The sequence below is a fragment of the Arvicanthis niloticus genome, chromosome 29 (genome assembly GCF_011762505.2).
Source record: "Arvicanthis niloticus isolate mArvNil1 chromosome 29, mArvNil1.pat.X, whole genome shotgun sequence".
Taxonomy (NCBI): domain Eukaryota; kingdom Metazoa; phylum Chordata; class Mammalia; order Rodentia; family Muridae; genus Arvicanthis; species Arvicanthis niloticus.
The window spans coordinates 722556-829084 of NC_133437.1; the positions used below are offsets into that span (position 1 = coordinate 722556).

The 106529-nt window shown below is 38.7% G+C and overlaps 1 protein-coding gene, 1 long non-coding RNA gene and 1 pseudogene across 4 annotated transcripts; all 3 read right to left on the minus strand.

Moving 5' to 3' along the window:
- Positions 1-14811: 14811 nt before the first annotated feature.
- On the minus strand, positions 14812-45682 carry LOC143440320 (sulfotransferase 2A1). Of its 2 annotated transcripts, none has more exons than XM_076926987.1 (6): positions 45478-45678; positions 44176-44384; positions 42403-42529; positions 26418-26512; positions 21432-21609; positions 14812-15551 (listed from the first exon to the last, which is right to left on the minus strand). In XM_076926987.1, exons 1-6 carry the CDS (start codon positions 45611-45613, stop codon positions 15439-15441), a joined length of 858 nt encoding a protein of 285 aa, XP_076783102.1. In that variant the 5' UTR covers positions 45614-45678; the 3' UTR covers positions 14812-15438. The 2 variants fall into 2 exon arrangements, with proteins under 2 accessions (XP_076783102.1, XP_076783103.1); XM_076926988.1 differs by lacking the exon at positions 14812-15551 and adding an exon at positions 16545-18412 and having other exon boundaries at positions 45478-45682.
- Positions 45683-46352: 670 nt separating this feature from the next.
- Positions 46353-73046, minus strand: LOC143440319 (mast/stem cell growth factor receptor Kit pseudogene; annotated as a pseudogene). Its single transcript, XR_013108076.1, has 4 exons — positions 72824-73046; positions 70941-71044; positions 61449-61557; positions 46353-54835 (listed from the first exon to the last, which is right to left on the minus strand). The product of XR_013108076.1 is annotated as a mast/stem cell growth factor receptor Kit pseudogene (transcript).
- A 15750-nt stretch (positions 73047-88796) lies between these two features.
- On the minus strand, positions 88797-94826 carry LOC143440266 (uncharacterized). The gene is made up of 3 exons (XR_013108059.1): positions 94728-94826; positions 90362-90502; positions 88797-89733 (listed from the first exon to the last, which is right to left on the minus strand). It is a non-coding gene; the product is annotated as an uncharacterized LOC143440266 (long non-coding RNA).
- Positions 94827-106529: the final 11703 nt, after the last annotated feature.

Consider the following 106529-nt stretch of genomic DNA (forward strand, 5'->3'; position numbering starts at 1 on the left):
TTCCTGATCTCTGCCACACTTGTGACAGTTTTCCCTGACACCTTGCTTCCATCTCCTTTCTAAACTTTCTTACCTGGATTGTTCCTTTGACCACCAACCTAACTCCAGCTAACCCCTTGCTAACTAATGGCTGTTTATCCCAGGGAAATGTGTGGTTCCACACATTTCCTTCTGTTTCTGAGATCCAATCTCCCCAGTCATATCCCAAGCTCTCTCAGGGGAAATGTGCTATGGCCTGAACATTCTTTCTGATCTTGTTATCAAAGGATCACAATGATCTCCTTCAAACTTCTTTCTTCAAAATATTGCAGTATTCTAGCCTCTAACACCAGCAGGTCTTCCTTGTGAAAACACCATCAGAACATGCCAAGAAAACAGACCACACACAGCAATCCCATCTTCAAAAGCCTGAGAAGAAACATAAATCAAGGGAAAGAAATGAACAGAGACATATCCAGAAACCATCATCTAGACATATAATCACCCCTAATCTAGATGCCTAGTTAACAGCATACAAATAAAATTAATAACAGCCAGGGGAAATATATCTCTGTTATAGCCCAGTCTTTTGGCTGTGTTCAGATCAAGATGTAGAACTCTCAGCTCCTCCTTCAGCAGCAGGTGTACCTGCCCACTGCCATGCTTTCTGCCATGATGATAATGGACTAAACCTCTAAACCTGTAAGCAAGTCTAAATTAAAGGTCCTTTATGAGAGTTGCCTTGGTCATGGTGTCTCTTCATAGCAATGGAAACCTTAACTGATACAGAAGTTGGTACCAAGGTGTAGGGTACTGATGCAGTAGTACTTATGATGCTTTTGTTTGGAAGAATGTGGATTTGGGATTTTGGACTTAGCATATACAGACTGCCACAATCATCATAGAAGGAACATGAAGTGGCCATCTCTTGTACCCATAAAAGACTTCAAATGGAGGAACTAGAATACCAACTCAGCCACAAGAACTTTGACCCACAATTTGTCCTGCCTATAAGAGGTGCAGGATAAAGGTGGAACAGAAATTGAGGAAAAGGCTAACCAACAACTGGCCCAGCTTGAGACCCATGTAATGAAAGAAAGACAGCCTACCACTGACAAAATTAATAATATTCATATATATGTCCAGACATATCTCTAGCATAACTGTCATCTGAGGAGCTTTAAGCAGCAAGAGATGGGAAGTGATGTGAAGATCCACAGACAAACATTAATTGGAGCATGGGAAATCCTGTGGAATATGGGGAGGAAGCATTGAAGAAACCAAAGACACAACAAGAAAGCCTACAGCATTAACTGATCTGGGCCTACCAGGGCCCGTAGAGACTGAATTGATAAACATAGAGCATTCATGGGACAGTCCTAGACCCTCTGCACATATGTAATAGTTGCATATTTTAGCCTTAATTTGAGACTCCTAACAGCAGGAACAGGAGCTGTCTTTCATTCTGGTGCCTGTGTTTGGATTCCTTTCCCATAACTGGGTGTCTTGGCCCTCCACAATAGGAGATTTGCCTAGTCCTACAGCAACTTGATGTGCTCAGCATATTGATATCCATGAGAGGCCTCTCATTTTCTGAGAAGAAATGGAGGACTGAAGGATGGGGAGAAGTGAAGAGAAATGGATTGAGATGAGAGGAGGAAGAAGGGAGGGATGCTTCAGTATTAATATAAAATAAAAAATAAGTTAATTAATTAAAAATGTGGAAAATATTTTAACTTACAGTTTAAGTCAGGATCATTGCAGCATAATTTACATGCAGCAAAATCTAGCTGTAGTGTCTATGGAGTTTTATGGCTTTTGAAAAAACATATGATTAAATCATTACTCATAATCAAAATTTAGAATATGTCTGAACATTGGAGTGCTTTAAATGGGGAAAAGAGTGAGAAACCAGGCCTCTTACACACACACACACACACACACACACACACACACACACACACACACACCAATCTTACTCAAAAGTCAAGAAGGGCACCTTGCAAAGTCATGTAAGGAGGTTACTCTAGTTTATTGGCACTGTACTGGCTAGTCAGTGGTAATAATAAATGACTCTTTGCTGGTACACAATTATAGTTAAGGATAAATAAAAAGATTGCCCTTGGTGTGATGGTTTGGACAATGAATTGATATGTGGGTGCCAGGCCAGGGAATAATTCACAGGATATTAAAAAGATACAAAATCTGCATTTGTGAGACCTCCCAGTCATAAATAATTATTTTGCCTCAGGCTAGGATTACCAATAAGGGGCTGATTCCATCTACACTCCAAAATGGTGTCAGGGATTTTGAATTTTCTACATCAAACTGATTTAAAGTTTGAATTCCCTCATTGGATTGATGTGAGAAGTGGATTAAACCACCAGAAATCTTATTGGCCCCTCTAGGATGTTTTTTTCTTTCCCTCATAATTTAATGTTTTATTCATATTTTATCCTAGTTGCAGCCCCTCCCTCCTCTCCTTCCATTCCTCCCCTGACAATGTGGTCCTTACAACTATTATTCATTTGTTGTGGATTGTCCTTGAGCTGTTATTTTTATTGGATATTTTATTTATTTGCATTTCAGATGTTATCTTCTTTCCCCACTTCCCTCCCATATACCCCTATCCCATGCCCCTTCCTTCTGCTTCCATAATTTTGATACTAATTCTGCTTTTCCAAGAGGGGCTGCCTGGGATGAGGAGTGAATAATGTACTCAGGTGACTTCAGGTGACCCTTCCCCTAATGAATAAAGATTTCCAGGAACCAATCACTAGGAGAGTAGGTGGGACTCCCGGGTTGGAGAGAGAAATAGGAAAAGCAGGAGAGGGGCTTTTGGATGGGAGACTGGATGGAGGATAAAAGGTATGTAGGGAAGGCCACTGATTCAGGTGGCAGATCCCCCAGGATCCACTACCAGAGTATTTGTACCTTAGAAAAGTTTACAAATTAAGATGTTAGTTACTGCACCCAGCAATTGTATTACATATTGATTCTAAACTAAGATTTTGTGGTGTTTTCCTTCATGTGGTGACTCAACTAGGTTCCAGATAGAAAGGTACTGCAGCAAAGCATGAGGTTGCAAGAAGCACACCCCAAATAGCTGTGGGAATTTGGAAGGGTGTGGCTGGTTTGGCAGCCATTTGCCATGGGAACTTAGCTAGCCAGGTGGAAAAAATTCAGAGCTCTGGCTCACAGTGTCTGCTGGGCTGAGATTAGGCTGGCCTGTTCACTGATGCCTTGCCAGTGGTAGTGTGGACATATTTTTTAAATATTTAACTCTATATCCATTGAAAAATATGTCTGTTTTTATGCCAATACCATATGAATAGATTCGAGGAATACTATTGAAAACCCAGAAATAAACTCACAGGCCTATGGACACTTGATTTTGACAAAGTAGCCAAAACATGTAATAGAAAAATCAACTTCAACACCTGGTGCTTTTTTAACTGTAAGTCTACATGTAGAGAGTGAAAATAGACACATACCTGTAGTAAGTTAGCCTAATGCTGTTTGTATTCTAATGTTAAGTTTTGGAGTCAGCAACAAAGTTCCTGGAATCTGGCCTTACTTAATTCCAATTGGTAAATAAAGATGCCAACTGCCAATAGTTGGGGAGGTGAGACTTAGGCAGCGTTTTAGGTTTCCCAGGCTTGAGACCTCACAATCAATTTTGGCAATCCATTATTTATCATTAATGGATGATATTTTATTGGCTGATTCAGATATAAATATCATGAAAAAATGTTTGATAAAGTAAAAAACATAAAACAAAACCTTGCCTTGATGAGGATTACAAATTGCTCCTGAAAAAATACAAAGACAAAATTCTATTAATAATCTAGGATATACAGTAAGTCCACAAACATTTGGCTACCAATACCATGCAGCTTTTAATATCTATTTCTTTATAATACAGTTTGATCTCAGGAATGATGATTTTCCCAGAAGTTCTTTTATTGTTGAGAATAGTTTTTGCTATCATGGGATTTTGTTATTCCAAATGAATTTGAGAATTGCTCTTTCTAACTCTGAAGAATTGAGTTGGAATTTTGATGATGATTACATTAAATCTGTAGCTTGTTTTCAGTAAGGTGGCCATTTTTACTATATGAATTTTGCCAATTCATTAGCAAGAGAGACCTTTTGATCTTCTGAGATCATCTTCAATTTCTTTCTTCAGACACTTAAAGTTCCTGTCACTCAGATCTTTCACTCACTGGACTAGATTCACACCAAAGTATTTTATATTATTTTTGACTATTGTGAAGGTTATCATTTCCCTAATTTGTTTCTCAGCCTGTTAATTCTTTGAATAGAGAAAGGCTACTGATTTATTTGTGTTAATTTTATATTTAGCCACTTTGCTGAAGTTGCTTATCAGGTTTATGTGTTCTCTGGTGGAATTTTTGGTGTGACTTATGTATACTATCATTCCATCTGCAAATAGTCATATTTTGATTTCTTCCCTTCCAATTCATATGCTTTTGACCCCCTTTTGATGTTTAATGGTTCTAGCTAGAACTTCAAGTACTATTTTGAATAGATAGTCTAGTCACTGATTTTAATGGGATGGCTTCACGTTTCTCTCCATTTACTTTGACGTTGGCTACAGGTTTGTGGTATACTGCTTTTAATATGTTTAGGTATGGACATTGAATTCCTGATGTTTGCAAGACTTTTTCCATGAAGGGATGTTGAATTGCTTAGAATGGTATCAAATGCTTTTTCAGCATCTATTGAAATGATCATGTGGTATTTTTCTTTGAGTTTGTTTATGTAGTGGATTATGTTGATGGATTTCTGTATATTGAACCATCCTTGCATCCACGGAATGAAACCTACTTAATTGTGGTGAATGATTGTTTTGATGTGGTCTTGGATTCTGTTTGCAAGAATTTTATTGAGTATTTTTGCATTGATATTCATAAGGGAAACTGGTTTGAAGTTTTCTTTACTTCTTGGGTCTTTGTTTGGTTTAGGTATAAACACAGTTCTGGCTTTATAGAACAAATAGGATTGTGCCTCCTTCTGTTTCTATTTTGTGGAACAGTTTGAAATGTATTGGTGCTAGGTCTTCTTTGAATGCCTGATAGAATTGATTAGTAATTGATTAGGTTTTGGGGATGCCTCATATGCATGTGAAGAGAGCCTGGGACACTATTCCTATGTGACCTGGTGGTCATAGATCTCTCAACTTCTCTGTGGGAGGGGCTGTGAAAGGCAGAGGCTGAGAGAGCCAGGGGGCCAGGAACAGAGCTGAACTCCTGCCATCCCTAAGGGTCTCTGGGGTTCAGAAGCTCATTCTACCAGATGCCTGTTTGTCTCTCATAGCTCAGTGCCCTACAACCTTACACCAGTAAGAATGGCTAAAAGCAAAAACTCAGATGACAGCAGATGCTGGCAAGAGTAACACTCTTCTTTTGTTGATGGGACTACAAGCTGGTATAAACATTCTAGAAATTGTTGGTGGGACTGCAAGCTGGTATAAACATTCTAGTCTGGCAGTTCCTTAGAAAATTGGATACAGCATTACCTGAGGTCCCAGCTATACCACTCCTGAGCATATACCCAAAATATTCTCCAACATGTAATAAGACCACATGCTCCATTTTGTTCACAGAAGCCTTATTTATAATAGCCAGAAGCTGTAAATAATGTAGATATCTTTTAACAGAGGAATGGATAGAGAAAATGTGGTACATTTACACAATGGACTACTACTCAACTATTAAAAACAATGACTTTATGAAATTCTTAGGCAAAAGGATGGGACTTTAAAATACCATCCTGAGTAAGGTAACCTAATCACAAAAGAACACATATGGTATGCACTAAATGATGATTGAATATTAGCCCAAATACTCAGAATACCCAATATACAGTTCACAGACCACAAGAAGCTTAAGCAGCAGGAAGACCAAAGTGTGGGTGCTTCGGTCCTTCTTAAAAAGAAGAAAAAATACCCATGGGAGCAAACAAAAAGAGAAAATGTGGAGCAGAGACTGAAGGAAGGCCATCGAAAGACTGTCCCATGTGGGGATCCATCTGATATACTGTTGGGGGCCAACTTTTAGCAGAAAGCAGCTATCAGCTTTGCAGCCATCTTAAGCCATATACCCTGACATGTGACTTAGATTACAATAGCCTAAGACAGCTGAGTACACTCTGATAATCTTGGTTTAGATACCTTGAGATTAAAGGTGTGTGAGATTAAAGGTGTGTGAGATTAAAGGTGTGTGACTTAAGAGTATGACTTAGAAGTGTAGAGATCAGATTTAGAGACAAGACCTAAGGGTATGATTAAAGGTGTAACTTAGAGGCATGGCTTAGAAGTGAGACATATAAAAGGCAGAGACAGAACAGAACTGGGAATCAGACACATCAGACATTAGGTAGAAGACACTTGGCTCTAGAGAGAATCAGACACATTAGACATTAGGGAGACACAGAGGAGAGAACCAGACACATCAGACAGAGGAGACAGAGAAGCAGACACTTCAGAGAGTACAACTTGGAACTAGGAATTAGGTTAGAGAGAACAGCTTGGAGTTAGTTATTAGACATTAGGCACTTGGCACTTGGAAGAAGAAACTTGGAACTTGGAGGCACTAGGAAATAGGGACTAGGAACTCAAGATTTAGGACTTAGACTGAAGAATAAATGGGATTGAAACACATTTTGTCTGGTCTCCATTCTTCGAGTCCGGCCTCACTCTCTCTCTCTTGCTGAACCTCAACACGCAGACTGGAGCAGCAGCTTGGGCTGGGATACAGTGCCACCCAAATGTGGGGCAGCCCAGGCCTCAACAATTTGCTCGGGCCCCAACATTTTTTGGCACCCGAACGTGGGGTTAGTGTGAATCCCAACTTTTTTTATCACCCAACGTGAGAGACCCAGTGAAGGACTTTATTGGAAGAAGGATCTGCTGAAAATTCAGAAGTGAAACAAAGGTGATCCTCACAGGAATCAGACCCGTCGAGAAAGGTAAGGAAAATGGGACAAGAAATTAGTCAACCTGAATTCAACTCTCTGTTTTGGTTTTGTTGTTTGCTGCTCACATGTGTTAATTTTCTGCTTTTGTTCTTGAACGTTGTCTTTTTTGTTCAAAATAAAAGGAAGCATAAGTTAGAATCCAAAATACAACCAAAGGTTGATGAAAATTTGTCAGAGCCAGATTGTGCTGACAAAGAGAAAGAGGAAGTCAAATTTTATGACGCTAAAATGCCCTATGTGTTGTGAGAACAAAATTTTAAAATACCCATATTGAAGCATATTGAGGTAATTTTAGAAATTCATGGTCAGCAAAGGACCACCTATGTTATGATAAAAATATTTAGAATAACAACATAAAGGCCTGCCAGGAACAGGATGACCGAAAACAAAGGGACATGCCCCAGACAAGTCTAAACATGTCCAAGTGAGTAATGAGCCATCTGGTGTTTTTCCTTTCCCACCCTGCTGGGAAAGTCCAAAACTTCAAGGTCACAAGGACATGTCCTGACATGTACTGGCTGGTAGTTAACAATAACTAGACAGCTTGCCAACTCAACATCCTGCCTGTATGACTTAATTGCTAACCAATCACATGTAACCACGCTGGAATTCCCCACCTTCCCAATCCCTGCCCATAAATACCCCTTACTTTTTGGGTTCTTCATCGAACTTGCTTTCTCCTGCATGAGATACAGTTTGATCCGAGGGCCCTCGCTAATAAACCTACTCTGCTTTTGTATCAAGAAGGTCTTCGTGTGTCATTGGGTGCACGCTTATCCTGACTTGAGTGGGGGTCCCCTTGCGGGGGTCTTTCAGTGTCTCCACCTCCAAGTGCTCCCCCAATGGAGATGGTGGTTATAGATCCCAGATGGGAGTTACAGGAAAAAATATCTGTTCTTAAACAACAAATAGAGTTAGAAAAAGAGTATCAGGACTTAATTAATCAGCTACAAAAATTAAAGACAGGAAAGATGTCTCAAGAGGTAAACTGTGAAAATCCCCTGGCTCCTTGCATTCTTCCACCAGGAATCCAAAGGCAGTCCCTATCACCTAGCTTAAGATTAGCCACAGATCAGCCAGAAGAGGGAAAGGCTGAGGCTTTCCCTGTATCCGAGACTAGAGACAATCAAGGAGTTGCTTGGAGACATCACACAGGTTTTAATTTTCAAATTATTAAAGAATTTAAAAATGACATATCAAAATACAGTGCCACTGCTCCTATTACTCTTGCAATTTTAGACTCTGCCGCAGAGGAGTGGCTAACTCCTAGTGATTGGAATATGTTAGCCAGAGCAGTTCTTAGTGATGGAGACTATTTAATTTGGAAATCAGAGTATCATGAGAATTGTAAAGAAACAGCTGGGAGAAACATTCAGGCAGGCAATGGTTGGTCCTTTGATACCTTAGTAGGAGAAGGGCAATTTGCTTCTAGTGATAACCAGATGCAATATGACCCAGGTTTATTTGCTCAAATTCAAATTGCAGCCATGAAGGCTTGGCATAAACTTCCAGTAAAGGTAGACCCTGGTGCATCTTTAACAACAGTCAGGCAAGGGCCTGATGAGTGATTTTCTGACTTTGTTCATCGATTAATGACAACAGCAGGGAGGATTTTTGGTAATGCAGAGGCAGGTGTAGATTATGTGAAACAACTTGCATATGAAAATGCTAATCCTGCCTGCCAAGTGGCCATTAGACCTTACAGGAAAAAGACAGACCTTATGGGGTATATCAGACTTTGTTCCAACATAGGTCCCTCTTACCAACAGGGCTTAGCTATGGTGGCTGCTATGCAAGGAAAATCAATAAGAGATTTTTTTTGGCAAGTAAAGACAGAAAGGCATGTTTTAAATGTGGTAAGCCTGGACACTTTGCAAGATATTGCATGGTAGAAAATGAGTTAAGCCAGAGACAGCCCAGAAAACAGCCTGGGCTCTGCCCAATTTGCAAACGTGGAAGGCATTGGGCTACTGATTGTAGGTCTAAACAAGACGAACAAGATAACACCCTTTCCCATAATCAGGGAAACGAGAACAGGGGCTAGCTCCAGGCCCCGAACCAATGCAAGCCAAAACAGGCTTACTGAGCAGTCAGTTTTACACCAACAAACAACAATCCCTCTCTGAACTTAGTTGAGCAACACCAGGAAGTGCAGGACTAGATCTCAGTTCTGTCACCCACACAGTATTAATCCCAGATGTGGGACCTGAGGCCTTACCCACCGAAGTGGCCTTATCAGATTCTCAATCTAACTTGGATCAGGCCATAAAGGCTCATGAGTTACATCACCTTAATTCTAAAACTTTAAAAGTTATGTTTAAAATTACCAGAGAACAAGCTAGACAAATTGTCAAACAATGTCAATCATGTGTTAAACTTTTACCAGTTCCTCATTTGGGTGTAAATCCAAAGGGACTGATACCAAACAGTATCTGGCAAATGGATGTTACTTATTATAATGAATTTGGCAAGCAAAAATATATACATGTATGTCTAGACACATACAGTGGTGGTTTGCAACATTACAAACTGGAGAAGCAAGCAAGCATGTGATCACTCATATACTTGCTACAATCGCTGTATTGGGTGTGCCTAAACAGATAAAAACTGACAATGGCCCAGGTTATCCAAGCTCCAGTTTCCACCAATTTTGTGAAAGATTGGGAATACTACATAAAACGGGTATTCCATATAATCCACAGGGCCAAGGTATAGTAGAAAGGGCACACCAAACTATTAAATGTCAATTTGAAAAAAATTAAAAAGGGGGAATGGTACCCTACCAAGGGATTCCCCCAGAAATATCCTTCATCATGCACTCTTCATTTAAAAATTTTTAAATTTGGATTCTGAAGAAAAATCTGCTGCAGATAGATTCTGGCATCCTGATACCCAAAAGAATTTTGCAACAGTCCTCTGGAAAGACCCATTAACTGGAACCTGGAATGGGCCAGATGCAGTGCTTATCTGGGGAAGAGGTTCTGTTTGCATATATTCCCAAACTGCAGATGCTGCATGTTGGCTGCTAGAGAGACTGATTAAACAAATAGATAACAATAACAAATCCAGGGAGGAGAAACCCCCTGAGAAGCGCATTTTTTCTTCACAGGAAACATGAAGATGCTTCACAATTGCCTTCAAACTGGAACAGATCAATGAGTAAACCTGACTTGGGAAGTTATCAATGCTGAAGGAGACATCACCACCTGAATCTCCAGGGTGGCTCTATTGGACTCTTGATTCCCTGACTTATGATTTAGTGGGGAACTAGATTGTTTTAGATTTAGTGGAAATTTAGATTGTTTAGACCCAGGAGAAAACCCACTACCACAGTTACTATAGTTGTCTTTGGGGTTTGAGATTGACTAGAGCAGGAACAGGGATTTCCTTAGTTTTCTTTAGATCAAAGCTATGATCAGTTTTGTATTTATATAGATTTAGATTCTGATATAAGACATTTATAAACAGAATAGAAGAGGCTTACACTTTTTACTCCTCTGATAGAGGAAGTTATATGTTGCCCTTAAAAAAGTGTTGCTGTCATACTAACTATTCAGGCGTTGTTAAGTCTCTTGTCTTTTGGGTCCATGCGGTTCAACAAACTGATGGCTTTTGTATGAGATGCTATTCAAATGAAACCCACACAGGTCCACTATTACAGGCTGGAAGTAGGGGACTCTGAAACCTCTGTCATCAAGACTGACGAGGATTAACCCCTAACTTACGCACTAAGCCGGATAGTCAAAGATGGGTAAGAGAGCATACTAATACCCTTGCCCCTAAAAGAAGGGAGGCCTCACCATCCTAAGACAGGAGCTCAACCAATGGCTGTTGAGTATCCAAGGATGGGAAAGGGAGGCTGGGGTCCTTTGCTCCAACCTAGGACAGGCAGGGTTTCCATAAGTTTTCCCAGCCTTCCCATTTGAAAAAAAAATTTAAAAAGGGGGACCTGTTGGGGGCCAACTTTTATCAGAAAGTGGCTATCAGCTTTGCAGCCATCTTGAGCCATATACCCTGACATTTGACTTGGATTACAGTAGCCTACAACAGCTGAGAACACTCCGATAATCTTGGTTTAGATACCTTGAGATTAAAGGTGCATGAGATTAAAGGTGTGTGAGATTAAAGGTGTGTGAGATTAAAGGTGTGTGAGATTAAAGGTGTGTGACTTAAGAGTATGACTTAGAAGTGTAGAGATCAGATTTAGAGACAAGACCTAAGGGTATGATTAAAGGTGTAACTTAGAGGCATGGCTTAGAAGTAACACATATAAAAGGCAGAGACAGAACAGAACTGGGAATCAGACATTAGGGAGACACAGAGGAGAGAACCAGACATAGCAGAGAGAAGACAGAGAATCAGACACTTTAGAGAGTACAATTGGAGTACAACTTGGAGTAGGAATTAGGCATTAGGCACTTGGACCTTGGAAGAAGTAACTTGGAACTTGGAGGCACTGGGATCTAGGAACTAGGAACTCAAGACTTAGGACTTAGACCAGGAAGAGAGACTGAAGAATAAACGGGATTGAATCATACTCTGTCTGGTCTCCATTCTTCGAGTCTGCCCTCAGTCTCATTCTTGCTGAACCCCAACCTGCTGACCGGAGCAGCAGCTTGGACCGGGATACAGTGGCCACCAAATGCTGGGCAGCCCAGACCTCAACATTTTTGCTTGGGCTGCAACATTTTTGGCCGCCCGAACGTGGAGCTAGCCTGGACCCCAACAATATACAGTCACCAAGCTCAGACATTATTGTGGATGTCAAAAAGTGCATGATGATAGGATCCTTATAGAGCTGTCTCATGAGAGGTTCTGCCAGAGCCTGATAAATAAAGAGGTGGATGCTCACAGCCAACCTTTGGCCTGAGCATGGGGTACCCAATGGGGTCCTTAATGGGGTCACCAATGGAGGAGTTAGGGATAGGAGTGAAGGAGTTGAAGAGGTTTGCAGCCCTATAGAAAGAACAGTAATATCAACCAACAAGAAACCCCAGATCTCCCAGGGACTAAACCACCCACCAACAAGTACACATGGAGAGACCCATTGATCCAACTTCATATGTAGCAGAGTATAACCTTGTAGGGCATCAACGGAAGGAGAGATCCTTGGTTCTGTGAAGGCTTGATACCCCACTGTAGGGGAATTTAAGGGTTGGGGGTCTGGAGTGTGTGGGTGGGTGGGGTAACGGCCTCATAGAAGCAGAGGAAGGGGGATAAGATAAGGGGTTTCTGTGGGTGGGAGCCAGAAAAAGGAATAACGTTTGAAAAGTAAATAAAGAAAACATCCAATATAAGTAAACTGAAAACAAAAAAAAGGTTAGGCTACAAAAGGTACAAATCAAAAGAAACCAATTAAGGACTCTTAAAGAATTTCAGAAGTTATTGGAAGATATTAACTGAGTGTGCCTTCTAATTGTCCTCACTACTCAAGAGCTAAACAGTTTATTTCATACCTTACAAGGTGATAAAGATTTAAAGAGCCAAAGGAAATTATCAGCCAGAGCTGAGAAGTTAGCGCTTCTAGAAAGGAAACTACAAGATACTCATCTAGATTGTATTAATCCAAAATTGGCCTACATCTTAGTTATATTACCTTTTACTCATTTCCCTACAAGAATTCTTATACAGAGAGAAAATTATATCTTATAAGATACTTTTATCACATAAATAGAGTAAGATATTTAAAACCTACATAGAGAACCTCTAAATTGATAGTAAAAAATGAGACTGACAATTAGCTGGAATGTATTCACCTGAAATTGTGGTACCTTTTACTAACACATAGATTTTCTCATTATGGACACAAGATGAACATTGACAAAAAGCATGATGTAATTTCTTGGGAGAGTTTAAGAACAGATAATTTAAAAACAAGTGACTTTAGTTCTTAAAAAGAAGTAATTGGATTCTCCCTTGTATGATAAATAAAAATTTAAATCTCTACTGCTCCTACATTTTACACTGATGCTAATAAATCAAGAAAGACTACATATAAATCAGAAGATGTAAGTTGGCTGAGAGTTCCTAAAATTTGGTTCAAAAATTTGAATTATATACAGTACTCATGGTTCTGTCAGATTTTCGAGAGTCTCTTAATATAGTAACTGACTTTCAATATGCAGAAAGGGTTGTTTTACACATAGAGACTGCTGAACTTATTAATGATGATTCTGAATTAACTTCTCTGGTTACTCAACTACAACAAATGCTCAGAAATAGAAGATATTCATTATATATAAAGCACACATAAGACCCCATATGGGTCTGCAAGGTTATCTGGCACAACGTAATAATAAAATTGACCAGCTTTAAAAAGAAAGGTTATGAGAAGCTTAAGAATTTTATAAAAAAAAAAAACCCACCATGGTAACAGTAAAGGCCTAAAGAAAGAATTCTCTACCACTTGATAACAAGCCAAAGAAATGTGAAACACTGGCCTAGTTGTTCATTATATAACCAATCTCTGTTACCTACAGGAAGTAACCTTAAAGGTATTCAAAGATATGAAATTTGGCAAAGGGTTATGTTGCATTTTACAGAGTTTGGTAAACTGGAATTTGTGCATCATATTATAGACATATATTCAGGATTTCAATGGACAACTAACTGCCTTAGCTTCAGAGAAGGCTGATTCTGATAATACCCATTTGTTAGAAGTTATGCTCATTATGGGAATACATATATAAATTAAAATGGACAACAGTCAGACATATGTCTCTAATATGATAAAACAGGTTTTTTACATATTATAAGATAAACTATGTTACAGTAATATCATATAATTCTAAAGGACAGGCAATTGTAGAGAGACTTAATTGCATCTAAAGGAGATGCTTAACAGGCAAAAAAGGGCAACAAAACCCCCAGAGATAGATTGCATATTGCTTTGTTAACCTTAAAATTTTAAAATGCTAATGAACAAAAAACTATGGCTGCTAAAAGACATTGGAATATAGAAAAAACTGTTAAATTAGAGTGTTTATTTTAAGGATATTCTGTCATCAGAATGGAAAATGAGAAATGTGTTATGCTGGTGGATGGGTTATGCCTATATTTTCACAAGGAAAAAAATACTATGGATTCCTTTCAAACTGATAAATATTGGAGATGACAAAGATAGACTTTCTAAAGTACTTGCCTACAGACTAGAAGAAAGAGAATAACAAGATCAACAGGATAGATGATGAATATGTGGTGATGTATATTTCTCTGTACAAAGAGACAGCTCTAGAACCAGCTGAGATTTAAATGTCTATATACATCCAATAATACCTGTAGGGTACAAAATTTTCATGACTTATTATTACATACAATCCTTTAAGATGGCATGAATAGAAATTTATATTTTAGTTTGATTATGTGATCAAACTTACCTCTAAAGGAAGACAGTTGACTTTCTTTATTGATCTTCATTAACTAATCTGTGTTCCTCACGCCTTCTAGATAAATATAATTACATATCTATGTGATACTTGTAAGGTTTATATGTTGCAGAATGAAAGAAGAGGAAGACAGGCCTGCCAAGGTTTATGCTCTGGGATGCTGAGATTCTGGGATCTTCCATTCCAGCTTATTGTTTGGTTCTATTTCATCTACATAAAAGCTATTTCCTCTAAAGATAGGCATCCAGGACATTTCCATAACATCTCACTTTTCCTCCATGGTGGGAGGTACCTGCTGTCCTTTAGGAGAAGAGGACTGGGCATGGAGGGAAGAAGTTGTGAGTCTGTATTTGAAGGGAGAGGAGTGGGGCAGCCTGAACCAAAATGTAAAGTGAATAGATAAATAGGTGAAAGAAAGAAAAAACCATTTAAGCATATACATACATGTTTCTGCAGCAAATAATTTATCTGTTATTCATGCATAGTATGATAAATACATAAATACTGAGTAATACTTGTTTAATTTCCATAGCATCACACTTACAACTTTGTCATGTTTAATCTCAGTAAACAAAACCCCATATAAATGATTTATTTAAATCAAAATAAAGTGTTTTCAAATTGGAATTCTATGAAGTCAATTGGAATTTGCTGATAATACACAACAAAATAGCAAATAAAGTAGCAAATATTTGATGACTCAAGACTCCATGTTTCTAGGCTAAAGAGATTAGTCTAAAGATGGAGAGATATAAGTAGTACTGTATGCATAGGCAGAGTACCTGAGTTCAATTCCTAGGACCCTAAATAAATATTTTACAGCTAAATAAAATTTCAGGTCCCATGTATGCAATACACTCTTCTCACCTCTGAAGGCACTACAAAGAGAAAAGTATACATACTACCACCACCACCACTGTTGCTACTACTAGTATTAGTAACACTATGTTTTTAAAAGTTACCTTCAGAATTTCACTACAGGATTTTTTCTATGACCACATTCACTTAATCACATACAGAACAACAGGAACATAAACATCAGTGTTCATATCATATTTAAAATTTTGAAAACTTATTCCCATGGGAACATCCCTGGAGGGAAACCAGCCATTTTCTCCTGGAATACTTTATCAAAAACTTCAGCTTGGGCTACTGTGAAGTGATTCTTCCAGTCGCCAGTTGTGCCTGGAAAATGTGAAGCAAATACATAGGTGGATTAATAATGGTCTTAACACTGTTCTAGCTCCTCCCATCATGTTCTCTTACCATCTGTATGAAAAAGACTACACAGTTAATAAAACAAAATATAATTTTCTGTAGAAACCTTTTAAAGCTCTTCTACAGTCATATACACAGACTTCTCCCTCTGTGGAAATTATGCCCCACATTTTCCTCCCCCAAACTATATGCTAAACAATCTACCAGGAGCAACATGGGCTTGACCTTTTTATATATCCAGATTATTCCTGCTACCAACCAAACCTGTTTCCATCACACTATCCAACTCAACAGTGTTTATGCTCTCAATGATCCAAACAGACTTCAATTGTTCTGTCTATATTATAATATTTACTTATAGAAGTTCTTCACAACATGCAAACAACTTTTAAATTATATCTTAAAATAGTTTTTACTTTTGTGTGTGGGGGTTCACATGAATGCTGCAGATACACACAGTTATGAGCAGTATTTCAGCTGTCTCGATTTTCCCAAGAGATACACACAGCTACTACCAGCTGACAACATCATAAGACTTCTGTTTTACTAATCCATGGTGTTTTATGATGCATGAAGATGTGTATAATTTGTGCCCCTGTCCATTATAAAACTGTCTTTTCTGGAAAAAACATTGGTTTTCACCACTTCATTCCAGAAATTGTCCAATTTCTAATTCGGTATTGCATCCTCCTTCAATCCAGATGGCAAATATCTTTAATATAATTACATCTATTTTTTGTCTTTTTATTAATGACACTGTAAACTTCTCTATCTTTCCTTCATTTACAACCCAGCAACCCTCTTCCTTGATTTATTTTCCAGCTGTGTCACTGTGATGTGTTCCACCCACTTCTGCTTTGAATATACACACAGAACATGCATCTAATATGTTAAAAAGAAAGTGTTTCTTAAATTACTATATGGTTCATTTTGCAAAGAGTCCCAGACATATAGGCCACATTCAGTGTGGGATTATTTTAATGAATCCATGAATACACGAGAAAGGTGTGAGCAGTGTGCTTGTTTTGCTGATGAGAAAAAAATAGTCTTTGAGACTATTTTTTTTGTTACTATCAAGCATAATGATGGATGTGGATATGAATCCAAAAGACTGACAATACAAGGCATGTTTTCTTTATTACATTACTTTCTTTCTGCATCATCACATAAGTTAATTTTAATAATCTAGTGGGCTGTATTCAAGAAACTATAGCCAGTTCTATTATGTGTTTGTTTGTTTTTCTTTTTTATTATTGGGTACTTTATTTATCTACATTTCAGATGTTATTCCCTTCCCCATTCGTTACCCCCAGAAACTCCTTAACCCATCCTCCCTCTTCCTATTTCTATGAGGGTGTGCCCTGACCCAACCACCCACTCCCACTTCCCCTCACTGGGACATCCAGCCTTCAAGGGACCAATACCCTCCTCTCCGACGGATGCCAGACAAATTCATTCTCCTCTACAAATACAGCTAGAGACATGGCTTCCTTCATGTGTGTTCCCAGGCTAGCTGTTGAGATTCAGGGAGCTCTGGTTAGTTGGTATTTTCTCTCTTTCCATGGAGCCACAAGAACCTTCAACTCCTTCAGTCTTCTATCTTGCTCCTCCATTGGGAACCCTGTGGTCAGTTTGATGCTTAGCTGTGAGCATCCACCTCTGTATAAGTCAGGCTCTGGCAGTGCCTCTCAGGAGACAGGTATATCAGGCCCCAGTCAGCATGCACTTCTGGACATCCACAATAGTGCTTGCATATGGTGATTGCATCTAGGAGGGATCTCCAAGTGGGAAAATCTCTGTACAGTCTCTCTTCCAGTTTCTGCCCCAGACATTGTCTCACATTTTCTCCTGTATTTTGTTTCTTCTTCTAAGAAGGACTGAAACACCCAAACTTTGGTCTTTCTTTTTCTTGGGCTTCATGTTTCTGAGTTCTGTCTTGGGTATTGTGTGATTTTGAGCTAATATCTACTTATCAATGAGTGCATACTATATGTGTTCTTTTGTGATTGGGTTACCTGACTCAGGATGATATTTTCTAGTTTCAATTATTTGCCTAAGTATTTTATGATTCATTGTTTTTAGTAGCTGAGTAGTATTTGATTGTGTCTGTTGGAGGACATCTGGGTTCTTTCCAACTTCTGGCTATTATAAATAAGGCTGCTATGAACATAGTAGAGCATGTGTCCTTGTTATATTTTGGAGCATCTTTTGGAAATATGCCCATGAGTGGTATGGCTGGATTCACAGGTAATACTATGTCCAATTTTCTGAGCAACCTCCAGACTGGTTTCCAGAGTGGTTGTACAAGCTTATAAATCCACCAACAATGGATGAGTTTTGCTTTTTCTCCACATCCCCGCCAGCATCTGCTGTCATCTGAGTTTTTAATGTTAGCCATTATGACTGTTGTGAGGTGGAATCTCAGAGTTGTTTTGATTTGCATTTCCCTGATGACAAAAGACGTTGAACATTTCTTAGGTGCTTCACAGCCATTCAATATTTCTTAGTTAAAATTTTTTTGTTGAGCTCTGTACCTCATTTTTACTAGGGTTATTTGATTGTCTGGAGTCTAATTTCTTGAGTTCTTTGTAAATTTTGGATATTAGCCCCCTATCAGATGTAGGATTGGTAAACATCTGTTCTCAATCAGTGGTTGGCTGTTTTGTACTATTGATGGTGTATCTAGATTTACAGAAGTATTATAATTTTATGAGGTCTCATTTGTCAGTTCTTGATCTTGGAACATAAGCCACTGGTATCCTGTTCAGAAACTTTTCTGCCAGGGGCCAGACCTGGCTTGGAGGGCAATCTTCTTCTTGTTGTCTGTTCTTCTTGAGGCAGTAGAGGGGGAAGAGCATCAGTGGGGGTAAGAGTTGGTCTTATGGGATATTTACGGTTGCTGTATAGTAAAGGTTTACATATCTTTTATTTACTTACTTTGCTACTGGAGCTGACCTGCCTTCTGCAATCCTCTGAGGCAAGAAACTACAATTTCTGGTGCTTAGCACCTCATCTCAAAAGAAGCAAAGGATTAAGAAAATAGCCTTTGTACTGTGTTAACTGTGTCAGCTGGAACTGCTGAGCTCTAACTTAGGCCTGCTAGTCTTAGGTCACAGAAAGGAAAAACACTTAGAGAAGTTATTATAGAGTTTCTTATTAAGTATAAAAAGTTTCCTATGAAAGTTATTTAAGGAGAAAAGTGGAAAGGTCCTAAGTGGGGAAAAAATCTAATAAGGAAAAAGTTCTAAGAGAAAAAATTCTAGGCAGGAGAAAAAGAAAGGAAAGAATGAATGACTCTTCAGTAATTATACATCTTTCAGAATACATGACCACATGTTACAAAGTTCATCACAAGTTCACACCAAAAATCAAATCATAAATTGAAATAGAAGTTTACAACAGAGAAAGTTTATGTGCATATTCATTAGAAGTAATTGTCTGGGTAAACATCCATCATCTGTCTAGCTCCACAGGTTCACCGAAGGTTTAAGAGTATAAGAAATTAGTGATATTTAGTATAGATAATCCCAGGCAATATTTTATCTTCTGTCCTAGAACCTATAATAAATTGTTAGATCCCTTTTAGTCACCTTTGGGTAATTGTATTACACATCTTGGAATGTGCTTTGAGTAGGAGAAAGTCTGGATACTATCTTAAGAACAGTTCACTGGTGATACTCGAGAGACTGGCAGAGTTCTCGCTGCAGTTTTGACTATCAGAAAGGGACCTAATACCAGTACCACTATAAAAGAGCTTAATAATCATTGATATAATGTTAGGAATTTTTACAGGATCATCATTAAGACTTAAGAAGTCATCTATTTCTCTATATAGCATCGCCATAAGATAGTACACCTTTGTGGATCTGCAATGATCTGCCCCAAAGGGGTGTGCTATTGCTTAGTGATTGTTGTGTATGTTTAATAATAATAATAGGAAAAGCATATTAATAACAGGAATCTTTCAAAAAATAAGTCCCTTACAGCCTTGTCAAATCAGAGCTCACTTGTCACATATTATATAATAATCCATGGCAAGCCATTTCAGGATGATCACCTTCTACTTATTAGCTTGTCTCATTATGGCTTCTGACATTTTCCTCTCTGCCAATGTGTTTGAGGATCTTCCCAATTTCTCTTTTATTAGTTTCAGTGTGTCCAGTTTTATATGGATGTCCTTGAACCACTTGGACTTGAGTTTTGTGCAAGGAGATAAGAGTGAATCCATTTGCAATTTCCTACAGGCTGACCTCCAGTTCAACCAGCACTACCTGTGGAAAATACTGTCTTTTTCACACTGTATGGTTATAGTTCCTTTGTCAAAGATCAAGTCACTGTAGGTACCTGGATTCTTCCTATCATCTAAGCTACATGACACATAATGTGTGTATTTGAAAAAGATTTAATCCAAGTATGTTCTCATCCTAGGAGAATTTTCCTGGAAAAAACAGAAACAACAATTGTACTCATGGAATTTTGTCTTAAATTCTATTCCATCTGCTCTGATGTTTCTCTGTTAAAGCTTTTGCTTGTCAGTTTCCTTATCCCTTTAATATTAACAGAGGTTTTTCATTCCTTTATTACTTAATAACAGACTTTTTTGTTCATATGCTGTTTTACCTCTGCCAAATTCTGATTTATTTTAGAAAATCTAAGAACAGACCACTTCTTTTTGGTGATATCTTCAGTTCAAATGCAGAAAAAATATGTCTCCACAAAGTCTGAATTGAAGGAATCTGAGGGCATATGGCAACAGCAGTCTATGCTTCCAGAGGAGTTGATCTTTAGTGAATAGATACCAATTTTCTTGTGGTGAGTGGTGACATATCATTATGCTTAAATCTGATTCAAAATTTCTTATTATGAATATATTAAGAGTATTAGATTAGATGAAATCTAGTCATTACTTTGACTTCATTTTACCTATGAAAACTCCTAATATCTTTCAATTCTTAGTATCCAAACCTCACACACTGGAGAAGAGGACTGAAGGTAAAAGCTGAATCATTTAAATTATGGGTAAAAGAAAATTAAACCCACAAGTCTTTACTTCCTTCATTTGTATCAATGCTTTTAGTCATTGTTAAATATCTGATTCTTGACACCTTCTTTCTTCTACTCTGAGTGTCATCTCACCTATCATTACCTTATCAAGTCGTAGAAAGTTTCAAAATCTGATTCAGGCTAACAAAATCATTTCTTAACCATACAGCCAAGAAACCATACACACAATCTACTCCCAGCATAGAGAGGTGGCACAGAGATAGAGAGATTTGAAACTCCCCTTCTAGGACAGACAATTCAGAAAGAAGAGAGAGAGGTCATGAATGTAAAGTAATCTAAACACAGGTTGGCAAATACAATCAAATTTTAACATTAGAGAAATTTATGTAGTCATTTTGGGGTTACTCTTGGCCTACTCTGGGGCAGCAATCTTGATCTGTTCAGCATCTTTTCCAGCTATTAATGTAATTGTTGTGGTTCTATGGTTATCATCTCAGATATATCTTCAGTCTACTCCACTACACTTTATATATTTTAGAGTTGAGGATTTTGATACAGGGAACTTAACAATGCCTCTTAGAAACATGATCATTTTCCCATTTTTCATTGCAGTTATTTGACATGACCATCTCCAATGCCAAGATTGTCTCCCAGAATAAATTAACTTTTCAGAGTGAAAAGGCCCACATCTTTGTCATAAACCATTACTTTGTAATGTCTGTGAGAAGCCATCAGTTATGAGCAGTGACTGCCAGTACATACCCAACAATTACTTAGAGATTCATTGGCACAACAAGTTCTTAACATGTTCTGACATATTCTGAAGACAGACAATTTCTTTACCTTTTCTCAGAAGATTCAAGCCATTAGTAATCACATTTTTGTCAATGATACTAAAATTGGACATCTTATTTTCTTTCATGGCTTGGAAAGAGCTGTACTTGAGGACTAGATCCAGCTCATCGGGCTCTAATTTTTTTCCTAGAAAGTCACAGATCTTCTTTATGGTTCCCTTTACATCCTAAAAGAAGAAGAAACAAAACGAGCTTGGTAAATAGAGAGGTCTGAGAGAACAGATGCAAAGAAGGGATCTGTGGATTGGGGATGAGAAAGGGATGTGAAGAAAGAGCATCAGCAGATGAAAGAGCATGAATGGAGTTTAGGCAAGAAAAGGCAATGGAACTAAGGCAAGAAGGATGCACAGACAACATTTATATACTGAGTGGGCTTGCAATGTGGCTGATCTTTATTTTCTAAAGACAGAGCCTGGGGTTTCTTTTTAGGTAGAAGAAAATACTAGAGATAGTATCTCATTGAACCAAGGTTAAATTTAAACTTACTTTGTAGAGAATAATGAACTTGAATTTCAGACTTTCCTACTTAATTCTCCATAGTTCTCTGGTCACAGGTATGTGCCAACACATTCACTAAGTATACTGACAGTTTTTTTCTTAAGACCAAACAACCAGTGCTTCCAGGGTCTAAACTACCAGCCTGGGAGAACATAGGGACTGACCCATGGCTCCAGCTCTGCATTTATGGCCTTGTTAGCCAAAAGTGGGAGAGGAAGTCCTGGCTCCCATGATGGCTGGTTGCCACAGTGTAGGGGAATTCTAGGTCAGGAAGATGGGAGTGGGTGGGGGCACATCATGATAGAAGCAGGAGTAAGGAGTAGGGGGGATGTGATAGGGGATTTCTAGGTTGGGAGAGAAATGAAGAAAGGGAATAACATCTAAAATGTAAATAAAATATTCAATGAAAAAAAGGACAGGGCACTCCTCTTGTGTTTTGGCTTGTGTAATAAATGTTGCTATGGAGACCAGTATACCTCAACCTCACAGAGATCAGAGATTCATCTATCTGGCTTTTTGTTTCCATGTGCTGGCATTGAAAGTATGTACAACCATACATATCCTGCCCTGGGACGTTTAAAGTAACTTACAGAAATGCTGCTAGATAATGATCAAGGCAAATGAAGGAATGTGCATAAAGACCTCAAATTGATTATTGTTTATGCCAGATAATACAGTTTGCTTAGGCTAACTGAAAACAATACAGCTTTCGAAGAGTTTGCAGCAATGTTCTCAATATTTATTACTTGGAGTAGTTCTCAGAGACTTTGTTTTGAGTAAGCATCTCAGGTTACAGCTCAGGTGGGCATCAAAATCACAATTCGTCTGTCTCAGTTCTCTAATTGTTGCAAGAATATCTGTGTACTATAACAATTAGTTTAATCCTAGGAGAAAGTCATCATCAGGCAAAATTTTATAACCCAAAAATTGTGATTTGAATAGTTTTTTTGTTTTTGTTTTTGTTTTTTTTTTTTTGTTTTTTTTTTTTTTGGTTTACAACAGTTTTTACATATATATCACATTTCCACCTAATATTTCATAGGAAGGTAAACAATTATGACAATAAATGATAAGAATGTGTTAAATTGACAGAAAGGTGCCTTCTGGAAATGAAGCAGATAGATAGGTAGTGATTCTTCCTAGGAAAAAATGAATTTCATGATGATTAAATAAAAGAGTCTACATATGGGAAAAAGAGTGTGAAGAAAGTTTTGTCTTTACATGTAAACTTTCTGCTTTCTGAGAGATAACACTAAGGTCAAGTCATTTTTGAATAATTTAATCTTTTTGTTTTGTTTGTTGTGCTTTAATTTTTTATTAATAATTATTTTTCTCAATCTCTTCAAAAAAGCAGGTAGGCTGTCAACAGACCTTCAACTTTCCCTTGTTTTTCTAGATCCTATGCCCAAGTTTCATCCTTAGGTCTGCAGCAGAAAATTTGTGGCAGTACTTTTCTTCTTTAGTGAGTCTAAAGATTTTTTACTTCTACTATTGCTCCCTCAATTCATTGCATTATCCCAGCCTCCAAGTTCAGCACTCACTGAGAACTCACTGACCACTCTGGCCAGGGAAACAGAGAGGCTATCTGCAGATTGATCTTCCCTTTTCCCAGCATGTCTCAAAGTCCAGTTACCCAGTCTTATTCTTACTCTGCAAAAGAACTCCTAACTTTGGGAGGTGAATTGCTTTGCCTCAGCCTCCAACTCCAGAATGTACTCCTGAGGAACTGAAAGCCTGTTATGACAAGGGAAGCAATTAGGTTACATCTTCAGATCTTTATCTCTCTGTCCATTTTTAAAATCCAATCCCTGAGTCTCATCCCCACCTCTTTATCAAACCTTCTGCCTCATTATATGGCTCCATTCCTAGGATACTGACTATGTAGACCCTCGTGGAACATCCCGCTTTCTTCTCTCTTGTGATGTCCCTCTATTGAGTCCAGTCCATCTCCATTCCTAACTCTCTGGTCCCATAACCAATAAACACATCTTACCTGGTACCCTAATGTAATTCCTACAGCCTATATAGAACCACCTCATTCTCCTAATAACCAGAGTGAAACAAAAGCCAAGGCAAAAAACTCCCACCCAATACAGACAAGACCAGATAGCAGCACCTAGAATCATTATATTTGTAATCTAAGATGCATAAATGCCAGTGTAAAGACACAATCAATAATAATCAGGACAATATATCTCTACTAGAGCCCAGCAATGATAATACAGCATGCTCTGAATATTTCACCATAGCTGAGGCACAAGGGAAAATCCTTAAAACAGCTTTTATGAATATAATAGTGGTCTTTTAAAAGGAAATGAATATATCCCTTAAAGAAATCTATGAAAACAAAAACAAACAGTGAAATGAAATGAATTAAAATGATTTCCACCTTGGTAGAAATAGAATCAATACTGAAAATCCAAATTGAGAATATCTCAAAATAAAAATTTCAGGAACTCAAACAGGTAACTCAGAGACATTCTTCACCAACAAGTAGATAGATAGAATGGAGACCTTTTTGTATTGAAGACACGGTAGAAAAATAAATACATTAAATAAAATATTATATATTTAAAACTCCTGGTTCATAATATCCAGGAAATCTGGGTCACTACTTTGAAAACACCAGATGTACAAATAATAGGGATAGAAGAAGGCAAATATGGATATCCTTTGTCATAAAGATGGAAAGAATGAAAGAAAGAAAGAAAGAAAGAAAGAAAGAAAGAAAAGAAGAAAGAGAAAGAAAAGAAGAAGGGAGGAAGGAATGAAGAAAGAAAGAAAGAAAGAAAGAGAGAGAGAGAGAGAGAGAGAGAGAGAGAGAGAGAGAGAGAGAGAAAGAAAGAAAGAAAGAAAGAAAGAAAGAAAGAAAGATTCCAGTACTAGGATTGGGTTTCATCTAATTGAGATTTTGGGCAAATAAATTCCATGGGAATCACTCTCAATAAGCCCAGACTGTTGCAAAGACTATAAGTTGCTCTCCACAAATTGACAGCAAGCCCTCATTTCAAAAAACAACACCTATACCAATTACTGAATGTGAAGATGTCAAGCTGGTCACTACAGAGAACCTCCACCCTTATATCCTCGTTTTTTTTTTTTTTTTCAGACAGAAACGCACTTTGTATGCTCCACAATGAGAAATATAAAAACCAAGCTATATACAAATTTTTCTATTTATAGTGGTGTACTACTTGTGAGATAAGTTAGATCAGTGGTGTCTCAAAGCTTTATGTGAATAAATAACAAACCAATAAGTGATTTGACTTAAATCCCATTTCATGAGATGGAGCCTATATAATAAACTGCTTGTTGATCAAGGACCTAAGACTACATAGCCCAAGGTCTTATGGTAAAACAAAATAATGCTCTTAACAAATAAGAAGAAAGAAAGGTGTCTAATGATATTCTGCTTTATGCATACAACAGTGACTTGTTAACACATTATAACAAAAACTTCCTCTTGAAGCAAATGGGGACAAATATAGAAACTTACAACCATACATTATAAAGAGTGAGATATCCTAAATGGATGTCTCTGTTGAAGCCCTTCTTCCAGAGCTCAAGGGACCCTGCAGAAGAAGAGGATGCAAAACTGTAAAAGCAAGAGAAAATTGAGAGCACCAAGAAATATGAATGCTTGGAGACTAAAGCATCAGGGACAGAGGTTGACTGGGTTTGTCCCACACACTTTGTGTCTATATCATTGTCTCAAGTTTAGTGTTTTCATGAGATTCCTGAAAGAGTGGATGAGTAGGTTACTGGTCATTTTTCTTTCAATCAGACTCTTTTCCTTATGTTGGTTTGACTTGTCTAACTTCAATGTGATAGATTTGTTTTATCACACATCATTTGGCTTACACTTATACAGCATTGTTAACCATTGGAGGAAGTCAAGACAAGAAGTTAAACATCACAGGACCCTGGTGGCTGATGCTGAGGCAATAGCAATATTCTGCTTGTTGTCTTGTTCATCATAGTATATGTACCTGTATTCTTAAAAAAAAAAAAACATATGGATGGCAGCTCCCACAAAAGAATGGGTCCTCCCCCTTCAATCAGTGATTAATAAAACGCCTCACAGATTTGCCTACAACCTGATCTTTTGGATGCATTTTCATAATTAAAGTTCACTCTTCTCAGGTGATTCTAGCTTGTGTCACATTGACACACAATTATCCAGCATATTATTCTATATTACATTCTATCATATATTCTTATCTTAATTTGAGAGACTTGTTGTTGTACTAGATATTTTTGAGGAGAAACTTTAGAGTTTTGTGGGTAAGGAGGCATAGAGGATGTGGAAGGCCTCACAGAGATCATATGATTATAATGCATTTACATTTAAAAGTTGTTTTAATTAATAAAAAATAATTTTAAAATTCAGAACAAAAATTTACAGTTCTCAATAACATTCCTCATTACTAGGATCTATTTTTTTTTATTGTGTGGTGACTGTAAGGCTGATGCTTACCTTTTGCATGTCTTCATAATACAGCACCAGAAAGTTGTCCCATTTTCTCATGGACAGCCAGCCACGAATATGCTCAAACCATGAGCCAAATGGAACTGTATGCAGGGAGAGGTAAAGTGTCAGTTACATATACTTATTACAGAGTCTACTTGACTTTCTTCACTTCTCTGAAAGCAGCAGCAGAAAGCTTCACTAAGAAAAAATAACTATGAATAGCATTAAACATGATGTTTGAGGCACATACACAAATAAATAACTGATAAAATCAAGTTTATTAACAAACTCACTATCACATAGACTTACCACAGAGGCCATGAGGAGATATTCTACTGACAAGTTGCAAGGACAGGAATATGTACTGGAAGAATTTTTCACACAAATAAAGGAGTCTAGAGGTGATTCCTACAAATACCTGCCTTTTGGTGATGTGTACTAGAAAGACAGAAAGATTTGATGACAGAGATGGGAGAACCATATTTTATATAGTGTTGGAAAGAAAGATTCCCATCAATAGAGCAACCCATTGGATGAAATCTAACGGAGGTATGAATCAAGGTTATATGGCATCATTAATAATCATAGCAACATAGTGAGTGAAAGGAGTAGGGCACCCTTGTGTGTTGTGTGTGTGTGTGTGTATGTGTGTGTGAGAGAGATAGAGATAGAGATAGAGAGAGAGAGAGAGAGAGAGAGAGAGAGAGAGAGAGAGAGAGAGAGAGAAGTCTTGTGATGTTTTAGAATCACCTTAGCATATTTATTGGAAGAAGATCTGTTGATTTTTGAGAAATATATAGGGCACTGACAAGTGGGGAAGACAAGAGGCAGAGGAATCTGAACTGAATCTCTCTACTCAGCATACTTATGTCTGCAATTCCCTATGGGGGTATCCTTTTCATTTCTTATTTTTCAATGTTCATTCCCTGATTTTGCCCATAATGCTCTTATCTTGCCTTGATCTCACATGCTACAAAACAGATGTTCCAGACCTGATGTGTCTAGTAATGCAATAATGGCAGAATTATTATAAAGTAACTTAAGTTATGTCTGATTAGATTTGAAGCTTGATCCTTGGGAGGGAATTCATGCCTGGTACTATAAACCTGGTCATGAACACACAGCTGGAGGTGTCATAGTTCTAACTATGATACCTACTGTCATTTTACTAAATTGTCATATTGTCAAACTACCTTCTAAATATTTATATTTATACCCATGGATTTGTGCTGTTCTTTACTTTTGTTAGAGAATTTTTTTGGAAATGGCATTAGTTAATACAGAGACTCATAACTGATCAAAATATGAAGCATAATTGTGAGTGCTCAGTCATTAATGCAATTTCTATCATTTCCTACTCAAGGCTCAGAAAATATTGTGGAACAAGAAGTAGAAAGTAAAAGCTAGATAATGGGATGGAGTGCTTTCAAATTGTCCTCTGTAAATATTCTCCTCTGAACGTGAGTTGACTTGACTGTTATGCAAATTACTCATATCATCAATGGTTGTCTATAGAAAAACTGCATAACATAAAGCCTGTTTACATTACAGGATGGATGGGGGAGGGTGTCCTGAAGCTCAACTCCTGATTGAAAATCTATTTGCAGTTGATGACTGCTAGATAAGAAAGACTTCTACACCTTTTTGGTATAGGACTATTGTTAGATATTGTATGCTCATATCGATTGCCCTACATCTATGCACATTTGAGCATCACAAATTAGACTCCATGAGTTGTATTTTTTTGAAAAAATTAAGTTGAGGTATGGACATAATGGGGAATGTATAGTGTGTTGGAGTGCATACTGGCAAATATAGTAAAGTATGATACACTATATTCATTTTTTAAATTTTCAAAGAATAAATATATTATTTAAAAAACAAAAAATATGAAAAATAAATCAAGAACAAACAAATTACAAAGCAAGATCTATGGTTTTTCTTACTGAAATCATAAAAGCAAATAATTCAGGAAGAGGGAGCCAATATTTGATGCTAAATTACTTTACTTCTGAAAGACACCAATTCCAATATCTGAGACCTATTTATTTTAAGAATGCCTTGTTTAAAAAAAACTTAAGAAACCAGCTCATAATGACTTTTCATTATAGTTTAATTCATCCTTCATCCAGAATTAGAAATGACTACCCCTAAAGAAATAGAAGCAGTCATTAAAAGTCTCCCCACCAAAAAAGTCTGGGACCAGATGGTTTTAGTGCAGAATTCTATCAGATCTTCCAGTAAGACCTAATACCAATTCTTTTCAAACTATTCCACAGAATAGAAAGAGAAGGAACATTACCCAATTAATTCTATGAAGCTAAATTACACTCATACCGAAACCTCACAAAAACCCAAAAAAGAAAGAGAACTACAGACCAATCTCTCTTATGAATAGTGATTCAAAAATACTCAAAAAATTCTCACAAACTGAATCCAAGAAAACATGAAAACTATCATCCATCATGGTTAAGTAGGCGTTATCCCAGAAATGTAGGAATGGTTCAATATTCAGAAATCCATCAATGTAATTTACTACATAAACAAACTCAAAGAAAAAAAAAACCACATGGTTATCTCACTAGATGCTGAGAAAGCATTTGAAAAAATTCAACATCCCTTCATGTTAAAAGTCTTGGAAGGCCTTGTGGCTGGAGCAGACACCCAGCTGCTCTGCTCCCATGTGGACACCATATCCTGAGACATCCTAGAGAGGCCACTGACCTCAGAGCAGCCATTAAGAACAGTTGGCCACTGCCCTACGCCCCAGAGCTACAACTGAAAGCAGGGAGCCCTCAGGACCCACTAGGCACACAAACCCCACCACTGCAAAATACCACTCCCCCTTCAGCCCCTCGCCTGGTCCTTGTGGCTAAAGCAGACACCCAGCTGCTCTGCTCCCATGTGGACACCATATCCTGAGACATCCTAGAGAGGCCAGTGACCTCAGAGCAGCAGGTAAAAACAGTCGCCAACTGCCTTATGACCCAGAGCTACAACTGGAAGTAGGGAGCATTCACGATCCACCGTGTACCCAAACACTGCCCCTGCAGAATACCACTCCACTTCCACCCTTGCCTGGTCCTTGTGGCTAGTGCAGACACCCAGCTGGTCTGTTCCCTTGAAGACACCATATCCTGAGACATCCTAGAGGAGCAACTGAACTCAGAGCAGTAGACATTATATCCTGAGACATTCTAGAGAAGCCACTGTACTCAGAGCAGCGGGACCTCAGGATCATAGGATAACAGAGACATCTGGACCCTGATGAGTTCTGACACAAGCAAGATAACTGGAAAGGCAGGCTACAGTCAGAGACAGTGAGTGCCGGTAACACTAAAGTTAACCAGATGGTGAAAGACAAGTGCAAGAAAGTAAGTAACAGAAACCAAAGTTACTTGGCATCACAGAACTCAGTTTGGCCATGATAGCAAGGCATGAACACCCCATCACACTGGAAAAGCAGAATTCAGAATTAAAATCAGTTCTCATGATGATGATAGAGGAATTTAAGAGGACGTAAATAACACTCTCAAAGAATTTGAGGAGAAGACAGGTAAATAGGTAGAAGCCCTTAAAGAGGAAACACAAAAATCCCTTAAAAACTGCAAAAACCACAATCAAACAGGTGAAAGGAATGTCATGTGCAGAAGATACCATAGAAAACATTGACACAACTGTCAAAGAAAATGCAAAATGCAAGTCTCCCCTAACTCAAAATATCCAGGAAATCCAGGACACATTGACAAGGCCAAATCTAAAAATAATAGGTATAGATGAGGGTGAAGACTCCCAACTTAAAGGGCCAGTAAATATTTTCAACAAAATTATAGAGGAAAACTTTTCTTACCTAAAAAAGAGATGTCAATAAATATACAAGAAGCCCACAGAACTTCAAATGGACTAGACCAAAAAAGAAATACCTTCCGTCATATAATAATCAAAACAACAAATGTACAAAACAAAGAGAAAATGCTAAGAGCAGTAACAGAAAAAGTAACATATAAATGCAGAACTATCAGAATTAAACCAGACTTCTCACCAGAGACTATAAAAGCCAGAAGATCCTGGACTGATATCATACAGACCCTAAGAGAACACAAATACCCGCCTGGACTACTATATGCAGCAAAACTTTGTCACTATTGATGGAGAAACCAGCATATTCCATGCCAAAACCAAATTTATACAATACATACCTACAAATCCAGCACTTCAAAAGATAAAGGAAAACTTCAACAAAAGGAGAGAAACTATAACCTAGAAAAAGCAAGGAAGTAATCTTCCAACAATCCCAAAAGAAGATAATTACACAAAGATAATTCCACCTCTAACAACAAAAATACCGGGAAGAGACAATCATTTTTTCTTAATATATCTTAATATCAGTGGACTCAATTCTCCAATAAAAGGACAGACTCTCAGGATGGATACATACACAAGACACAGAATTTTGCTGCATATAGGGAACACACCTCTGTGACAAAGACAGACCTACCTCAGAGTAAAAGGATGGAAAACAAACTTCCAAGCAAATGATCCTAAGAAGCAAGCTGGAGTAGCAATTATAATATCAAATAATATCGGTGTTCAACCAAAAGTAATCATGATATATAAGGAAGGACACTTCTTACTCATCAAAGGAAAAATCCACCAAGATGAACTCTCAATTCTGAATATCTATGCCCCAAATGAAGGGAAACCACAGACATAAAATAAACTTTATTAAAGCTCAAAGCATACATTGCACCTCACACAATAATATTGGAGGATTTCAACACCCCACTCTCAGCAATGGACAAATCATGGAAACAGAAACTAAACAGAGACACAGTGAAGCTAACAGAAGTTATGAACCAAATGGATGTAACTGATATCTATAGCATAATTCATCATAAAACAAAAGAATATACCTTTTTCTCAGCACCTCATGGTGCCTTCTCCAAAATAAACCATATAATTGGTCACAAAACAGGCCTCAACAGGCCTAAAATCAGGAGCAGATAAACCATCTAAACAGTCTTATAACCCCTAAAGAAATAGAAGCAGTCATTTAAAGTCACGCCAACAAAGAAGTCTGGGACCAGATAGTTTTAGTGCAGAATTCTATCACACCTACCAGTAAGATCTAATACCAGTTATCTTCAAACTATTCCACAGAATATAAACAGAAGGAACACTACCCAATTCATTCTATGAGGATACACTTAAGCTCATACCTAAACCTCACAAAGACCCAACAAAGAAAGAGAACTACAGACCAATCTCTCTTACGAATATTGATTCAAAAATACTCAATAAAATTTTCACAAACTAGATTCAAAATACATAAAACAATCATCCATCATGATCAAGTAGGCTTCACTAGGAATGCAGGAATGGTTGAATATATAAAAATTCATCAAAGTAATCTACTACATAAACACACTCAAAGAAAAAAAAATCACATGAGCATCTCACTAGATGCTGAGAAAACATTTGACAATATTCAACATCCCTTCATGATAAAAGTCTTGGAAAGATCAGAAATCCAAGGCCCATCCATACCTAAGCATAGTAAAAGCAATATACTTCAAGCCAGTAGCCACCATCAAATTAAATGGAAAGAAATGTGAAACAATCCCACTAAGATCAGGGACTAGACAAGGCAGCCCACTTTCTTCCTATTCAATATAGTACTGGATGTCCTAGCTAGAGCAATCAGATAACAAAAGGAAGTCAAAGAAATACAAATAGGAACAGAAGAAGTCAAAATTTTACTATTTGCAGATGATAGGATAGTATACTTAAGTAACCCCAAAACTCCCACTAGAGAACTCCTAAACCTGATAAACAACTTCAGCAAAGTGACTGGTTATAAAATCAACACAAACAAATCAGTAATCTTCCTCTAATCAAAGGATAAACAGGCTGAGAAAGAAATTAGGAAAATGACACCCTTTACAATACTCACAAATAATATAAAATATCTTGGAGTGAATCTAACCAAGCAAGTGAAAGATCTGTATGACAAGAACTTCAAGTCTCTAAAGAAAGAAGTTGAAGATCTCAGAATATGGAAAGACATCCCATGCTCATGGATTGGAAGGATTAATTAAGTTAAAATGGCCATCTTGCCAAAAGCAATCTATAGATTCAATGCAATCCACATCAAAATTCCTAATTAATTCTTCATAGAGATAGAGAGAGCAATTTGAAAATTCATTTTGGATAACAAAATCCCCATTATAGTGAGAACTATTCTCAACAATATAAGAAATTCTGGAGGAATCACCATCCCTGACCTCAAACTGTCCTAGTGATAAAAAGTGTATGGTATTGATACAGAGACAGGCAAGAAGATCAATGGACAAGAATTGAAGATCCAGAAATGAACCCACACATCTATGGTCACTTGATCTTTGACAAAGGAGCTAAAACCATCCAGTGGAAAAAGAGCAGCTTTTTCAACAAATGGTGCTGGCTCAACTGAACATCAACATGTACAAAAATGCAAATGAATTCATTCTTATCCCCTTGTACAAAGCTCAAGTCCAAGTGGATAAAGGACCTGCACATAAAACTAGATACACTGAAACTAATAGAAGAGAAGTTGGGAAAGACTCTCAAATATATAGGCACAGGGAAAAAGTTCCTGAACAGAACATTAATGGCTTATGCTTTAAGATCAAGAATTGACAAATGGGACCTCATAAAATTGCAAAGCTTCTGTCAAAGGACACTGTCAATAAGAAAAGACGGCAATCAACAGATTGGGAAAAGATCATTACCAATCCAACATCTGATAGAGGGCTAATATTCAATATATACAAAAAACTCAAGAAATCATCTTCCAGATAACCAAATAACCCTATTAAAATGGGGTATGGATCACAACAAAAAATTCTCAATTGAGGAAACATGAATGGTTGAGAGGTACCTTAAGAAATGCTCAACATCCTTAGTCATCAGGAAAATACAAATCAAAACAACTCTGATATACCACCTCATACAAGTCAGAATTGCTAAGATCAAATCTCAGGTTATAATAGATGCTGGTGAGGATGTGGAGAAAGAGGAATACTCCTCCTTTGTTGGTGGGATTGCAAGCTGGTACAACCACTCTGGAAATCAGTCTGGCGGTTCCTCAGAAAATTAGACATAGCATCACCTGATGACCCAGCTATACCACTCCTGGGCATATACACAGAAGATGCTCCCACATATAACAAGGACATATGCTCCACTTTGTTCATAGAAGCCTTATTTATAATAGCCAGAATCTGCAAAGAACCCAGATGTTCTTCAACAGAAGAATGGATACAAAAAAGGTGGTACATTTACACAATGGCATATTACTCAGCTATAAAAAAATAATGAATTCGAGAAAGACTTAGGTAAATGAATGGAACTAAAAAATATCATCCTGAGTGAGGTAACCCAATCACAAAGGAATACACATGGTATTTACTCACTGATAAGTGGATATTTTCCCAAAAGCTTGAAATAGCCAAGATTCAACTCACAGACCACATAAAATTCATGAGGAAGGAAGACCAATTGTGGATGCCTCGGTCCTGCTTAGAGGGAGTAACAGGGTGTTCAGGGGAGCAAATATGGGGACAGGGTGTGGGATGGAGGCTGAAGGAGGGGCCATCTGGAGACCATTCCTCCTGGGTGTCCACCCCACGTGCAGTCACCAAAGTTGTATGGTGATGTGGATGTCGGGAAGTACATGATGACATGAGCCTGATATAGCTGTCTCCTTAGAGGTCAGCTAGAGTCTGACACATTCAGAGGCAGATGCTCACAGCTAACCACTGATCTGATCATGGGTTTTCCAATGGAGAAGGTAGAGAGAAGACTGAAGAGCTGAAGGTGTTTGTGACCCCATGAAGAGAGCACCAATGCCAAACATACAGAGCTCCCTAGGTTCTAGACCACGATCCTGGGAGCACATAGGAAGGGACCCATGACTCCATCTGTATGTGTGGGGGAGGATGGTCTTGTTGGGCATAGGTGGGTGAGGAGATCCTTGGTACCATGTGGGCTGAATACCAAGAGGGGGGAATTCGAGGGTGGGGAGGTGGGAGTGGGGGTTGGAATAGTGCACATTTTTTGGAAGCCTGAGAAAGGGGGGATGGGATAGAAGGTTCCTGGGTGGTGGTGGGAATGGGATAAAGGGATAAATTCTGAAATGTAAATATAATATCCAATAGAAAATAAATGACAAAAAATGACTACAAATAAGTGAAGAGCAACTCCAGAATGCCAAGAAATTCATGGAGATTTAACAACTCACAACTGAATGATGAAGAAATCAAGAACAACAAGACACCTACAATCAAATGAAGATGAAAACAAAACATCCTCTAATATGTAGGAAAAAATGAAAACACCCCTAAGAGGAACATTCAAAGAAAAGAGACATTCCAGAACACATAGTATGGAAGTGGAGGGAATGAATGTGACAATGAGGTGGTAGGCATATGCAAAGATGGGATGGTAAGATGAAGGATATAATGAATCAAAACAAAAATATATGAAAATGCCTTATGGAACCTCAGTTTGAAAACTTATTAATATATTAGTCAAGGTACCTTGCATAGGTAGAAAATACTGCTTGTAGAAGTTATGGGTTCTTAAATAAAGACTCTGTTGCTAGTGGTGGGAAACCTCCCTAGGAGTTATAGCCTGGAAAATGCCCGAGGATCCAAATAATACATGAAATTGTCACTGTTGTCAGTTGCCCACAAAAACTAGTTGGTAAGTCCCTATTGCTAAAGACATCTTTATGTGATTATCATTGGACAAAAAGAAAGCATGCAGAGAGTGGTCTGGACAATGCCCTTCTGCTTAATAGCCCTCACAGTGTTAGTCAGGCTGTTATTAGGAGATTGATATCTACACTTACTCAGCTGTGGATACTGTGACCTATGCTTCAACTAGCCTTATAAGATATGCTCACTGGTCAATAATGGCTATTAGGTTATGGGGTAAATAGACATTTTTTTGATTGGTATTGAGAAGAGTTCAGAAAAGAGTTTATGTTGGGAAGGGAATAGATCCTAGTATGTAAGCTATCTTTGTTATTCTGGTAAATGGAGATGATGTGAATATCAAATTGCTTTCTAAAAGCCATGCTTTCCCCCCTTATATATGTCTACCATCAGCATGATCATAAGATGCTTCATGTATTTGGCAGTGGTGATTTGACACTCAAAACTAGCCAATGTGCTGAGAATAAGCGACATTTCAGTGTTCACTATAAATGAGAATCTTTGGCCCACCGTATAGACTTAGGAAATAACAAGAAAGAAGGTATGAGAATAATATAAGAGCCTAAAGATGGAGTAGAATGATGTGAAATATTGTCTTCTAGATATGACATGGTCACAGCACTCTTGAACTCTTAGTAGCTGTGGTTACTGCTCAAGGCTTCCAAAAACCTGGGACCTTCAATATTCTATCAAAGAGAGAGGAGGTGCTCCTACACCCCTACTCATTTCTTGAGGATTTATTTGCAGTTAAGAGTAATTTGGAGCAGGACTCATGAGAACCCCCTCCTTTCAGCATACATAGAATGTTAGTGATTGCTGCTGGAGAGATCTTTTTTTTCAGTAGAGTAGTTACTGATAAGGTTGCCATGTTCCTGCAAGTGACTCCTTGCCTTTGCTCCAGTAAGCAACCCCAGTGGAATTTACTGAGTTAAAACCACACACTTCAAGAAAAGAAATATGAAAGTAAAAAGGAGAGCTAGTTGGGAAAAGGAACAGATCAGCAAGAATGGGAAAAAGGCAAGAATGATAAGTGGGCTATTATTGTTATCAAAATACCTGTACACATGCATGGAAATATTAACAATAAAACACTATATTAGATATATTAAATATATTTCAATAAAAATTTATATAAAAACAAGTAAGAAGAATCCATTCTCCTACCTCTGAAAATATTTTTAAGACCAATAAGAGATTAGGATTTACAGTATTTAGAATGATGCATTTTAACAACATGGTGGATGGTCAAGCTAATATATAAGATGTATAAGAAGCCATTCCAAAAAAGACTACGAAAATCCACAAATGAGAAGCATGGTAGAAAGAAAACAACATTTGGAGAACAGTGGTTCCTTCCGGTCTGGGCCAGAGCACTGAGCAGATCTTGGGTGACAGCTCTGCCCCCAACCTCCAAGAACCCAGAGGAAGGGGGATCCCAGACGCTCTAACTTGGACAGTGTCTTAGAAAGTAATTCTGAGATCTAAGGCCTGGACCAGACCTCTGCTAGGTCTGCTGTTGTGTGGACCCCGGATTCCACCTGAGACATTCTGGAAGGTCCACTCAACCCAGAGCCACAGAGGAACAACTAAACTCAGAGCGTCAGACAACATATCCTGAGATATTCTAGAGGAAACACTGCATCCAGAACAGCAGACACCTAACTGGACTGCTACCTTGGAGGCACCATATCCTGAGGCATCCTAGAGGTACCACTGTAATCAGTGCAGCTGGAAAAGATCACAGAGACATCTGGACCCCTAGGAGAGCAGACACAAGTGACATAACTGGAAAGGCAGGCTTCAGTCAGAGACAGCAAGTACAGGCAGCACTAGAGTTAACCAGATGGCAAAAGGCAAGTGCAAGAACGTAAGCAACAGAAACCAAAGTTACATGGCATCATCAGAACCCAGCTCCCCCATCAGAGCAAGCCCTGAACAACCCATCACACCAGAAAAGCAGGATTCAGAATTAAAATCACTTCTCATGATGATGATAGAGGGCTTTAAGAAAGAAAGAAATAACACTCTCAAAGAAATTAAGGAGAGCACTGGTAGACAGATACAAACCCTTAGAGGAAACACAAAAATCCCTTAAGGAATTGCAAGAAAATGCAACCAAACGGGAGAAGGAATTAAACAAAACCATGCAGGATCTAAAAATGGAAGTAGAAACAATAAAGAAATCACAAAGGGACAATACCCTGGAGATAGAAAACCTAAAAAAATGATCAGGAGTCATAGACACAAGTATCACCAACAGAATACAAGAGATGGAAGAGAGAATCTCATGTGCAGAAGATACCATGGAAAACATTGACACAACTGTCAAAGAAAATGCAAAATACAAAAAGCTACTAACCCAAAATATACAAGAAATCCAAGACACAATGAGAAGACCAAACCTAAGGATAATAGGTATAGATGAGGGGGAAGACTCCCAACTTAAAGGACCAGTAAATATCCTCAACAAAATGATAGAGGAAAACTTCCCTAACCTAAAGAAAGAGATGTCCATAAATATACAAGAAGCCTACAGAACTCCAAATAGTTTAGACTAGAAAAGAAATACTTCCCACCACATAACAGTCAAAACATCAAATGTACAAAACAAAGAAAAATACTAAAAGCAGTAAGGGAAAAAGGCAAAGTAACATATAAAGGCAGACCTATAAGAATTACACCAGACTTCTCACCAGAGACCATAAAAGCCAGAAGATCCTGGACTGATATCATACAGAACCTAAGAGAACACAAATGCCAGCCCAGACTACTATACCCAGCAAAACTCTCACTCATTATTGATGGAGAAATCAAAATATTCCATGACAAATCCAAATTTACACAGTATCTCAACACAAATCCAGCACTTCAAAGAATAACTGGTGGAAAACTCCAACACAAGGAGGGAAACTACAACCTAGAAAAAGCAAGAAAGTAATCTTCCAAAAACCATAAAAGAAGGTAGCTACACAAACATATCTCCAAGGATGTTAGCCCAAAAGCTTGGATTAGCGAAGACTCAACCCGCAGACCACATGAAGCTCATGAAGAAGGAAGACCAAGAGGGGATGCCTCAGTTCTACTTAGAACGAGAAACAAAAATGCTCAAGGGAGCAAATAAGGAAACAAAACATGGAACAGAAACTGAAAGAGGGGCATCAGGAGACCATTCTACCTGGGTATTCATCCTATGTACATCCACCTAAGCTAAACACTGTTGTGGTTGGCTGGAAGTGCATAATGTGAGGAACATGATATAGCTGTCTCCTTAGAGGTCTGCCAAAGACTAACACACTCAGAGGACAATGCTCACAGTTAACCACTGATATGATCAGGGGTTTCCCAATGGAGAACTTAGTGAAAGGACTGAAGGAGCAGAAAGTGTTAGTGACCCCAGGTGGAAAGCTACAATACCAAACAACCAGAGCACCCCAGGGTCTAAACCACCAGTCTGGGAACACATAGGGAGGAACTCAGGATTCCAGAGGTATATGTACGAAAGGATGGCCTTGTTGGACATAGGTGGGAGAGGAGTTTCTTGGTCCTATAAAAAAATGAACACAGAGTGGGGGGTGAATGTGACGGTGGGGAGGGTATAGTGAGGGGGGTAGGTGTGGTCACTGCCTCACAGAAGCATGAGGAGGGGGAGGGGATAGGAGGTTTCTGGGTGGTGGGAGGAAGTAGGGTAAGGGGATAAAATCTGAAACGTAAATAAATACTACAACCAATTTTAACAAGCAGAAAAAAAAGTTGTCAGAACCAACATCTTTAAAAAAAAATATCCCCCCCGGGGGGGGGGGGATTTTTTTTCTTGATACTAAAACTTGTTCTGAGAATTGTATATTGCAGAATACAAAGCCTTGGTGTATCTACTCATTAAGAATACTGAGCAGACCTACCCAAACCCCCAATGTCCTGCAATTCCATCTGGATTAAGTAAAGACACAGAGTCAGAGGCTTATCAACTTACTCTTCCCCCCACCCCTCTTCTAAAATCTCAACACCCTTAATCATCGTGAAGAAGTTAAAGAAGAGTCAGTGCCCCATTCCCTGAGCTTGGGGACTAATGTGGTTAGTAATGGTCTGTCTATCTAGGGAAAAGTAGTGGTTTTGTTGGAACAGGGGGGGTTAGCTAGGACTTATTGCATAGCCATAACCTATTGGTAGAAATCTGTATAATTATTATCAAGATAAAGTTATAATTTTTTAAATGGTACAAAATTTACTTTGATTTCAAATTTAAGGTTTTCATTGGTACGAGCCTCTTAATATAAAAATTAAGTGAATATTGAAACACTCATGGGCATTGTACCTGTATAACACATTTAAAAATACAAGGCCTAGACCCAGCCCTTTTTTAACTGATTTGGGACAGTTAACCTATGAGTTAAGGGACTATAGCAAATTCATGGTTTTGAGTTTATTGTTAGGGTGTTTTCCATATTTTATTTAGAAATAGCTGAGAGGAGTTAACAGACAACAATCCAGGTTACCTTACATGGATAGTTGGGTTTCAAAACATCAGAAGTCCATAGAACTGATGCTACAAATATTTATATATTAGTGTTCATTTTGATTAGAGACCTGTCTGCTCCTGACAGCTTCCTGTCGTGGATTCTAAGAAGAAATTGTGCATCCTCAGAATTACTCCAGTTGTGTGGTGACAGCCACTAGGCAAGAATTGCCTCTCTCCATCTACAGACAAATTACTGTCCAGAAAAGGACACACATGCAGAATAGTCAACTGATTATATCTGCCTAGACAGAGTAATCAGCCCTTAATAATCCTGCATCACTAAGGTCTGTCAGATGATTCTGGGGCAGAAGGCTGAAGATTTGATGCTCCAACATTCAGTAGTATAGGGGCTTTTCAGGTGTTCAGTGGTCTCTATAAATTGGCTAAGTTTTAGAAGTTATATTTAGTGCTTCCCATAACTTCAGTTAACTCGGTCATTCTGGATTTCTGATGAGGTTGAAGATCTATAGTCTCATAGCCAATCCTGGCTATTTACTTTGAGAGAAAAGATATGAGTAGATGGTTTTCAGCTGACATTCATTCTAAAGCCAAAAAAGCCAGGATCAAAAGTAAGTGTTTTAGTTAGAAGAGATGACAGAGGTTCTGGTTAGTTAACAAAATGATGGACTGGGTATTAGGACTATCTTGTACCTCACTGGTACAATTAGGAATAATTATACTCTAATTGTATTTTGAGAGAAAAGTTTTACTTTAACAGGAAGAGTGATATGTAGGAGGAGCTAAGTGGGAAGGAGTACTGAGAGGAAGAGATGGAGCAAGGTGAGAAGATGAAGAGGAGAAGCTAGGTGATGAGAGAGAGAAAGAGAGAGGGGGCATGGAGGCAGATGTTCACATGTCTCCACCAGTCAAAGATAGTTTTTATATCTAGGTTGGGTATTGGGTTATGCTTCTGATTGAGCATTACCAAACTTATAAATCCTTTGGTTAACATTTTAAAAAAATTGTATAAAAACAAAAAGGAAAGAGGAGCATGGGAAAGGGGTTTTCTAGGGAGGGGAAATGTGGAAAGGGGATGGCATCTTAAATGTAAATTTATATATATATATATCAAAAAAAAGAAAACAACATTTGTTATTTTTCTGTTGCTGTGATAAAACAACAACATGAAAAAGACAATTTAAGGAAGAGAGAGCTTGTCCATGGTCGAAGAGATATAGGAACAGGAAGCTGGGATTTTATTTCCTCAGCTACAAGAAGAAAGCAGAGGGAGTACACTGGAACTGGCTTAAGAGTTTAACATCTCAAAGCCCCCTCGAATGGAATACTTCCTCCAACAAGGCTTGGCCTTATAAACATTCTGCAAAAGCACCACCATCTGGGAAACAAGTATTCAAATATGGGTACTTACGTTGGACATTTCTTACTCAAATGAAGACTGATGCATCTACATTAAGTTGGAAAGACTATATACTCCAAGTGGTGCTGAAATGGTATGTTATGGGAAAACCTGTGGCTGTTTCCTGTTCTTTGGTGGTGTGTGAGAACAGAAAGACTTCACATTCAGGTTTGAAATGGTGATGAGCCTTGGGCCGTCAGACTGATTAAATATAGATGAATAAAATGGAGCCTAAAGAAGATACTAAATGGCTAGAGATTTAGACAAATTAGGTAACCCACATGAAATTGTGGGTTTGAGTCTCATTATCAAATAAATAATGTACACAATAGAGCTTTTAATCCTAGAACTCAAGAGGTAGAAGGAGGAACCAAGTTTCAAAGTCATCCCTGACTATATAGAGAGTTCCAGGCCAACCTAAGCTATATCTCACTTTGTCTTCTTTAAAAAATAGTCTCTGAGACCTGGGATTGGGAGACTCCAGAGACACTATGGTGATGATTCTATCTGAGCCTCTTCACAGTAGGATTTATGAAGCCTACAATGCCACCTCCTGCAGCCAGGTAGGGCTCCCAGTGGAAGAATAAGAACAGCAAGACATTCACAGAACATTTGTTCCTGGAGTGTCCTGCCTACAAGATATGCAGAGACAAAGATGGAGCAGAGACCAAGAGAATGGGCAATCAATGACTAGACAAAATTGAGATACACATCATGGGCAAAAATATCACTGACACTATTATTGATACTCTGATATGCTTGTAGACAAGAGCCTAGAATAACTATATTCTGAGAGGCTCCATCCAGCAGCTGACTAAAACAGATGTAGAAATCCACAGCCAAATATTAGGTAGAGCTTGGAAGACTTATAGAAGTGTTGGGAGAAGGAATAACTGATCCAAGAAGATAAGAATCCAGAGGAAGATCAAAAGAGTCAATTAACCCAGACCTTTGAGTATTATCCAAATACCAAACAGCTTTCATGAGCTAGACATAGGGCCCCTGAACTTATGTGGCAGATGTGCAGCTTGATCTTAATGAAGGTCCTCCAACAACTAAAGCTGGGGCTGTCCCAGAATTTTTTTTCTGTCTGTAGATCCCATTTCCCATACTGGGCTTCTTTGTCTGGCCTCAGTGAGAGAGGATATACCCTGTCCTGCAGATACTTGATGTGTCAAGGAGGGGAGATACCCTGGGGGCACCGTCCCCTTCTCAGAGAAGAGGGGATTGGAGAAAGTAGCTGTAGGAGGGGAATATTGAGAGGAGAGAGGTGCTAGATATTGGGATATAACATGAATAAATAAAGAAATTAATTAAAATATGACTGAGTTTTTTCCCCATATTTCACAGGATACTCACCATTGCCTTTGAAGAACCATTCAAAATAAGTCCCCAGTGACTCTGGATTCTTCACAAGGTTCGTCTTACCCCAGAAAAAATAACCAGAAATAAGAATATCTCTGGGATTTCTAATGAGATAGATAGCCTTAAATGGAAAAAGTGTAGATTAAGGTCAATAGTCATTCCTTACTTATTAACTGGCATAGTTTATAAGAAATGTCAGTAAAATATGCAAGGGTGTCTAAAATCATTTCTTATCTTTATTTGGGTAAAATATACACGAGTGAAAAAATATATAGTCATAATTCCCCTTTACTAATTTTATTTGATTTATAAAAATGAAACAGCAAAATGATTAGTTCATTGATAGTTTAAAAATAAATCCCAAACCAAAGTGATTCAACAGTTGTGAAGATTAAACAATCATAATTGGATATCCAACACCAAATGCCCAGCCCATAAAATATACATACAATTAACAGTGTACTGATTAAGAAGGTTGTACTGAAAGATTTAGGAAGATGTAGATTTCTTTATAATATATTGATTATTAATTTATTTAGGAGTATTTTATATATAGTAGAAACACATAAATGTACACCTATATATGAATATATACACATTGAAATATATTTTGGAATATATGGGTGCTTGTGTGTGTGTGTATATGCAACATGAATTAATAAAAAAGAAACCATATTTGAAAGAGAGAAAAGATGAATATATCAATTGGTTTGGAGGGAGAATGGAGAAAAAGAAATAATGCATAAAATCATATTTTATTATTGCAATTTCAAAACATAAAACAAATAAAATAAAAATCATTTTTTTAAAAAAAGACATTTATTTGATGTACATGAGTACACTGTCACTGTCTTCAGATGCATCAGAAGACATCCCATTATGTATGGTCATGAGTCACCATGTGTTTGATAGGAATTGAACTCAAGACTTCTGGAAGAGCGGTTAGTGCTCTTATCCATGGATTAATCTCTCCATCCTCAAATTTAATCATTCTTAATAAAAGACACTTTATATTTTGTACCAATTATTCTAGAACTCATGTATTTAGGCTTCAGTTTCCCCAGCCAAAAGTTTTCCAAATCCAGATAAGACACATGCATATATGTGAATGGTCACAAATTCATTGTGACATTTTAAATAGAGATTATTCTAGGTTTGTCTTTGTAGTTCAAACATAAACTATTTATAGATTCTATGGTGGAGAGACTTACAAAGAACTTTCTTACTAACTTGGAGCTATGATTGGTCAGATCCTGAATATCTCTGATTCTTTCTAGTGATTCTCTTTCAGTTTCATGGGAGATTCCTGTGGCTACTGATCTCAATAGACAGCTAGAGAGAACATGACACTGGCCTTTCAACATTGATGCCTGGTCAGGCTGCTTCTCCAATGAGAAACTGTGTCTTAGGTGATTCACCCACAGGGCTTTGGGTATATTTTATAATTAAGACTGGCTCATTGGCTTTGATGACAATAATACAGTAATATTGACTGTACAGTAGAGTTTGAACTCTGCTTGATGTATATATGTAGTTCCTGAAGATTTTAGTGTGATATTTTACTTTATTACTTAAAGCTCCCCAGGATTACTGTGTGATGGTCCACACTCTGGTTCTCTAATGTGGTTTGAGGTGGGGAAACATCAGCATCACCTAGACAATGAGAATCCCACCTTTTTTGTTTCTGAAATATCTCCAAGACCTGTCAGGGTAAAATAAGTTCAAAGAGAATTTGGTCAAACAAAATCTCAACCACTGGACACTGACCTTGGCCTTGGAACTGAAGAGAGACTTGGGAAAAATATGGATAGGAAGATGAGAGGTAATGAGTCGTGGTCCTTCCTTATGAATTAAGAAAGGATATCCTCTATTAGTCTCTAGCCAGGGTGATCGATCCCAGATGGGCACAGATTGGATCCACTTGGGATCTCCCTTGGTCTGAATCAAGCTGACAATTTCAACCAGCCAGTTTGTTCCTGAATAAAAAAGAAAAGTGACAATCACGCATTTCAAGAGTACTTGTGAAAAAGCCTCAAGTAGAATATATACCCATACAATTTACAGTGATGCAGTGATGCCCATTTTCAAGCACACAGACTTCTGGTGTTCACAATGTGCACATGGTGTAAGTACAAAGTATATTCACTCAGAATATTCTGAAGACTTAATTTTGCAAAAGTGAGACCCTAAACTTAGTAAACACACATCTGCCTATGGAATATCTCCTACAGCCTTGGGTCATTATCATTCTAAGTTCTGTTGGAATATATTTGACTATCCCAGATATTTCACAGTGGTGTAATCATAGTGTCTGCCCTCTGATATTACATCCTTTAATTTAGTTCACTATCGCTGAGACACAGCCATGCTCCAGTGTATAACTGAATACTTCTTTTTAAGGTGAACAAATTTCCTTATGAATATTTACCACACAAATACCTTCATTTGTGTTTATTTGCTCATTTGTCAGTGGATGTTTTTTAGCTTCCTTCTGTGAGTTATTATCTGGTTGTTTTTTCCTGTATTCCCACTGTCTTTGGATTTTCTGTGTCATTGTGCTTTCCCTATCAGCAGCCTAATCCTTACCCAGTATTCAGTGCTTCTTCCACATAGCAAACATCTATTCCCCAAACCATCATAAAATTGCCTTTTGGTTTCTTGGGTTTTCAGAATTGTTGGACTTCCTGGACAAGGTCCATCATAATTCTATCTAGCACTCACTTTTCTTCAACATATCCTCACATAAATGTCTTTGTCTCTTGGTGCTATTTATTCTGTTTATTCTCATCACTCTCCCTCTTCTTCTATCTTTCCCCACAGAGAAAGAGAGCCATGCCAGATTCTGCCTCAGGGTCCATCATCATTGTTCTGGTTCTATAGCTGATAGCCTCTGCCAACATAGGCCAGAAGAGGTCTTCCTCTGAGTGGCACACACACAAATCTTTCTGACCACAGATCAGTTTACAGTTTGGATATGTTCAATACTCTACTCATCATCCAAAATGAATGAGGATAAAAGCCCTAAACTCTCTCATCCAATTCAGAATCAGTCTTACTTATGATGCTTACCTGACTTCGGGTACGTCAATATGATCAAGTCATCTTCTTTCACCACAAACTTATTACGAATATCTTCCACAATTTCTTTTGAAACCCCTATGGCAGGTAAAGGTATTCCTTCAAACCAACAATAGTCTGACATCATGAATAGCTCTTTGTATGTGCTGTTAGGATTCCAGCCCTGGCCACCTCTTTAGCTTATAGCTATTGCTGAGAGGTAAAATTTATAGTACAGGTAAAAGAAAATCATTAACATTCTCTAGTTTGTTGTGAAACTAGTTACTGATAAGAAAAAATAAATACTGTAACCCACAGTCAAAGGTTACTTTATTGAGCAATTTTGAACTCATACAAAGAACATTCAGTAGCAGTTGTGAGCCAGAGTTCATAACCTTAAACCAGAAACTAAGTAAGGATCAATAGAACATAGAAATGCAGGTTAATTTCAAATGTTTTCTAATACAATTTAGCTTTCAGAATGATTTTTAAATGTGCAAACATGACAGAGTTCATACAGAAACTTTCCATGGAAATTACTTTTTTAAAATAGTGATTTTTTTGAGAAACTGATACCACATTAACTGTCCTTCTTCTTTTTCTCATAGCACTCCCTCCCTGTTCAATATTTATGCTGTCTTCTTTAATATTTGTTGCCATTTATATATGCACACATGTATAGATAACCTACTGAGTTCATTTCTTTGGTCTTGTATGTAATGTAACCTGAGGTGTGCAGTTGAGATTGGAAAATCAATGTGAAATTTCATTTTCATACACAGCTTATTCTCTATCTCTCAGAAGTCATTTATATAAAGTATTTCTTCTTCTTGGATAAAACCATATAAAATTTCCACTAGCCTCTTTGGTTGTGCCTTCAAGTGCCCTTATTCTGGTTTTTTTTTTTTTTTTTCAGTAACTATACTGTTAAGAGTTCATGTGTCTATTTTCTCTGTAGTGTCTAAGATAGATATATTCTATCAACAGGAATCTTGGGACAGTTGGAGATTTCTCTACCATCTTCTGTGATTTTTTTTCACCCAGAGTCTTAGTTCAAAAGGATTTATTGCAGATGTTTCAGTTGGGGTTAGGCACCTTACTGTTAATTATTATCTACACTTTGGCCCATTGTGGATCTTTGTGAGAGTCTTCATAATTTGCAAACAGAAGACTCTTTTACAAGGGGCGAGAATTGAATTTATCTCTGGTATAAGGACAGGTATTTAGAAAACAGCTGGAAATTACACTGGTTTAGGTAACTGTTGGTAGTGAGCCTCTTGGGTTTTTGCCTTTTCGAGCTCCAGGTGGTTGTCTATGTTTACAATATCATACATGATGTCTCTCTTTTTGAGTATGCCAATTAGCATTTGATTCCCTCAAGATAAAAGTGCTACCTTTGTGCCCCTGAGAATGTCTTACTAGTCAAGTCTTTTTTGTGGCTCAGAAGCTTAATACTTGCATATTTTGTGGGTTTGATTAGTTCTCTCTCATGGCAGATTGAGTAGCATCTTACTTTATGAAAACCACTTCATTTGGACAAGATTTACAGGCTATTCTAGCTCAGTTACTCCAAATTCTGTATTTAAAGTACATTGTGGCTTCAGAAACATAATCTTATCTTCAACTTTTGAGAGGAAAATGATGGCAACAATAGCTGATGTTGTTTTGGGGGTGGCATCTCTTAGACTGTCCTGGCCAACAGCTTAAAAAAAATTCTCATGCACGATAATTGTGTTTTGCTATATGGTCAGTTGTTCTTGGGGAGAACATTATCATTCTAAATGGCACAATATATTTAAACTACATTTTAATGTTTCACACATATATGTGTTTTATATGTAATTATTAGGTAAATATTGGGTAATATAATTCTCTATGTCTTTTCAAACATTCTTGGTAGGAATCTGACATTAAGCTAGAACAAATAAATAATTTCAGGCAGTAATCTAAATCCTAGGCTAGAACAAAAAAGTAATTTCAGGCAGAAATCTAAATCTTAATCTGGAACAAAGAAGTAGGCTTCAGGCATGAAAATGATTTATGGATAGGACAAGAAAGTAGAAGGCTCATATATTTTGTTCATCTTGATAAGCCCTTAGAAATAGTGATCATGGGTGTAAATAATCGACTTTGTTTATTGTCCTGCTTGTTCTTTGACTCTCTGGGATTTATTGTCTTGCCTGCTTTGTGAATGTTTGCATTTATTGTAGTGCTGGTTCCCCCAACCTAAAACTGACCTTAATACTTGCATGTAATTTAAATTGTATAAAAGCAAAAAAAGAGGAGGAGAAGGGATGAGATAAGGAATTAATGGGGGTGAAATGTGGAAGGGGGAGAACATCTGAAATGTAAATAAATAAAATATCAAGTAAAACAAATCCAAAAAAAAGAAGAGAAGAAAATGTAACTAGAACAGTATCTAATTGTGAGACGTTTTCCTCTGCATCAGAAAGTTGTGACTAAATACATTTTTATACAACAGACAACAACTGCAACAGAGGAAACTGTCAGCAGCAGCTGAGCAGGGAAACTCAGTGCATAAGATGCTGTGTGTCCACGCTTGCTTACAATCAGCTCCAAAGCAGGTCAGGGCACCTAGATAAAATTATCTTACAAGAGACTATCTCAATGTATCTAACAGATGCTATTTTTGTTGTTGTTGTTACTATAAAACAACTCTAGTTTGTTTTAAAAAAGAATCATTTTTTTAATTTTTTTAATTATCAAATTGTAATTTTTACTTTTTAACACAGGGTTTATAAACACAAAAAGGCAAGATATGGGAAAGGGGATAACACAAGAGCATAGGTGTTCATGGGGAGTACAGATATCTTTAAGAACAGGGTATCAGCTAGATAAAGGTTCAGGGAAGAGGTCACGATGACTCTGCCTATGATTCACTTGTCCTTATCTAAGTGGTACTATCTGCCAAGCTTGCCTATTTATAAGGTATATGACTACTCAGGCTGGTAAATTTCCACAGATGCTGCCTTTTTACAATAGCTTATAGCTATCTGTTTCAGTGTTTTTCCACAGAGACCCAAGACTTTGTGTTAGCAGGCATGTATGTCAAGACTATTGCTGATTTTAGGCTTATGGCTGATTTTAGGCCTTCAGTGTATAAACAGGGCTGCCCCTGACATCTCCTCCCTTCTCCAAGTATAAAAGGGTTGTGGTGATTCTAATCTTGTGAAGTTGGGGATAGAGGCCTGACCTCTAGTAATTAAAGGGGACCTTGTAATGGCTCCGGTCCTCCTGTAGTTGTCCAGTGAGGCATGAGGGCCACACCAATCCTGATGTCCTTTTTCTGGAGAGGAGATACTTTTGACATCAACTCCTATGCAGCCAGGCTTGACCCTCAGGGAACCCAGAAAGATATTTTTTTTTGATTTATATATTTACATTTTTATTAGAATTCTTCAGAACTGTCAACAATTGGACAACATATCAGAAAAAACCCACATGGAACATGACATGTTTAAACCTGCACAGCTTATTATTTACACATAAAGTTACTGTATATATAAAAAATATTTTCAGGGACTCACGGGGCTCAGGAATATTCAAAAGACATTATTGCTACATTTCAATATTTACAAAAAAAGCCACATAATAATTCCAAACATCAAGCAACTGAAAGAAACATCTGACATCTGATGTAAAAAAAAAATTATAAAAATATAAACTTTCAAGAATATCCAAGACAAAATTCTCAATGGCGTGCCCCTGAAGTACCTGACATCCGTAACTAACAGCTACTCGCCTTACTCTAATTGAAGCCAATAGGAATACAAAGAAATGTTTCAGACAGAGCACGGTAAACGGTGACAGTCTCGTACGTGACGACACGACCTCCAAACCAGCTAACTTTGGAAAGGTGTAGGAGTGTAGCACTCCAGTGCAAACAATCACTTCCAGGTTAATGGCCACACATCTCTAAGTGTGGCCTAAAGGATAAAGGGCAGGAGGGGGTGGGGAAAACCGTGAAGGCAACATACCTGAATCCTGTAGGACAACACATGACCATGTACACACAGTGATCACGGGCAATGCGGGGGAGGGCAACCTCAAGGTAACCTCCGGGACACAGTCTACAGGGTACACATTAAATGCTTTCCTGGAATGGCAGCATTACATAAGATCTAAGGAATGGGTACAGTATGTTGAGTATAGATAAGAGTGTGGTTAAGTGCAGGAGGGTTCAAATAAATAGATCCTTCGGCACTCCACTCCGCCAAGCCTCTGTGGTGGCTTTGGGTAAACTCTTCTAGACAGCGAGTGACATGCAGGAAAACGGAGAGAGACAGGAGCTGTGATGGAAGCTGTTTAACATCTTGGGTCCTGGAGAATTACCCTCAGAGATTCAGGGCAAGAAGTTCCCCGACATAACTCATCCACACGCATGCACACACGCATGTACACACATACACGCTTATATAGATACTGACTGGCCCGATGCCCGGGACGTGCCTATAAAAGGCTGAGTCTGTCTTTCACTTCCTGCTATCTGAGGATCCAAACCAGGACCGCACTGTTTTCTCGATCCTGTGGGAATCCTGGGTAAGATGGTGACCTTTTCAAACAGCCTCAGTTCTCCTGCCTGCAGAGCCACTCTGACATGGAAGGCTCATTCTGCCTGGAGTATCTACAGAGCAAGTATGTCGGCTAAGAGGTCTCCCAAAGATTGTGCTTAGCAGTTACACTTTTCTAAAAATAAAAAACCAAAAAGAAAAAAAAAAGCATGAAACACAAAAAAAAAAAAAAAAAAAAAAAACCATTAACTGTTAACTTCAAATTTGTATGGCTCTTAATCTATTCTTACACACAGCAGACCTAATGCCAAGGTTGTACACAGAAACTGAAGCGTGTGGGGAATCCTCCCGCTCTGAAGTATGAATGCATACAATGTATAGATGAGTATATACAAATGCTGGCTAGGGAGGAGGCCTTGTCTCCAATTCTACTCCCTGACAGCAAACTATTTAAAAACCAGGTCAGTTGTACAAAAGCCCGTGCAGCAGCCCAGAGTAGAGCATCTTTGTTCACACTTCCAGGGTTCGTTCCTTCACAGCCTAGGTCTTCTCAGCGTGATCAGACTTCTTAAGCCCAGATGTTCTCACGTGTCCTCTGTTCTAATAATGGTCTACTTTCCACACAAAGGGCTTGGGTTTCCCTTTCTAGTCTTGCTACATACATCTCCCCATCATTATGGAAAGGCTCTGTGGGCCAAATGGGACTACTTCTATTCTCCAAAATTAACTACTGGCCATACTTTTCAAACACACTCAAGAGGAGCACCGTGAAGAACTCTGGGCATCCCATTTCACCCCCACCCTTCCTCCTCTAAAGCAGGAGTCCTCCTGTTTACAGTAAGAGCTACTTTGCTATTGGGAAAATATATACATACAGTTCGGACCTTGGAAGTGGGACGGTGGCTGATGGCAAGAAGCAAATGTCATCAGCCACTAAAGTGTGCTCATAAAGGCAGAATCACAGTGGGGGGGTGGGGGTGGGGAACCCACTACCTTGGAGTAGGATGCAAGTCAAATGAAAACCAAATAACCATCATAGAAACCAGAAGAATAGGGTTGGAGACAGCAGCAAAGCCTGTTGGACTTGGTCTCTGCTCAGACATCTTCGTGCACTAGCAGAGGCTGCGTGGAAGAGGCGCTGCTGCCGACGGAGTTGACCCTCATAGAGTGATCCACCACCACAGGGTTCTCTGGGTTGAGGCTGCAGTTTGCTAAGTTGGAGTAAATAAGCTTCGTGCTGTCCGAGATCTGCTTCTCAATGAGCTGAACAACCTGCTTGAATGTCGGCCTTTTCAAAAGGGGATCAGCATCCCAGCAAGTCTTCATGACATCATACATTTTGGCAGGTGCGTGCTCTGGACTGAGCATCCGGAAACCTTCCTTGATCATCTTGTAAAACTTGGAATCGACCGGCATCCCTGGGTAGGGGCTGCTTCCTAAAGAGAATAGTTCCCAGAGGAAAATCCCATAGGACCAGACATCACTTTCAAATGTGTACACGCAGTTGAAAATGCTTTCCGGTGCCATCCACTTCACGGGCATTCCCTTTCACCACGTAATTCGAATCATTCCTGATGTCCCTGGCTAGACCAAAATCACAAATCTTGGTGATCCGCCCGTGAGTGAGGAGGATATTCCTGGCTGCCAAATCTCTGTGAATACAGTTCTTGGAGGCGAGGAACGCCATGCCCTTGGCCACCTGGTAGGAGAAGCTCAGCAAATCTTCCAGGTCCAAAGCCAGCTCGTCATCTTCCATGATGGCAGGAGTCACGTCTCTCTCTATATACGAGTCTACTCTTGTGGATCTCCTTTTGTCTGTCTTGGTTGGCATGACATAGGAAACACCAGGTTTCATGTCCATATACTCATTTGAACTGTCACAGGAAGACTCCTTTGCATGTAGAAGGTTCTTATAAAGTGCTGTTTCTGCCTGCTCTTCTTGCTTTGAGAAAATAAACGAATCGCGTTTTCTTCTCAAAAAATTCAAAAGATCACCATAGCAACAATATTCTGTAATGACCAGGGTGGGCCCGCCCACGGTGCATGCTCCGAGGAGGTTCACAATATTCATGTGATTGCCCAGGTAGCTCAGGACCTTCAGTTCTGACATCAGGGCCTTCCTTTCCGTGAGATGGGCGCTTGGTTTGAGCATCTTCACGGCAACTGTCATGGCAGCATACGTACCATACATACATACATACCATACGCAGTGGCCTCAACGACCTTCCCGAAGGCACCAGTGCCCAACGTCTTTCCAAAACTCAGCCTGTTTCTGGGAAACTCCCATTTGTGATCATAAGGAAGTTGTGTCAGGTCTATGTAAACATAATTGTTTCCATTTATCTCCTTGACAACCTTCCATTGTACTTCATACATGGGTTTCTGCAAATATTTGTAGGTGAGAACCATCAGAATGATCCCCATCACGCCAGCTGCGGCCACAAAGCCAGTGAGCAGCGGTGTGAACAGGGTGTGGGCCTGGATTTGCTCTTTAAATGCAAAGTTAAAGAAGGCGGAACTCTTGCCCACACCGTTGGAGGCCTTACACTCCACTGTGCCATTGTGCCGGAAGACACTGGAGTCTATGGAACTCTGGACCGCCAGCTTTCCAAATGGTGACACAGATACATTCTGGATCTGTACATCCACTGGTGGGACACGAACGGTACACCTTTGCTCTGCCCCTGTACAAAAATACCAATCTATCTTGGGCTCCGGGAATCCCTCTGCCACACACTGGAGCATGCCATTCATGAGCCTGTCATATGTCAGGATTACTGGTTTTGTGTTCACATAAACATTAAATGTCACGGAAGCACTGGCATCAGAGTTGGACACCAGAAAGGTGTAAGTGCCTCCTTCTGTGCCTTTCAGTCTGGTCAGGTGAAGCTCGTTCATATATCTGATGTTACTTTTGTTATCGGGTTTGACGAAATCCTCCCCTTTGTTGGTGGAGGTCCTGTTCATATATCTCCACTGCTGGTGCTCGGGTTTGGGGTAGGCTTCGTATTCAACAACCAGATCTACATTCTCTCCTTCGGTTACGAATACCGTAGTGTTCTTCACAGGGAGGATGTTGATGAATCCTTTTTCTACTACTTTCAAGGTTGTTGTGACATTTGCTGATCCAAAAGTATTATTGGCATAACACATGAACACTCCAGAGTCGTTAACCCTTGCCGAGCTGATAGTCAGAGTCTCTTGGTGTTCGTAATTGAAGTCACCCACATGCCAGCTATTGTGCTTTACCTGGGCTTGGATCTGAGGCTGAGGGGTCATCTTTATCCACATGGAGCCCACAGAAGTAGACACATCTTTTATGGTGCATATCACCGTAAATGTGTCCCCTTCTTTAAGGAGATGGCTTCTTTGGGGCACAGATACAACTGGGATAGCCTTGATGGCTGCCCTCACTTTGAGGGTGAACTTCTCAGACCGAATCCATACGCCCTCACGCTGGGCAACACACCGGACACACAGCTTGTGGTAGGCTCGCTTCACGTTTTTGATGGTGATGCCAGCCTTGGGGTTTGGGACAAACGTCAGGTCCGTAGGGAGAGATTTCCCATCACACTCAATGAGGGAATAACTGGACACCTGTGGGTCTGTCAGAGGGCAGCGGACCAGCGCGTCGCTGTCTTCTTTGCCAAACAAGGGAAGGCCAACCAGGAAAAGTACAGCAGGATCTCTAACAAACACGTAAATGGATCTCCTGAGGCCACTGCTGTTGATGCATGTGTATTTGCCTGTTTGAGTGGCCTCGGCTTTTTCCTGAACCCATTCATTGTGTTTACTCTCAATCACTTCATCGAAGATCTCAAAAGTCCATTTGACAAAGGCGGGATCAACGCATGTCAGCCTGAGGGTGTCGCCAGCCTCAACTATTAACTCTGATTGCGCTGGCTGGCTGGATGGTGGAGATGGCTCCCCTGGACTCGCAGATGGCTGAGAAGTTCCTGTCTGGCCACGGAGCAGGACCACCAGGACGCAGAGAAGATCCCAGGCACCGCGAGCGCCTCTCATCACGGTGGCTGCGCTAGACTCTCAGCTCCTCTCTCTGCTACAGCTCTCGCCCAAGTGCCCAGAAAGATATTTTTAACTTTTATTTATGTTCCCTTGCAGTGCTTAGCCTCGAAGCCTAAGCAAGAATTTAGATCGCCTGTCAGAATGGTTCTGGGTGGCCCCTCTCTGCTTGGTCTAGGGGTGGAAGTTCTCTCTTTTAGGTTGGGTAGAGATGGGATTTGGGAACACCCTGGATAGATTAACAACCTCATCTTGAGTCTCTTGGTCCTCCATAGCTAACTTATGATAATGTATCTGAATAGAGTTTGCTATCAAATTATTTATCTGTTGTTTCACAAAGTTAGTCAGCCTATTTAAGGACCAGGGACCAAAATAAATAAGCAAAAATAACGCAATTAATGGTCCCATGATAGAAGGAAGTAGGGTTGACAACCATGGAGAGGTTCAAAACCAATGCTTGTACCAGCTCTCATCTTTCTCTTACTCTCTCTGTCTTTTCTCAAAGCCTTCTATGATGTCTTTTATGTTCTTTTTAAACATCCTTGTTTTGTCTATGTAAAAGCAACATTCTTCTTTAAGGGCTGTACATAGTCTAGAGCTGTACACAGTCTTTTCTATTGTAAAACAGTAAATCAAGTCCAATAAAGTCCTTTGCAATATTTGGAGATCATTTTAGACAGTGAAATGAGAGTTTCTTCAGATTTCTTTGATGTTCTTTTCAAAGGCCCATCGAAGTTCTGAGTAGTATAAGTCCAGAAACCAGCATAAGAATTAGAACTCCTAACAGTAGACATCATTGGGTGATTTATTTGTACCTGGAAAGGAAAAAGAAGGGAATTATCAGGAAGATTTTTCTTCCTTGGATGTCAATTGTTACTCATCTTATTTATAATTGGTCCTGGTTTTATGGGAATATCTATTTTATTAATTTTTTGGCAGCCATTTAGCTGTGCCTTCTGTGCTATCAAATAGGCATATCAATCCTCAGCCCCATATGAGAACTGGGTCCTGGTCATTCCATTTAAGGGTAAGAGGGTCCTTCCATCTAGCTATGTCATAGTTTTTATTGGTATCAGCTATGCCAGAGGCAGCCAACAGCAGATTTGCCTTAAGCTTTCAGTTTTAGAAAGTTAAAAGTAAACAAGGCATGATGGAGAGTATTTTTGGGAGACTCATTCTGCGGATACAATTCCACCTCTATTGTTTTTAAACCCAAATTTTCAGAGTTCTTGTAAAATCAGGGCAGAAGCACCAACAGCTGCTCCTTCCACATTCAGAGAGTCATGAAGGCACCATTTAAAGAAATATAAATCTTTATCAATAATCTCTTTTATCAAAGGACTATAATAAAACAGCCAACAACTAATCAATTTATATAATATATCAATTAATGAGAGATTTTACTTTTTGTAAAATTATTCCACTTTTGTCAATTAATTGTTGAGGGAAATTAGCATTTATATCTCTCTTGAGAATATTAAACAGAGACATAAATATTTTGTTGAGTGCTTAAAATGAGATCTTAGCCAATAAGCATTTCCTGGAAACTTTTCAAAATAATTTGAAATAGGTAAACAATATTTTTTGTTGCCAGACCCATTATCTGTTTTTTTAGTGGATATTTTATGTATTTACCTTTCAGTGTTATTTCCTCTCCCATTCACCCCAAAACCTTTTATACTACAGTCCCTCTTCCTATTTTTATGAGGGTATTCTCTCATGGTCTTCCCAATCTTGCCTCTGTGCTCTCAAATTCCCCTACACTAGGAAATCCAAACTATTGGAAACCATGATCTTCCAATTTCACTGATGCCTAACAAGGCCACCCTCAATTACCTATACAGGTGGAGCCATAAGTCCCTCCCTTTGTGTTCTCAGGCTGGAGGTTTAGACCCTGGAAGCTCTGGTTGAGTATTTTGATACTCCTTATAAAAAGGACCAAAGCACCCACTCTTTGGTCTTCCTTCCTCCTCTTGAGTTTCAGGAGGTCTATGAGTGTGTCTTAGGTACTGTGAGCTTTTAGGATAATATGTACTTATCAATGAGTGCATACCATGTGTGTTCTTTTGTGATTGGGTTACCTCACTTAGGATGATATTTTCAAGCTCCATCCATTTGCCTAAGAACTTCATGAACTCATTGTTTTTAATAGCTGAGTTGTATCCATTGTGTAAATGTAGGACAATTTCTGTATCCATTCCTCTGTTGAAGGACATCTGGGTTCTTTCCAGCTTCTGGCTATTATAAATAAGGTTGCTGTGAACGTAGTGGAGCATGTGTCCTTGTTGTATATTGAAACATCTTTTGGCTATATGTCCAGGAGTGGTATAGCTGGGTCCTCAGGTAACACTATGTTCAATTTTCAGAGGTATCCCTAGACTGCTTTCCATAGTGTGTGTATCAGCTTACAATGCCTCCAACAATGAAGGAATGTTCCTCTTTATTCACATCCTCATCAGCATCTGCTGTCACCTGTGTTTTTTATCTTAGCCATTCTGACTGGTGTTAGGTAAAAATCTCAGTGTTATTTTCATTTACATTTCCCTGATGACTAGGGATGTTGAACACTTCTTTAGGTATTCTCAACCATTGAGTTTCCTCAGTTGAGAATTCATTGTTCAGCTCTGCACCTTATTTTTAATAGGGTTATTTGATATTCTAGAGTCTAATTTTTAGTTCTTTTTATAACTTGAATAGTAACCCTCTATCAGATGTAGGATTTTTAAAGATCTTTTCCCAATCTATTGGTTGCCACTTTGTCCTATTGATGGTGTTCTTTGCTTTACACAAGCTTTGCAGTTTTATGAAGTCACATTTATAAACTCTTGATCTTAGAGCATAAGCCATTGGTGTTCTGTTCAGGAAGTTTTCCTTTTGCCCATGTGTTCACGGCTTTTCCCCATTTTCTCTTCTATTAGTTTCAGTGTAGCTGGTTTTGTGTGGAGGTCCTTGATCCACGTGGAATTGAACTTTGTACAAGAAGATAAGAATGAATTGATTTGCATTCTTCTACATGCTGACCTCCAGTTGGACTATCACCATTTGTTGAAAATGCTGTCTTTTTTCCATTGGATGCTTTTAGTTTCTTTGTTGAATATCAAGTGGTTATAGGTATGGGGGTTCATTTCTGGGTCTTCTATTCTATTCCACTGATCCTCCTGCCTGTCTCTGTTTCAATACCATGCAGTTTTTAACACTATTTCTTTGTAGTATAGCTTGAAATCAGAAATAGTGATTTACCCCAGAAGTTCTTTTATTGTTGAGAGTAGTTTTTGCTATACTGGACTCTTTTATTTTAATTGAATTTTAAGATTGATCTTTCTATCTCTGTGAAGAATTGAGTAGAAATTTTGATGGGGATTGCATTAAACCTGTAGATTGCTTTTGGCAAGATGGCCATTTTGACTATATTAATCCTGCCAGTCCATGAGCATGGGAGATATTTCCATCTTCTGAGATCTGTTTTGATTTCTTTCTTCAGGGGCTTGAAGTTCTTGGCATAAGGGTCTTTTACTTCCTTGGTTAGATTCACACAAATGTATTTTATATTATTTGTGGCTACTTTGAAAGGCATTGTTTCCATAATTTTTTTCTCAGCCAGTTTATCTTTTGAGTAGAGGAAGACTACTGATTTGTTTGAGTTAATTTTATACCCAGCCACTTTATTAAAGTTGTTTATCAGGTTTAGAATTTCTCTGGTGGAAGTTTTGGGGTCACTTAAGTATACTATTATATCACCTGCAAATAGTGATATTTTGACTTCTTCCTTTCCCATTTGTATCCCTTTGATCTCCTTTTGTTGCCTAATTGCTTTGGCTAGGATTTCCAATACTTTATTTAGTAGGTAGGGTGAGAGTGGGCAGCCTTGTCTAGTCCCTGATTTTAGTGGGATTCCTTCAAGTTTCTCTTCATTTAGTTTGATGATGGCTATTTGTTTGCTGTATATTTTTTACTATGTTGAGAGATGGACCTTGAATTTCTGATTTTTCCAAGGCTTTTATCATGAGGGGGTGTTGAATTTTTCAAATGCTTTCTCAGCATCTAGTGATATAATCATGTGGTTTTTTTTCTTTGAGTTTGTCTATATAGTGGATTACATTGATAGATTTCCATGTATTGAACCAACTCTGCATTCGGGATAAAGCCTACTTGATCATGATGAATAATTGTTCTGATGTGTTCTTGGATTCTGTTCAAAAGAATTTTATTGAATATTTTTGCATCAATATTCATTAGGGAGATTGGTCTGAAGTTCTCTTTCTTTGTTGGGTCTTTGTGTAGTTTAGGTATGAGTGTAATTGTGGCTTCATAGAATGAATTGGGTAGTGTTCCTTCTGTTATTAGTTTGTGAAATAGTTTGAAGACAATTAGTATTAGGTCTTCCTTGAAGGTCTGATAGAATTCTGCACTAAAACCATCTGGCCCCGGACTTTTTTTGGTGGGGAGACTTTTAATGACTGCTTCTATTTTTTCAGGTTTATGGGACTGTTTGGATGGTTTATCTGCTCCTGATTTAACATTGGTAACTGGTATTTGTCTAGAAAATTGTCCACTTCATCCAGATTTTCCAATTTTGTTGAGTATAGGCTTTCATAGTAGGATCTGATGGTTTTTTGAATTTCCTCAGTTTCTGTTGTTATGTCACCCTTTTCAGTTTTGATTTTATTAATTTTGATATAGACTTTCTGCCCTCTGATTAGTCTGGGTAAGAGTTTATCTATCTTGTTGATTTTCTTAAAGAACCAGCTCCTTGTTTCATTGATTATTTGTATAGTTCTTTTTGTTTCTATTCGGTTGATTTCACCCCTGAGGTTAATTATTTCTTCCCATCTACTCCTCTTGGGTGTATTTGCTTCTTTTTGTTCTAGAGCTTTCAAGTATGTTGTTAAGCTGCTAGTGTATGCTCTCTCTACTTTCTTTGTTAAGCACATAAACTATGTATTTTCCTCTTAGCATTGCTTTCATTGTGTCCCATAGGTTTTGGTATGATGTGTTTTCATTTACATTAAATTCTAAAAAGGCTTTAATTTCTTTAATTATTTCTTCCCTGCCCACATTATTATTGAGTAGAGTGTTGTTCAATTTACATGTAAGTGTGGGCTTTCCATTGTCTTTGTTGTTATTGAAGACCAGCCTTTGACCATTATGTTCTGATAAATTGCAAGGGATTATTTCATTTTTTTCTGTATCCGTTAAGGCCTGTTTTGTGACCAATTATATGGTCTATTTTGGAGAAGGTACCATGAGGTGCTGAGAAAAAGGTATAATCTTTTGTTTTAGGGTGAGATGTTCTAAAAATATGTGTTCAGTCCATTTGTTACATAACTCTGCTAGTTTCACTGTATCTCTTCTTAGTTTTTGTTTCCATGATTTGTCTGATACTGAGAGTGGGGTGTTAAAGTCTCCCACTATTATTGTGTGATGTGCAATGTGTGCTTTGAGCTTTAGTAAGGTTTCTTTTATAAAAGTGGGTGTTTTTTCATTTGGTGCATAGATGTTTGGAATTGAGAGTTCATGTTGGTTGACTTTTTTTTTTGATGAGTATGAAATGTCCTTTTTTTTTTTAGATAGCTTTAAGTGGGAAGTTGATTTTATTCAATATTAGAATGGTTACTCCAGCCTGTTTCTTAGGACCATTTTCCTGAAAAATTGTTTTCTAGCCTTTTACTCTAAGGTAGTGTCTGTCTTTGTCACTGAGGTGGGTTTCCTGTATGCAGCAAAATGCTGGGTCCTGTCTAAGTGTCCAGTTTTTTAGCCTATGTCTTTTTATTGGGGAAATGAGTCCATTGATCTTAAGAGATATTAAGGAAAGGAGATTGTTGCTTCCTTTTATCTTTGTTAATCATGGAAGCATTGCTTATGTGGTTATCTTCTTTTGGGTTTGTTGGAAGAGGATTACTTTCATGCTCTTTCTGGGATATAATTGCCCTCATTGTATTGGAGCTTTACTGCCATTATGCTTTGTAGTGCTAGGTTTGTGGAAAGATATTGTGTAAATTTGGTTTTGTCATGGAATATTTTGGTTTTTCCATTTATAGTTATTGAGAGTTTTTCTGGGTATAGTAGCCTGAGCTGACTGTTATGTTCTCTTAGGGTTTACATGACATCTGTCCAGGATATTCTGGCTTTTATAGTATCTAATGAGAAGTCTGGTGTAATTTTGATAGGTCTGCCTTTATATGTTACTTGGCCTTTCCCCCTTACTGCTTTTAAATCCTTTCTTTGTTTTGTGCATTTTGTGTTTTAATTATTATGTGACAGGGGATATTTCTTTTCTGGTCTAGTCTATTTGGTGTTCTGCAGTCTTCTTGTATGATTATGGGCATCTGGTTCTTTATGTTAAGGAAGCTTTCTTCTATAATTTTGTTGAAGATATTTATTGACCCTTCAAGTTGGGAATCTTCACTCTTTTCTATACCCAGTATCCTTAGGTTTGGTCTTCTTATTGTATCTTGTATTTCCTGGATGTTTTGTGTTAAGAACTTTTTGAATTTTGAGTTTTTTTGAGAGTTGTATCACTATTTTCCATGGTATCTTCTGAACCTGAGATTCTCTTTTGTCTCTTGTACTCTGTTGATGATGCTTGCATCTATGACTCCTGATTTCTTCCCTAGGTTTTCTATCTCCAGGGTAGTCTCCCTTTGTGATTTCTTTGTTGTTTCTTCTTCCAGTTTTATGTCCTGGATGGTTTCGTTCAATTCCTTCACCTGTTTGATTGTGTTCTCTTGTAAATCTTTAAGGAATTTTTGTGTTTACTCTTTAAGGTCTTCCAACTGTTTACCTGTGTTCTCCTTAATTTCTATGAGGAGTTATTTATGTCCTTTTTTAAGACTTCTATCATCATCATTAGAAGTGATTTTAGATCTGACTCTTGCTTTTCTGGTGATATGGAGAGTTCAGGATTGCTAATGTGGGAGAACTAGCTTCTGATGATGTTGAGTACCCTTGGTTTCTGATGCTTGTGTTCTTGTGCTTGCCTTTCACCCTCTGGATCTCCTTGGTGCTACCTGAGCTGTCTCTGACTCTATCCTTGTCTTTCCTATTATCTTGGTTGTGTCAGAACTGTTTGGGATGGGTGTTGTTGCTGGGGATAAAGCTGAGGGCAACGATCTGCTCAGTGCTCAGGCAGAGATAGGGAGAAACCAGTGCTTTGGGCTAGGAGCGAATTCCTGGATCCCTGTGAGTCCTGGTTACTCCTTTGTGTCGAGTAGTGCTGTCTCCTTACCTGAGATAGTGCCCAAGCTAGAGCTCCTGGGAGCCCTACCTTCTCTGGGTTTTGTGAGGTTTGGTACAGAGCTGCCTCCTGGGATCCACTCTGTGCTCGGACCCAGACCAGAATGAACCAATGCTCTGGCCCAGGAATGAATTCCTGGGTCGCAGTGGGTCCCAGTTACTCCCTGTTTGGGGCGAGTATTGCTTTTTCCTTACCTGAGATACTGCCCAGATTAGAGCTCCTGGGAAGCCGGTTTTCTCTGAGTTTTGTGAGGTTGCATGAAGACCTGCCACCCGTGATCTGCTCAGTGTTTGGGCCCAGACCCTCAAAAAGAATCTTAATCTCAAAAAAAGAAAATACATGATCACATGTTCCAAATTTTATCACAAGTTCACACACACAAACATACACAAAATAAATCATAAATTGAAATAGAAGCTTATAAAAGAGAATGTTTAGTTGCACATCTATTAGGAGTAATTATCTAGCTAAACATCCGTTACCTGTCACAGCTCCTTAGGTTCACAAAAACTTTAAAACTATAACTAAGTTATTAGTGAAGTTTTGTATAGATAAACCCAGTCAATATTTTATCTTTTATCTTAGAACCTATAATAAATAGTTAGCTCCCTTTTTATGACCTTTGGTTAATTGTTTCATAACCTCTTGGAATGTGTTCTCCATAAGAGAAAGTCGGATATTTTTTAAGTGCAATTAACTGGTGACATATTGATAGCAGGTCTCTTTCCTAAAATCAGTTCGCTAAAAGCCTTGCCAAATCAGGGAGAACTTGTCAAAGATTATACAATAACAAAGAGAGAGTATTAAAAGCACTAAGGGAAAAAAGGCAAGAAATGTATAAAGGCAGACCTAGTAGAATTACATCAGACTTTTTCTCAGAGAATAGAAAAGCCAGAAGATCCTGGTCAAATATCATACTGACTATAAGAGAACACAAATGCCAACCCAGGCTACCATACCTAGCAAAACTCTCAATTGCCATAGATGTAGAAAACAAGATATTCCATGACAAAACCAAATTTACACAATATCTTTCCACAAATCCATTCCTGCAATGAATAATAGAGGGAAATCTTCAACACAGGAGGAAAATTATACCCCCAAAAAAGCAAGAAAGTAATCTTCTTCCAACAAACTCAAAAGAAGATAGCCACACAAAATGTAATTTCTTAGCTAACAACAAAAATAATAGGAAGTAACTGTAACTTTTCCTTAATACCTATTAATATGTCCATTCCTTTGCATATCACCCTCTTGATTTTTTTAAACTTACTACAGCACACATGTGGAGGTCAGAGCACAATGTTCAGGACTTGGATTCTCCTTCATTCACAATGTTTCTGGTGGCTAAACTCATATCATTAGGCTTGACCTTAAGAAACCCCACCCATTAAGCAATCTACTGGTCCAGTATCTCAGTTTTCCTCAAACCATTGGTAACCTGTCAAAAACACTCATTTCAAAGAGGTGAAAAATAGTGTAGTTGAATGTCAGTTTGGGAAGGCAGAAATGGGTATTTGGGAAAATATCCTCATAGAGCTAGAAAGGGGATAACATTTGAAATGTAAATGAAAAATGTCTGATCAAATAAAAAGAAATAGATGAAAATGACTACATGTAAGAAAGAGATTGCCCCACCTAGGGATCCATTCTATATAAAAACACCATACCTAGACATTGTTGTAGATGTCAATAAGTGCTTGATGACAGGACTCTGACATAGCTGTCTCCTGAGAGACTTTGCCAGAGCCTAATAAATACAGAGATAGACACTTATAGCCAACCATTGGACTGAGCATGGGGACCCCAATGGAGGAGTTAAGGGAAGGATTAAAAGAGTTAAAATGGCCTTATCTGGCATCAATGGGAGGGAAGGCCCTTGGTCCTTCCTGTGAAGGCTCAATTCCCCAGTGTTGGGGAATGCCAGGGCGGTGAGTTGTGAGTGGGTATATGGTATGGGGAGCATCCTCATAGAAGCAGAGTGAGAGAGAATGAGATGGGGGGGGGTTCTGATAGGGAAACATTTGAATAATAAATGCATAAAATATCCAATAAAAAAGCATCTTGCGGAAAGTATTATAAGCCATTGAAAAAAATGAAAATTAAAACTACAATAAAAACCACTTTTTTTTAGTTGAAAAATTTTATTTACTAAGAATCAATAGTCTTTTCCTATGTATTTTATGACTTGCTTTTATAATTACAGAACTGAATTAAATGCTACATTTAATTCAGCCCATTCTGGGCTCAATCATCCCCTTTCTGTCTGATGGGTAGGGAAAGTGCAGGTACACAGCCATGTCTTCAACTCCCTGTGGTTCTCAGATGCATCTGGGTACACAAGAAACTGAGAATTATGGGTTCCTGTTCTAGAAGGCTTTGCAAGAAAATCTCCAGCCTGGCTGGGTACAGGGGTCCAGGCCAATGGGACAGAATGTGAGCAGGGAGAAAGAATCACCTCTGTTGCCTCCACTGCTGCCTCTGTCCATGCCTCTACTATTGTTGCTCAGTTGTTCCCAGGTACTGAACTTCTCTTTGCTGAGTAAGTCTAGGCTGGGCCAATGAGAAACCAGCTAGCTAGCAAAGAGGGGAGGTTGCTGAAGGCACCTTGGGAGAGTAGATCTTTTCCCAAGTGTTACAGCTCTTGCAACAGAAACTCTGAGACAATGGGATGATTCTTGCACACCTTGACTTCTCCCAATAGGTCTCTCTTATAGTTTTTGGGTGGGTCAGGGTCTGGCAGTAGATAATGCCTATTGGCTTTGTATGAGAGCTTGGAGATCCCTCATCTACATGTGGAAGAGCCTGAGGCACTTTTCCTTATGACTGATGGCCATAGATTTCTCCGTGGGAGGGGGTGTGGAGGGCTGAAGCTAAGTGAAAGGAACCAGGGGCCCAGGAGCAAAGGCAAACACCTATCATCCCATTAGGGTCCAGGTTTTGAGGCCTGTGCTTGACCAAGCATCCAGCTGCCTCTCCCAGCCCACTGCCACAAAATTCCCCCTTTTTCTTTTATAAAGGAGAGGTGTCATCAGAATAAGTATCTCCTATGTTGAGAACAGTTTGATAATGAACCAAGAACTGATTGGTAGTTACCTTTGTAATGCTACTCATCTGATGCTTTAGAAACTGAATAAGGCACGGTGCCAAGAGAAGCAAGGCCCCAATAGCTAGTATGGGGCCAAGGAAGGGAAGAATCCAAGCTCAGGTGTTAGAGTACCAAAGGGTAGGATTGTTGGGAGTATAGCATGCCCAGATGTTCCTTCAGAGCTTTTTTAGTATTTGTACATCTTGTTCTACTAGCCCAGATTCATTGACATAGAAGCAACATACAAAATACAAGTTCCCAGCAAAATACAAGTTCCTTCCTGTTCAGCTGTCAACAAGTCCAGGGCCCTCCGATTTTGAAGAGCAACTCCTGGTAAAGAGGTTATCTGGCATTGAAGAGATTCAAGGATCTCTATATTAGTGCCTGGTCAAGCCTGTCCTGAAAGTTACCAGCCAGATGTTGTATTTGGAGAAGGGCTGCTCCAGCAGTCCTAGTAGCACCAAGTGAAACAGCAAGGCCTAGTCCAATGAGCAGAGGGATGAAGGTCTCTCTTCTTTAACTTCCTCCCATCTGCAAGGCGAGTTTGTAAAAATAAACCTTGGGGACAATAAACATGGGGGCACAGGAGCCCTAAAACTGAGGTTTGATACAAGCACCTGTAGTGCCTTTGCACTAGAGGAGAGCAGGAAGGTTAACACATTCTGATTTGGTAATGGTGATGTCATGGGCACAAGTGAGATGGGGTTTTGAGGAGGGCCCTACAAGGCAAGGAGGTGGGGGGTAGGTCAAAGAGAGGAATGTCCTGTGCTTTTCTTGTGGGCAGGGGGTCCATGGAGGTCGTAAAGGGAAAAGTTAATGGTAACGGCTGATAGTAATAGTCAGGAGAAAGAGGCACAGAAAAAGCATTGGGAGGAATTGGAAACGGTCATTAAGGGAAGGAGATCTGCTGCATATTGAATATACTGTAGCCCGGAGAGTGTAGCTTGTAGTTCCTTCTGAGACTGGTTTTCCTGTTGGATAATATTAGCATGGGTACAGGCTGATTTAGGGGCAGGGACAAGTTCATGGGAGATGTGTAGGTTAGCTACTGGGTATCTGGCATAGCCATTGCAGTAGAGTTTACCCATGACTCTAGTTCACCAATGTTCATTCCAAAGATCATTGATGGAAAGCTGAAAATGAGTTTTAAGATTGGTGGGCATGGTGCCACTGCAACTGGTGGATTCCAGCCTGCAGCTCCAATATCTGCAACCTTCATATGTGGAGATCTCCTGGAGACATTCTCCTGTGATTTGGTGATTTGGTAAGAAATGCAGAGAAACAGGCTGAAGAGAGTAGAGATGGATTCCAGGTGTAGGGGAATCTAATCCTGGTTTGACACCCTTCAAGTGGGAAATCCTGGCTTCCTATAACTTTGTTTTGTCCCTTGTAGTTTTCTGTAGCATAGAAAATCCAATGGTAGGTGTTAGGAAGATTAGCAAGAGGCTGGGTCGTAGCAGAGTTAGCATGAAGGATGACAAAAACAGGCAAGAGAATAGAAGAGGGGGGGGGCGGCTTGTGGAAGGCACATGGCCTGAGCAGCTGCTATCAGGTCATGAATGTCTTTCCAGGTCTTCCTGTTGTTTTTCTGGACATGGTGTCTCCTCTGCCTTCTCTTCTTTCTCCTTGGTTCTTGATCTGTCAGTGAGAGGTGGGCCATCTTCTTGGTTGGTGGGTGGTGTCAGACATTTCTAACAGGGACCCAGAGAGGCTTAGGCTGGAAAACCACAAGCGAAACCATTCCCAGTTGTAAGGAAGAGGTCTGGTCTCTTCCAAATTCTATCCAAAGGATTTCACCATCATACTAAGATAGGGGAGCTAATTTTGGTGTGTGCCAATGGAGGGAAATAGTAGGGTACTTAGAGTTTTTGTAGATGTTAAATGTGGTTAGGGTAGTCAGGGCTATCATTAATTGTTCATTAGGAGGATAAGTAGTTGTTTTTTGTTTCAGGAATTGGGCTTCCAGAGTCTGATGTGTTCTTTCTATTATTCCTTCATCCTGAGGGTTGTGGGAAATTCCCATATAATGGGCAATTTACCAGCCTGTGCAGAAGGTTTTAAATTGAGAGTTAGTGAAGGCAGAGCCATTATCAGTTTTTATCTGATGAGGAATGCCAATGATCACAAAGGTAGAGAGCATATGGTAAATTAGCCTTTTTGAGTTTTCACCTGTGTGGGCTGTAGCCTATATAAAATATGAATATGTATCTATGGTGACAAAAGCATATTATTATCTACTGAATTGGGGAATATGGGTGACATCAATTTACCATAAGGCATTGGATTTGAGGCCTCTGGGATTGGTGCCCATTGTTTGTAAATCTGGGATGGTAATGAGGGATGCAAAGAGGCACATGTTTTCATTATCCTCTGTAACTGAGTAAGGGGGATGTGAGGGAAGCGAGCATGAAGCCCCTTTAGATTTGAGTGTGGGTACATGAATGAAATTGGTCTGATTGCTTGCTGGAGGCTATGAATGTCCCTGTTGAGGCAGTTTGGTAAGTGAGTGCATTTCCTTCAGATATAAGACTAGGCAGGGGACTGTGAGATAGGATGGGCTGGATATAGATGAGGGAGATTCTTTCCTGTAGGAGGTCAGAGATCTGTATGAGTAGAGGGGACAGTTGGTTGGCATCTAGTTTGACCAATGATTTTTACAACTAAGGGAGCAATATGACAGCATATACATTGTCTGAAAAGAGGTCAATGGGGCCCTTGACTTCTTTTAGAACTAGGTAAATGGCATATAGTTCTTTATATTAGGGAGAGTGGTGGGGAAGCTCTTTGAATCAGAAGATAAGAGGTTCATCCTCAGGGAAGTAGTATATTAATGCTGCAGCTCCCCTCTTCCCCCCATCAATAAATATTGAGGAGGTTCCTCCAATAGGATCTTTTGAGAATAGTTTGGGGGTAGCCATCACAACAGAGGGAGGGCAGAGGCTCATTTTTCATCAGGATAATGGTTGTCAATTTGCCCTGAGAATCCTATTAAGCTGATAGCAAAGTGGGAATAATTTTTAATTTGACATGGAACGTCAGAGAGGGGAAAACGGGGTGACAAGAATGTCAGGTTTGTTTCCTAGGGTTTGTAGGGCTCTATCCTTGCCATATTTAATCATGCTAGTGAATGTATCCACTTCATTTAAAATTTGGGGTACACTAATCATTGTGACGTTCTAACACGTCCTGAGGTTAGTAAAGGGCTCCTACATGTGTAGGGGAGGAGTTAAAGATAAGGAGATGTACAGGTATTGTTGGGTCATACCTAGCAAGAGCCATATCTTTTAGAGCTGAATTGACAGAATTAGAGCTTGGACTACTTCTGGGGACAGTGTTCTTGGAGAGGAGAGACTTTTATCTCCTTTCAGGTGGTTGAAGTGTGCTTGTGGGAAGAAGGAACCAGGGTCAAAGCCAATTGAGGTTGCCCACAAAGCTCTGGAGGGAGGTGAGAATTAACTTTTGAGGGAAGGAGGAGATGAGTTTAAGGGGGCATATTGAAGTAAGGGAGATCTATGTTCCTAAATATTCAATGGAAAGAATAAGTTTTATTTGTGAGGGACTATTTTGAAGCCTAAGGAAGGTATGGAAGGTATTAGCTGGTCCTTAAGTTGGGAGGGGGAGGTAGAAACATCACTCCATATTAAGATGTCATCCATATAATGGTATACGTTCAATCCTTTGTCTAAATAGGGTTTTAATGCACTTGCTACAGCCTCCTGACAAATGGTAGGACTGTTAGTCATTCCCTGGGGAAGAACAGTCCATTCATATTGTGAGGCTGGGCCAGAGAATACAAAGTGTTCACAGTCCCGGAGGTCGAGAGGGATAGAAAATACAGCAGTCTTATATGTCTATTGCTAATAGGGGAACGTTGGCAGGAATGGCTGAGATGTGGTTTAGCCCTCTTTGCAGAGAGCCCCAGACTTGCATGGTTCTGTTAATTGCCCTCAAATCTTGCAATAGTCTCTATCCCCCTGAGCTCTTTTTTATAGCAAACACAGGGGTGTTCCATGGACTGCAGGAGGGGCAGATGTGTTGTAGAGACAATTGTTCCTCTACTAGTTCTCTGAGGGCTCTAAACTTCTCTCTTGATAGAGGCCACAGTGTGACCCAGATGGCTTCATCACAGAGCCAATCAAGGCACTGAGTACCAAATCTAACATTGGCCCCTGTAATTGGGGGTGATTTGGGGTTTTCTGGGGTCTCCTTGGGTACTGTTTTCTTCATAAGTACTGTCTTCTATCTTAATGTGGTCTTTTTATGGTTGGGTGGTAAGAACCATGTCTAAGGCTTGTAAGATATCTTTCTCTAAAAGATTGGTGGCTACTTGAGTCATCAGGGGGTATATGAGGCTGGTAGCTCCATCCAGTTCTTCCCACCTGTAGGTCTTTTTGGTGTCTTAAAATTGTTCTATCTGCCCCAGTATCATTAAGACATTTGAATGGTTTATCAGCTATTTGAATGGTTAATTTTGGGTGGGATCCTTCTGAGATGCTAGACAACTATAAGGCTTTTATGGGGGTAGTTGTCCCTCTTAGTGTCAGGGCTGAGGGTTGCCTCATTTGTAGTTTAAAGGCTCTAGTGGCTTATCATTTTTTATCATATAGAGCAGTACAGTGCCCCCTTCAGTGAAAACCTTTTCTGCAGCAGGGACAGATTACCTTAGGGGGATTAAAATCTGTCATGGGAGGACAGTTTGGTGGGCATTCAGTCCTCCAATGTCCTGCCTCTTCACCTTTAAAGCAGATTCCTTCTGTTTTTACTGCTGCTACAAATGCCTGAGCTATGGATGCAACCTGGTGCAATGGAGTTTCTATTTCATGGGTTGCTATAATCCACCTATCACAATGCTCTTCCCAGAGACCCTGGCAAGCTAGTCTAGACTCAGAAGTCATGCCTTCCCAAACAATGGTTTTAAGAAGAAGGTCCCTGGCTGTGTGGTGGGAAAATTTTCTATATAAGCTTATTTTAGTTCTGAAAATAAAATGAGATAGGGATTCTTCAGGCCTCTGATGGAGAAAAAGCAGGGAGTAGGCAGGGTCCTGTGAACCCGAGGGTGGGGTGAGCCTATCCCAAGCTTGTGTGGCAAAGAGGTAGACCCTGCTAGCTGAGTTGCCTGCTGTGCTCCAGTATAAAGAAATCTTCCTGACCAAAGAGTTCATTAAAATTCCATCGGGTGTCATAACCTCTGTCCTGGTTTTGCTTGACTTGTTGATGGCATTTGTTATGAAAGAAGTCTTCCCACTCTAGAAACATTGGGCCAGGAAAAGCAGAATGGCAAATATCTCTCCAATCTTGGGGGGTGTTTAAGTTGGCAATATGGCTCTGTAGCAGAGATTTTGTCCATGGTGCGTGAATGCCATCTTTCTTCACTGCTTGCCTGAGTTCTTTTAGGTCTGAGGCTTGGAATGGATACCAGTTAAGTGGTTTAGCTCGAGTAGGGTTGAAATTAACTGGGAATGCTCAGTTTGAGTTTCAAGTTCTGTATCAGACTCCTGAGTAGTATGGGAGGTAGGGTTAGTTTTTGGAAGAGAGTCTTGGAAATTGCAGAGCTGTTGGATATAAGGGACTATAGAATTTGGCAGGGTTTTATCTATGAGTTTAGAAGTTTCACTTTTGTGGCTTGGAGAAGGAGGGGAGATTTATCTTTCTTTGGTTGGATAGGAGTTGGAAAAGTAAGGGAAGAGGCAGGCAAAATCTCCTTTGGTATTTTAATGAAACCTTGAGTGAGGGAGAGAGGGACAATATATTCAGATTGTTTGTTTGGCATTTCTTTCAAGGCATAAGGGGGGAGGAGTGGGTAGATGGATCTTATTTCTTTTATTAGTTGGATAAGGGCTGTGAGGTCTGAAATAGGGTGATTTTGGGGACCTTGATCTTTGGGTTCATTTGACTGAGGAGGGTCATAAGCTGTTTTCTCAGTCTGTTCTATTTTAGATAGCCCTATACATTGCCAGATTGGAGATAAGATCTGCAAAAAATCATGAGGGGGTTTCTTTCCTTCTTGGATATCTCTGTTTTTGATGAGAAAAGCTACTCTGCTCCATAAGTGTGGGCTGTAGATATTGTCATTGGCCATGCATGGTGCTATCTGAAGGACTTCCTCCCAAAACAAGGAGGCTCCATTTTGGCTAATTTTATTCCATGGGATTTTAGTAGGCCACATATTTTTCCTTGCCTGGGGTGATTTTTTATGTGATATTGAATTTTCCATGACAGAAAAGAGGAGAAATGCTTTGTTTAATGGGAACATTCCCTTGGCCTATTGGTTTGGGGGTTTCCACAGAGGTTCAAAATGCTAAGTTTTCTTGCAGATTTAAGAATTGGCAGCTGCCCTGTGGCTTTTAAGTGGCTGCTGCATTACAAGGTTTTTTCTTTTGGTTTAAAGAGAGTCTAGGTAGAGAGTCTTTGCCCAACTCCTGTTATTGGCTGTCAGGATTTAAACAGAGGCCAGAGAGACCTTTAGCCAGCACCAGAAAGTAGCTATGGCCAGGAGGCTTCAGTTGCCCCATCAACTTATCTAAATCCATGTGATGGCTCTGACTGAAAGCACAGCAGGAAAGGACAGGTTGTTTGTCTCTAGAGTTGGGAGTCTCACCTTTTCTCAATATCAGTTCCTGCATCTGTGTCACTGTTCAATCCAGACATTGGTAGCCAGTTGTGGGTCCCTGTTCTGGAGGGCTTCCCATGAAGATCTCCAACCTGGCTGGGTGCAGGAGTGCAGGCCAAAGGGATAGAATGTGAGCAGGGAGAGGGAATCGCCTCTGCTGCCTCCACTGCTGCCTCTGCCCATGTCTCTGCTGTTGCTACTCAATTGCTCTCAGATGCTGCACCTGTCTCTCTTCACTGAGCTGGTCTAGGCTGGGCCAGTGAGAAGCTGGCTAGCTAACAAGGAGGAGAGATTCCTGAATGTGCTTCCGGAGAGCAGTTATTCCCAAGTGTTACAGCTCTTGTGGCAGCCGGTGTTAAGGCCCTCGGTGAGGAAATATGAGCATCCCCTTCCAAAATATCAAATAAAGGTTTCAGCTCAGCCGAGGGGATTTTTAAAAATGGTCTTAACCAATTTATATCACCTAATAATTTCTGAAAATCATTCAAAGTATGTAAATGGTCTCTACGAATCTTCAGTTTCTGAGGAATTATCATTTCTGGATAGATAACTGTCCCTAAAAAGGAGCCAATTTCTGAAATTTGAACTTTCTCAGTAGCAACATGTAGACCCCACTGTTCCTACGTGGGGCAATGACTGTGCGGCATTCTGCTGTAGCATTTTCAAAGACCATTTGTTCTATCAATGGCATCACCTGTTCCAGGTCACCAAAATTCCTACCCGCTGCCTCGGTCATTCGGGCCACAAAATCAGAAAAAGACTCATTAGATGTCTGAATTATCTTGGACAAATAAAGGTTACTGCCTTCCTTCCTAGGGAGAGACTTCCATGCCTTTATTGCAGCTGATGCTATCTGTGCGTAGACCTGCCAGGGATGAGTGGTCTGGTCGTTCGAGTGTACTCCAACTCCAGCCAGCATGTCAAAAGTCCATAATTGTTGACCCTCAATGCTTGCATTAGCTTTGGCTTGTGCTTGTAACTGCTCATGCCAGAGCACTTTTCATTCCAAATATTGGCCCATATTGGTAAGTACCGCCTTCACTTTGTCCTGCCAGTCTCCTGGCATCATATCAGCTGCACTTTATCTCTCCACTTGGGATACGGTAAAATTAGCCCCAATTCCATATGCACATACTGCCTCAGCTAATTCTTTGACCTGCCTATACTCTACTGGGGCATGAACATGGGCTCTCTCTGTCCTTTCAAAGACTGAAAATGCCAGCTGTAGCTGTCTCTGATCTCCTGGGCTGAGAAATGAATTAGAGATGCTGCCTGGTCAGAGGCAAGGGCGGGGCCGAGGGACTCAAGGTCTTTCTTAGTCTTATCTCAGGATGGTTATTTTTTGGTCCATATCTGTTTTGTTCATAGGCAGCTGCCTCTTCCTCTAGGCTTTCTTCCTCTCCTTGCATTAGATCTTCTTCAGAGCTGCTAAGGTCTATGGTGGCAAGCTCCTTAATGGAGTAAAGCGGGGGTCCTTTTGACCTCCACTCACTCTTCACCAGCCAGTGAAGGGTCCTTATTCTTAACAGGCCCTGCAGTGGCCTCTGTTTCTTTTGAGTACTCTCCCTTTTTACCAGACTCCTGGGTCTGCTTCTTTTGTCCAGGCCTTCTTGCCTGCTTCCCTTTCCCAGGCTCCTTGGCCTTATCTTTTTCCCCAGGCTCCTAGGCCTGTTGCCAGCTAACACGCTCTGTTTCTGATACACTGGAGTGGACCTCTTCTAAAACCTCTTGACTTGCATTAATACCTGTGCTGCAAGCTTCACAACATAAATAAGCTAAAAGCGAAAGCAACACAAGCAAGAGGCCAGCTAGTGCAGTGGCAGCAATGGGTGAAAATATGCTCGCAACCAAGGCTTCCACCCCAAACATACCTCTCAGAGACGTACCTCGATCCTGTAGTCTTTTAACCCGCCCCGAGTCTCGGGGGGGGGGGTCTCTGTGGCGCCTTGAAGTTCCCAGGTTTCGGCATCAGATGTTCCGCGCCCCTTCCAAATCCCCTCGCCTGCAAGAGAGACACGGGAGGCAGTGTTCGGGTAGTTACTACAATGAGGCTTTACTCTTGTATCAGCTGAATCGGAAGACCCCAAGCCTGGAAAAGGCACTGCTTATATGCACCCTAGAGTGGTGTGTTCACTTCTGATTGGCTGTTCACTCATCACCCCATATTACACCCCTGGATGGGCAGTGACCTGTTGCCCTTTTGCCTCTTGCACCTTCGCAGTTTAGTTGTTTACTTGTGGGAGCACAGGATGCCCGCGCCATCTTGTAATGGCGAACGTTATCACTGCTCGCCGCGGCGCCCTACACAGGAGGAATGGTCTCCCGTACAACCTCTCCTTCAGATTCTGTCCCACACTTTGTCTCCATATTTGCTCCCTTGGGTATTTAGTTACTCCTTCTAAGGAAGACCTAGGCATCGCCACTTGTTCTTTCTTCTTCATGAGCTTCATGTCTTCTGGTAGTAGAATCTTTGTTGTTTCAAATTTTTGGGCTAATCTCCGCTTATCAGTGAGTAAATACCATGTGTGTTATTTTGTGATTGGGTTAACTCACTCAGGATGATATTTTCTAGTTCCATTCATTTACCTACGAATTTCTCAAATTCATTATTTTTAATAGCTGAGTAATATTCCATTGTGTAAATGTACCATATTTTTTGTATCCATTCCTCTGTTGAAGGGCATCTGGGTTCTTTCCAGCTTCTGGCTATTAAAAATAAGGCTGCTATGAACATAGTGGAGCATATGTCTTTGTTATATGTTGGGGCATTTTCTGGTTATAAGCCCAGGAGTGGTATAGCTGGGTGCTCAGGTAGTGCTATGTCCAATTTTCTGAGGAACCACCAGACTGATATCCAGAGTGGTTGTACCAGCTTGCAACCCTACCAACAATGAAGGAGTGTTCCTCTTTCTTCACATCCTCACCAGCATCTACTATCACCTGAGTTTTTGATCTTAGCCATTTTGACTGGTGTCAGGTGGTATCTCAGTGTTGCTTTGATTTGCATTTCCCTGATGACTAAGGATGTTGAGCTTTTCTTAAGGTGCTTCCCTGCCATTCGCGTTTCCTCAGTTGAGAATTCTTTGTTTAGCTCTGTACCCCATTTTTAATGGGGTCATTTTGTTGTTTGGCATCTAATTTATTGAGTTCTTTGTATATATTTGATATTAGATCTCTATCAGATGTAGGATTGGTAATGATCTTTTCCCAATCTCTTGGTTGCCGTTTTGTCTTGTTGACAGTGTCCTTTGCCTTACAGAAGCTTTGCAATTTGATCAGGTCCCATTTGTCAATTCTTGATCTTAGAGCATAAGGCATTGGTGTTTGGTTCAGAAACTTTTCCCCTGTGCCTAGGTATTCGAGGGTCTTCCCCAACTTCTCTTCTATTAGTTTCAGTGTATCTGGCTTTATGTGAAGGTCCTTTATCCACTTGGAGTTGAGCTTTGTACAAGGGAATAAGAATGGATTAATTTGCATTCTTCTACATGTTGACCTCCAGTTGAGCCAGCACCACTTGTTGAAAATGCTGTCCCTTTTCCACTGGATGGATTTAGATCCCTTGTCAAACATCAAGTGACCACAGGTGTGCAGGTTCATTTCTGGGTCTTCAATTCTATTCCATTTATCTTCCTGCCTGTCTCTGTACCAATACCATGTAGTTTTTATCACTACTGCTCTGTAGTACAGTTTGAGGTCCAGAATGGTGATTCCCCCAAAAGTTCTTTTATTGTTGAGAATAGTTCTCGCTATCCTAGATTTTTTGTTATTCCAGATGAATTTGTAAATTGCTCTTTCTATCTCTATGAAGAATTGATTTGGAATTTTGATGGGTATTGCATTGAATCTGTAGATTGTTTTTGGCAGAATAGCCATTTTTACTAAGTTAATCCTGCCAATCCAGGAGCATGGGGGATCTTTCCATCTTCTGAGATCTTCTTCAATTTCTTTCTTCAGAGACTTGAAGTTCTTGTCATACAGATCTTTCACTTGCTTGGTTAGATTCACTCCAAGATATTTTATTTTATTTGTGGCTATTGTGAAGGGTGTCATTTCCCTAATTTTTTTCTCAGCCTGTTTATTCTTTGAATAAAGGAAGGCTACTGATTTTTTTTGAGTTGATTTTATATCCAGCCACGTTGTTAAAGTTGTTTATCAGGTTTAGGAGTTCTCTGATGGAAGTTTTAGGTTCACTTAAGTATACTATCATATCATCTGCAAATAGTATAATTTTGACTTCTTCCTTTCCTATCTGTATCCCTTTGACTTCCTTTTGTTGTCTAATTGCTCTAGCTAGGACTTCCAGTACTATATTGAATAGGTAAGGTGAGAGTGGGCAGCCTTGCCTAGTCCCTGATCTTAGTGGGATTGCTTCAAGTTTCTCTCCATTTACTTTGATGTTGGCTACTGGCTTGCTGTATATTGCTTTTACTATGTTTAGGTATGGGCCTTGAATTCCTGATCTTTCCAAGACTTTTAACATGAAGGGATGTTGAATTTTGTCAAATGCTTTCTCAGCGTCTAGTGACATAACCATGTGATTTTTTTCTTTGAGTTTATTTATGTGGTGGATTACATTGATGGATTTCTGAATATTGAACCATCCCTGCATTCCTGAGATAAAGCCTACTTGATCTTGATGGATAATTGTTTTGATGTGCTGTTGGATTCGGTTTTCAAGAATTTTATTGAGTATTTTTGCATCAATATTCATAAGAGAGATTGGTCTGTAGTTCTCTTTTTTGGTTGGGTCTTTCTGTGCTTTAGGTATGAGCATGATGGTAGCTTCATAGAACAAATTGGATAGTGTTCCTTCTGTTTCTATTCGATGAAATAGCTTGAAGAGGATTGGTATTAGGTCTTCCTTGAAGGTCTGAAAGAATTCTGCACTTAAACCATCTGGCCCCGAACATTTTTTTATGGGAAGATTTTTAATGACTGTGTCTATTTCTTTAGGAGTTATGCGATTGTTTAGATGGTTTATCTGCTCCTCGTTTAACTTTGGTACCTGGTATCTGTCTGGAAAATTGTCCATTTCATCCAGATTTTCCAATTTTGTTGGGTATAGGCCTTTGTAGTAGGCTTGATGATTTTTTTTAATTTCCTCTGTTTCTGTTGTTATGTATCCCTTTTCAGTTCTGATTTTATTAATTTCAATACTGTCTCTGCGCCCTTTGGTTAGTCTGGCTAGGGGTTGGTCTATCTTGTTGATTTTCTCAAAGAACCAGCTCCTGGTTTTGTTGATATTTTGTATGGTTCTTTTTGTTTCAACTTGGTTGATTTCAGCCCTGAGTTTGATTATTTCCTGCCCTCTACTCCTCTTGGGTATGTTAGCTTCTTTTTGTTCTAAGGCTTTCAGGTTTGCTGTCAAGTTTTTAATGTATGCTCTTTCCAATTTCTTTTTGTGAGCACTTAGAGTTATGATTTTTCCTCTTAGTACTGCTTTCAGTGAGTCACACAAGTTTTGATATGATGTGTCCTCATTTCCATTTAAATCTAAAAAGTCTTTAATTTCTTTCTTTATTTCTTCCTTGACCAAGTTATCATTGAGTAGAGCATTGTTCAGTTTCCACGTGTATGTGGGCTTTCTGTTGTTTTTGTCCATGTCAAAGGGAAATCTTAACCCATGGTGGTCTGATAAGGTACTAGGGATTATTTCAATCTTTTTCTACCTGTGGAGGCCTGTTTTCTGACCAATTATATGGTCTATTTTGGAGAAGGTACCATGAGGTGCTGAGGAGAAGGTATATTCTTTTGTTTTAGGATGAAATGTTCTATAGATGTCAGTTAAGTCCAATTAGTTCATAACTTCTGTTAGTTTCATTGTGTCTCAGTTTAGTTTCTGTTTCCATGATCTGTCCATAGCTGAGAGTGGGGTGTTGAAATCTCCCACTATTATTGTGTAGGGTGCAATGTATGGTTTAAGCTTTAGTAAAGTTTCTTTTATGTATGTGGGTACTCTTGCATTTGGGGCATAGATGTTGAGAAATTCAGTTTCCAGTAACCATGTCAGATGATTCAAAACAGCCTGTAAGTCAAAGTCCATATAACCCAACATCCTCTTATCCTTTAAAGCCACTTATTTGGACATATCCAACCACCACACACATAACAAAAAATAAACAAATGAGGAAACAAGTCAATTCATTCAGTCCAAGTTAAATAAAATACTGGCTCAAGTGAACAAATAGTTAATAAATAATGTGGGCACGGGACAGGCCTCAGGAGTGCTGACTCACCTGAGAGCACAGCTCTCTATGCCCAAGTCCCACAGTGAGAGAGCTGGTCTTTTAAGAATGCTGATACAACTTAAAGCACATGTGAGACCACCAGTTCTGTTGAAATTCCTGGTTCAAGAGGGACCTGCCCAGAGACATTAGGTCACTGGAACCAAGGAATGGCCAGGGACATGATCCTTCTGGTTTCTATCTGCACCCTGGAGCTGACTTTGTGCCACATTTCTCTATATGTACATTTCTCCCAGAGAGAACTGGGCTCCCAGGAGTGCTGAAACACAAGCTTACAGAAAGAACAAGCCACAGTCAGAGAAAGCAAGTCCTGCTAACATCAAAGATAACCAGATGGCTAGAGGCAAGCTCAAATACATAAGCAACAAAAACCAAGGATACTTGGCATCATTAGAACACAGTTCTCCCAGCACAGCAAGTTCTGGATACCCCATCATACCACGAAAGCAAGACTGTCATTTAAAATGATTGAGGAATTTAAAGACATAAATAAAGCCTTTGAAGAAATACAGGATAACACAGGTAAACTGGTAGAAGCCCTTAAAGAGGAACCATGAAAATCTCTTAAAGGAAAGCATACCCAAACAGGAGAAGGAATTGAACAAAACCATCCAGGATCTAAAAATAAAAATAGAAACAATAAAAAAAATCACAAAAGGCCACAACTCTGGAGACAGAAAACCTACGAAAGAGATCAGGAGTCATAGATGCAAGCATCACCAACTGAATACTATAGATAGAAGAGAGAATCTTAGATTCAGAAGATACCACAGAAAACATTAACACAACAGTCAAAAAAGCAAATGCAAATAGCTCCTAACTCCAAACATCCAGAGAATTCAGAACACAATGAAAAGGCAAAACCTATGGATAATATGTATAGAAGAGAGTGAAGATTCATAAGTTAAAGAGACAGTAAATATCTTTAAAAAATTATAGAAAAAAACTTTTCTAACTGAAAGAAAGACATACCCATAAATATGGAAGAGGCCTACAGAACTCCAAATAGATTGGACCAAAAGAAAATTTCTCCAATGACATGGTAGTCAAAATACCCAATGCACAAAACAAAGAGTATTAAAAGTAGTAGGGGGAAAAGTCAAGTGACATATAAAGGTAGACCTATCAGAATTACACCAAATTTTTCACCAGAGCCTATGAAAGCTAGTTGATCCTGGACAAATATTATACAGAGGCTAAGAGCACACAAATGCCACCTAGGCTACAATACCCAACAAATCCCTCAATTACTATAGATGAAATAACCAAGATATTCCATAACAAAACTAAATTTACACAATATCTTCCCACAAATCTAGCTCTACAAAAATAATTGATGGAAAACTCCAACACAAAGAGGGAAACTACACCCTAGAAAAAGCAAGAAAGTAATCTTCTTTCAACAATCTCAAAAGAAGATAGCCACACAAATATAATTCCACCTCTAACAACAAAAATAACAGGAATCACTTTTCCTTAATATCACTTTACACCAATGGATTCAATTCCCCAATTAAAAAGACATAGACTAACAGACTGGATATGTAAACAGGACCCAGCATTTTGCTGCATACAGAAAATGCACCTCAATGACAAGGACATACACAATTTCAGAATAAAAGGCTGAAAAAGAATTTTCAAAGCAAATGGTCCCAAGAGACAAGTTGGAGTTGGCATTCTAATATCGAATAAAATCAACTTTCAACCAAAAATTACCAAAAAAAGACAATTCATACTCATCAAATGAAAAATCTACCAGGATGAACTCCCAATTCTTAACATCTATGCTCCAGATACAAGGGCATCTACATTCATAATAAAATTATTAAAACTCAAAACATACATTGCACCTCACAAAATAATAGTGGGAGACTTCAACACCCCACCTTCATCAGTGGACATGATGGATAAAGAAACTAAACAGAGATAGACTGAATCAAATAGAAGTTATGAACCAAATGGATTTAATAGAATTCTATAGTGCATTTCATCCTAAAAAAAAAAAAATAATAATAATATACCATTAAAGTACCTCATGGTACTTTCTGCAAAATTGACCATGTATTTGGTTATAAAACAACCCTAAACAGATACAAGAAGATTGAAATAATTCCATACATCATATCAGATCACAGACTAAGGCTGATCTTTAATAACAACTAAGACAACATACACATAGAAACTCAAAAACACTCTAATAAACGATAACTTGGTCAAAGAAGAAATAAGAAAGAAATTGAAGGCTTTTAGAAATTTAATGAAAATGAATATATATATATATATATATATATATATATATATATATATATACTGTAATTTATGAAACGAAATGAAAGCAGTGCTAATAGAAAACCTTACAGCTCTGAATTCCTCCAAAATCAAACTGGAGAAAGCACACACTTGCAGCTTAATAGCACACCTGAAAGCTCTAGATCAAAGGAAGCAAATACACCCAAGAGGAGTAGACATAAGGTAATAATGAAACTTGGGGCTGAAATAAACCAAATAGAAACAAAAAGAACTAGAAAAAGAACCAACAAAAACAGGAATTAGTTCTTTGAGAAAATCAACAAGATCAATAAACTCTTATGCAGCCTAACCAGAAGGCACAGTCACAGTATGCAAATTAACAAAATTTGAAATGAAAAGGGAGCTATAACAACAGAAACTGGGGAAATTTAAAAAAATCATCAGATCCTATTATAAAAGCCTATGCTCAACTAAACTGGAAAATCTGGATGAAAAGATCAATTTTCGAGGCAGATACCAGGTACCAAAGTTAAATCAGGATCAGATAAACTATGTAAACAGTCCCATAACCCCTAAAGAAATAGCAGCGCTCATTAAAAGTCTCCTAACAAAAGAAGGGCAAGGACTAGATGGATTTAGTGCAAAATTCTATCAGACCTTCAAAGAAGACCTAATACCAACACTCTTCACACTATTCCACAAAATATAAACTGAAGAAACGCTACCCAATTTATTCTATGAAGCCAAAGTTATGCTGATACCAAAACCAAACAAAGACCAAACAAAGAAACAGAACTTCACACTATTTTCACTTGTAAATATTGATGCAAAAATACTCAATAAAATGTTTGCAAACTAAGTCTAAAAATGCATCATATGGATCATTCACCAGGATCAAGTAGGTTTCTTCCCAGGGATGTAAGGATGGTTCCATGTATGAAAATCCATCAGTTTAATCTACTACATAACCAAACTCAAAGAAATAGACCACATGACTATCTCATTAGATGCTAAAAAGTATTTGACAGAATTCAACATCTCTTGTTAAAAATCTTGGAAAGTTAAAGAATTTGAAGCCCATACCTAAACATAGTAAAAGCTATATACAGCAAACCAGTAGCCACTGTCAAACTAAATGGAGAGAAACTTGAAGCAATAGCTTGAAAATCAAAGTAGAAGGAAGAGGGAGGGAGGGAACTAGGTGGAAGTGGGGAGAGGAAGGGTAAGCAGAAAAGAGAAACAAGATCAAATATTGGGGAGAGGGGAAGGGGTGAAGCATTGTGGACCAGCAGAATGAATGGAAATATGTACCTCAGGAGGTGGGAAGTGGGAGGACTCTCTAGAATTGACCAGAGACCTTGAAGGTAGTGACAAACTCTCAGGACTCAAAGGGAGGGACCTTAGATGAAATGCTCTACAGTGGGGAGAGGGAACTAGTAGAGTCCATCTCCAGTAGAAAGACAGGACATCAAGTGGAGGGATGGAGTTGCCATTCCACTGTCATATCTCTGATCCAGAGTTGTTCCTTTCTAAAATAACTGAAGGAACATAAATGGAGAAGAGAACAGGAAGGGGGAAAGAAGGTCCAGTGACAGGCACAGCATGGTGCCCATCTCAAAGGGAGGCTCCAAGGCCTGATACTATTACTGATGGTATTCTATGTTCACAATCAGGAGCCTAGCATGACTGTTCTCCCAGAGGCCCAACAAGCACCTGACTGAGACAGAAGCAGATACTTACACCTGACCAATGGAATGAAGTTGAGGACCCCTGTGGTTAAATTAGGGAAAGGCTGGAAGAATTTGAGGAGGAGGGCAACCCCATAGGAAGACCATCAGTCTCCACAAACTCAGACCTCTAAGATCTCTCATATACTGAGTCACCAACCAGGCAGCACATACTAATTAGTTTGAGGCCCCTGACACATATACAGCAGAGGCCTGCCTGTTCAGGCCTCAGTGGGAGAAGATGCACCTAACCCTTGAGAGTCCTCAGGGAATGGGGTGGCCTGGGGTGTGTGTGTGTTGGAGGTGGGGACATTCTGACCCCCCCCCCCCCAGTTTCTCTTCCCATCCCACGTAGTTACTTTTCTCTATCTGCCTCTTATGACTAATTTATTCCCCCTTCTAAGTGAGATTAGAGCATCCTTTGTTTAGCTTCTCTAAGTCTATGGAGGATAGTTTGGATATACTATGCTTTATAGCTAATATTCACTTATATGTGAATATATACCATGAACGTCCTTTTGGGCTTGAGTTACTTTACTCAGGATGATATTTTCTAGGTCCAGCCATTTACCCACAAAATCCATGATGTCCTTTTCAATAGCTGAGCTATATTTCATTATGTAAATGAGCCATATTTTCTGTATCCATTCTTTTGTTGAGGGGCATCTGGATAGGGTTGAATCTGTAGGTTGCTTTTAGCAGTACGACCTTTTATTTTGTTGATCCTACCAATCCATGAGCATGAAAGATCTTTCCATCTTTGGATATCTTCTTTAATTTCTTTAAAAAAAATGAAGTTTTATCATACAAGCCTTTCACTTGCTTGGTTAGAGTTATTCCAAGATATATTATTTTTTGCTATCGAGAAGGTGTTGTTTTATTGATTTTTTAAAAATCTGTTTTTAACTAATGATTTTTTTTATTTAAATGTGTATCCAATAACTTTGCTGAAGGTGTTTATCACCTGAAGAAGTTCTCTGGTAGAATTTTCTAGGTTGCTTATGTAAATATCATATAATAGTAAACGGCAATATTTGGAATTTTTCCTTTCCAATTTGTGTCTTCTTGGTCTCCTTTAGTTGTCATATTAGGCCCATTCTAAAATGGAACTTAATTTTTATTTTTTTCCTAGTACTTCTGTGGTTTTATTTCTTTTTAATTGTAGTGCCTCACACATGTTGGGGGAAATGCTCTTCTCTTTGAGCTACATCTGTAGGTTGAGTTATCATTTTAAATCTTGATTTTCTTATATGAGTTCATTCTTGATAATAGCATAAGCTATAAATATAATTTTATACTTTTCCAAAAGTCTACATGTTTATCCTAAAAATTTTGTCAATTCATTTGCTGCAGTTTACTTAAATGCCACCTTAGTTAAAAGCTCAATTTCTGTGTGAATTTTTTCTTCTATATCACTGGCCTACTTGTCTATATAGGAGTGACTTCTATGATATTTTCATTAATCTATATTATGCTTTCATATCTGGTAGGATCAATCTTTTTTGAAATTAAACACAGTTTTCTTCTTGAAAACAAAATATGCCCACAAACAGCTCCTGTGTTAATATATGACCCTCAGCACAGAAAGACTGGAGCTTGGGAAGGACCTCATTCTAGGTCTGTTATTCAGTTGCTGCAAGTCTGCTTTTCCTCTCTCAGTTCCCTTCCTCTCTAAGTAAAACATCAAGTGACCCATACAGCCTCCACTATCCATTCAGCTTCCCCAGTACAAGACATCTGGAAAATCTATAGGCTCCTGCATCTTGGCACACTCTGTTCTGATGTTTTGAGAATGTTGATCCCAGGACCTTAACTTAAATCTCCTCTGATTATAGAGCCCTTCCTTAACACTTGTTCAGAAGCTTTGTTGCCCTGTTGTCCCTGCAACACTCTTCTTTGTCTATACAGGACTCACCTACAACTCTCCAGCCACACCTTCTCAAGGTGTGACCTTGATGACTGCAGTTTTGTTTCCTATTTTTGACACAGGGTCTTGAAAGGTCCAGGGTTCTCTGCACCTCCCTATGTAATCAGATTGCAAACTCTGGGAGACCTCTTGACTCTGCCTCCCTCCCAAAAACTGGGTTCAAAGGTGCAAGCAACCACAACTATAAGTTATTTTTTTCGATTTGAGCAGCTTCTGAATGCTACTTTGGGCTGGGAACTTGGAAACTGACACCATCTTGGCTCTGACTTCCAAAGGCTCCATTCCTGCTCCCCATCCCAGGCTATGTACTTACAGTATGTTTTCTCAATGTTCCTCTTTATCACTTTCTAATTCTTGTGGCCCACTCTGCTCAAAACAAGGCTTGAGAGTTGAAGGCCAGCCTGGTCTAAGAAGTGAGTTCTAGGACAGCAAGGGCCACATAGAGAAATGTTATACTGAAATAATAATAATAAATTAAATTTAAAAATTAAAAATAATTTCATGTACTATTCCATTTCTGTGGGTGACTGCCCTCTCTACTTGTACCTTGCTATAATTTTTTGTTTTTATTTTATTTTACTTATTCATTTTACACCCATTTCACTGATCCCTTTCTAGGCACCCTCCGACAATTCTTCACATCCCTCTCCTATTCTCCTATGAGTGGATGGAGTTCCACTGACTATTTCACTAGCTTAGAACATCAACTCTTGGTACAGCTAAGCAAATCCTCTCTCACTGAAACAAGACAAGGCAGCCTAGTTAGAAGAACATATCTTTCAGAGAGGAAACAGCTTTTTGGATAGCCTGTGCTCCAGTAGTTCAGGACACACATGAAGACCAAGCTGCACATCTGCTACATATGTGCAGAAAGGTCTAGGTCTAGCCCATGTATGCTCTTTGGTTGGTGGTTCAGTCTCAAAGAGTCCCAAGCGTCCAGGTTAATTGACTCTGTTGGTCTTTCTGTGGAGTTCCTATTTCCTTAGACTCCTTTATACTTCTTCCTAATCTTCCATAATAGTCTCCAAGCTCTACACAAAGTTGGCTATGGGTATCTGTATCTATCTGAGTCAGCCTCTGTGTTTTGCCTCCCAAAGAACAGCCATATTTGAGTCCTGTCTGCAAGCATAAGAGAGTATCATTAATGTTGTCAGGGATTGGTTCCTGCCCATGGGATGTGTTTCAAGCTTTTTCGTTAGTGGTTAACCATTCCTTCAGTCAGTGCTTCATGCTCCATACCTACATTTCTTGGAGACAGGCTAAATGTGGTATTGAAATTTTTATAGATGGGTTGGTGTCCATATTTCTCCATTATGTTTCCTGCCTGGCCACAAGATATTGCCTCTTCAGGTTCCATATATGTAGTGCTTTGAGTCACAGCTAAGGACATCACCATTGTGTCTCGGGCAACTACTTTATCCCAAGTCTCTTTCTCTTTCTTGGGTTTGCTCTTAACCAACCAACCCAACTTAACCAACCCAACAGTTGTCAATTTTTATTCATTCTTGTGACTATGTGGCAATTCCTCCTGTCCCTCTCCATATCTGATCCTAAAACCACCCATTTCACTACACATCCCCTCTCTTACCCTGTTTTTTTTTATCTCCATCTGCCTCATTCTAAGTGAGATTCAAGTATCTTTGCTTATGTTTCCCTTCTTGTTTAGCTTCTTTGGGTCTGTAGAGTGTAAAATGGGCATCATGTATTTTATGGCTAATAATAAGTGAAGACCTACAATGTACTTTTGGGACTTAGTTACCTCACTCATAATGATCTTCACAATATACATCCACGTTTCTGCAAAACTCATGTCATCTTTGTTTTTAATAGCTGAATAATATTCCATTGTGTAGATATACCACATGTACTTTATCCATTATTCCATTGAGAGACATCTAGGTTGTTTCCAGATTCTTGATTTTTCAAATATTGGTGCTATAAACATAGGCAAGAATGTTTCTGTGTGGGGTGGTGGAGTATATTTTGGGTATATGCCCAGGAGTGATGTACCTGGTTCTTGAGGTAGAATGATTCCCACTTTTCTGAGAAGCGACCTGATTGATTTCCAGTGGTTGTTTAAGTTTGCACTCCCATTGCACTCTACATCTTTGCCAGCATGTGCTATCACTTGAGGTTTTGATACAATTAGCCATTCTGACTATAAGAATGGCTATTTAATATGGAATCCCAGAGTTGTTTTGATTTCCATTTCTGCAATGACTAAAGACTTTAAAAATTTGTTTACCTGCTTCTTAACCATGTGAAATTACCTTGTTGAGAATTCTCTGTTTATCTCTGTGCCCCAATTTGAGTTGGGCCATTTGAATTGTTTAATTTCTTGAGTTCTTTACAAATTTTGAATATTTGCTCTCTGTAAGACATAGAGTTGATGAAGATCCTTTTCCAGTCTGTAGGCTGCCATTTTGTTATATTTATAGTGTCCTTTGCATTACAGAAGCTTGGCAGTTTTATGAGGTCCCATTTGCCAACTGTCGATCTTATAGCCTGAGCCATTGGTTTTCTGTTCAGGAAATTGTTTCCTCGACCAATTAGTTTAAGGGTATTTCCTGCTTTCTCTTCTATGAGATTTAGTGTATCCAGTTTTATATCAAGGTCCTTGATCCACTTACACTTGAGTTTTTTCAGGGTGACAAACAGGGTTCTATTTTCATTCTTCTACATGTAGACATCCAGGTAAACCAGTGTCATGTGTTAAAGATGCTTTCTATTTTTCATTGTTTGGATTTGGCATTTTTATTAAATATCCTGTGTCAATGGGTGTGTAGGTATATTTCTGGGTGTTTAATTTGATTTCACTGATCAAACATTCTGTTTTGGGGCCAGTATCATCTACTTTTTATCATTATTGCTTTGTACTACAGAGTGAGGTCAGTGTTGTTAATTTTTCTAGAAGATCTATTGATCAAGATTGTTTTGGCAATCCCAGGAATTTTGTTTTCCCCTATGAAGCTGAGAATTGTTCCTTCAGTTCTCTAAAAATTATATTAGAATTTTGATGGGAATTGCATTGAATTTCTAGGGTTGTAGTAGAAATAGCACACAGCTTTGTGGCAGGAAAATGGTGCTCTTGGGGATAGTATGCCACTCTGAGCAGCTGGCCATGCCTCATAGGACTCAACAGGCCAGCGAATGGTTACAGGGGATGGATTTAACCCATATGTTTCTGGATCAGCAGGTCTGATGAAGGTGGGCAAAGAGTTGGCAGGATTCCTTATCATAAATTTTAAGAGTTCTCTTTGATGGCATTTTATATAGGTTGTTCCTTTGGGGGGAGAAGGTATGGGAGTCTGGGTAGTCACAGTAGTCATCTATGCCCCTGTTTCTTGACTGTGAGTCTGCAGACATTGATGCCAGTGTAAAATTAGGTCTGTTGCCCTGGACAGTCATCAGAAAGAGAGACCATGAGCTTCTATATGGTCTCCCAGCATCACCAAGTGTCACAGACCTCAGCATAATCTCCAGTGGCAATATAGACCACAGACATCAAAACAGCCCTCTGCTAAAGCTCAGACCATGAACAACATCATAGACTCTGGTGGCAGCACATGCCACTCAAACCACATGTCCTTGGCAGTAGTATGGACAAGTATGGATAGTTACACGTCTTTAGAAGGCAGCATAAATTATGGATATTGACATGGCCTTTAGGTTTAAAAAGGGGCAGACATCAACACTGACCCTGGCTACATTATGACCATGGAAACAAATATGACTCTTGACATCAGCATGGCCATGGGCATAAACTGGTTATACAGCCCACTCATACCAACATGATTTTTGGTGGTGATATGGGCCATAGACCTCAGCATATCCTCTGGCTGCTGTAGGATCATGACAGTCACAACATTCTCAGGCTTCAGCAGAGCTTAAGGCAGCAGAGCATGAATAGTAACCTGGTCTTTAGGGTCAGGACAAAGCATAGAGGTCTTTGAGGTGGTCCAATCTAGAAAATGCACCATTGTTCTTCATGTCAGACATCATGTCATTGTTCAGAACCAGTGCAGTGATGTAGTTGGGCAGGGTGTTTATGGTCACTCTCTATTCATGTTCCATGAAAAATTACACACAGACAGACACACAGACAGACACACAGACACAGACACACACACACACACACACACACACACACACACACACACACACACATATATATATATACAAAAGTTATATATATATATATATATATATATATATATATATATATATATATACACACACAAAACAGCTTTAAATGCAAATAGTTGTTCCAATGAGTTATGGATTTGCTTCAAAGTTTCTGGTTTCTAAGTTTCTGAAGCACTCTAAATACTGAATCTCTGCTGAGACTTTATTTGGTTATTTTTTTTGTGGCCCAGAGTCAGAGTGATATTGTTAAGCTAGGTAGTGCATCTGGGGACAGGTGCTGTGAGAACTTCTGGCTACCACACACCTTCCTACCAGTGCTGCTTTCTCCATTCCAGTAGGGCAAGCAGAACTGGCTGCAGCCACAAAAGCTATTTGCTGTGGGAGAGCAGTATTTCCAAGGATTGGTCCTGCTCAGTAATGACCAGCTTCTGTGGGAGCTTCATGTTGCTCTACATCTCCCTGTAATTGAAGCCAGCAACCCGATGGTTCATGGGGCATAACTTTTGCAGCTTTCTAGCTAAGACCTGGCCATGAAGAGTATAAATTCATCATACTTTTCCAGGTTTGGCTCTGTTCTGCCATCTGTCTTTCCAATTTTGTGAATCTTCTCTTCAAAATCGTCAGCCAGGATGGATTGGTACTCATGGGGATACTTTTCTTTTCAAAGGAGAAGAAGAAAGAGGGATAAAGTTAGGGAAGTGTGAGGGTGGAACTGAGAGAAGAGGAGGTAGCAGGGTTAGATTATAAAGTGAATAAGTAAATAAACTGAGGAGAAATATAACCTAAAAATAAATAAAAACAAACCAAAACCAACCAAACAATTTAAGAAATAAATCTGTTTATAATATTTGCTTTCTTTCCCTTTTAGGTAGTACCACAGGTATTGCAGGCTCTGAAGACCTTTTTCCTGCTGCCTTAACACTCTTCTGAAACTCCATAGGTCCCTCAGACTTTTTTCCAGTCTCTAGAGGTTTTTTTTGTATTTATTTATTTAGTTATAGATTCTTGTTTTTTTTTTTAATGTTTTATATTCTTTTTTCTTTTGTTGATTTTGGGGAAGTTTTATTGTTGCATTGGGTTTTGAAATTTTTGTGTGTGAGAGAACTTAAAGTTGTGTGGATAGGGAGTAAGAGACAATGTGGAAAGACTTGGGGGAAGAGAAGAATAGGATCAAATTATATTTAAATTTAAAGATTGTTTTAAATAATACAAATAATAAAATGTTGTGGAATAAAATTTCAAACATGTTAGTTGTTAAAGAAATTTTTTAATTGGATATTATATTTACATTTCAGATTTTTTTTTTCTTTTTCGACACAGGGTTTCTCTGTGTAGTCCTGGCTGTCCTGGAACTCATTCTGTAGACCAGGCTGGCCTTGAACTCAGAAATCCGCCTGCCTCTGCCTCCCAAATGCTGGGATTAAAGTACATTTCAGATTTTATCCCCTTACCCCATTTCCCCTACCACAAAGAACCCCCTATCCCATCCCCTTTCCTCCTGCCTCTATGAGGGTGTGCCCCCACCGACCCCACACTCCCACCTACACACCATCAAATTCCTCCCCACTTGGTGTTCAGCCTTCATGGGACCAAGGATCTCCTCTCCCACCCATGCCCGACAAGGCCATCCTCCCCTAGGTATACAGCTGGAGTCATGGGTCCCTCCCTATGTGCTCCCAGGCTGGTGGTTTAGACCCTGGGGACCTTTGGTTGGTTGGCATTGTTGCTCTCCTCTTGGGGCCACCAACCCTTTCAGCTCTTTCAGTCTTCTAACTTTTCCATTGGGAACTCTTGATCAGATCAATGATTAGCTGCAAGCATCCACATTTGGATATGTCAGACTCTGGCAGACCTCCAAGAAGACAGCTACATCAGGCTACTGTCAACATGCACTTTCTGACATCCTTATCAGTGTCTATCTTTGCTGACTGCACATGGGACAGATACCAAGGTAGAATAGTCTCCAGACAGCCCCTCCTTGAGTTTTTGTCCCACACTTTATCTCTGTATTTGCTCCCTTGAGCATTCTGTCACTCCTTCCAAGTAGAACCAAGGCATCCACACTTGGTCTTCCTTCTTCATGAACTTCATGTGATCTGTTAGTTGAATCTTGGCTATTTCAAGCTTTGGGGCTAATATCTGCTTATCAGTGAGTAAATACCATGTGTGTTCTTTTGTGACTGGGTTACCTCACTCAGGATGATATTTTCTAGTTCTATCCACTTACTTAAGAATTTCTCAAATTCATTATTTTTAATAGCTGAGTAATACTCTATTGTGTAAATGTACCACATTTTCTGTATCCATTCTTCTGTCGAAAAACATCTGGGTTCTTTCTAGCTTCTTGCTATTATAAATAAGGCTGCTATGATCATAGTAGAGCATATGTCCTTGTTATATGTTGGAGCATCTTCTGGGTACATGCCCAAGAGTGGTATAGCTGGGTCCTCAAGTCTGTCCAATAAGAAATTTTAAAGCACAAAAACCTGATGGGCAGAAAGAAAATGGAAATAGTGAGACTATGAAGAAGTGGGGATTGAGAAAGTTTGTCCTAGAGATTTTGTTAGCAGGAAGAATCTCTGGTGAGCTATTGGCTAAGGGAGAAGTATACTATGTATCTCAAAGGCAAAAAAAAATGTTACAATTTTCATTATTAAGAAATGCTAAATATTTAGGGAGATAGATAGATCTGAACTTGTTTAAACAGTACAAGGTGTATGCATATATGGACATATCAGATAGTATACTGTAAGTATTCATGAAGCCCATGCTTATGAGTCATTTAACAATAAGTTAATTGAAACCAAGATCAAAATCAAATAAAAGGATTAGTGATTTTATAGATACTCAAATGAATAGATAAATTAAGGAGCTCAATTACAGGCCTGATGAGAAAGTTGAAAATATAGATAAAATGGCCAAAGCTTTAGAGGGAACATTCCATAACATAGAATTAAGATTAAACACTTCCTGCATCTTGCCTACTCAAGCAGCCAAGCCCTGTGGTGGAGTGGAGTTGGACCCCATTAACCCTACATCCTATTAATTTTAAAATTTCAGTCTATTGACTTCTTGGGTCTTGGCATCTAATATATATTCTTGTAGGACTCTTACCTTGTGCTGTTTAGTAATGTCACCTTCCTTGGAAGTGAGAGTCAAGAGAACACCAATTATAGTCACTGAAGATGGAGATGCAACTGTAGTGGATTTCATCAGCATATAAGAATGGAAAGACCTAGCTAGCAGTAGAAATATCTGGAAAACAGAAAAATTTCAGCCCACAAAATCAGATCATATAAAAAACTGACTTTCAAATTGCTTTGTTTTTCAAGTTGATCTCACTCAGTTAAACTTCAAACTCACTTCTTAGGCCAGGGCTTGCTTCTAGCTCATGTTAATCATTCTGTCTACCTTTGTAACTGACAAGATTGCAAGCTTGAGATGTCATGCCTGGCTGGGACTTGACTTTGAAACATAGATTTTGGTACCAATATGACAGTTGTTCTCTCATCATCCTCACATTAACTTGAAGGTGATGTCACTTGTTGCCTTCCATGCCTGAGATATAAAATATAAGCTAAATTTCTAAGAAATTCTCATTTTGACCCAGAGCTAGGTTCAGGTTGAAGATGCTGGCTTCCTAAAAAAAAAAAAACGTTCTTTAGCAAAGAGAGATCTCATTTGTCAGAGTTCACACTCTGATTAGAGTCTTTCTCATCATTTATGTTGACTAGATTTTGTCATCTTGATACAAACTAGAATTATCTTGGAAGAAGAAATCACAATCAAGGACTATTTTCTGTTAGTCTATGGTCATATCTGTAGGTTATTTTCTTGAGTAGTGATTGATATAGAATGGCCTACCTTACTGTGAGTGGTGTTATTCCTGTTCTGTTTTGTACAAGAAATTAAGATGAACAAGTAGAGAGAGCAAACCAGTTGGCAAGATCCTTCATGTTTTTTCCTCTGCTCCTGCTTCAGTTCGTAGCCTTGCTTTTCTCAATGATGGACTGTGATTGCAAAGTGTTAGCCAAATAATTTCTTCCCTTCTCATATCGATGTTCTGTATTTTATCATAGCAACCAAACATAAGTAGAATATAAATTCTATCAGAATTCCAGTGTTGCTTAATATGGACCAGAGCTTGTTGTTCCTTGGGTATACTGTGAATTGACTGTGGAACTTTGGACTGGAAGGAGCATTCCTTAATTATTGTTACTTCTACTCCTGTTTGAGTTATATCCCTGACTTTCTTAAATGATAGACTGTGATTGGTAAGTGTGGCCAGCATTTATTTATTTATTTATTTATTTATTTATTTATTAGATTATTTATTTATTTATTTATTTGATATATACATTATAGCTTCTTCTGTCTTTTTTCTCCCAGGCCCACCTTCATACCCCTTCCATTATTTCCCTCTTCTCTTAACCTCAGAGAATAGGAGTTCCCCTCATGGGAACCAAACCACTCTGTCACATTAAGTTGCAAGAGAACTAAGTTCATCCTCTTCCATTGAGGCCAGACAAGACAGCACAGCTAACAGAAAGGTATTCAAAGGTAGGCAGCAGAGTCAGAGACAACCCCTGGTCCAAATGTTAGGGAACACACATGAAGACCAAGCTGCATATCTGCTTCATAAGTGTAGGGGGTCCTAGGTCCAGCCCATGAAGGCCTTCTACTTAGTGGTTCAGTATTTCTGAGTCCCCATTGGCCCAACTTGTTTACTCTATTAGGTTTCTTTATGGTAATCTTGATGCCCCGATGCTCCCTCTATCCTTCTGACTCTTCTACAATACTCCCTATGTTTAGACTGTTGGTTAGATATGGGTGTCTTCACCTGTTTCCATCAGCTACTGAATAAAGCCTCTCAGATGACATTTATGCTAGGTTTCTGTCTACAAGCTTAGGGGAGTATCATTAATAATGTCAGGGGTTGGTTCTCTCCCATGGGGTGTGTTTCAAGGTGAGTCAGTCACTGGCTGGTCATTTCTTCAATTTCTGCTCTACATTTATCCCTGAACATCTTATAAACAGGATACATTTTGTGTCTAAGTATTTCTGGTTGGGTTAGTGTCTCCCTACCTCTACTGGGAATCCTGACTGGGTACAGAAGATAGCCTCTTTGGGCTCCATATTCCTCACTGTTTGGAGTCACAGCTAGTACTCCCAGGAGCCTTCCTGAATCTAGGCCTCTAGCTTATCCTGGAGATGAACCTACCTACAAATTTCTATTTTCTTCCTAGCCCTCTCAGATACCTACTCTTCCCATACCTGATCTCCATCCATGTTCCCCTCCCTACCCCTTCTCACATCAAGTTTAGTCAATCCATCCATTTCCAATGTTTATTATATTTCTTCTTATGAGTGAAATTAAAGCCTCCTTTCTTGAGCACTCCTTGTTACTTATCTTTCTGGGTCTATGTGTTGTAGCATGCTTATCCTTTACTTTATGGTAAATATCCACTTATAAGTGAGTTCATAACATATATGTCTTTCTAGGTCTGTGTTACCTCACTAAGGATGATATTTTCTAGTTCCAGCCACTTGCCAGCAAATTTCATGATGTCCTTATTAGTAAAAGCTATGTAGTATTTCATTGTGTAAATATACTGCATTTTTATCTATTCTTTGAGTGACATCTAGGTTGTTTCCAGTTTCTGTCTATTATGAATAAAGCTGCAGTGAACATAGTTGAGTAAGTGTCCTTATAGTATGTTGGAATATCTTTTAGGAATTTGCCCAAGAGTGGTATAAATAGGTCTTCAGGTAGAACTGTTTTCACTTTTCTGAGAAACTGCCAGATTGATTTACAAAATGATTGTATACGTTTATATTCCTAACAGCAGTTGATGTGGTCCCCTTTATTCACATCCTCACCAGCATTCTATTTCTCATGATTTTTGATTTTAGCTATTCTGATAAGCGTAAGATGGAATCTCAGGGCCATTTAGATATATTCCCCTGATGATTAAGTAGTTTGAACATTTCTTTAGTTGCTTCTTGCCATTCAAGACTCCTCTGTTGAGAATTCTCTGTTTAACTCTGTACCACATTTTAAAATTTAGTTATTTGGTTTATGGGTATGTAAATTTTGGATTCTTTATATATTTCAGATATTATCCCTGTTAGATATTGGGTTCATAAAGATTTTTTTCAAATTTTGTAGGGTGTACTTTGTCCTATTGCCCATGCTGTTTGACTTGCAGAAGCTTTTCAGTTTCATGTGGTCTCATTTATTAATTGTTGATCTTAGTTCTTGAGCTTTTGGTGATCTGTTCCAGAAGGTGTTTCTTGTACTAACGTGTTCAAGGTTATTCTCCACTTTCTCTTTTTTATGTTTAGTTTATTGAGTTTTACATTGAGGTATTTGCTACACTTGGACTTGTGTTTTGTGAGGGTGATAAATGTGGATTTATTTTCATTTTTTTTTTATATGCAGACATACAGTTAGACAAGTACCATTCGTTGAAGATACTCTCTTTCTGTACTTTGTATGGTTTTGGGTTTTTTTTCAAACTTCAAATGTATGTAGGGGTGTGGGTTTATTTCTGGGCCCTCAATTACATTGATCATCCTATTTTTGCCAATATCATGTGGTTTTTATTATTATTCTCTGTAGTACGTGTTCAGATCCTGCATGTTGATTCCTGCAGAAGTTCTTTTATTGTACATTATTATTTTAGTTATCCCAGGGTTATGTTTTTTCAAATAAATTTGAGAATTTTTTCAAGGTATTTGAAAAGATTGTGTTGAACTTTTGCTCAGAATTGAATTGAATTTGTATATTGCATTTTATAATGTGGTCATTTTCACTATGTCAATTTTACTGATTCATGAGCATGGGAAGTCATTTCATCTCCTCACATCTTCTTCAGTTTTTTACTTCAGTGGCTTGACATTTTTCTTATATAGGTTTCTCAGTCCAAGTTACACTAAGATATGTTATTTGCTGCTTTTGTGAAAGACACTTTTTTAAATTTTTTTCTCAGTAGGTCAATATTTTATCAATTAAGAAGGAACCAAACCGAGGCCACATTCAATAAAACTTCTATTTTTGAATAGAAGTCAAACAAATTTTAAGTTCCTATGACCTCCCTTGATGAACAACTGCCTGTTTGACAAGTTGAAACATAATTCATGAGCACATTACTGTGTCTCAGTTGAGTAAACCAATCAACATGAAGGCAGTAAGTATACCACATAGAAATGTTCTTAGGAAACTCCTCTATCTCTGAATACTGACTGGTGAAATATGTAACAATAACTTGGCATAAGTGATTGTGGCTTTTGAGATTGTATAGCATTCTGGCTCAGAATTGAACTTCAGCATCCCAAATAGATCAGTAGTGGGACAATTAAAATGAACTCTTTGCTACAAAACTTGGTGGTGTTTGAGTTGTGTTGGGTCCAAAGAGACCCAACTGTATCACGGCAACAGATAGTAACTACTACATATATATTTTTGGAAAAAATATACCTCTTGCTTTGTTAATGTGATCTCCAGAACATCTTTCTACAATCTTGCTTCCATCCATGTGCAGCTGGTGTCACTCTCTGTCTTTTCTGCTTATGAGAGAAAATATCAGCTAATCTCCAAAAATGTCATTGATTTCCTCTATGTATGTCCATTAGCAGTGAGAGAGTCTTCATTTCCAAAATTTATGCTCTGGAACCTTTCTCATCATCTGCTTTTATGACTTACAAAGATGTCCCAAACATCTCTCCAAGTTTCCCACAGTCCTCCACAAATATTCTTTGTCCTGTCATCAGGAGAGTCATATCTGTGCCTTTTCAGAATGTATTGCCCACAATTGTATTCACATTATTAAGGGTTCACTCTTAACTACTAACTCAACTCCACTGATTATGTACTTACGTTTTCTTAGCCTTAGAATAAGAAATATCATCAGATGACTTGTGCTATGAGCATTAAAATTTTGTTTGTAATAGGATAGTTATATTAATTACCTCAAATTAACTACCCATTGTGTGTATCTATATTCAAATATTACTTTTATCCTCTACAAATATATAATTATTATTTGTCATTGAAAAAGAAAATAATAAAATGCAGAAATCTACATTGTCATAACCTAGTATCAATGGAGAATGGTGTGTTTTTCTTGAGTGACAACAGTTGATCCCTTATCTGAATCTTCAATATCTGATTTGACCACTGTGCCCATTTCAGAAGAATAATGCAACAAAATATTACATGACCTAAAAGTGTAAGAACTCCCCCAAATCTGATGCTTTATAATGGGTGGGGGCTGATAATTGAGATGCTTCCCCAAGGAAAATTACATAAAAAATACATAAAAATTATATTTAAGTGCTTCATAATTTTTATCTCATAATATACAAACTCACATTAGAGAAAACATGTAGCTAACAAAAACCATTTTTATATGCTAATCATAGACCTAATCAAAAGAATCCAGGAAGTGTGGCTAGTTTTCTATGGATGAGAACAGAATAATAAGCTTGGAGAACTTGCTCAGAAAGGTAGAGCAAGACAATGTAAAAGCACGTGAGAATGTCATGTGTGCTTGGAAATCACAGAGACTGTCAGTGAACAGACAGATAAAAGGGTATTAATATATTATCCTAATAGAAAAAGTAGCTGAGTCCATACATTATTTTAGACCTTGCTTTGTTAACAACAGATTTTGAGATGTTTTTAACTTGATTAATTATATCCTTCCTCTTTCATAAAAAAATTTGTTGCCACATGAATCCTAAATCCAGGTTTCCTTTATAGGTAAAGTCACTCGTTCAGTGTCAATAAAGGAGGCAAAGTGTACCAGTAGAATAGATGTCTCTCTGCTCTTGATTAACTTGATTGAAAATCTATTAGAGAGAAAAAGAGTTGATCTCTAGCTGTTCTCATTTCTCATTTGCTCTGGACTCTCCTCCGCCAAGACTCATCCCACCTTTTTCACCTCACCTGCATTCAGTCCATACATGTAAACAGCTAGCAATATCAGAACAAAAGATGTCTCATCACTTTCAGGTCAGCACATGGCACAGACAGGAGCAAACATTGACTTTGACCTTATACTCTCTCTTTCTGCTCCCCCTACTTAGTCTGTTCACACACACTTCCTCCACAGTGAATTCCCCTTGTCATAAATTTCATAGAGTAATTCAACACATTAGAAACATCTGCCTTAGAATGTTCTATGGTATCATTCTAAAAATGTGGACTTTTGTGAAGCTTTTGCTAACATGACAGCCAATATGAAAACTTTTCAACTTTGTTATTTTATGTTTATTCTCTGTCTGTTTCTCTTTAAGACAAAAAATAGTAAAGTGGTAACCATCTATTCTTTTGAAACTATTGACTTTGTGCAGTTACAGAACTCATTCCGTATGTATAGAAAACTAAGAATTAGCAACTCAGAAGACAAAATTTATTTTCTTTTTAAACATTGCACCAATGTAACTCTAGAGAATTGATTTTGCATTTGGAACCTAATTTGGGATAGAAATGTGTGATTTTTTTTTATTATAAATTTTCTATCATAGCACAATCTCAAATCAGAACTATTGCAATCCAATACACATACATTTCTAGGAAAGAAGGGGCCTTTCCCAAATCTCTTATTTATAAAATGATATTTGTGGCTAGGAATTATCCCAACCTCGACTTATTTATCTTTTTCCTGATTTGTTGAAAAATATTCTTCTAATCCTCTTTACTGTGGTCAAAACTTTTCACAAAGCCAAGGCAGATATGTCCTGGAATATTTATGAAATTATTGAAATGATGATAAACATGTACATAATGAGTGAGGCATGCTTGAAAGATTTGCCTTCTGTTGCATGCTAAAGGACATTATTGTCTGAGGCCAGAACATTTCACCCTATGTAATACCTGTGACAAGCATCAGAAGAAACCCATTATCCCTTTCTTGCTAAACAGGATATGTATTATGTCCTGTAGTTCTGGTCACTTGTACTAAAGATAATGTTTTATGATTTTTCTCAGGACCAGGACTTTACCAATAGTATTAGGGATATTGAAGCAATCTTAAAAGAAAAAATTTACCTATGGTAAAAGACTTACAAAATGACAGAGTTGAAATTAAAGCACGTCTTCTATATGAATACCATATTTTAAGTTTGATGGCAATTATCAGTGATTCTGATACACACAGACCATACAATGTGTTCAATTTTATGTGCAACACAAAAATGAATACATATAGCAATATATTTGCATTTTACTCTTTATTTTAAAATATCACTTTAAAACTTATTTAAAATATATTCACATCAATTTAATAAATGTGAAATTCCAAATCACAAAACTACCAAGTAGTAATTAGTGAGGATTGTTCTAAAAACTCCATTGGTGGCAAACAACACTTAATATTCATGTTTCTTAGTCACATAACATAACAATAGCATGTTTCTGACCTCTTTGAGTATTTTTTTTGTTCACACACATGGAAGACATGAGTGTTAGAGAGCTCTTCGCTGAGAATCTAGGAGAGCATAGAGAAGCACCCAAAGTAAAGTAATAAAAAGTCATTTTTGTGTGTGAATGAAAAAGCCTGTGTCTCTCTTATTTTTTTCATTTTTTGAAAGATAACAGCCAAAGATCAATATCTATTCAAGTGATCTCATAAATGCACAATTTTCTGTATTGTTTATATTCTTTACAAATCACTTAATAAAAAAAAACCTTCCTTGCTTCAGTATTCCTTTGTTTTTTGAGACTAGGTTTCAGAAAGGCCAGGCTATTTCTTCAAGTAGCTGAAAACAGTCCTGAATTCTTAACCCTCCTAGTTCTACCTCTCAACAGTGGCAATACAGGCATGCACCATGTTCAGAGCTCTAACTTTTAAAAAATATTTAAGTGTTGTCAATTAACCTACAGTAGTTTTACATTCATATTGTTGTATGGCATTTCAATACTTTTTGAATATGCATTTATCAGGTTTTGTGTTGGAAAGTCTATCATCTTAGATGTGTTTTGGAATATTTAAAAAAAATATCAAAGACTATGGCTAATTTGAAGTTGAGCTAAATGTATTTTTGTGTTGTAAGGTGGCCATGATCCTATGCTGGCCAAGGGCAGAATGTGGTGTGAATGAGAAACATTACTGATAGAATCTTGTATTGGAAAACTTTTTCCCAAACTGTTGGCCCTTTTGAGGAGGTTATGGAATTGTTAGAGAGTGTAGCCTTGGTGGAGAAAACATCACTGGGGACAAGATTTGAAGTTTTATTGTGTGGGTCCACTTTCTATTCTTTGTCTCTGCTTTCTGTGTGTAGATGCAATGTGATCTCTGTATAGTCTTAGTTTCACACTGAGCTCCTGCTCATGCTGATGCTATGCCTTTTTCTCATGTTGGACTGTATCCTTTTTTAAAGTTACAATAATTTACAATAAATCCCTTTCTCCTCTAGTGTGATTTTAGCCATAGTATTTTTATCATAGTATCAGAAGTAAATTAATTGTAGTATAACTTAGGTAGTAAAAGTTGAAAATTTATTCCTTGGCAAATCATTCCCACCACTCAGTTTTCATTGATACCAGATACTTACCATTCACTAGACTCCCTTTGTAGATTCTCAGGATGATGATACTTATTTTAATTCTTGAATCTGCATTAAAATATATATACCAAGGGAGAGTAAATGAAGAGATAAGCATTGTAGAGTGTGTATGTGGGAGTCTGGAATCAAATCTTTTTTCTTTCTCAAAGTCTTTAAGACTTGCTTAGAGCTACTCATCTGATATGTTTTGGGGTGTTAAACAGAACCAGTGAAACATCAGCAACACTCACTTGAACTCTTTTCTCTTTGCCATGTATCCTTTCCTTGTAGAGATTTAACAAATTGCCTACTTAGTATTTTTTAAAGGTTTATGTTTCTGCATTGAGCATCTTTAAAACTGTTTACTTTTACCCATTGATATGAGATAATTTGCCTAGGAAGACTTTAAAATTAATAAATAACAAATGAAACTTGGACTATTCTTTTGCTTGGTTCAGAGAAGAGGCTTCTGTGTTATCTTAGTTATAGTCTTATATTTTTAAAGAGACACCATGACCATGGTAACTCTTAGAAAGAAAATTAATTAATGGGGGTTGGCTTACAGGATGAAACAAAGTGACATGGTGCTGGAGAAGAGCCTGAGAGCTCTCTAACAATGCCACACATTCTTCAGAAATAACCTACCTAAAAGTGCCACTGATTATGGATCAAACTTTCCAACACACAAGTCTTTGTGAACCATACCTATTCAAATCACCACATTTAACCTCATTCCCCATAGGCTTATAGGAGCAACATAATGCAAAGTGCACTTGGTCTACCTTTAAAGGTACCCATGGTCTACTAGAGTGTCAACAATGTTTTAAAGTTCAAAGTTTAGCATCCCTTTTGAGATTCATGCAATCCCTTAACTATAATCTTCTATAAAATAAAACTCAAAAAGTAGATCACATACTTCCAAAGCATAATGGCACAGGATATACATTATCCTTACAAAATTGAGGAAAACAAAGGTTACAAAGATATACTGGACCAAAGTAAAACTAAAAAGTAGCTGGGCAAACTCAAAACTCATGATCTCCATGTCCAACCTCAAAATATTATTCAGGTCTCAATTCCTTTCAGATTTGTTGGTTGCAACACAGTTTCTTCTCTTGGGCTGTTTTCATTCTCTGTTAGCATCTGTCCTTGGCATGTATCCTGAGAATCTGGTGAATCTCACCTTTTGGGGTCTCCAAAGAAATCCAGAATTCACCTTCACACCTTCACATAATAACTTTTCCAGCCATCTATGCAGGGTCACTACTGCCACACAGCTGGCCTCAGCAACTTTCCTTAGTCACAAAAGAAGTTTCAGTAACTTCTTTCTTCTATCCTTGACTCTAAAGCCAGAAATATGTGGCCAAACCTGTCAAGTTCTGCTGTTTACTGTGGCTAGAACATAGCTGTTGTTAAACTACATTTTCATCAACTTCCTCTTTTGGGTTGTTTTCATTTCTGCCTAAGCTTAGCTGTCTTAGAACATGCTCTGCATACCAGGCTGGCCTTGAATTTAGAGATCTGCATGTTTCTACTTTCTGAATGCTGGGATTAAAAGCATGTACTATCATACCTAAACCTACACTTTTCTTTAATCCCCTTTCACAAGTTGGAAACTTAAGTGGGTAGATTTCAAATTTTGCAACAGAACACTTTGGAAAACTGTTTCCTGATCTCTCCCATCTATTCTGGATAGGATTAATCATCCTCTTCTAATTTTTATTTTCCCACTAGTTATTTTTTCCCAGTCCCCAAATCCACCAAGCAGCTCCTGTTGACCCATAGGCCAGGCCTGCAAGAAAACAAGCAATGTTGCACACAGATCCTTTCTTCTTCCATTGTTCCTTCAGATCTAACTCCTGAGTCTCATCTTCAGCTCTGCAGCAAAACACTTGTGGCAGCTTTTCCTGCCTCCCTGCTCCCATTTCTTATGGTGCCACAGATCTCCCCCATCTCACCTTTCTCACCTGGCTTGTTGCTTTCACCCCCAACCTAACTTCAGCAGTCATCACTTGCTAACTAATGGCTGTTCGTTTCAGGGAAATGAGTGGTACATAGAAAGTTACACACATCTCCTTCTGTTTCTGTTGAGATCCAATTCCCCAGTCATATCCCCAGATCTCTAAAAGGAAGTGTGCTATGGTCTGAATTTTTTTCTGATCTCATTCTCAAAGAATCACAGTGAGACCTCCTCCAATCTTCTTTACTCAACACATTTCAATTTTACAGTTTCTAACACCAGCATGTATTCCTTCTGAAAACACCATCGAAACATGCCAAGAAAATAGACAAAATTCAGGAATCCCATTTTCAAAAGCCAGAGGAAAATATGAAAATAATAAAAAAATAACCAAAGAGAGACGTATCCAGAAACTGTCATCTAGACATATAATTATCACAAATCCAGATGCCTAGAAAACTGCATACAAATAAAATCAATAACAACCAGAGAAATATATATCTATTAGAGCCCATATATTTTTCCACAGTAAGCCCTGAATATTCTCACATTGCTGAAGCACAAACATAGAAATACAGACAGACAGACAGACAGACAGACAGACAGACACTCAGAGAGAGAAAGAGTGAGAGAGAGAGAGAGAGGAAGAAGAAGAAGAAGAAGAAGAAGAAGAAGAAGAAGAAGAAGAAGAAGAAGAAGAAGAAGAAGAAGAAGAAAAGAAAAATTATCAAGACCTAAAACTGGAAATAAAATCAATAAAAAACAAACTTAAGGAATTCTGGAATGAAAAATTTGGAAGTTTGAGCAATAACTATAGGGGTGAACTTCATGAACAGAATACAAGAGATGAAAGAGAGAATTTAAGGGTTGAAGATAGGATAAAAGAAATGAATACATCAGTCAAAAATGTTAAATCTAAAAATCTCCTGACAAAATATTTAGGAAACCTTGGTGAGTATTAAAAGACCAAACCTTAGAATACTAGAATAGAGGAAACAAAAGAAAGGCAGCTAAAAGGCTCAGAAAATGTTTTCAACAAAATCATAGAATAACATTCTCCTAACTAAAGAAGGGGATTATTATAAAAGTACAAAAAGCACACAGAACAGCAAATATATTGGACCAGAAAAGTAAGGGCCATGCCACATAGTAATCAAAACTCTAAAATATACAGAACAAAGACAGAATATTAAAACTGCAAGGGAAAAGAACCAAGTACCATATGCTGAGTCCTGCATCGCCATGGATGGGACAGTGAGACATGGTCCCTCCTCTGGATCATAGGCCATGGATCTTTATGAGTATTAATTCTTGTTGTAGGCATAAGGCTTTTTTGTATATAATAATGTACATGATTTACTTTATGTTCCATCTTCAGCAAATATTTTTGCCATGATTAATGACTCCATGATAATTAGAAATAGCATGAAACCAGAAGGCAAGAGTATGTCTGGTGTTCATCTGCAAGGTGGTGATTACTGTGACCTTCAGGAAAGTCCTTAAGGGTGTGGAAAACAATCTAAAAACATGAGTTCAAATATATATATTTCCTCAATGATACAAAATATAAGGGTGCAACATGATTTGTATGATGGGCTTCATAGACCTGAAAGAATAAAGGCAACTGTACTAATAAGACTGTTTGTTAGTAAGATAGGAAGGCAGGCAGATTTCAGAGTTTAAAGTCAGTCTGGGATAGAGCAAATTTAGGTCCAGGCCTGATGGGAATGGTAATCTCAGAGCCATATCTTATTCAGTTAAATGTATTTTTTTTGTGCTTACAAAGGCAGGCAGATCTCTGAGTTCAATTGCTGTTATAAAAATGTACTTGTTGTCTTTTCTAAAAAACAAGGGGCTAAGTTAAGAAAATGCTTATTCATGGTATGATCAAAAAGGAATCTAAAGTGTATGCTTTAATTGATATGCAAATAAAAGACTAGGCTTTGTTCTGCAAGAGCTGAGCTGTCTAGATATCTATCTGGAGAGAGGTCTGAGACAGAAGACTAGGCTGTCAACTTGCACACATTACAGACTTTGAGTCATTTTCATTGCCACTCCCAAACACCCCTTTCTCAGGACACCTTCTCCATTATGAGGCTATTTCTTGCAAACATACAAAGACAGACTTATTATAATTATACCTGAATTATCAAAGGAGACTCTAGGAGACACCAGGGCCAGGACAGATGTGCTGCAGAGTCTAAGAGATCACAGGTGCCAGTGAAGACTACAATAACCAGCAAAACTTTCAATTACTGTGGTGGTTTGAATATGCTTGGCCTATTAGGAGATGTGGCCTTGTTGGAGTAGGTGGCCCTGTTAGAGTAAGTGTCACTGTGAGGGTGGGTTTGAGAGTCTCCTCCTAGCTGCTTGGAAGACATTCTTCTCCTGGCTGTTTTCAGATCAAGATGTAGAACTCACAGCTTTTCCTTCAGCTGCAAGTGTGTAGGCACACTGCCATGCTTCCTGAAATGATAATAGACTAAAACTTTGAAACTGCAATCAAGTCTCAATTAAATATTGTTTATGAGAGTTGCCTTGGTCAGGGTGTCTATTCACAGTGATTGAAATCTTAACTAAAACAAAAGTTATTACCAGGGACTAGGGTAGTGATGCAATAGGCCTCATTATGCTTTTGTTTGGATGAATGTGGATTTTTGGACTTTGGGCCTAGCATATTCAAACTTTCACAATCACCATAGGTTGAACATGAAATGGCCATCTCTAGTACCCAAAAACACTAAAAATGGAGTGATTAGAACAACAACTCAACCACAAGAACTTTGACCCACAATTTGTTCTGCCTATAAGAAGTGCAGGATAAAGATGGACCAGAAATTGAGGAAAAGGTTATTCAATGACTGGCCTAGCTTGGGACCCAGGTGATGAGAACAATAGAGCCAACCATTAAAAAATTAATGATATTTTGCTATACTTGCATACAGGTTCATCTCAAAACTGTTGTCTGAGAGAATTTCCATGGCAATCAATGGGAACTGACATGGAAAATCACAACCAAACATTAGTTGGAGGTTGGGGAATTCTGTGGATGATGGGGAGAAAGAATTGCAGGAGCCAAAGACACCACAAGAAAACCTACAGCATCAATTGACCTGAACCCACTGAGGCCCACAGAGACTGAATTGATAAACAGAGAGCATTCATGGGACAGACCTAGACCCTCTGCACATATGTAATAGTTGCATTGGCCTTAATGTGAGACTTTTAACAGCAGGGACAGGTCCTGTGTGGCTCGGTTGCCTGTGCTCAGATCCCTTTCCCCTAACGTGGCTGCCTTGGCTAGGAGGATAGGATATTCTTGTTTGGATAGGAGTTTGTCTAGTCCTACTATAATTTTATGTGCTCAGCATGTTGATATCTATGAAAGGCCACCCATTTTCTGAGGAGAAAGTGAGGACTGAAGGATGGGGAGAAGAGGGGAGAAAGGGACTGGGAGGAGACAAGGGTTGAGGGAGGGGAAGCTTCAGTATGGATATAAAGTAAAAAATAAGTTAATTAATTAACAATGTCAAAAAAGTTTTAACTTAAAACCTTAAGTCAGGTTTATCAAAGCATAATTTATATGTAGCAAAATCAAGTTGTATTGCCTATGGTGTTTTATGGCTTTTGAAAAAGCATATGATTAAATGATTACTCATAATCAAAATTTAGAATGTTTCTGATCCTTGAAGTGTTTTAAATGGGGAAAAGAGAGAGATACCAGGTCTACTATTACACTTATACACACACACACACACACACACACACACACACACACACACACACACACACACACCAATCTTACTCAAATTTCAAAAAATGTACTTTGCAAAGTCATGTTAGGAAATAGCTTTAGAGGTCTTGGCACTGTACTGGCTAATTAGTGGTAGTAATAAATGACCCTTTTCTGGTAGACAATTATAGTTAAAGAGAAATAAAAAGATTGCCCTCAGTGTGAGGGTTTTTGGCAATGAATTGATGTGTGGGTTCCAGGGAAGAACACAGTGGACACTAAAAAAAATACTAAATCTGCTTTCATGAGACCTTCTAAGCATGCCTTATACTTTTGACTCAGGCTAGGATTGCCAATAAGTTAGCTGATTCCATCTACACTCTGAAAGGGTGTTAGGGGTTTTGAATTTACTAAATCCCACTGGTTTAAGGTCTGAATTCCCTGACTGGATTAATGTGAGAAGATAAATAAACTACCAGGGATCATTGACACTTCCAGGAAGTTTTCTTTCTTTCCCTAATAATTTATTTTTTATTCACATTATATCCTAGTTGCAGTCCCTCCCTCCTCTCATTCCTATCCTGCCCTGACAATGTGGTCCTTACAACCACTATTCATTTGTTGTGGATTGCCCTGGTGCTGTTGTATTTTATTGGATATTTTATTTATTTGCATTTCAGATGTTGTCACCTCCTGAACCGACCAGCAGACAGAAGACAACAGACACGGGATCTCCTTCCCAACACGGTTTATTCAGGAACCTTGAATTACTGAAAAAGCCTACGAGCTCTAGCTCCCAGCCTTTAAATCTCTGTGTCCTCTCCAACCAGAACCTGCCACAAAGTCATTCTTGATTGGTGTTGAGCACATACATCACATGGCCCAATCTTATGTAAAGATGAACAAACAAAATGAATGTGCAGTAAAGCCTAGCCTACATGCCACCCAGGCTTCCTGAAATGGTGAACCAACATGCCAGGGGCGTCTGGCACCCAGCCAGGTGCCATCTTGAGTTCAGCTCCCCACAAGATGTTATACCCTTTCTACATTCCCACCCATATACACGCTATCTCATCTCTTTCTCCTGCTTCTATGATTTTGATGCTAATTCTGCTTCCCCAAGAGGAGCTGCCTGGAATGAGGAGTAAATTGTGTACTCAGGTGACTTCAGGGAACTTTTTTCTAAAAAATAAAAATTTCCAGGAACCAATCACTGGGAAATTAAGTGGTACTTCCAGGTTGGAGACAGAAAGAGGGAAAGCAGGAGAGGAGATTTTGGATGGGAGAGTGGATAAAGAACAAAATGTAAGTAAGAAAAGCCACTTGTTCAGGTAGCATATCCCCCAGGATATACTTCTAGAGTATTTGTGCCTTAGAAAAGGTTACAAATTAGGATGTTAGTTGTGGTACCCTGCCAAAGGATCTCCCAGAAAGATCCTTCATCACACACTCTTTATTTTAAATTTTTTAACTTTGGATTCTGAAGGAAAATCAGCTGCAGATAGCTTTTGGCATCCTGATACCAAAAGGAATTTTTCAACAGTCCTCTGGAAAAACTCATTAACTGGAACCCAGAATGAGTCAGATCCAGTGCTTATCTGGGGAAGAGGTTCTGTCTACATATATTCCCAAACTGCAGATGCCGCACACTGGCTGCCAGAGATTGATTAAACAAATAGACAACAATAACAAATCCAGGGAGGAGAAACCCCCTGAGAAGCATATTTTTTCTTTGCAGGAAACATGAAGATGCTTCTCAATTGCCTTCAAACTGGAACAGATCAACCAGCAAACCTGACTTGGGAAGTCCCCAGTGTAGAAGGAGACACTACCACCCATACCTCCAGGGTGGCTCTATTAGACTCTTGGTTCCCCAACTTATGATTTCATGGAGAACATTGTTTAGACCCAGGAGAAAAACCACTACCACAGTTACTATAGTTGTTTTTTGGGTTTGAGATTGAATGGAGCAGGAATAAGGATTTCCTTACTTGTTTTGTTAAGATCAAAGCTATGATTAGTTCTGTAGTTCTATAGAT

Bases quoted from the DNA above. Each gene is read 5' to 3' on its own strand.
- LOC143440320 (XM_076926987.1), bottom strand. From the start codon at position 45,613: ATGATGTCAGACTATTGTTGGTTTGAAGGAATACCTTTACCTGCCATA. The intron at 26,513-42,402 runs GTGAGTATCCTG...CCCTGCATACAG, and splicing joins ATGGTTCTTCAAAGGCAATG to TTCCATTTGGCTCATGGTTT. The intron at 21,610-26,417 runs GTAAGCATCAGC...TTCTTCTTTTAG, and splicing joins ATTATGAAGACATGCAAAAG to GATGTAAAGGGAACCATAAA.